This window comes from Anomaloglossus baeobatrachus, chromosome 1 (assembly GCF_048569485.1).
Source record: "Anomaloglossus baeobatrachus isolate aAnoBae1 chromosome 1, aAnoBae1.hap1, whole genome shotgun sequence".
NCBI classification, from domain to species: Eukaryota; Metazoa; Chordata; class Amphibia; order Anura; family Aromobatidae; genus Anomaloglossus; species Anomaloglossus baeobatrachus.
The window spans coordinates 946,526,011-946,653,145 of NC_134353.1; the positions used below are offsets into that span (position 1 = coordinate 946,526,011).

Sequence of the window (127,135 nt, forward strand, 5' to 3'; positions counted from 1 at the left end):
TCTGGTTCATGCTTGGGTTGAATTTCCAGATACCTGAAGGTGCCTCGTTCATCTGTACAAACAATTATACGCAAGTACAAACAAGCTGGGAATGTCCAGCCATCATACTGCTCAGGAAGGAGACTGGTTCTGTGTACCAGAGATGAACGTGCTACAGATGTGTCTGTATAGAGAGCGGAGGAAAAACCTGCAGATGTGTCTGTATAGATAGTACCACAAACAACCCGTGGAACTGGGTTTGGCGCTGTTTTTACAAGAAGGCGGCCGTGTTAGTCTTGCCTCTTATCATGGTTGCGGCTTCTCTTTACATTTATGGCAGGAAGAGCAGCTCTGAAGCACAAGCTGCTGCCCCCGAGGTTCGGCACTGTGCAGACTTACAGGCAGGAAACGTTAATGTGTTTGTTGTCTCTTTCAGGTCTTCGGGTGAGAGGAAGGATTGTGTGGCCGCAGCGGAGAAGCATTCCTGTACCCTCGATCACCCGGACTTTGTGATGAATATCAACACCGCCTTCCTGGTAGAAGCCGTAAATCCGCTCGGCCAAGTCACATCGGAGCCCGTGCAGTTCGACATTATTGAAATCGGTAATTATCCAGCAGGAGGGGGGGAGGGGGTGTCAGCGTCAGACCGGCAGACGGTAAACTACAGCTCCCAGCATGCACAGGCCATGTTATTTAAAGGGATTGTCCACTGCTACCGTCGCCCTTTCTCTAAATTTGTCTGTGGCTTTTATTGCAGCTCTGCTCCATTTGTAGTGAATGGAGCAGAGCTGCGATACCAGTCACAACCTGGAGACAGGAGGGGCGCTAGCAGGACGCTGCCATGTTCTCCTAATCTTACAGTATAATCTGTGTGATTTACCGCTCCTTCCTGTGTCCCCCTGTGTAATGAATGCAGTGAAGCCCGATCCTCCGGACATCGCCAGCGTCTCCGCCGTGCTGGAGAGAGTGCTGCGGATCGAATGGAAGAATCCCATGGTGCTTGTGGACCTGAAATACAACATCCGATACCGGCCCCGAGGCGACGGCGCCTGGAACGAGGTGAGGATGAGTCAGGTCTCTGGACTATAGGGGCGCAGGGACGGTTCTCCGGACTATAGGGGCGCAGGGACGGTTCTCCGGACTATAGGGGCGCAGGGACGGGTCTCCGGACTATAGGGGCGCAGGGACGGGTCTCCGGACTATAGGGGCGCAGGGACGGGTCTCCGGACTATAGGGGCGCAGGGGCGGGTCTCCGGACTATAGGGGCGCAGGGGCGGGTCTCCGGACTATAGGGGCGCAGGGGCGGGTCTCCGGACTATAGGGGCGCAGGGGCGGGTCTCCGGACTATAGGGGCGCAGGGGCGGGTCTCCGGACTATAGGGGCGCAGGGGCGGGTCTCCGGACTATAGGGGCGCAGGGGCGGGTCTCCGGACTATAGGGGCGCAGGGGCGGGTCTCCGGACTATAGGGGCGCAGGGGCGGGTCTCCGGACTATAGGGGCGCAGGGGCGGGTCTCCGGACTATAGGGGCGCAGGGGCGGGTCTCCGGACTATAGGGGCGCAGGGGCGGGTCTCCGGACTATAGGGGCGCAGGGGCGGGTCTCCGGACTATAGGGGCGGGTCTCCGGACTATAGGGGCGGGTCTCCGGACTATAGGGGCGCAGGGACGGGTCTCTGGACTATAGGGGCGCAGGGACGGGTCTCTGGACTATAGGGGCGCAGGGACGGGTCTCTGGACTATAGGGGCGCAGGGACGGGTCTCTGGACTATAGGGGCGCAGGGACGGGTCTCTGGACTATAGGGGCGCAGGGACGGGTCTCTGGACTATAGGGGCGCAGGGACGGGTCTCCGGACTATAGGGGCGCAGGGACGGGTCTCCGGACTATAGGGGCGCAGGGACGGGTCTCCGGACTATAGGGACGCAGCTTTGTGCTATGGGTGATCGCACTGTGTAATGTCGGACACTTCTCCCGTCAGGTCCCTCCTGATGACCTGGCCAGAACCAGAGATTCATTCAGTCTGCAGGAGCTGCAGCCGTATACCACCTACGCCATAAGCATCCGCTGCAGGCTGACCAGAGCCACATACTGGAGCGACTGGAGCAAAGAATATATGGCCACCACCTCCGAATCTGGTAAGTTGTGTCTGTATGTTTCTGCACAGGAAGTGGTGGCCTAATCATGTGTCTGCAGCCACCACTAGGGGGAGCTCCCTGTATACAGAGATACATGATAAGATCCTGTCTGCAGCCACCACTAGGGGGAGCTCCCTGTATACAGAGATACATGATAAGATCCTGTCTGCAGCCACCACTAGGGGGAGCTCCCTGTATACAGAGACACATGATAAGATCCTGTCTGCAGTCACCACTAGGGGGAGCTCTGTGTCTTTGCTTGATATAAGGTTTTCTTTCTATTTTCTTCAGCTCCATCTGAAGGTCCAGAATTTTGGAGGAAAATCAGTAGCGGTGAATCTGGCGATGGGGAGAGGGTTGTGCAGCTGATGTGGAAGGTAGATATCGCCGTCGCAGTTCTTTGTTTCTTTTCTTTGCTCTTTCTATGACCCTCTGGTGACGGCCGGTGCTACGCAGTATGGAGTCTGGCACTCTCCCGACCCTGCATGCTGACTGTCTCCATAGTGAATGTTATAGCTACTGATACAGGACAGACGTTGATGATTTATATATTGTAAAGCCTCTGTGCCTCCCCCCCCCCCCCTTTCCCCCCTGCGCTGTATATTGGAGGCCGCCATCATACAGCTTTACATCCGTGTATAATGTGCTCCTGGGTGAGGGTCTCTGGAGGCCGCACAGGGCAGACATGGTGACTGCAAGCAGGGACTGGACCGAGGGGTGACATTATGAAGAAAAGCTCCTGAGCATGACGGCGTCACTGACAGGACAAGTATCGCTCCTCCATTACCAATCATTAACCCTCCTCCTCTGTTATCAGAATTTACAGTCCAGAGCAAACGGGCTGATCCTGGGATACAATGTGACGGTGCGGAGGGGCGCAGAGGTGCTGACATCGCTCCACGTGCAGGAGACCGCCTGCAAAATCACCGTCCCCAAAGACTCCTACGAGGTCGTCCTCACCGCGTACAACAGCAAGGGCCCCTCACCTCCGTCCACACTAATTATCCCACCGATTACTGATAAAGGTATTATACTCCAGAGCTGCACTCACTATTCTGCTGGTGCAGTGATTGTGTACATACGTTACATTACTTATCCAGTACTGATCCTGAGTTACATCCTGTATTATACTCCAGAGCTGTATTCACTATTCTGCTGGTGCAGTCACTGTGTACATACATTACTGATCCTGTATTATACTCCAGAGCTGTACTCACTATTCTGCTGGTGGAGTCACTGTGTACATACATTACATTACTGATCCTGAGTTACATCCTGTATTATACTCCAGAGCTGCACTCACTATTCTGCTGGTGCAGTCACTGTGTACATACATTACATTACATTACTGATCCTGAGTTACATCCTGTATTATACTCCAGAGCTGCACTCACTGTGTACATGCATTACTGATCCTGTATTATACTCCAGAGCTGCACTCACTATTCTGCTGGTGGAGTCACTGTGTACATACATTACATTACTGATCCTGAGTTACATCCTGTATTATACTCCAGAGCTGCACTCACTATTCTGCTGGTGCAGTCACTGTGTACATACATTACATTACTGATCCTGAGTTACATCCTGTATTATACTCCAGAGCTGCACTCACTGTGTACATGCATTACTGATCCTGTATTATACTCCAGAGCTGCACTCACTATTCTGCTGGTGGAGTCACTGTGTACATACATTACATTACTGATCCTGAGTTACCTCCTGTATTATACTCCAGAGCTGCACTCACTATTCTGCTGGCGCAGTCACTGTGTACATACATTACATTACTGATCCTGAGTTACCTCCTGTATTATACTCCAGAGCTGCACTCCCTATTCTGCTGCTGCAGTCACTGTGTACATTCATTACTGATCCTGTATTATACTCCAGAGCTGTACTCACTATTCTGCTGGTGGAGTCACTGTGTACATACATTACATTACTGATCCTGTACTGATCCTGAGTTACATCCTGTATTATACTCCAGAGCTGCACTCACTATTCTGCTGGTGCAGTCACTGTGCACATACATTACATTACTGATCCTGAGTTACCTCCTGTATTATACTCCAGAGCTGCACTCACTATTCTGCTCTCTTTCAGTTGTCCAGCTGCCTGATATGAACCTCAAAGCCTATCCCAAAGCTGGGCGTCTGTACGTGGAGTGGAGGCCTGTGCGGGGAGCGCTGGGTTATGTGATGGAGTGGTGCAGTAACTCTCTGACTATGGACTGTGATGCGGAGTGGCAGAGGGACCCGGGGGACAGCACCGGCACTTATCTCAGAGGTAAGACAGGATCGAGACCTCCGTATTCCCAGGAAAGGATAAAGTCTGCAACAGGCTGCGAGGAACGTACCGCAGAGAATTATAGAAAGCATAGAACATGTAAATACCTCACTTAAAACACCACTGCACAGATCACACAGCATGCCCACAACACTGCCCCATAGAAGTTGATGGTCACATGTCACCTCCTCCCCCTTGTTCTCCTTACACAGTGACTTCTATAGGAGAGTATTTTGGGTATGCTCTGTGCAGAAGTCAGAAGATGATCAAGCTCGCCTCCTCCCCCTTTGTGTCAAGGGAGGAATTTGGGTTGAAGACTGCTAATGGAGTCTTCGTTTGGGATATCTAGAGATGGTGCCGTATTAGCTGTATACCAGTGCCAATATACCAATGTATCAGACAATGAACACACAGACATGCTCTCTCTTTCAGCCGCCAGCGTCATTAACTGAATCGTGTATTCGATAGATTCAATTATACAGTAAGCATGAATAACCTTGAAGCTAGACAGTTCAGCCGGAAAAAAAGCACTTGTTAGTATATAAAACACATGTAGTCCTGCAAATCTCTGCAGAAGCCATTCCTTTTTTTTTTTTTTTTCTCTCTACTTCGTCAGTTTTTGGTTTTTTTTTTTTCTCCTCTTCCCGCTCTCTACAATTTGTAATAAGCAGCAGCTCACTGTACACCCTCTTACACATCCCTGCGGGTTTATGGCCCCCCACTTTTCCTTCAGGGTGCGCGATGTTAGAACGGCTGATAGGAAAGATAGATACAGAAAAAAAAAAGCCATGGGCAGAACTTTCATTACAGAAATATATATAAAATACATTTCTCTATCGCTTTCATTGGGGGACACAGGACCATCAGAGAAAGATTTTACGGTGAGTACACAAAAATCCTTCTTTTTGTACCGTGTCAGGCAGCAGAAACCAAGTACTACAGAAACCTATATTACAGAAGCCTTAAGATTGATGGAGTGGAATGGAGAGCATCATTAAAATGGGTGGGTTGGGACTGGAAATCACTGCAACAAAAAAAGCAAGCAGTCCGGGGCTCCCCTCCCCATTAGGGAAGGTTGGGGCAGACTCGTGGGTGCAGCCCGGACTGAGGGCGGTATCTTGGAAAATCTCCTGGGACTGATTTAAAGGGATACTTTGGGAAAAGGCACACCTGGCTTCAGGTAGATCATTACTGAATCTACAGGGGTTTGTGTGTTGCAAGTGTTGGTTACGGTTTCGAGGGTACCCGGCCAAACACTGAGATTTGGGGGCGTGACACTTTCTTTGATAGTGACCGGGCTGACCACAACGCCAACAATTCTGTTGCTGGTTTTGTTGATTGGGAGCTACGTATACGGGGTTTGGACCCTGTCGGGGCATGGGCTGTGGCGGGGGCTGCACCGGCGCGGTTGTATACACCAATTATCTTGAGCCCATCTTTTTTTAAAGCGGCACAATGCTGTTGCCCACTTTGGAAAGTGGTGTCATCAGTGTCTGGGGGCATTGGGAGATGGGGTTCCATTAAGGGCCAAAAACTGTCTCCTGCTTTTATCTTGGTGAGATTAACCAGGTCCTTCCGGGCAGCTGAGTATAACTGATGGACCTGTAGCATCTTCCTATAAAATCGCATAGGGTTAATGTCGGGATCTGGCAGGCAGGGGATTAATGCCGCTGACTGGGTGGGGTTGAAAGGGACATATTTAAATGAGGGCTGTTCCTCGTCAGGTTCGGGGTAAGGCTGCTTTCACACATCCGATTTGTGCTGTGCGGCACAATCCAGCACTTTGCTGAAAAACGAAAGTTTTTTTTTTTTTTTTGCTGCCGGTTCCGTTTTTTCCTGCATAGACTTACATTAGTACCGCATGGGCTTGCGTTCCGTCCGTTTTTTGCCGCATGCTGCAGATTTAGCCGATGCGGTGGCCGGATGGAACGTTGCCTGGCACGTTTTTTCGTCCAGCAAAAAAAAAAACGCAACGCGCCGCATCCGGCCAATGCGGCGCTTTTTCCAATGCATCCTTATGGATGCGGCGCAATGCGGCAATAACCGCGTGCGGTTTCGTCCACTGCGCATGCTCAGTAGCCTGCCGCAAGCGGCAAAAACCGGACTGGCCGCATGTAAAAAACTTATACAAATGATGCAGTGTTTTCACCGCATCCGTTGCATAGGTTTCACAGCCGGATTGAGCCGCACAGCTCAAACCGGATGTGTGAAAGCAGCCTTAGGCTCACTATGTGTCCTAGGGGAAAAAAGGGGATCCAAAGGGAGGGGATTGGTAACTGGGGAGCGTGACGCCAGATTGGCTGGTGAGGGGAGAGACTGCATTGCTGGTACAGGAGGGGGTATGGGTGTGGAAAGGGTTAAGGGATGCTGTCTAGTGACTGCAGCATCTGTGAATAACTCCGGAGCTTGTCCAGAATCGGGCTGCGAAGTAGCAACAAAACAACCTTCCTGAGTGCCCCTAAACCATCCTCAGACTTGGGTAACCTATAGGAAAACACAACATCCCCTCGCTCATCCTCTTCTTTGACCTCAATATATCCTTCTAATAGCAATATCTGCGTTATTCTGTTAAACAATTCAGTATCAATCAACAATCTCTTGTTACCTTCAGGCCTCTCCGCTTTCTGTCCAAACATTTTTGCTATCTTGGTGGTGTCTGGATTACACTAATTTCTGTCTATGCGGTGTGCGTTACAGCCCGGCCGGAACTTAAGGCTCAACCTCTATACTAGCTGGCAACTCCTCAGCTATATAGTAATAAGGGTATCCCGTGATATGGAGGAGGGGTACAAAATGTATTCCCTGCGGACTTGATCAGCTGCACCAAAATTAATGTCCTAATCCCTATCTTCAGCCATGGGAACCCCCTAATAAGGGTATCTCATGATATGGAGGAGGGGTACAAAAGGTATTCCCTCCGGACTTGAGCAACTGTATCAAATTTAATGTCCTAACTGGTCTGTCCCAGTGGTCTGTACCAATTCTTCCCAGTTGGCCTGTCCCACCGGTCTGTACCAGTTCTCAAGTATGGTCTGTCCCACTGGTCTGTGCCAGTCCTAATCCCTATCTTCGGTCACGGGAACACCCCCCCCCTCCCCCCCGCGTCTTTAATTACAGATGGGGTCAGTCTAACTAGCTATATCCGGCCACCACAGTCTTTCCTGCCCTAACAACCGTCCTCTGGATCCCGTGTGACACTCTCGATCCACACCTCAGGGCTGGGATCGTGCTCTGAGCTCCAGCGGGCACTACCCCTGAGTCACAATCAGGTACCTTTTTTAACCCCGATTCGGACACACAGCCCGTCACTCCCTCCTCTCCAAACCAACCACAATGGTAGTGAATACACAGTATGTAACACTCACCCGCGTGATGGAGATGATCAGTCTACTTGGAGCGGAGGGAGATCACAGTCCGCGACGTCCAAAGCATCGGTATTTGTAGGTCGTCAATGTATCCGTGAAAGGAGCTCCACGCTGGTGCGCCAAACTGTCAAGGGAGGAATTTAGGTTGAAGACTGCTAATGGAGTCTTCGTTTGGGATATCTAGAGACGGTGCCGTATTAGCTGTATACCAGTGCCGATATATCAATGTATAAGACAACGAACACACAGACATGCTCTCTCTTTCAGCCAGCGTCATTAACTGACTCGTGTATTCGATAGATTCAATTATACAGTAAGCATGAATAACCTTGAAGCTAAACAGGGAGTGCTTCACTCTCCAATTTTTCACAGCACATTGCCTGCCTCCCGTACATTCCTTCTGTGTGAACATTACTGATGACACTTTTGCAGCTTCACATTCTGGCTTCATTATTTTTGGTTAACTCCTTCATGGCTATACAACTTAAAATTATATTCTAGGTCTATGCGATGGCTACATAGACAGACAGATAATTATGCAACTACATCTACATTTTGATTATTTATATACACAGATATTCTTATTACGTTTGAACAAACAAGCTGTAGCGCAGGCGACCTCTACACCTGCACATTGACCTCTGCACAGAATATGCTTACAACTGTCTTCCATATGCGATTATAGCGGTCACCTCACACCCTTCATTGCTTGTTGCTTTCTGCACAGGTCACTTAGAAGTTGGTGTATGATGGTCACAGCTCACCTCCTCCACCTCCTTGCACAACAACCACTGCACAGATCAGAGCATACCCACATCACTGTCCCACTGTTTTTAGGGTACCGCGGCGGCTCCCCTCCGCGGCTGACCGTTCTTCTTTGTTTCCAGGTGACATTGAGCCATTTGTTTATTACTTGATCCGACTGAACGTGCTGCTCGGGGACGGGCAGGAGCGATCCAGCTCCGTGGCGGCCTACCTGCAGCAACGAGGTAAGGAGGATGATGATTGTGGGGAGCTGCGCGACGCACCCCGAGTGTCAGGATAGTCTAACATCACTCCAATATTGTTTGCAGCTCCTACAATTGGACCTGCCGTCGAGACAAAGTCCACCGGGAAGACGTGGGTCATCCTGACCTGGAAGCCCGTACCAGTGTCAAAGCAAAACGGATTCATCACAGGCTACACCATAAACTATGGGGACAACAGCGGAGTCCCCAAAGGTGAGGAGGGGGAGGGGGGGGGCAGGATCATCCTGCCGCAACGTGGTCAAGACCACAGCTTCATAAATCCATTCAGGTTCTATGCGGGCCCCTACAGGGGAGGTGACGTATTACAGAGTCCTTTCATAAATAGCCGTGGCGTTTTTGTTTTTTTTTTCTTTCTCCACCCACGAGATGAGAGTCCCGGTCCCAGTAGTGCTGGTCAGATCCTGCATCAGAGGATACACAGTAACTCTTGCTTTGATTTTGTCTTAACAGTTATTACAGTGAACTCAACAGTAACTGAGTGCACGCTGAAATCCTTATCCGCCAAGACCGCGTACAGTGTGTTCGTGACCGCAAACACAGAGGAAGGAGGGAAGGCCGGGCTGCAGCTGAGCTTCACCACGCTGCCGTTTGGTAAGAGTGGCTTTCATCAAGAGGGTTTTTTATTTATTTTTTTCCATGTACCATCTAAAAATCGCACTCAAGTACCGCACCGCTCTGCCTCATAACACGAGGGGTGTGGCGGTGACCGCAATTATATTCCACAACCCGAGCAATGAGCCCGGCCAAGAGTAGGGGATGTCAGACGCTGACGCCGTCCTTTCCACTCTGGTGGACATTGCCACTGCTGCCTGTCTTCCTCCCACCCCCTCCCTGCAGATGTCATCACTGTGTTTTTTGGGGTTTATTTTACCCCATGCGCCCCTGCCTATGGATGTCGTCGCTTTCCCTGTCTTTTTCCACCCCTAGATTTCGGTGTCCTTTTTTCTCCTCCAGTCCTATGCGGATGTCGTCGCTCTCCCTGTCCTTTTTTCTCCTCCAGTCCTCTGCGGATGTCGTCGCTCTCCCTGTCCTTTTTTCTTTTCCAGTCCTCTGCGGATGTCGTCACTTTCCCTGTCCTTTTTTCTCCTCCAGTCCTATGCGGATGTCGTCGCTCTCCCTGTCCTTTTTTCTCCTCCAGTCCTCTGCGGATGTCGTTGCTTTCCCTGTCCTTTTTTCTCCTCCAGTCCTCTGCGGATGTCGTCGCTCTCCCTGTCCTTTTTTCTCCTCCAGTCCTCTGCGGATGTCGTCACTTTCCCTGTCCTTTTCTTTTTCGCTCTATTGGGAGACCCAGACAATTGGGTGTATAGGCTATGCCTCCGGAGGCCGCACAAAGTACTACACTTAAAAGTGTTAGGCCCCTCCCCTTCTGCCTATACACCCCACGGGCTGCTCAGTTTTTTGCTTTGTGCGAAGGAGGTCAGACACGCACAGCACAGCTCCACAGATTGGTCAGCAGCAGCTGCTGACTATGTCGGATGGAAGAAAAGTGGGCCCATATAGGGCCCCCAGCATGCTCCCTTCTCACCCCACTCTTGTCGGCGGTGTTGTTAAGGTTGAGGTATCCATTGCGGGTACGGAGGCTGGAGCCCACATGCTGCTTTCCTTCCCCATCCCCCTCTGGGCTCTGGGTGAAGTGGGATCTTATCGGTCTCCAGGCACTGAGACCGGGCTCCATCCACAACTCTTGTGGAGCCTGATGGATAGGAGCCGAGTATCGTTCAGGGACATGGCCCTGCATCTTGGAGGTACTCTGTATCCCTGTGGGGACCGCGCACGGCATCACCTCAGCTTTGCTGGGTGTGCTAGTGCACCGGGGACCGCGGCGCTGACCGGGTCTATATGTGCCATTACACACTCAGCGTCGCTGAGTGTGTTTATATGTAAGGGCTACCGCACTAACCGCCGCTGCCATGGGACACTGCGGCGCGGCTGGGACTTGTAGTTCGCCGGGGACTTTCACGCCGGCCGCGCTTTTACGGCGGCCGCGTTTATACTAGAGTCCCCGGCTTCCTTGCGGCCTAGTTTACTTTTCTCCCGCCCTCAGCCCTGACAGGCAGGGGGAAGGGCGGGACGCTGCACGGAGCGAGCAGCTCTGAGGGCTGGAGTATGATTTACATACTCCACCCCCCTCACTGTGCACGGTGTGAGCACCAGTTCCCGCTCTCTCGGCCACGCCCACAGCTCCCTCATCTCGTCAGGACGCCGCAGCCATTCCTGTCAGCTCCACCGACGCTGCAGAAGAGGGACAAGTCCTGGGAGACCCAGACACGGTCTCTGGTGGCCTCACAACCGCTTTAGGCGGCTGGTAAGCAGCACCTGTTGGTGCTAGCCCCATGGTGCTGTAGTGTATTGGTACATTATTTGTGTGTCATATATACTTTACACTGTATGAGCACAGTGCATTCTGGCTATATACCCTTTTGTGTAACTCAAGGAAAACTATAGCATGGCGCCCACAAAAGGCAGGGGTGCCAAAACACAGGCTTATTATGCTGCCTGCGCCGCTTGTAAGACCCCACTACCAGCAGGTTCCACTGACCCTCATTGTGTGCAGTGTTCGACCCCTGTGCCACTTCTTCAGCCGGAGCCTCTGCTAAGGGGGGCCCAGGGGGAGACACCTGTTGACACTGTCCAGGTGACGGGGACTGAGTTTGCTAAACTCTCTGTGACTATGGCTAAGATACTAGAAGCCTTGCAGTCCAGGCCGGTATCTCAGCAACGGGACCCTGTTGAATCGTTGTTCCCGGGCCCCCCTCAGTTGGACCAACAATGTCCTCCCGGGGTATCTCCTACATCCCAGTCTGAGGGTTCTGACTTAGGCCCCAGCCCCAGATTGACTAAGCGGGCTCGCTTAGAATTTCCCTCGACATCATATTGTTTAGGGTCTCAGCGGGGGGAATCTTTGGTTGATGATGCGGAGACAGCTGATCAGGATTCTGATCCTGAGAGCGCTCTCAATCTTAATATTCCAGACGGGGACGCCATAGTAAACGATCTTATTGCGTCCATCCATCAGTTGCTGGATATTTCTCCCTCAGCCCCTCCGGCGGAGGAGTCAGCTTCTCAGCAGGAGAAATTTCGTTTCAGGTTTCCCAAGCGGACACAGAGTATGTTTCTAGACCACTCTGATTTCAGAGAGGTAATCCAGAATCACCATGCTTGTCCAGATAAGCGTTTTTCTAAGCGCCTTAAGGATACACGTTATCCTTTCCCCCCGGACGTGGTTAAAGGTTGGACTCAATGTCCCAAAGTGGATCCTCCAATCTCCAGACTGGCGGCTAGATCCATACTTGCAGTGGAAGATGGGGCCTCGCTCAAAGATGCCACTGACAGGCAGATGGAGCTCTGGTTGAAATCCATCTATGAAGCTATCGGAGCTTCTTTTGCCCCAGCATTCGCAGCCGTATGGGCGCTGCAAGCTATCTCAGCAGTTCAAGCGCAAATTGAAGCAGCCACTTGCACGTCCGCGCCACAAGTGGCATCCATTACCACCCAGACCTCGGCAATTGCGTCTTACGCTATTAATGCTGTCCTGGACTCTGTGAGCCGTACGGCGGTGGCGACCGCCAATTCGGTGGTACTCCGCAGGGCCTTGTGGCTACGGGAATGGAAGGCAGATTCTGCTTCCAAAAAGCGCTTAACCAGTTTGCCAATTTCTGGCGACAGGCTGTTTGGCGAGCGTCTGGATGAAATCATCAAACAATCCAAGGGAAAGGATACATCCTTACCCCAGCCCAAACAGAACATTCCCCAACAGAGGAGAGGGCAGGCGAGGTTTCGGTCCTTTCGGGGCGCGGGCAGGTCCCAATTCTCCTCGTCCAAAAAGGTCTCAGAAGGAACAAAGGAACTCTGATGCATGGCGGTCTAAGTCACGTCCTAAAAAGAACATTGGAGGCACCGCTAACAAGGCGGCTTCCTCATGACTTTCGACCTCCTCTAGTAGCATCCTCGGTCGGTGGCAGGCTCTCCCGCTTTTGCGACGCCTGGCTGCCACAAATAAAAGACCGCTGGGTGAGAGACATTCTGTCTCACGGTTACAAGATAGAGTTCATCTCTCGTCCCCCGACTCGATTCTTCAGGTCTTCTCCGCCTCCCGAGAGAGCCGGGGCTCTTCTGCAGGCGCTGGGCACTCTGAAGGCAGAAGGAGTGGTGGTCCCTGTTTCTCTTCATCAACAGGGCCACGGTTTTTACTCCAACTTGTTTGTGGTCCCAAAGAAGGACGGGTCTTTCCGTCCTGTCCTAGACCTGAAACTTCTCAACAAACACGTAAAGACCAGGCGGTTCCGGATGGAATCCCTTCGCTCCGTCATCGCCTCAATGTCCCAAGGAGATTTCCTTGCATCGATCGATATCAAAGATGCTTATCTCCACGTTCCGATTGCCCCAGAGCACCAGCGCTTCTTGCGCTTCGCCATTAGGAAACGAACACCTGCAGTTCGTGGCACTGCCATTCGGCCTGGCAACAGCCCCACGGGTTTTTCACCAAGGTTATGGCTACTGTAGTAGCGGTCCTCCATTCTCAGGGTCACTCGGTGATCCCGTACTTGGACGATCTGCTGATCAAGGCACCCTCTCAAGAGGCATGCCAACACAGCCTCAACGCTACCCTGGAGACTCTCCAGAGTTTCAGGTGGATCATCAATTTTCCAAAGTCAAATCTGACACCGGCCCAATCGCTCACATACCTTGGCATGGAGTTTCATACCCTCTCAGCGATAGTGAAGCTTCCGCTGATCAAGCAGCGGTCACTACAGACAGGGGTACAATCTCTCCTTCAAGGCCAGTCACACCCCTTGAGGCGCCTCATGCACTTCCTGGGGAAGATGGTGGCAGCAATGGAGGCAGTCCCTTTCGCGCAGTTTCACCTGCGTCCTCTTCAATGGGACATCCTACGCAAATGGGACAGGAAGCCGACGTCCCTCGACAGGACCGTCTCCCTCTCTCAGGCGACCAAAGCTTCCCTTCGGAGGTGGCTTCTTCCCACTTCATTATCGAAGGGGAAATCCTTCCTACCCCCATCCTGGGAAGTAGTCACGACGGACGCAAGTCTGTCAGGGTGGGGAGCGGTTTTTCTCCACCACAGGACTCAGGGTACGTGGTCCCGGCAAGAGTCCTCGCTTCAGATCAATGTTCTGGAAATTCGGGCAGTGTATCTTGCCCTGAAAGCGTTCCAGCAGTGGCTGGAAGGCAAGCAGATCCGAATTCAGTCGGACAATTCCACAGCGGTGGCATACATCAACCACCAAGGCGGCACACGCAGTCGACAAGCCTTCCAGGAAGTCCGGCGGATTTTGATGTGGGTGGAAGCCACGGCCTCCACCATATCCGCAGTTCACATCCCAGGCGTGGAAAACTGGGAAGCAGATTATCTCAGTCGCCAGGGCATGGACGCAGGGGAATGGTCCCTTCACCCGGACGTGTTTCAGAAGATCTGTTGCCGCTGGGGGGTGCCGGACGTCGACCTCATGGCGTCCCGGCACAACAACAAGGTACCAACGTTCATGGCACGGTCTCAAGATCCCAGAGCTCTGGCGGCAGACGCCTTAGTTCAGGATTGGTCGCAGTTTCAGCTCCCTTATGTGTTTCCTCCGCTGGCACTGTTGCCCAGAGTGTTACGCAAGATCAGGGCCGACTGCCGCCGCGCCATCCTCGTCGCTCCAGACTGGCCGAGGAGGTCGTGGTACCCGGATCTGTGGCATCTCACGGTCGGCCAACCGTGGGCACTACCAGACCGACCAGACTTGCTGTCTCAAGGGCCGTTTTTCCATCTGAATTCTGCGGCCCTCAACCTGACTGTGTGGCCATTGAGTCCTGGATCCTAGCGTCTTCAGGGTTATCTCAAGAAGTCATTGCCACTATGAGACAGGCTAGGAAACCAACGTCTCCCAAGATTTATCACAGGACGTGGAAAATTTTCCTGTCGTGGTGCTCTGCTCAGGGTTTTTCTCCCTGGCCATTTGCATTACCTACTTTTCTGTCCTTCCTTCAATCTGGACTGGAAAAGGGTTTGTCGCTCGGTTCCCTTAAGGGACAAGTTTCAGCGCTCTCTGTGTTTTTCCAGAAGCGCCTAGCTAGACTTCCACAGGTACGCACGTTCCTGCAGGGAGTTTGTCACATCGTTCCACCTTACAAGCGGCCGTTAGAACCCTGGGATCTAAACAGGGTGCTGATGGTTCTTCAGAAACCACCATTCGAGCCAATGAGAGATATCTCCCTCTCACGACTTTCGCAGAAAGTGGTTTTTCTAGTAGCAGTCACTTCTCTTCGGAGAGTGTCTGAGCTAGCAGCGTTGTCCTGCAAAGCCCCTTTTCTGGTTTTTCACCAGGACAAGGTGGTTCTACGCCCGGTTCCGGAATTTCTCCCTAAGGTGGTATCCCCCTTTCATCTCAATCAGGATATTTCCTTACCCTCTTTTTATCCTCATCCAGTTCACCAATGTGAAAAGGATTTGCACTTGTTAGATCTGGTGAGAGCACTCAGACTCTACATTTCTCGTACGGCGCCGCTCGGATGCACTCTTTGTCCTTGTCGCTGGCCAGCGTAAAGGGTCACAGGCTTCCAAATCAACCCTGGCTCGGTGGATCAAGGAGCCAATTATCGAAGCTTACCGTTCGGCTGGGCTTCCGGTTCCCTCAGGGCTGAAGGCCCATTCTACCAGAGCCGTGGGAGCGTCCTGGGCTTTGAGGCACCAGGCTACGGCTCAACAGGTGTGTCAGGCGGCTACCTGGTCGAGCCTGCACACTTTCACGAAGCACTATCAGGTGCATACCTATGCTGCGGCGGATGCCAGCCTAGGTAGACGAGTCCTTCAGGCGGCGGTTGCCCACCTGTAGGAAAGGGCCGTTTTACGGCTCTCTTACGAGGTATTATTTTACCCACCCAGGGACTGCTTTTGGACGTCCCAATTGTCTGGGTCTCCCAATAGAGCGAAAAAGAAGGGAATTTTTTTTACTTACCGTAAATTCCTTTTCTTCTAGCTCTAATTGGGAGACCCAGCACCCGCCCCTGTTTTTTTGTGTACACATGTTGTTCATGTTGAATGGTTTCAGTTCTCCGAGTTTCCTTCGGATTGAAGTTACTTTAAACCAGTTTATAATTATTTTTCCTCCTTCTTGCTTTTGCACCAAAACTGAGCAGCCCGTGGGAGCACGGGGGGTGTATAGGCAGAAGGGGAGGGGCCTAACACTTTTAAGTGTAGTACTTTGTGCGGCCTCCGGAGGCATAGCCTATACACCCAATTGTCTGGGTCTCCCAATTAGAGCTAGAAGAAAAGGAATTTACGGTAAGTAAACAAAATTCCCTTCTTTTCTCCTCCAGTCCTCTGCGGATGTCGTCGCTCTCCCTGTCCTTTTTTTCTCCTCCAGTCCTCTGCGGATGTCGTCGCTCTCCCTGTCCTTTTTTTTTTCTCCTCCAGTCCTCTGCGGATGTCGTCGCTCTCCCTGTCCTTTTTTCTCCTCCAGTCCTATGCGGATGTCGTCGCTCTCCCTGTCCTTTTTTCTCCTCCAGTCCTCTGCGGATGTCGTCACTTTCCCTGTCCTTTTTTTCTCCTCTAGTCCTCTGCGGATGTCGTCGCTCTCCCTGTCCTTTTTTCTCCTCCAGTCCTCTGCGGATGTAGTCGCTCTCCCTGTCCTTTTTTCTCCTCCAGTCCTCTGCGGATGTAGTCGCTCTCCCTGTCCTCCCCCCCCATCCCAGTCCCCTGCAGATGTCGTTGCTTCCCATCCCCCCCCCCCCTTCGGCTAGAAATAAGTCTTTATGAACGCTCTGTCTTCTGCGGGGGGTTTACGGTGTTTCTCTTTGCAGATACCGGGGAGGTGGAGGCCATCGTGGTGTCCGCATGTCTCGGATTCCTGGTGCTCATCCTCTTCCTGTGCTTCCTGTTCTGTAATAAGCGAGAGCTGTAAGTATCGGAGACGGACGGTCGCTGCGGCGGGGAGCGAGGGGCCACCGGACGGGGATTGTCACTTACATAATTGCTTTTCGACTCTTTAGGATTAAGAAGCACATTTGGCCCAATGTTCCGGATCCTTCTAAGAGTAACATTGCCCAGTGGTCTCCACAGACCCCCAGCCGGGTAAGAGTGCCCCCCCCCCGACATGGTGGCTGTGGTCACCCCGGGGCCGGCCCCCGCAGAGCAGATCCACCATCGCTGTTTTTCCTACTTCGGGCTGTGCAGTAACTGCTCTATGCAGATGTACACAGCATGCAGCAGGGGGATCAGGATGAGCATTTCCTAACAAATAACGCCTGTTGTTTCCGTCTGCAGCACGGATCCAAACCGCACCCGTTCCAGGAGGGTCCGTTCACAGACGTCAGCGTGGTGAAGATAACCGCGGACGAGAAGTCGTACAGCGACCAGGACCTGAAGTGCGTGGACCAGATGAAGACGGCCACGTCGGAGGGGCTGAGCAGCGGCATCGGGGGCTCCTCCTGCTTATCGTCCCCGCAGCTCAGCGGCTCGGAGAGCGACGGCATTTCCTGCACGCAGAGCACGTCCAGCACCGTGCAGTACTCCACCGTCATAATGGGGGGCTACCAGGGGCAGACCCCCATGTTCTCCAGGTCGGAGTCCACCCAGCCGCTGCTCGTTGCGGAGGAGAGACCCGACGAGCAGCCGCCGGCCTCCGTGGAGGAGGCAGAGACTCCCAGTCAGTATTTTAAGCAGAATTTCAGCCAGGAGGACGGAGGCCGAATCCCGGAGCCTCCCCCGCCACCGGCGCACACGCAGGAGCCGGCCGCTCAGATCCTGGAGCTCGCCGGCTTCAGCGACGGACACAACCCAAATCCCGACGACCAATCACAAGGGGACGTTCTGGATGACAAGCAAAAAACGTATTTACCTCAATCTGCGAGGCAAGGAGGGTACTTACCCCAATAGGGCGAGAGACCAGAACCTCCGCAGCGGGCGTGGTGCCCCCTCACGAAATGCGATGCTGCTTCACCCACCCGGCACCGGGCCGAGCAGCAGACTGATGGCACGGATGCATTCTGCACGATGGCGGTGTAAAGAGAAATATATACTGGATCCCATCGCCGCAGCTTCTGCATCACCGCAGCTTCTGCAGGTGTCAGTATTGATGACAAACCATTGGATTGGAAATACAGTGACTTTCTTCCACACAGCGCCACCATCTGTCCACAGGTTGTGTCGGGTATTGCAGCTCCGCTCCATGGAAGTGAACGCTGCAGTACTGCACCCGGCCTGAGGGCAGGAGGGGCGTCTTTCTACTCCTGGATGGTCGTCTTCAATCGCTCTGCCCCCGTGCTTGTTTCGTTTTCAGACTTTTTTCCCCTATTTGGGGATGTCGACCATTTCCAGCCTCCACATCTCAGGAACGTGCACTGGGCCTCGCTGGTGTCGCCCGCTCCCCATACTGTGAGACGTTATGTACCCGTCGTGCGGCCGAGGCAAATCTGCACCATTATTTATCCTGTGTGTAAATCACCGAGCTCCGCCCCCCCACGTGCGATATAGCAGCATAGCAAGGGTTAATCCAAGTGCATGGAGTCACCGCCGTGATTTGCCGGATTTGTGCCTTGTATCATTGCACTCAATTATCCTGTTTTTTAGTTTTTTAAGATGTTTTTGTGCCTTTTTAATTTATATTATGTAGAACTGATAAATAAGAGATGAGTTTGGTGACACACCGTCCCCTCCTCTGCCTACTACAGTTACTGAGCCCCTCAGTAATGGCAGACCCCCGCACATAGCGGACCCCATCACTACACATAACCCTGTGCTGATTATCTCCATAATACATAGTCATAGCAGCCAAGGAGCTCCCCCTAGTGGTGGCTGCAGACAGGATCTTATCATGTATCTCTGCATACAGGGAGCTCCCTCTAGTGGTGGCTGCAGACAGGATCTTATCATGTATCTCTGTATACAGGGAGCTCCCCCTAGTGGTGGCTGCAGACAGGAGCTTATCATGTATCTCTGTATACAGGGAGCTCCCCCTAGTGGTGGCTGCAGACAGAATCTTATCATGTATCTCTGTATACAGGGAGCTCCCCCTAGTGGTGGCTACAGACAGGATCTTATCATGTATCTCTGTATACAGGGAGCTCCCCCTAGTGGTGACTGCAGACAGGATCTTATCATGTATCTCTGTATACAGGGAGCTCCCCCTAGTGGTGGCTGCAGACAGTGTGTTTAAAGCGGACATTACTGTAGAGGGGGCGACTTCTGCCTCCGCTTTCTCTGCCGTCGTCCATACGATTGTGGAGCCGCCTTTGTTTCCAGACCCCGCCGTCCATGTCGTCCTTTCTGCTCCGTCCGTCCTGCTCTTACTTTCCTCCGTGTATATTGTCACTACCACGCAGCATTACAGGGTCAGACTCATGCAATAAATGTAAAGAGTAAGAATTATAAGGTTGATGCCATTAAAATATTGAAGCCGCTGTTTCTCGTTTCTGGATTTTTCCTTCACTCACATCTTGAGAATCCCTGAGGCTCTGCCACTAGTCGTGTTTTTCTTTGTCGCTCTATTGGGAGACCCAGACAATTGGGTGTATAGCTACTGCCTCCGGAGGCCACACAAAGTATTACACTTAAAAGTGTAAGGCCCCTCCCCTTCTGCCTATACACCCCCCGTGGGATCACGGGCTCCTCAGTTTTCATGCTTTGTGCGAAGGAGGTCAGACATCCACGCATAGCTCCACTGTTTTAGTCAGCAGCAGCTGCTGACTATGTCGGTTGGAAGAAAAGTGGGCCCATATAGGGCCCCCAGCATGCTCCCTTCTCACCCCACTCTTGTCGGCGGTGTTTGTTAAGGTTGAGGTATCCATTGCGGGTACGGAGGCTGGAGCCCACATGCTGCTTTCTTCAGCGCTCTATTGGGAGACCCAGACAATTGGGTGTATAGCTACTGCCTCCGGAGGTCACACAAAGTATTACACTAAAAAGTGTAAGGCCCCTCCCCTTCTGGCTATACACCCCCCGTGGGATCACGGGCTTACCCAGTTTTAGCTTTGTGTGCGAAGGAGGTCATACATCCACGCATAGCTCCACATTGTATAGTCAGCAGTAGCTGCTGACTATCTCGGATGGAAGAAAAGAGGACACATATAGTGTCCCCAGCATGCTCCCTTCTCACGAGATGGTGTTGCAAGGTTGAGGTACCTATTGCTGGTACAGAGGCCGGAGCCCCACATGCTGTTTTCCTTCCACATCCCCTTGGAGGGCCCTGTGGAAGTGGGATCTGTCGGCCTCCAAGCCCTGAGGCCGGGCTCCATCCACAGACCCAGAAGAACCTGATGGATGTGGAGCACGAGTACTATCAGGGACAAGGCCCTGCATCGGTCAGGTACTCGGTGTCTCCGGCAAGCACAGCACGCTCCGGGCTTGCTGGGCGTTATAGTGCGCCGGGGACATTAGTGATGGGCTTATGTTGCTGCAGCCATGGCTGAGCGACGGGTCATGTTTAGGAACTTGCGCCGACCGCTCATACGGCGGCGGCGCTGATGTGACTTGTAGTGCGCCGGGGACTTGGCGCCGACCGCGCTTTTACGGCGGGGGCGCCTGTAACTTTAGTCCCCGGCTTCTGAGGCCTGGCACCGCTTCGTTCCCGCCCCCAGCCCTGCCAGTCAGAGGAGGGGCGGGACGCTGTACAGATCTCAGCGCAGGGAGCTGGAGTCTGCTTTGCATTCTCCAGCCCCCTCTCACTGAACACAGTGAGATGCCGGGTTCCCGCTCTTGGCTGGGGCTCGCCCACGGCCCGCCCCTCTGCACAGGACGGGGAAGAGAAGCCGGCAGCCATTATGGTTTCCACTCTGGGAGAACGGAACCAGGCACAGGTTTTTGAGCGACCTCATACTCGCGCTGGGCGGGCGATAGGCAGTACTGGTCCCACTAATACTGAAGTGGGCTTTTGAACTGTGTGCGGATATGCGATGCAGCACTGTACTGTCGCTATTCTGGGCATACTCTCCTAGATGGCTAGACAAGTGTTCAATGATTAGTCTGCAGTGTTTGTTGGCAGTTTTGGCAACAGCAAAGTGCCAAGGCACAAGCTTTCATTGCCGCTTCGTTTGCAGGTGCTGCAATTGGGTTTATTGTCATGCTATACATGCACTATATGTCGTTTTTCTTGGCTAATGCACCTAGTTAAACAGACAATAGCAGCAGTAAGGCAACGCTGCCAAGGCACAGGCTCTCAATGCTGCTTGATTTGCTTGTACTGCAGTGTTTTTCTGTCATGCTTGTCTGCTATACATTTCCTGTATGTCGCTATCCTTGCCTCATGCTCCTAGTTAACTAGACAACAGCAGCAGTAGAGCAGTGGTGCCAAGGCACCAGCTTGCAAGGCTGCTGCATTTGCATGTGCTGGCAGTGTTTACTGTCATGTTTGTATGCGATACATTCACTGTATGTCGCTATCCTTGTCTCATACTCCTAGATATATAGACAATAGCAGCAGAAGGCCTAATGTGCTAAGCCACAAGTTTCAATGCTGCGTGTACTACATGTGCTGAAGTGTTTACTTGTACTTCAGGCTTGTATGCTATACATTCACTGTATGTCGCTATCCTTGTCTCATACTCCTAGATATATAGACAATAGCAGCAGAAGAGCTAATGTGCCAAGCCACAAGTTTTCAATGCTGCGGGTACTACAGGTGCTGAAGTGTTTACTTGTACTTCGTGCTTGAATGCTATACATTCACTGTATGTCGCTATCCTTGTCTCAAGCTCCTGGATAAATAGACAACAGCAGCAGAAGAGCTAATGTGCCAAGCCACAAGTTTTCAATGCTGCGTGTACTACATGAGCTGAAGTGTTTATTTGTACTTCATGCTTGTATGATTATTTACTGTACGGTCGCTATCCTAGGCTATGCACTTAGATAGCTAGACAACAACAGCAGAAAAAGAAAAGGCCAATGAGGACTTTATATGTTGCTTGTACTGCATGTAATACGAGTCTAGGACCCCAGTGCGGGCAATTGCTTGACCGGGGTTTTCGGCTATATGTGGTTAAAAGAACCACCTGTGCTTCCTGTCCAGAGACAGGGACGAAATTGCAGTTTTTTTCCGCTGTTATATTGGCTGTGACTATGGCTGACATCTTACAGTCTGGCAGCCCACGCAGACCTTGGGCAATATAGTTGCAATGCCCCTGGCCACCATGATTTGAGGAGCAGCTCAAGGCTCCAGGGTGGTTTTCACGCGTCCCAGGGGGCAGGCTCCGACACGGACGTCAGTTCAAGAGGGCCTAAGCAGGCTCGCTGGGAATAGCCCTCGACTCCATCAGTGAAAGAGTCAGCTTCACAGCAGGGGAGATCTCTTTTCTAATATCGCAAGCAATTGCGTACTCGTCTGGCCCTCTGATCCTAGAGATGCAGTCCAGAAACGCAACGCTTTTCACGATAAGCGTTCTCCGACCGTATTAATGAGGCACTCTCCTCCCTGATTGGACAAGCGCTAGCCCAGGTCCAAATGTGGATCTCCCGATCTCCAGGCTTGCAGCTGGATCTATAGTTGTAGTGGTGGATGGGGCTTCACGTCAAAATGCCATTGACAGATAGGTTCTGGCCGCAATCTGTCTATGAAGCTATCGGCAGGTCGGTTGCTCCGGCAGTCGCAGCCGTGAAGGCACTCCAAGCTATTTCAGATAGTGTTGCGCAGAGGGACGCTGTCACCGGTACATCTCGGTCTCAGCAGCGTCTGTAATCTCGCAATCGCCGCATGGCGAACCATGCTGTTAAAGCTGTCCGAGACTCTACGAGCCGGACGGCGGTGGCATCGGCCATCTCCGTATTTTTTACGCAGAGCCTAGTGGTTAACAGATTGGATCAGATGCTTCTTCCAACAAAGTGCTTAACCAGGTTGCCTTTATCTAGTGATAGTCTGTTGGTAAGGGTTGAATGAATTCATTCAACTGTCCAAAACGACTCAAAAGGCCCAGAAGGGCATAGATTCCTAGCAGGCTCAAGTACGCCCGGGGAAGGCAGCCGGAGGAATCGCTACCAAAGCGTTTTTTTCTCATAATTTTCAGCCTTCTCACTCCGCAACCGCGGGGAGCAGACTCCCCCGCTTTAGCGACATTTACCTACCACAGGTCAAAGGCCGGTGAGAGAGAGTCAGTTTGTCTCAAACTACCTCTCCGACCGAGCCGAGGCTCTTCTGCAGGCAGGACGAGTGGTAATCCCTGTTCCTCTTCAGGAACCAGTTACGCCTTTTGCTTCGACCTGGTCGTGGTGCCAAGATAGGACGGCTCCTTCCGTCCCGTTCTGGAATTTAAACTGCTTAACAAGCACGTGACAACCAGGCGGTTCCGGAGGGAATCACTCCGCTCCGTCATTGCCTCACTGTCTCAAAGAGTTTTTCCTAACATCCATAGACATTAGGATGCTTATCTCCACGTGCCGATTGCTCCAAGGCACCGGCGTTGGCTACGGGCATATTTCGTTTTGTAGCCCTACCCTTCGGCTGGCGACAGCCCCACGGGTTTTTCACCAAGTTCATGGCAGCAGTGGGAGCAGTCCCGCGCTCTTACGGTCACTCTGTGATCCCTTTCTTGGACAATCTACTTGTCAAGGCACTCTCTTTTAGAAGCATGCCAACACAACCTGAACATGGCGCTGGACCCTTCCCAGAGTTTCGGGGAGGTCTTTGACTTCTTCTAAGTTGAACCCAATCGCTGGCATATCTTGGCATAGAGTTTTCACACTCTCTCAGTGATAGTGAATTCCGCTGGACAAACAGCGTTCACTACAGACGAGGGTGCAGTCTCTCCTTCAAGGAGGCGCCTCATCCAGAGGCGAGCCTTTTCACGCAGTTTCATCTGCGTCCGCATCATTAGAAGATTCTTCGCTAAGGGGAAGGAAGTCGATGTTCCTACACAGTAACGTCCCCCTTTCACAGACGGTCAAAGACCGTCTTCAGAGGAGTCCACTCTTCAACTCAGTGGTCTAGAGCTCTGGGCAGTGTATCTTGCACTGCAAGCTTTCCTGCAGTGGCTGGAATGCAATCAGAACCGAATTCAGTCGGACTATCCACAGCGGTGGCGTACACATTCCGGACGTACAACACTAGGAAGCAAGTCTTCCTCAGTCGCGAGGACGTGGACGCAGGGGAATGGGACCTGCTCCCGTTTGGCTTCAAGAAATCGGTAGCCGCGGGATGAGGACGGACGTCGACATCATGGCGTCTCGGCAACTACAAGGTCTCGATTTTCATGGCGGGAGCTCTGGCGACAGGCGCCTTGGCTCAAGATTGGTCGCAGTTCCAGCTTCCGATTGCTGCCGCACTATTCTCGTCGCCCCAGACTGGCCGAGGAGGTTGTGGTACCGAGATCTGTGGCATCTCACCGTCAGTCGACTGTGAGCATTACGTCAGGGTCACAATGAGACGGGCTCGCCAGCCGCGGTTTGCCAAGATATTCCACAACTCGTGGAAGATATTCTTATCTTGGTGTTTTGCTCAGGGAGTGTATCCCTGGCCATCGGCTTTGCCTACTTTGCCTGCCCTCCTGCACTCTGGTCGGGAAAACGGTTGGTCGCTCGGCTCCCTTTAAGGGCAAGTCTCGGCACTATCCGTGTTGTTTCAGAAGCGTCTAGCACGTCTTCCTAAGGTGCGCACGTTGCTACAGGGAGTGTCATATTGTGCCCCCGTACGAGCGGCCGTTAGATCCATGGGATCTGAACGAGGTACTCGTTGCTCTCCAGAAGCCGCCTTTCGAGCCTCTGATGGGAGTTTCCCCTTTCTCGCCTGTCACAGAAAGTGGCTTTTCTAGGGCGATCACGTTTCTTCGGCGAGTGTATGAGCTGGCAGCTCTGTCATATCAGGCTCCCTTCCTGGTGTTTCACCAGGACTAGGTAGTGTTGCGCTCCATTCAGGAGTTTCTCCCTAAGGTAGTATCCGCGTTTCAGCTTAATCAGGATATATCATTACCTTCATTTTGTCCTCATCCGACTCACCGGTTTGAAACGGGTTTACATTTGTTAGATCTGGTCAGAGGACTCAGAATCTACTTTTCCCGCACGGCGCCTATGCGCCGATCTGATGCACTGTTTGTCCTTGTCGCTGGTACGCGCAAGGGATTGCAGGCGTCTAAAGCCAACATGGCTCGATGGCTCAAAGAACCAATTCTTGAAGCCTACCGTTCTGCTGAGCTTCCGGTTCCATCAGGGCTGAAGGCCCATTCAACCAGAGCCGTGGGTGTGTCCTGGGCATTACGCCACCAGGCTACGGCTCAACAGGTGTGCCAGGCAGCTACCTGGTCGAGTCTGCACATTTTCACCAAACATTATCAGGTGCATACCTATGCTTCGGCGGATGCCGGCCTAGGTAGAAGAGTACTGCAGGCGGCAGTGGCCTCCCCGTAGGGGAGCGCTGTCTTGCAGCCCTATCAAGAGGTATTTATTTACCCACCCAGGGACAGCTTTTGAACGTCCCAATTGTCTGGGTCTCCCAATAGAGCGCTGAAGAAGAAGGGAATTTTGTACTTACCGTAAATTCCTTTTCTTCTAGCTCTTATTGGGAGACCCAGCACCCGCCCTGTTGTCCTTCGGGATTCTTGGTTTGTTGCGGGTACACATGTTATTCATGTTGAACGGTTTGCAGTTCTCCGATGTTATTCGGAGTGAATTTGTTTAAACCAGTTATTGGCTTTCCTCCTTCTTGCTTTGGCACTAAAACTGAGTAAGCCCGTGATCCCACGGGGGGTGTATAGCCAGAAGGGGAGGGGCCTTACACTTTTTAGTGTAATACTTTGTGTGACCTCCGGAGGCAGTAGCTATACACCCAATTGTCTGGGTCTCCCAATAAGAGCTAGAAGAAAAGGAATTTACGGTAAGTACAAAATTCCCTTCTTCCTTCCCCATCCCCCTCAGGGCTCTGGGTGAAGTGGGATCTTACCGGTCTCCAGGCACTGAGACCGTGCTCCATCCACAGACCCGGAGAACCTGCTGGATATGGAGCTGAGTATCGTCAGGGACAGGGCCCTGCTACATTAAGGTACTCTGTGTCCCCGTACAAATCGCGCACACACACACCAGCATGCTGGGTGTGTTAGTGCGCCGGGGACAACAGCGCGGAGCGCTTGTGCTATTACTCACTGCAGCTTAGCTGAGTGAGTTTATGTATTAGGAACTGCCGCGCCGGCCGCTGCTGGCTGTGTTTTACACTGTGGCGCGGCTGGGACTTGTGGTGCGCCGGGGACTTCCGCGCTGGCCGTGCTTTTACGACGGCCGCGCTTATAAATCGAGTCCCCGGCTTTTGCGGCCTAGTTTCGTTTCGTTCCCGCCCCCAGGCCTGCCAGTCAGGGGAAGGGCGGGACGCTGTTCAGAACGTCAGCGCCGAGGGCTGGAGTCTGCTTAGCATACTCCAGCCCCCTCACTGGGCACAGTGAGACGCCAGTTTCCCGCACTTTGTCTGGGGCATGCCCACGGCCCGCCCCTCTCCACAGGACGCCGGCAGCCATTCCTGTTTGCAGTCTGAGCTGGAGAAGGGAGACAAGCTCTTGGAGACCCAGACACAGGATTCGGGCGACCACACACCCGCTTTTGAGCGGGCGGTAAGCAGCACCTGAGGTGCTGACCCCACTAGTGCCGAAGTGTTCATTTGTACTTTATGCTTGTATGTTATACATTGCACTGTACGGTCGCTATTCTTGGCTATATACCCTCCTAGATGGCTAGACAACAGCATGTCGTCTGCAAAATAGCAAGGGTGCCAAGGCACAGGCTTTCTATGCTGCTTGTACCGCATGTGAGGCTGTTCTACCGGCAGGTTCCACTGACCCCCATTGGGTGCAATGCTCCCCTGTAGCACTTGCTCAGCCGGGGTCTCTGCTAGAGGTGGCCCAAGGAGAACCACCTGTGAACACTGTCCAGGTGACAGGGACGGAGTTTGCAGTTTTGGCTGATGGATTGTCTCTGACTATGACTAAAATCCTAGAGACTTTGCAGTCCAGACCGGTAACTCAGACCATGGGCACTGTTGATTCAATGCTCCCTGGCCCCCCTCATTTGGAACAAATCCGTGCTCCGGGGGGGTCCCATGCATCCCAGGGTGAAGGCTCTGACACGGACGACAGTCCCAGACAGCCTAAGCGAGCTCGCTGGGAGCGGCCCTCGACTTCATCACACTGGTCAGGGTCCCAGCAGGAGGACTCTCTGTATGATGAGGCAGAGGTAGCTGATCAGGATTCTGATCCTGAGACCGCTCTCAATCTGGATACACCTGATGGTGACGCCATAGTGAATGATCTTATAGCGTCCATCAATGGAATGTTGGATATTTCTCCCTCAGCTCCTCCAGTGGAGGAGTCAGCTTCACAGCAGGAGAAATTCCATTTCAGGTATCCCAAGCGTAAATTGAGTACTTTTCTGGACCACTCTGACTTCAGAGAAGCAGTTCACAAACACCACGCTTATCCAGATAAGCGTTTCTCCAAACGTCTTAAGGATACACGTTATCCCTTTCCCCCTGACGTGGTCAAGTGCTGGACCCAGTGTCCAAAGGTGGATCCTCCAATCTCCAGGCTTGCGACTAGATCCATAGTTGCAGTGGACGATGGGGCTTCACTTAAAGATGCCACTGACAGACAGATGGCGCTCTGGTTGAAATCCATCTATGAAGCTATCGGCGCGTCGTTTGCTCCAGCATTCTCAGCTGTATGGGCACTCCAAGCTATTTCAGCTGGTCTTGCGCAGATTGACACTGTCACACGTACATCTGTTCCGCAAGTAGCGTCCTTAACCTCTCAAATGTCTGCATTTGCGTCTTACGCTATTAATGCTGTCCTGGACTCTACGAGCCGTACGGCAGTGGCGTCCGCCAACTCCGTGGTTTTACGCAGAGCCTTGTGGTTAAGGGAATGGAAGGCAGATTCTGCTTCCAAATAAGTGCTTAACCAGTTTGCCATTTTCTGATGACAGACTGTTTGGTGAGAGATTGGATGAAATCATTAAACAGTCCAAGGGTAAGGATTCTTCCTTACCCCAGCCCAAACCTAACAAACCCCAACAGAGGAGGGGACAGTCGAGGTTTCGGTCCTTTCAAGGCTCGGGCAGGTCCCAATTCTCCTCGTCCAAAAGGACTCAAAAGGATCGGAGGAGCTCAGATTCTTGGCGGGCTCAGTCACGCCCAAAGAAGGCAGCCGGAGGAACCGCTACCAAGGCGGCTTCCTCATGACTTTCGGCCTCCTCTCTCCGCATCCTCGGTCGGTGGCAGGCTCTCCCGCTTTGGCGACATTTGGCTGCCACAGGTCAAAGACCGTTGGGTGAGAGACATTCTGTCTCACGGGTACAGGATAGAGTTCAGTTCTCGTCCTCCGACTCGATTCTTCAGAACTTCTCCACCTCCCGACCGAGCCGGTGCCCTTCTGCAGGCGGGTGCTCTCTAAAGGCAGAAGGAGTGGTGATCCCTGTTCCTCTTCAGGAGCAAGGTCACGGTTTTTACTCCAATTTGTTGTGGTGCCAAAAAAGGACGGGTCTTTCTGTCCTGTTCTGGACCTAAAACTGCTCAACAAGCATGTGAAAACCAGGCGGTTCCGGATGGAATCCCTCCGATCCGTCATCGCCTCAATGTCTCAAGGAGATTTCCTAGCATCAATAAACATCATGGATGCTTATCTCCACGTGCCGATTGCTCCAGAGCACCAGCGTTTTTCTACGCTTCGTTATAGGAGACGAATACCTTCAGTTCGTAGCCCTGCCTTTCGGTCTGGCGGCAGCCCCACGGGTCTTCACCAAGGTCATGGTAGCAGTCCTGCACTCTCAGGGTCACTCTGTGATCCCTTACTTGGACGATCTACTTGTCAAGGCACCCTCTCAAGAGGCATGCCAACACAGCCTGAACGTTGCGCTGGAGACTCTCCAGAGTTTCGGGTGGATCATCAACTTTTCAAAGTCAAATCTGACCCCGACCCAATCGCTAACATATCTTGGCATGGAGTTTCATACTCTCTCAGCGATAGTGATGCTTCCGCTGAACAAACAGCGTTCACTACAGACAGGGGTGCAATCTCTCCTTCAGGGCCAGTCGCACCCCTTGAGACGCCTCATGCACTTCCTAGGGAAGATGGTAGCAGCAATGGAGGCAGTCCCTTTCGCGCAGTTTCATCTGCGTCCACTACAATGGGACATTCTCCGCCAATTGGACGGGAAGTCGACGTCCCTACACAAGAACGTCTCCCTTTCTCAGGCGGCCAAGGATTCTCTTCAGTAGTGGCTTTGTCCCACCTCATTGTCAAAAGGAAAGTCTTTCCTACCCCCATCCTGGGCGGTGGTCACAACGGACGCGAGTCTGTCAGGGTGGGGAGCAGTTTTTCGCCACCACAGGGCTCAAGGTACGTGGACTCAGCAGGAGTCCACCCTTCAGATCAATGTTCTGGAAATCAGGGCAGTGTATCTTGCCCTACAAGCCTTCCAGCAGTGGCTGGAAGGCAAGCAGATCCGAATTTCCACCATATCCGCAGTTCACATCCCGGGCGTAGAAAACTGGGAAGCAGATTTTCTCAGTCGCCAGGGCATGGACGCAGGGGAATGGTCTCTTCACCCGGACGTGTTTCAGGAGATCTGTTGCCGCTGGGAGATGCAGGACGTCGACCTAATGGCGTCCCGGCACAACAACAAGGTCCCAACATTCATGGCACGGTCTCAAGATCACAGAGCTCTGGCGGTAGACGCCTTAGTTCAGGATTGGTCGCAGTTTCAACTCCCTTATGTGTTTCCTCCTCTGGCACTGTTGCCCAGAGTGTTACTCAAGATCAGGTCCGACTGCCGCCGCGCCATCCTCGTCGCTCCAGACGGGCCAACGAGGTCGTGGTACCCGGATCTGTGGCATCTCGCGGTAGGCCAACCGTGGGCTCTACCAGACCGACCAGACTTGCTGTCTCAAGGGCCGTTTTTCCATCTGAATTCTGCGGCCCTCAACCTGACGGTGTGGCCATTGAGTCCTGGATCCTAGCATCTGCAGGGTTATCTCAAGAGGTCATTACCACTATGAGACAGGCTAGGAAGCCAACGTCCGCCAAGATCTACCACAGAACGTGGAAGATATTCTTATCTTGGTGCTCTGCTCGGGGAGTTTTTCCCTGGCCATTTGCCTTGCCTACTTTCTTTCCTTCCTGCAATCCGATTTGGAAAAAGGTTTGTCGCTCGGCTCCCTTAAGGGACAAATCTCAGCGCTCTCTGTATTTTTTCAGAAGAGCCTAGCAACACTTCCTCAGGTACGCACGTTCCTGCAGGGGGTTTGCCGATTAGTCCCTCCTTACAAACGACTGTTAGAACCCTGTGATTTGAACAGAGTGCTGATGGTTCTTCAGAAACCACCATTCGAGCCTATGAGAGTTTTTTCCCTCTCACGCCTTTCGCAGAAAGTGTTTTTCCTTGTGGCAGTCACTTCACTTCGGAGAGTGTCTGTCTGGGGCAGCATTGTCGTGCAAGGCCCCCTTCCCGGTGTCTCACCAGGTCAAGGGGTTCTGCATCCGGTTCCGGAATTTATCTCTAAGGTGGTTTCCCCCCTTTCATCTCAATCAGGGTATCCCCGTACCCTCTGTTTGTCCTCATCCAGTTCACCAATGTGAAAAGGATTTGCACTTGATTAGATCTGGTGAGAGCACTCAGACTCTACATTTCTCGTACGGCGCTCCTGCGCCGCTCGGATGCATTCTTGTCCTTGTCGCTAGCCAGCGTAAAGGGTCACAGGCTTCCAAATCAAGCCCGGCTCGGTGGATCAAGGAACCAATTCTCGAGCTTATCGTTCTGCGGGGCTTACGGTTCCCTCAGGGCTGAAGGTCCATTCTACCAGAGCTGTGGGTGCGTCCTGGGCTTGAGGCACCAGGCTACGGCTCAGCAGGTGTGTCAGGCGGCTACCTGGTCCAGCCTCCACACTTTCACGAAACACTATCAGGTGCATGCCTATGCTTCGGCGGATGCCAGCATAGGCAGACGAGTCCTTCAGGCGGCAGTTGCCCACTTGTAGGAAGGGGCCGTTTTACGGCTCTACTACGAGGTATTATTTACCCACCCAGGGATTGCTTTTGGACATCCCAATTGTCTGGGTCTCCCAATAGAGCGACAAAGAAGAAGGGAATTTTGTTTACTTACCGTAAATTCCTTTTCTTCTAGCTCTAATTGGGAGACCCAGCACCCGCCCCTGTTTTTTTGTATATACATGTTGTTCATGTTGAATGGTTTCAGTTCTCCGATATTCCTTCGGATTGAATTTGCTTTAAACCAGTTTATTGGCTTTCCTCCTTCTTGCTTTTGCACTAAAACTGAGGAGCCCGTGGGAGCACGGGGGGTGTATAGGCAGAAGGGGAGGGGCCTTACACTTTTAAGTGTAATACTTTGTGTGGCCTCCGGAGGCAGTAGCTATACACCCAATTGTCTGGGTCTCCCAATTAGAGCTAGAAGAAAAGGAATTTACGGTAAGTAAACAAAATTCCCTTCTTTGGGGTTTTTTTGACTTGATTCCCCAAAAAGTACAATTTTCAGTGTAATATCTGATATTTATTGAGACCCGGTAACACTAGAGAACATGTAAAATGTAAGAACTCAGATTTGCAGTCAGCCTTCTTTGCTGCCGGTGTGATGACATCACTCACTTCTCAGCTTTACTGTATAGATTGGGACAGGATGAGCAGAGTTCTTTCCCCATACAAGTTGGTTAAGCTGAATTTTCCTACAGTGATAAATTTGCACAGGATTAAAAAAAAAAAAAAAAAAAGACAATGAAAGGTACGAGCTAACCGCCTGCTGAGTGAGGTAACTGGGGGTCAGTCAGTGAGCTCACACCCTTTGCCTGAATCCTGTGCTGATTTATGACCACTTAGCGTTTTAAACCTTTTTTGAATACATGAATTTAAGTAATGGCAGCCGTTCTTCTTCCAGCGGGGAGGGGGGGGGGGGGGGGTGGGGGGGGGGGGGGGGGTTTGGGGTCTTATGGTTTCCTCACAGGCACAGGAGAGTTTACGAGATGCTCGTCAGCAGCTCTCGGGTCCGTACAGAATTTTTCAGGTAGGGGTTGACCCCGATGGTGAACGCTTCCAGGTCCGGAGTAGTCTCCTCGGCTGCCGCAGTTTGGCCACCAAGTAATGATGGGAAGGAGCAGCTTGTAGCTGCCGTCGGCCATGAAGCGGCAGATTCCGGGTCGGGCTTTGTCACGGCATAATTGACCACGGTGAAGGACCCGTCTGTGGATGTCGTGTCCTCGGTGCTCCCCCACGGGTCAGAAAGGAGGAGCTCCCTGTCTCTCCCATCATTTACATAGGCTCCATCCAGAATATGGAGGGCTCCGGAGTGCAGGGTTCCGTCTGTCTGCAGGGGATTCAGAAGCTGAACAGTCTGGAGGGGGAAAGACAAAGCCGTGAGACCACCCGAGAGCTACAGGATCAGACGCGGACCAAGGACCCCTTTCATTTTGGAAAATATGTCAAAAGATCTGAAGCGAATACAATCACTAACTTCCAAGCCCCCCCCCCCCCCCCCCCCCCCCCCCCCCCCCCCCAACCATATCTTCACAACTGAAGCATCTGCCAACCACCACTAGGGGGAGCTCACTGCATACAGATTTATACAGTCACCACTAGAGGGAGCTCACTGCATACAGATTTATACAGCCACCACTAGAGGGAGCTCACTGCATACAGATTTATACAGCCACCACTAGAGGGAGCTCACTGCATACAGATTTATACAGTCACCACTAGAGGGAACTCACTACATACAGATTTATACAGTCACCACTAGAGGGAGCTCACTAAATACAGATTTATACAGGCACCACTAGAGGGAGCTCACTACATACAGATTTATACAGCCACCACTAAAGGGAGCTCACTACATACAGATTTATATAGCCACCACTAGAGGGAGCTCACTACATACAGATTTATACAGCCACCACTAGAGGGAGCTCACTACATACTGATTTATACAGCCACCACTAGAGGGAGCTCACTACATACAGATTTATACAGCCACCACTAGAGGGAGCTCACTACATACAGATTTATACAGTCACCACTAGAGGGAGCTCACTACATACAGATTTATACAGTCACCACTAGAGGGAGCTCACTACATACAGATTTATACAGTCATCACTAGAAGGAGAGCACTACATACAGATTTATACAGTCACCACTAGAGGGAGCTCACTACATACAGATTTATACAGCCACCACTAGAGGAAGCTCACTACATACAGATTTATACAGCCACCACTAGAGGGAGCTCACTACATACAGATTTATACAGTCACCACTAGAAGGAGATCACTACATACAGATTTATACAGCCTCCACTAGAGGGAGCTCACTACATACAGATTTATACAGCCACCACTAGGGGGAGCTCACTACATACAGATTTATACAGCCACCACTAGAGGGAGCTCACTACATACAGATTTATACAGCCACCACTAGTGGAAGCTCACTACATAGAGATTATACAGCTTCCTTTCTGTAGCTGTTTATATCCTTACCTGCTTCCTAGTGGGTAAATTCCTTAACGAGGACCTGATCGAGGACTTTTCATGAATAAATTATATATAGAGATTTTATATATATATATATATATATATATATATATAATTTTTTTTTAATTTATTTTTTACCTAGGGTAAATGCCGCTGTTCTCCTCTATCCTGTGTTGCTTTTCTTTTGTTCCTGCGCCTTTCTGTTCCTGAAATATGGCCCCTTCTTCCCTGTATGTAAATCTAGCGTTGTCAGCTAAGTGGGTGTGTCTTCCTGATGACCACGCCCATTAGAGCAACCAGACTAGATTTGCATACAGGGAAGAGGAGGCCATATCTCAGGAACTGAAAGACGCAGGAACAAAAGAAAAACATCGTCTGATTCAAGAGAACAGCGGCATTTACACCAAATAAAAAAATTACATACTTATGGCAAGTGTCACGTCCCCTTTAAATAGGTGTAGGCGACAATTACTACCCAACAAAGGACAAAACGCCCAGAAATACCTGCAGCAGGTGTGACGGCCAGTTGTGGATGCTGCTGAGAGACGGATCGGGGACATTCGGCCATAACAAATTTTTGATCCTGTAATATAAAAGGATGAGATGTCGCATGCTAAACCCCATCACAGACATTTCGAAGAATATAAATATGGAATTCCTTGCAGATCAGAAGTCATGGGGTTTTTTGTTGGGTTTTTTTTTTCCATATGTCCAAGGAGCCTTCCATATACACTAAAATCTACCTTTGGAGGCATTTTTTTTTTACCGTATACATCTATTTTTAGCTAAAAATATATATATTTTTAATTGGATTGCATTGTTTGGTTTCTATAGCCTCTGTGCTGCATCCTCTATTGCTAGCTGTGGAGGTGATGTAACTGAGAATCTGTCAGTGAGCTTATTTTGATGGGAGAGTTTAATCTGTGATTTTCTCAGCTCCTGTCAGATGAGTTATGACCACATCAAAGTTCAATGTTAGGGGGAAACAAGGGGCCCAAAAAAAAAAAAAGAGGACTAAACTGAAATATAACATGATGCTGCATACCGTAAGAAGGGAATTTTGTTTACTTACCGTAAATTCCTTTTCTTCTAGCTCCAATTGGGAGACCCAGACAATTGGGTGTATAGGCTATGCCTCCGGAGGCCGCACAAAGTATTACACTAAAAGTGTAAAGCCCCTCCCCTTCTGCCTATACACCCCCCGTGCTCCCACGGGCTCCTCAGTTTTGGTGCAAAAGCAAGAAGGAGGAAAAGAATTATAAACTGGTTTAAAGTAAAATCAATCCGAAGGAATATCGGAGAACTGAAACCATTCAACATGAACAACATGTGTACACACAAAAAAACAGGGGCGGGTGCTGGGTCTCCCAATTGGAGCTAGAAGAAAAGGAATTTACGGTAAGTAAACAAAATTCCCTTCTTCTTTGTCGCTCCATTGGGAGACCCAGACAATTGGGACGTCCAAAAGCAGTCCCTGGGTGGGTAAAATAATACCTCGTGATAGAGCCGTAAAACGGCCTCTTCCTACAGGTGGGCAACCGCCGCCTGAAGGACTCGTCTACCTAGGCTGGCATCCGCCGAAGCATAGGTATGCACCTGATAGTGTTTCGTGAAAGTGTGCAGGCTCGACCAGGTAGCCGCCTGACACACCTGCTGAGCCGTAGCCTGGTGCCTCAAAGCCCAGGACGCACCCACGGCTCTGGTAGAATGGGCCTTCAGCCCTGAGGGAACCGGAAGCCCAGCAGAACGGTAAGCTTCGAGAATTGGTTCCTTGATCCACCGAGCCAGGGTTGATTTGGAAGCCTGTGACCCTTTACGCTGGCCAGCGACAAGGACAAAGAGTGCATCCGAGCGGCGCAGGGGCGCCGTCCGAGAAATGTAGAGCCTGAGTGCTCTCACCAGATCTAACAAGTGCAAATCCTTTTCACATTGGTGAACCGGATGAGGACAAAAAGAAGGAAAGGAGATATCCTGATTGAGATGAAAGGGGGATACCACTTTAGGGAGAAATTCCGGAACCGGACGCAGAACCACCTTGTCTTGGTGAAACACCAGGAAAGGGGCTTTGCATGACAGCGCTGCTAGCTCAGACACTCTCCGAAGTGAAGTGACTGCTACTAGAAAAACCACTTTCTGCGAAAGGCGTGAGAGAGAAATATCTCTCATTGGCTCGAATGGTGGTTTCTGAAGAACCATCAGCACCCTGTTCAGATCCCAGGGTTCTAACGGCCGCTTGTAAGGAGGAACGATGTGACAAACCCCCTGCAGGAACGTGCGTACCTGTGGAAGTCTGGCTAGGCGCTTCTGGAAAAACACAGAGAGCGCTGAGACTTGTCCCTTAAGGGAGCCGAGCGACAAACCCTTTTCCAGTCCAGATTGAAGGAAGGACAGAAAAGTGGGCAAGGCAAAAGGCCAGGGAGAAAAACCCTGAGCAGAGCACCACGACAGGAAAATTTTCCACGTCCTGTGGTAGATCTTGGCGGACGTTGGTTTCCTAGCCTGTCTCATAGTGGCAATGACGTCTTGAGATAACCCTGAAGACTCAATGGCCACACAGTCAGGTTGAGGGCCGCAGAATTCAGATGGAAAAACGGCCCTTGAGATAGCAAGTCTGGTCGGTCTGGTAGTGCCCACGGTTGGCCGACCGTGAGATGCCACAGATCCGGGTACCACGACCGCCTCGGCCAGTCTGGAGCGACGAGGATGACGCGGCGGCAGTCGGCCCTGATCTTGCGTAACACTCTGGGCAACAGTGCCAACGGAGGAAACACATAAGGGAGCTGAAACTGCGACCAATCCTGAACTAAGGCGTCTGCCGCCAGAGCTCTGGGATCTTGAGACCGTGCCATGAACGTCGGTACCTTGTTGTTGTGCCGGGACGCCATGAGGTCGACATCCGGCACCCCCCAGCGGCAACAGATCTCCTGAAACACGTCCGGGTGAAGGGACCATTCCCCTGCGTCCATGCCCTGGCGACTGAGATAATCTGCTTCCCAGTTTTCCACGCCTGGGATGTGAACTGCAGAGATGGTGGAGGCCGTGGCTTCCACCCACATCAAAATCCGCCGGACTTCCTGGAAGGCTTGCCGACTGTGTGTGCCGCCTTGGTGGTTGATGTATGCCACCGCTGTGGAATTGTCCGACTGAATTCGGATCTGCTTGCCTTCCAGCCACTGCTGGAACGCTTTCAGGGCAAGATACACTGCCCGTATTTCCAGAACATTGATCTGAAGCGAGGACTCTTGCTGGGTCCACGTACCCTGAGCCCTGTGGTGGAGAAAAACCGCTCCCCACCCTGACAGACTCGCGTCCGTCGTGACCACCTCCCAGGATGGGGGTAGGAAGGATTTCCCCTTCGATAATGAAGTGGAAAGAAGCCACCACCGAAGGGAAGCTTTGGTCGCCTGAGCGAGGGAGACGTTCCTGTCGAGGGACGTCGGCTTCCTGTCCCATTTGCGTAGGATGTCCCATTGAAGAGGACGCAGGTGAAACTGCGCGAAAGGGACTGCCTCCATTGCTGCCACCATCTTCCCCAGGAAGTGCATGAGGCGCCTCAAGGGGTGTGACTGGCCTTGAAGGAGAGATTGTACCTCTTTCTGTAGTGACCGCTGCTTGATCAGCGGAAGCTTCACTATCGCTGAGAGGGTATGAAACTCCATGCCAAGGTATGTCAGCGATTGGGCCGGTGTCAGATTTGACTTTGGAAAATTGATGATCCACCCGAAACTCTGGAGAGTCTCCGGGGTAGCGTCGAGGCTGTGTTGGCATGCCTCTTGAGAGGGTGCCTTGATCAACAGATCGTCCAAGTACGGGATCACCGAGTGACCCTGAGAGTGGAGGACCGCTACTACAGTAGCCATAACCTTGGTGAAAACCCGTGGGGCTGTTGCCAAGCCGAACGGCAGTGCCACGAACTGCAGGTGTTCGTTTTCTATGGCGAAGCGCAAGAAGCGCTGGTGCTCTGGAGCAATCGGTACGTGGAGATAAGCATCTTTGATATCGATCGATGCAAGGAAATCTCCTTGGGACATTGAGGCGATGACGGAGCGGAGGGATTCCATCCGGAACCGCCTGGTCTTTACGTGTTTGTTGAGAAGTTTCAGGTCCAGGACAGGACGGAAAGACCCGTCCTTCTTTGGGACCACAAACAAGTTGGAGTAAAAACCGTGGCCCTGTTGCTGAAGAGGAACAGGGACCACCACTCCTTCTGCCTTCAGAGTGCCCAGCGCCTGCAGAAGAGCCTCGGCTCGCTCGGGAGGCGGGGATGACCTGAAGAATCGAGTCGGGGGACGAGAGGTGAACTCTATTTTGTAACCGTGAGACAGAATGTCTCTCACCCAACGGTCTTTTACCCGTGGCAGCCAGGTGTCGCAAAAGCGGGAGAGCCTGCCACCGACCGAGGATGCGGAGTGAGGAGGCCGAAAGTCATGAGGAGGCCGCTTTGGTAGCGGCACCTCCGGTGGTCTTTTTAGGACGTGACTTAGACCGCCATGCATCAGAGTTCCTTTGATCTTTCTGAGGCCTTTTGGACGAGGAGACTTGGGACCTGCCAGCGCCCCGAAAGGACCGAAACCTCGACTGCCCCCTCCTCTGTTGGGGTATGTTCGGTTTGGGCTGGGGTAAGGATGTATCCTTTCCCTTGGATTGTTTGATGATTTCATCCAAACGCTCGCCAAACAATCGGTCGCCAGAAATTGGCAAACTGGTTAAGCGCTTTTTGGAAGCAGCATCTGCCTTCCATTCCCGTAGCCACAAGGCCCTGCGTAGTACCACCGAATTGGCGGCTGCAACCGCCGTACGGCTCGCAGAGTCCAGGACAGCATTAATAGCGTAAGACGCAAATGCCGACGTCTGAGTGGTTATGGACGCCACCTGTGGCGCGGACGTGCGTGTGGCTGCGTCAATTTGCGCTTGACCTGCTGAGATAGCTTGTAGCGCCCATACGGCTGCGAATGCTGGGGCAAAAGAAGCGCCGATAGCTTCATAGATGGATTTCAACCAGAGCTCCATCTGCCTGTCAGTGGCATCTTTGAGTGACGCCCCATCTTCCACTGCCAGTATGGATCTAGCTGCCAGTCTGGAGATTGGAGGATCCACTTTGGGACACTGAGCCCAACTTTTGACCACGTCAGGGGGAAAGGGATAACGTGTATCCTTAAGGCGCTTAGAAAAACGCTTATCAGGACAAGCATGGTGATTCTGGACTGCCTCTCTGAAATCAGAGTGGTCCAGAAACATACTCGGTGTACGCTTGGGAAACCTGAAACGGAATTTCTCCTGCTGAGAAGCCGACTCCTCCGCCGGAGGAGCTGAGGGAGAAATATCCAGCATTAGATTGATGGACGCAATAAGATCTTCACTATGGCGTCCCCGTCAGGAGTATCAAGATTGAGAGCGGCCTCAGGATCAGAATCCTGATCAACTGTCTCCGCTTCATCAACCAGAGATTCCCCCCTCTGAGACCCTGCATAATATGATGATGTCGAGGGAAATTCTAAGCGAGCTCGCTTAGTCGGCCTGGGGCTGGGGTCTGTGTCAGAACCCTCAGCCTGGGATCCATGAGACACCCCGGGAGGACATTGTTGGTCCAACTGAGGTGGGCCAGGGGACAAAGATTCAACAGAGTCCCTGTGCTGAGATACCGGCCTGGACTGCAAGGCTTCTAGTATCTTAGCCATAGTCTCAGAGAGTTTTGCAAACTCCGTCCCCGTCACCTGGACAGTGTCAGCAGGTGGCTCCCCCTGGGCCCCTCTTAGCAGAGGCTCTGGCTGAGTAAGTGCCACAGGGGCCGAACAGTGCACACAATGAGGGTCAGTGGAACCTGCCGGTAGCGGGGTCGTACATGCGGCGCAGGCAGCATAAAAAGCCTGTGTTTTGGCACCCCTGCCTTTCGTGGGCGCCATGCTATTATCTTCCCTGAGCAACACAATAGGGTATATAGCCAGAAATCAACTGTGCACCATACAGTGTAAAATATATATACCATAAACATATAATGTTACACTACTGCACAATGGGGCTAGCACCACAGGTGCTGCTTACCACCCGCTTAAAGCGGTTGTGAGGCCACCAGAGTCCCTGCCTGGGTCTCCCAGACTTTGTCCCCCTCTGCAGCGTCTAAGGAGCTGACAGGAATGGCTGCCGGCGTCCTGAGGAGAGGAGGGAGCCGTGGGCGTGCCCCAGAAAGTGCGGGAACTTTTGCCCGCACTGTGCACAGTGAGAGGGGTGGAGTATGCAAAGCATGCTCCAGCCCTCAGTGCTGCTCGTTCTGTGCAGCGTCCCGCCCTTCCCCTGCCTGTCAGGGCTGTGGGCGGGAGGAAAGGAAACTAGGCCGCAAAAAAGCCGGGGACTCTAGTAATAAACGCGGCCGCCGTAAAAGCGCGGCCGGCGTGAAAGTCCCCGGCGCACTATAAGTCCCAGCCGCGCCGCAGTGTTTCCATGGCCGCGGCGGTCAGTGCGGCAGTCCCTATACATAAACACACTCAGCAACGCTGAGTGTGTAATGGCACATATTAACCCGGTCAGCGCCGTGGTCCCCGGTGCACTAGCACACCCAGCAAAGCTAGAGTGTTGCTGTGCGCTGTCCCCACAGGGATACAGAGTACCTCCAAGTAGCAGGGCCATGTCCCTGAACGATACCCGGCTCCTATCCAGCAGGCTCCACAGGAGTTGTGGATGAAGCACGGTCTCAGTGCCTGGAGACCGATAGGATCCCACTTCACCCAGAGCCCTGAGGGGGATGGGGAAGGAAAACAGCATGTGGGCTCCAGCCTCCGTACCCGCAATGGATACCTCAACCTTAACCACACCGCCGACAAGAGTGGGGTGAGAAGGGAGCATGCTGGGGGCCCTATATGGGCCCACTTTTCTTCCATCCGATATAGTCAGCAGCTGCTGCTGACCAATCTGTGGAGCTGTGCGTGCGTGTCTGACCTCCTTCGCACAAAGCAAAAAACTGAGGAGCCCGTGGGAGCACGGGGGGTGTATAGGCAGAAGGGGAGGGGCTTTACACTTTGTGTGTAATACTTTGTGCGGCCTCCGGAGGCATAGCCTATACACCCAATTGTCTGGGTCTCCCAATGGAGCCACAAAGAAAGGAAACATACAAGATGATTATCTGGGGGGGGGGTCACTTACTTTTCTTTTTTGTGTTTATATCCGATGGCAAGGATCAATAGCAGCAGCAGACAGGTGCCCAATATTCCCACCAGCGTCCCTAGATACTCGCTGCCTGGATAAAAGACAACGTAAAAATGTACAAAAAATTAAATCATTTAATTCCAGTAAAGATCTGACCTATGAGAATATTAGATACATTTTGTAGAAAAAAATAAAAAGACAAAATTGCTATTTTTCAGTCAAAAAGATAAGATCAAAAGCGATTAAACAGTTCCATGTACCACAAACCGGCACCAATAAATACAACCGTTACATCGACAAAGGTTTTTTTTTTTAAAGTTCTAAAAAAAATATATATACATTTTTGGCGCAAATTTTGAAAAGAAAGATAATCACACTTTACTTTTACGTAGTCAAAAAAAATAAATCCTGGAACACCCCTGAAAGGAGGCAACGAATAAAAAATCTTACTACTACTTGTAATCACCACTAGAGGGAGCTCTGAGCTCTATGTATAAACTGTCTGCAGTAAGCGCCTGAGCTCCCTCTAGTGGTGGCCGCCGGTAGGAGGATTGGAGGATTTTATTAATTCTTTTTGTGTCAATGTGGGGGATTTGGAGGTTTCTATCAGAAAAACTGATGACGAGATTAATCCGCGCACAAAAAAAAAATAAATTCTATTATATAAGAAGTAGGTGAATATAATAACCTGATTTACCGTCTGCCAGAGTGCGGAAATGGAGGTGGTTTCCGCTTGCGTTCCCGGCGCTGGTGCTCGCTATAACATAGGCGCTGTAGAAGGTGTTTGGCATCAATGAGTGCAGCGAATATTCATATATATCACCATTGACTGTAATGACTAGAAATGGAAAAAAATCATCAGGGTGATGCAGCCATTTCCATCACGTAGCTTTCTATGCGCTTTCTTACCAGAGTCCTGTCCACTAAGAGGCTTATACACGATGGTAAACGCAGTGATGAAGCCGTTTGTGTCCCGCGGGCTGAGCGGATCCCATCTGATTGTCGCCTCGGTCATTTTCTGTTGCACTAGTTTAGTTGTCGGACCATGAAGTGGAGCTGTGCCCAATACAGACATTAGAATAAACAGTATTAAATGTAACCTACACTCCCCCGCTATATAGATCCAAGATGATACCATTACATGATGGTCCTAAATAATACTCGTATACAGCAGCAGATTAATTCTCCCATAAAGAGCCATAAATAATACGGCCACATAACACCTACATAACGCTGCAGTTCAAGACCCAAATAAAACCGTCATGCATTACTAAATAATTTTAATTTTCAGGGGCTAAATCATAAATTGTGCCTGTGAGGATTATTCTGAGAAGTATTGTGAGGATTATGACAGTCAAAGGTGAAAGGCCTTTGCAGCAAGGAGGAATCACCCAGATCTGGTCACCCAAATGGCAAGGTGACAGAATCCAATTAAGATTAAGATTAACCCCTTAAGGACGAAGCCAGTTTTGTACTTAATGACCAGGCCATTTTTTGCAATTTTGACCAGTGTCCCTTTATAAGGCTATAACTCTGGAACGCTTCAATGGATCCCGGTGATTCTGAGATTGTTTTTTCGTGACATATTGGGCTTCATGTTAGAGGTAAATTTAGGATGATATTTTTTATTTTTTTTTGTGAAAAAATATGAAATTTGACAAAAAAAATTAAAATGTTGCAATTTTCAAACTTTTAATTTTTATGCCCATAAACCAGAGAGTTATGTCACACAAAATAGTTAATAAACAACATTTCCCACATGTCTACTTTACATCATCACAATTTTTGAAACAAAATTTTTGGGGGTTAGGAAGTTATAAGGGGTCAAAGTTCATCAGCAATTTCCCATTTTTTCAAGAAAATTTACAAAACCATTTTTTTAGGGACCACATCACATTTGAAGTGACTTTGAGAGTCCTAGGTGACAGAAAATACCCAAAAGTGACCCCATTCTAAAATCTGCACCCCTCAAGGTACTCAAAACCACATCAAAGAAGTTTATTAACCCTTCAGGTGCCTCACATGAACTAAAGTAATGTGGAATGAAGAAAAAAAAAAAAACATTTTACCCAAAAATGTTGCTTTAGCATCAATTTTCTCACTTTTTCAAGAGGTAGCTCCAAAAATTGGAGCTCACACTTTGTTACCCACTTTCTTATGAGCGCGCCGATACCCCACATGTGGCGAGAAACCTCTGTACGGGCAAATGGTAGAGCTTGGAACGAAAGGAGCAATATTTGAATTTTTGAAAGCAAATTTGGCAGAAACAGATTGTGGGCACCATGGAATATATTCTCAAAATCCTTCCAGGAATTATTACTCACAAAGGGCGGCATGCCCCTAAAAACACATTTACTGGACTTGGTCTTGCTAACAAAACAGTTGTAGAAGGAAGAATAAACTTTATTGGACGGAAGGGCAAAATGTTCAAATGTGGAGGAGTTGGCAGCCACTATGTGGCAAACCTGAGTGTGCCAAAGATGACAGAACACCAGCAGGGCCGGAAGGACAGCTTTATCTTCCAAATAACTGGTCGTACAATGTCTTCTTAGCTCCATCAATCCCTATATGAGGGACAAATGTGCCAAGCGACATGGTACATCATAACAGGCTCCTGCCCGCCAAGGTAGGAACCGCTATGTGCACAAAACGACCAATTCGTTACAGAATTCTGAAAGTATTGTTCGATGCAGGTGGTTCGGCAAGAACCCTGCAGTAAAGCCCATAGTGTTTGAATATGGCACAGCATCATTGTTAGGGGATCCTCCAATAAAATGATCATGCCCATAATACCAAGATAAATGCAAAGAAAAGTTTTGTGTAGTAAGACCTAGTGGTAATATGAGTCAAACTAAAATAATTGGTAAAAAAAATGTTTGAGTAATGAAGTCCTGGAAAGTTGTCAAATGATGAGACTTTGAGAACATTAGTGGAGTCCACACTTTGGAGTCTAAAGACGTGGGCATGTGGACTGGGTTTTGTCTGAATAATTGTTTGGGATGTGATGATAAAGTCCTGGAATTAATTGTGAAATGAGGTAAAATGTGTTTTACTGCTGAAAATTTTCTCTTTATTACTAGTCCAAGAAAAAAAAATTACTGAACAGAAATATAAAAGTAAAGTATTTTCAAAATTAAAAAAAAGCTGCTACCACACAGTTTGGTGTAATTTATTTATGCCAATTAATAATTGAGGGATGTATGGTAGGTTTCAAAACAGGGGGAGATGCAAAGGCCTGGTTGGGAGGGGCACATGGGGCAGTAGTACCGGGAATCGCTCCTTGTGCCGTGCTTTCTACAAACACGGCATCTTTTTTGGGGATACCTTTGGGTGGGAGTGGAAGGGATGGGGCGAATGAAATGACGCTCGGAAAGTCTCCGGACATCCTCTGACTCGAAGGCTTCCTCCTGTGCCTCCGAGTTAAAGAGGAGGCTCTCAATAATTTTCTCCTGGTATTGGAGGAAAGAGAGCGGTCCTTGAGATTTTTTATAGAGGATGAAGCTATTATAGGTAGCAACCTGTAGGAGATAGATTGCTACCTTTTTATACCAGGTTTTGGTTTTCCGCTTCACTAGATAAGGCTGAAGCACCTGGTCAGACAAATCTACACCTCCCATGAACTTATTGTAGTCTGCGACACAGAGCGGCTTCTGTTTGTCACTGGTGGCGCCCCTGTCCCTGACCGTCACAGTGGTGTCCGCATGCAATGTGGTGAGCATGAAAACGTCCTTGCGGTCTCTCCATTTTATGGCAAGAAGATGGTCACTTGCCATTGAGGAGGACGCACCCTTCTCCAGACGTTTAGACACCAACTGTGGGGGTAGACCAACTCTGTTTTCTTCGGCGCTCCATTGGGAGACCCAGACAATTGGGTGTATAGCACTGCCTCCGGAGGCCACACAAAGCAATTACACTAAAAAGTGTAAGGCCCCTCCCCTTCTGGCTATACACCCCCAGTGGGATCACTGGCTCACCAGTTTTCTGCTTTGTGCGAAGGAGGTCAGACATCCACGCATAGCTCCACTGTTTAGTCAGCAGTAGCTGCTGACTATGTCGGATGGAAGAAAAGAGGGCCCATACTAGGGCCCCCAGCATGCTCCCTTCTTACCCCACTTGTGGTTTGTAAGGTTGAGGTACCCATTGCGGGTACAGAGGCTGGAGCCCACATGCTGTTTTCCTTCCCCATCCCCCTGAGGGGCTCTGAGGAAGTGGGATCTTACCGGCCCCCAAGCCCTGAGGCCGGGCTCCATCCACAGACCCAGTGAACCTGCTGGATACGGAGCTGGGTACCGTTCAGGGACAAGGCCCTGCAACTTTCAGGTACTCTGTGTCCCCGTACAGACAGGCACGCACACGCCAGACTTGCTGGGTGTGTTAGTGCGCCGGGGACAGTAACGCTGCACGCTGGGGTTTGAGTCACAGCAGCTTAGCTGTGTGACTTCATGTGCTGGGAACTACCGCGCCGGCCACTCTCGGAGCGGCGGCGCGGCTGGGACTTGTAGTGCGCCGGGGACTTAGCACCGACCGCGCTTTTACGGCGGCGGCGCTTATAAATTTAGTCCCCGGCTTTTGCGGCCTAGCTCCGCTTCGTTCCCGCCCCCTCCCTGTCAATCAGGGAAGGGGACAGACGCTGTGCAATCGTCAGCGCCGAGGGCTGGAGCCTTATTTACATGCTCCAGCCCTCTCACTAGGCACAGTGGGGCGCAGGTTTCCCGCTTTTGGTCTGAGCACGCCCAGGGCCCGCCCCCCCCTCCACAGGACGCCGGCAGCCATTCCTGCATGCAGTCTGGCTGGAGGACGGACACAGGCTCTGGGAGACCCAGACCAGGGATTTCTGGCGACCACACACCCGCGTTTAGCGGGCGGTAAGCAGCACATTAGTGCTGGCCCCACTAGTGCCACAGTGTTGTATTGGTGTACTTTTTCCTGTACCAGATATATATATATATATATATACTGCACTGTACGGTCGCTTCTTGGCTGTATACCCCTATATTGCTCTGAGGAGACAGCAACATGTCATCCACAAAACGCAAGGGTGCCAAGGCACGGGCTGTATTCACTGCTTGTACAGCATGTGGGGCTAATCTACCAGCAGGCTCCAACGACTCTCATTGTGTGCAATGTTCAGTCCCAGTGGCACTTCGTCAGCCAGAGCCTATGGTGGTGGTAGCTCAGGCAGAGACGCCTGTGAACCCTGCCCCGGTGACGGGGACAGAATTTGCAGTCTTTGCTGATAAAATGTCTGTGACTATGACAAAAATCCTGGAAACCTTGCAGGCCAGGCCAGTTGCGCAGACCATGGACACTGCTGTGTCTATGTTCTCCGGTCCCCCTCAGTTGGAACTAATCCGTACTTCAAGGGGGTCCCAGGCATCACAGGCTGAGGGCTCTGACTCTGATGACAGTCCCAGGCCACCTAAGCGAGCTCGCTGGGAGAGACCCTCTACGTCATCACGCGGGTCAGGGTCTCAGCGAGAAGGGTCTCTATATGATGAGACAGAGGTGGGTGATCAGGAGTCTGGTCCTGACACCGCACTCAATTTGGATACGCCAGATGGTGACGCCATGGTAAATGACCTTATAGCGGCCATCAATAGGCTGTTGGATATTTCTCCCCCAGCCCCTTCAGCAGAGGAGGCAGCTGCCCAGCAGGAGAAATTCCATTTCCTGTATCCCAAGCGTAAATTGAGTACTTTTCTGGACCACTCTGACTTCAGAGAATCAATCCAGAAACACCATGCTTATCCGGACAAGCGTTTTTCCAAACGTCTGAAGGATACACGTTATCCCTTTCCCCCTGATGTGGTCAAACGCTGGACCCAGTGTCCAAAAGTGGACCCTCCAATATCCAGGCTTGCAGCTAGATCCATAGTTGCAGTGGAGGATGGGGCTTCTCTTAAAGATGCCAATGACAGACAGATGGACCTTTGGTTGAAATCTGTCTATGAAGCTATTGGCGCGTCGTTTGCTCCAGCATTTGCGGCCGTGTGGGCGCTCCAAGCTATTTCAGCTGGTCTGGCACAGGTGGACTCTTTCTTAAGTCCAGCAGTGCCGCAAGTGACGTCCTTGACTACGCAAATGACTGCGTTTGCGACCTACGCTATCAATGCGGTACTAGACTCTACGAGCCGTACCTCAATGGCATCCGCCAACTCTGTAGTTTTGCGCAGAGCCTTGTGGTTAAAAGAATGGAAAGCAGATTCTGCTTCTAAAAAATGTTTAACCAGCTTGCCATTATCTGGAGACAGACTGTTTGGTGAGCAATTGGCGGAAATCATTAAACAGTCCAAAGGTAAGGACTCTTCCTTACCCCAGCCCAGATCAAGCAAACCTCAACAGAGGAAGTGGCAGTCAAAGTTTCGGTCCTTTCGAGGCTCGGGCAAGCCCCAATTCTCCTCGTCCAAAGGGACTCAGAAGGAGCAAAGGAGCTCTGCTTCCTGGCGGACTCACTCACGCCCCAAGAAAGCAGCCGGAGGTACCGCTTCCAAGGCGGCTGCCTCATGACTTTCGGCCGCCTCCCTCCGCATCCTCGGTCGGTGGCAGGCTCTCCCGCTTTTGCGACATTTGGCTGCCACAGGTCAAAGACCGGTGGGTAACAGACATTTTGTCTCACGGGTACAGGATAGAGTTCAGTTCTCGTCCTCCGCCTCGGTTCTTCAGAACTTCCCCACATCCCGACCGAGCAGATGCCCTTCTGCAGGTGGTGCATTCTCTAAGAGCAGAAGGAGTGGTGGTCCCTGTTCCTCTTCGGGAACAAGGACAAGGTTTTTACTCCAATCTCTTTGTGTTGCCAAAAAAGGACGGCTCATTCCGTCCTGTTCTGGACCTAAAACTGCTCAACAAGCATGTGAACGCCAGGCGGTTCCGGATGGAATCCCTCCGCTCAGTCATTGCCTCAATGTCTCAAGGAGATTTCCTAGCATCAATAGACATCAAAGATGCTTATCTCCACGTGCCGATTGCTACAGAGCACCAACGCTTTCTACGCTTCGTGATAGGAGACGACCATCTTCAGTTCGTAGCTCTGCCATTTGGTCTGGCGACAGCCCCACGGGTGTTCACCAAGGTCATGGCGGCAGTGGTAGCAGTCTTGCACTCTCAGGGACACGCTGTGATCCCTTACTTGGACGATCTACTTGTCAAGGCACCCTCTCAGGAGGCATGCCAACTCAGCCTGAATGTTGCACTGGAGACTCTCCAGACGTTCGGGTGGATCATCAACTTCTCAAAGTCAACTCTGTTACCGACCCAATCACTGACGTATCTTGGCATGGAGTTTCATACTCTCTCAGCGATAGTGAAGCTTCCGCTGGACAAGCAGCGGTCACTACAGACTGGGGTGCAGGCTCTCCTTCAAAGTCAGTCGCACTCCTTAAGACGCCTCATGCACTTCCTCGGGAAGATGGTGGCGGCAATGGAGGCGGTTCCGTTTGCGCAGTTTCATCTGCGCCCACTTCAATGGGACATTCTCCGCCAATGGGACGGGAAGTCAACATCCCTGGACAGGAAAGTCTTCCTTTCCCAGACGGCCAAGGACTCTCTGCAGTGGTGGCTTCTTCCCACCTCATTATCACAGGGAAGATCCTTCCTACCACCGTCCTGGGCGGTGGTCACGACAGACGCGAGTCTGTCAGGGTGGGGAGCAGTTTTTCTCCACCACAGGGCTCAGGGTACGTGGACCCAGCAGGAGTCCACCCTTCAGATCAATGTTCTGGAAATCAGAGCAGTGTATCTTGCCCTACTAGCCTTCCAGCAGTGGCTGGAAGGAAGGCAGATCCGAATTCAGTCGGACAACTCCACAGCGGTGGCATACATCAACCACCAAGGGGGGACACGCAGTCGGCAAGCCTTCCAAGAAGTCCGGCGGATTCTGATGTGGGTGGAAGCCACGGCCTCCACCATATCCGCAGTTCACATCCCCGGCGTAGAAAACTGGGAAGCAGACTTCCTCAGTCGCCAGGGCATGGACGCAGGGGAATGGTCCCTTCACCCGGACGTGTTTCAGGAAATCTGTCGCCGCTGGGGAAGGCCGGACGTCGACCTAATGGCGTCCCGGCACAACAACAAGGTCCCAACCTTCATGGCACGGTCTCGCGATCACAGAGCTCTGGCGGCAGACGCCTTAGTGCAAGACTGGTCGCAGTTCCGGCTCCCTTATGTGTTTCCACCTCTGGCACTCTTGCCCAGAGTACTACGCAAGATCAGATCCGACTGCAGCCGAGTCATACTCGTCGCCCCAGACTGGCCAAGGAGGGCGTGGTATCCGGATCTGTGGCATCTCACGGTCGGCCAACCATGGGCACTACCAGACCGACCAGACTTGCTGTCCCAAGGGCCGTTTTTCCATCGGAATTCTGCGGCCCTGAACCTGACTGTGTGGCCATTGAGTCCTGGATCCTAGCGTCTTCAGGATTATCCCAAGGGGTCGTTGCCACCATGAGACAGGCTAGGAAGCCCACGTCCGCTAAGATCTACCACAGAACGTGGAGGATATTCTTATCCTGGTGCTCTGCTCAGGGAGTGTCTCCCTGGCCATTTGCATTGCCTACCTTTCTTTCTTTCCTACAATCTGGGTTAGAAAAAGGTTTGTCGCTCGGCTCCCTTAAAGGGCAAGTCTCGGCGCTATCCGTCTTTTTTCAGAAGCGTCTAGCACGACTTTCCAAGGTACGCACGTTCCTGCAGGGGGTTTGTCATATCGTACCCCCGTACAAGCGGCCGTTAGATCCATGGGATCTGAACAGGGTACTAGTTGCCCTCCAGAAGCCGCCCTTCGAGCCTCTGAGGGAGGTTTCACTTTCTAGACTATCACAGAAAGTGGCTTTTCTGGTAGCGATCACATCTCTTCGGAGAGTGTCTGAGCTAGCAGCGCTGTCATCCAAGGCTCCCTTCCTGGTCTTCCACCAGGACAAGGTAGTGCTGCGTCCCATTCAGGAGTTTCTCCCGAAGGTGGTATCCTCTTTTCATCTTAATCAGGATATCTCTTTGCCTTCTTTTTGTCCTCATGCAGTTCATCGGTATGAGAAGGATTTACATTTGTTAGATCTGGTGAGAGCACTCAGAATCTACATTTCCCGCACGGCGCCCCTGCGCCGTTCGGATGCACTCTTTGTCCTTGTCGCTGGTAAGCGCAAAGGGTCGCAGGCTTCTAAGGCCACCCTGGCTCGATGGATCAAAGAACCAATTCTTGAAGCCTACCGTTCTGCTGGGCTTCCGGTTCCATCAGGGCTGAAAGCCCATTCTACCAGAGCCGTGGGTGCGTCCTGGGCATTACGACACCAGGCTACGGCTCAACAGGTGTGCCAGGCAGCTACCTGGTCGAGTCTGCACACTTTCACCAAACATTATCAGGTGCATACCTATGCTTCGGCGGACGCCAGCCTAGGTAGAAGAGTCCTGCAGGCGGCAGTTGCCTCCCCGTAGGGGAGGGCTGTCTTCGCAGCTCTAACATGAGGTATTCTTTACCCACCCAGGGACAGCTTTTGGACGTCCCAATCGTCTGGGTCTCCCAATGGAGCGCCGAAGAAGAAGGGAATTTTGTTACTTACCGTAAATTCCTTTTCTTCTAGCTCCTATTGGGAGACCCAGCACCCGCCCTGTTGTCCTTCGGGATTTTTGGTTGTTTTTCGGGTACACATGTTGTTCATGTTGAATGGTTTTCAGTTCTCCGACGTTACTTCGGAGTGAATTTGTTTAAACCAGTTATTGGCTTTCCTCCTTCTTGCTTTTGCACTAAAACTGGTGAGCCAGTGATCCCACTGGGGGTGTATAGCCAGAAGGGGAGGGGCCTTACACTTTTTAGTGTAATTGCTTTGTGTGGCCTCCGGAGGCAGTGCTATACACCCAATCGTCTGGGTCTCCCAATAGGAGCTAGAAGAAAAGGAATTTACGGTAAGTAACAAAATTCCCTTCTTTTCTGATTGTTCCACAGGCCCCTGTGTTTGCAGCGTGGAGGGATTTAGAAAGGGGGACACTGGTATAGTAATTATCGGTATACACGTGATAGCCTTTCTCAAGGAAGGGGGTCATTAGCTCCCAAACAATTTTGCCAGGGATGCCAATTGCCTGGGGGCAGTTTGGGGGGTTGATTTGGCGATCCCTCCCTTCGTAAATGAGAAAGGTACACGTGTAACCGGTTGTGCTTTCGCACATTTTGTATAATTTTATACCATATTTGGCACGCTTGGAGGGGATAAATTGGCGGAAAGACAGACGGCCCTTATAGCTCATAAGGGACTCGTCTATAGAAACATTTTTGTCAGGGGTATACGAATTTAGGAAGGTAGTTTTTAGAAGGGATATTAGGGGTCTCAATTTTTTAAAGTCGGTCATAGTTTGGGTCATTTCTTTGGAGGGCTTGGGAATTATCGTTAAAGTGCAGGAATCGCAAAAGGGTCTCATATCGGGATCGGGTCATGATGGCTGCAAACACAGGGGTGCTGTGCACTGTTTTTGTTGCCCAGTACGAGCGGAGTGTAGATTTTTTCACTAACCCCATGTTAAAAGTTATGCCCAAAAATTTTTTAAGTTCCGGGACATTTGTGGGGATCCAGGAGCGGGAATGGATGGAGGTAGGATTTTGGGATATATATTGACGGGCATATAAATTGGTTTGGTGGACAAATAATTGGAGGACTTCTAGGGTAACATAAATTTGGAAAAAATCTAATGGGGTAAAATTTGTGACATTTACATTTATACCGGGGGTTGCTACAAATGGAGGAATTTGAGGGGAGAAGGACGGGTCAGGATACCATAGTGGCCGGGGAAGGGCACTACTTGGACCTGCCTCTGACGTTTCAGCAGTGACAACTGACTCCGCTACCATCGGGCTGTCGGATCCCGAGGAGGAAGCCGAGTCGTCACCATCCGAAAATCGCTCGATTTCAGAGGCAGACTCTGTATCCGAGCCTGAACTGCCGGAGGCAAGAAGCATGTATGCCTGCTCGGCGGTAAATGTTCTCCGCGCCATTACAGTATTTTTCACTGCCTAGCAAAAAAAAGAAAAAAAATTACTACAAATTTTTTTTTTTTTTGAAAATTTTTTGAAAATTTTTTTTTTAGATTTTTTTAACCCTAACCCTGATCCTAACCCTGATCCTAACCCTGATCCTAACCCTGATGCTAACCCTGATCTAACCCTGATATAAGAAAAAAAAAAATCTAAAATAAAAATTCTAACTAAGGGGGGATTCTGACGGAGGTGATGAGGATATTTGGGGGGGGGGATATTTTGGGTGAGGATATTGGGGATGAGGATGACTGATTTATAATAAAAATTGGTGTTTTTTTTTCTGACAGAAAAGGCAGCAAATGTAGTCTCTCTCTCTCTTCTCTCCCAGATCAACTACAAGGGAGAGAAGAGGGAGGCAGACCCAAATGCTGCCATTTCCAAAATATTTGGGGTATTTGATCACTGTGATAGGGTCTAACACAGTGTTCAAATGTCAGGAACCAATGAAATTAATTCCTGACGTTGCTAGGTGGAAAGCGGCAGACTTTGGCGGTCGAACTGCGCATGCGCCCGCTATTTTACACGGACACGAGAAGGAGGGGGGCCGGGGGAATGCCGTGGGAACTCGGTAACGAGACCCAGGTACCGGGGGGGGACCGAGAGGGATCGGACAAGGATCGTTCTCTCACATTTGACTGTTAGATCACGTCAAATGTGAGAGAAACCATTAAAATGCATTAAAAACCGGCATTTCATTTTGCAGGTACATGCTTGCCGTTATTCGGTTAGTAACGGCGATCACCGTACCTTTAAATGAAAAAAACGGCCTGAACCGTAATCTCCAGGGTCTCAGCTACCCCCGGCAGCTGAGACCCCGGAAATTTTCCGACTCTGGGGGGCGCTAGACCCTTTTTTCCGACCGCCGTTAAAAAGCGGCGGATCGGAAAAAGTACCCTAATATGCCGCCGTTAAAAGGCGTATCGGCGGTCGTAAAGGGGTTAAGGAAGAAGCTCTGGCCCCCAGCAAGACCCCAGTTGACCAGGGCATTCAGCTCAGGATATGGACAGGCAACTTCAGGTTTTACAAGAAGCTTCAAAGACATTATTACAGTCGGGATGGCTCCCATCTAAGAGTTACATTATGGGGAAGCGTTTCACTCCCACATATAGAGCAGGTATATTTCTTGCTTGACGACGACGAGACATGTCACAAATTTCCTATTAATAGTGTAATGTGCCAATCAGCCCAAACTTAATAACTCCCCGAGGGAAGCCCCCAGACCTATCATGTTTCATAACTATGGATAGATCAAATCATAACTAGGAAAATGATGGTCATATCTTCCACGTGGGACACTTGGGGGCAGAGATATGGGGAAAACTGCCAATGTATAACTTTATGGAAACTAGAAGCACAGTCCATGTTCAGCCCAGTCTTAGGTCACAAGGTGGGATGGGACATGGGAGGTTCTTAAGTATGAGAACGGACATTTTGGGAGTGTTCTTCTCTGGGTGGCCATGGGTGATACACATGTGAGGAGTCCCAGGAAAACCTGTGGCTCCAAAGCAAATACCCTGTGCAACCCAGCACCAGGACTATTCATAAGGAACCAGGTAATTGATCCATCTGTGTATCTGTTTGGAGCCATAACTTATCTGTAAGGCTACTTTCACATCATCGTTTTCTTGCCTGTAGGCAAAAAACACAAACCGCATATGACCAGATCCTGTGGATTGAATGTGCAACGCATGCAACCACAATTGTTATTTTACCGGATCCTTCTACTTGCGATGGATGCAGTGGGACACAGAATTGATCGGCCAGCAATGGAGTCAGCTGAACTCCTGATCTCACAGCCCGCACACGCTGCCATGGATGCAGGTTAACAGCAGTCACTGGCTGCTGCCAATCACCTGTGACCGTGTGCGGGCTGTGTGGTCAGGAGTTTAGCTGAGTTCAGATCAGCTGACTCCAGTGTCGGCCAATTACTTGTTCTGTGTCCCCCTGCATCCATCGCAGCTTGTGCGGGCTAAGGAATTCAGCTGAGTTCGGTCGGCACTGGAGTCAGCTGATCTGAACTCAGCTGAACTCCTGACCTCACAGCCAGCAGAACAAGTAATCAGATCAGCTGACTCCAGTGTTGGCCGATTACTTGTTCTGTGTCCCGCTGCATCCATCGCAGAGTGTGCGGACTGGAGTTCAACTGAGTTCATATCAGGTGACTCCAGTGCCGGCGAACTCAGCTGACCTCACAGCCCGCACACGCTGTGATGGATGCAGGGGGACACAGAACAAGTAATCGGCCGACACTGGAGTCAGCTGATCTGATCACTTGTTCTGCTGACTGTGTGGTCAGGAGTAGGAATGAGTGAGCGGTAAAATGCTTAGGTGCTCGATGAGCAAAGCCAATGTCTATATTTTTTTTTTAATTCATTACAAAATAAAAAAAAACAAAAACCCCAAACACATAACCCTAGCCTTAGGGCTAAGAAAAAAAACAATGCGTGGGTTCCCGATGCATTTTCTACTGCTAAGGGTAAACCAATCAGCTACTGGCTGCTAACCCCCACTGGTTGGTGTTACCTTCACTGGCAATGGAAAATCCAGGGAAGCCCCCTTTTTTTTTTTTTTTGTTTTTTTTTTTAAGTTTTTTGCCCTAAAACTAAACAAAAATGACATGGGCGTCGCCATATTTTTTTTCTGCTAGCCAGGTACAGCAGGCAGGTACGGGCTGCCCCCAACCCCCAGCTGCCTATTTGTACCGGGCTGGGAACCAAAAGAAGGGAATTTTGTTACTTACCGTAAATTCCTTTTCTTCTAGCTCCTATTGGGAGACCCAGACGATTGGGTGTATAGCTACTGCCTCCGGAGGCCACACAAAGCATTACACTAAAAAGTGTAAGGCCCCTCCCCTTCTGGCTATACACCCCCAGTGGGATCACTGGCTCACCAGTTTTAGTGCAAAAGCAAGAAGGAGGAAAGCCAATAACTGGTTTAAACAAATTCACTCCGAAGTAACATCGGAGAACTGAAAACCATTCAACATGAACAACATGTGTACCCGAAAAACAACCAAAAATCCCGAAGGACAACAGGGCGGGTGCTGGGTCTCCCAATAGGAGCTAGAAGAAAAGGAATTTACGGTAAGTAACAAAATTCCCTTCTTCTTCGGCGCTCCATTGGGAGACCCAGACGATTGGGACGTCCAAAAGCTGTCCCTGGGTGGGTAAAGAAATACCTCATGTTAGAGCTGTAAAACAGCCCTTCCCTACAAGGAGGCAACCGCCGCCTGCAGGACTCTTCTACCTAAGCTGGCATCCGCCTAAGCGTAGGTATGCACCTGACAATGCTTGGTGAAAGTGTGCAGACTCGACCAGGTAGCTGCCTGGCACACCTGCTGAGCCGTAGCCTGGTGCCGTAATGCCTAGGGCGCACCCACGGCTCTGGTAAAATGGGCTTTCAGCCCTGATGGAACCGGAAGCCCAGCAGAACAGTAGGCTTCAAGAATTGGTTCCTTGATCCATCGAGCCAGGGTGGATTTGGAAGCCTGCGACTCTTTACGCTGATTAGCGACAAGCACAGAGAGTGCATCCGAGCGGCGCAGAGGCGCCGTGCGGGAAATGTAGATTCTGAGTGCTCTCACCAGATCCAACAAATGCAAATCCATTTCATATCGATGAAATGGATGAGGCAAAAGGAAGGTAAGGAGATATCCTGATTGAGATGAAAGGGGGATACCACCTTAGGGAGAACTCCGGAATCGGGCGCAGCACTGCCTTGCCTTGGTGAAACACCAGGAAGGAAGCTTTTGGATGACAGCGCTGCTAGCTCGGACACTCTCCTAAGAGACGTGACCGCTACCAGAAAGGCCTCTTTCTGGGAAAGTCGAGAGAGTGAAACATCTCTCAGAGGCTCGAAGGGCGGCTTCTGGAGAGCAATTAGTACCCTGTTCAGATCCCATGGGTCCAACGGCCGTTTGTACAGAGGGACAATGTGACAAACCTCCTGCAGGAACGTGTGTACCTGAGGAAGTGGTGCTAGGCGCTTCTGAAGAATACAGATAGCGCTGAGACTTGTCCTTTGAGGGAGCCGAGTGACAACCTTTTTCCAAACCAGATTGCAGGAAGGAAGGAAAAGTAGGGAATGCAAATGGGCAGGGAGACACTCCCTGAGCAGAGCATTAAGAGAAGAATATCCTCCACATCCTGTGGTAGATCTTGGCAGACGTCGGTTTTCTAGTCTGTCTCATGGTGGCAATGACGTCCTGAGATAATCCTGAAGACGCTAGGATTCAGGACTCAAAGGCCATACCGTCAGGTTCAGGGCCGTAGAATTCAGATGGAAAAAACGGCCCTTGGGACAGTAAGTCTGGCCGGGCTGGTAGTGCCCACGGTTGGCAGACCGTGAGATGCCACAGATCCGGGGACTACGACCTCCTCGGCCAGTCTGTGGCGATGAGGATGGCGCGGCGGCAAACGGACCTGATGTTGCGTAGCCCTCTGGGCAGCAGTGTCAGAGGGGGAAACACATAGGTAGCTGGAACTGCGACCAAACCTGAACTAAGGCGTCTGCCGCCAGAGCTCTTTGATCGTGATACCGCGCCATGAAAATCGGAACCTTGTTGTTGTGCCGAGACGCTATTAGGTCGACGTTCAGCATCCCCCAGCGTTGACAGATTTCCTGAAAACCGTCCGGGTGAAGATATCCCCTGCGTCCATACCCTGGCAACTGAGGAAGTCTGCTTCCCAGTTTTCTGCGCCTGGGATGTGAACTGCGGATATGGTGGATGCTCTGTCTTCCACCCCCATCAGACTCCGCCGGACTTCCTGGGAGGCTTGCCGACTGCGTGTTCCGCCTTGGTGGTAGATGTATGCCACCGCTGTGGAGTTGTCCGACTGAATTCGGATGTGTGTGCTTTCCAGCCACGGCTGGAAGGCTTGCAGGGCAAGATACACTGCTCAGATTTCCAGCACATTGATTTGAAGGATGGACTCCTCTGAGGAGAGTCCTTGACCGTCTGAGAAGGGGGACGTTCCTTCTAGGGACGTCGACTTCCCATCCCATTGGCAAAGAATGCCACATTGGAGTGGACGCAGATGAAACTGCGCGAAAGTGACTGCCTCTGCATGAGTCGTGTTAAGGGGTGTGACTGGCCATGAAGGAGAGACTGCACCCCCGTCTGTAGTGAACGTGTCCAGCGGAAGCTTCACTATCGCTGAGGGAGCGTGACACTCCATGCCCAGATATGTCAGCGATTGGGTCGGTGTCAGATTTAACCTTGATCCACCCGAAACTCTGGAGAGTCTCCAGCGCTACGCTCAGGCTGTGTTGGCATGCCTCTTGAGAGGGTGCCCTGACCAGTCGACCGTCCAAGGGAGGATCACCGAGTGACCCTGAGAGTGCAGGACTGCTTCCACTGCTGCCCTGAACTTGGTGAAAACCCGTAGGGCTGTCGCCAGACCGAAGGGCAGGGTTACGAACTGAAGATGCTCGTCTTCAATAACGAAACGTAGCAAACGTTGGTGCTCTGGAGCAATCGGCACGTGGAGATAAGCATCCTGTGTCTATTGATGCTAGGAAATCTCCTTGAGACATTGAGGCAATGACGGAGCGGAGGGATGCCATCCGGAACCGCCTGGCCTTCACGTGCTTGTTGAGCAGTTTTAGGTCCCCCACAATCAGATTGGAGGAAAAACCGTGTCTTGTTCCTGAAGAGGAACAGGAATTACCACTGCTTCTGCCTGCAGAAGAGCATCGGCTCGGTGGGTAGGTGGGGAAGTTCTGAAGAATCGAGCCGGAGGCCGAGAACAGAACTCTATCCTGTACACGTGAGACACAATGTCTCTCACCCACTGGTCTGTGACCTGTGGCAGCTAAATGTCGCCAAGGCGAGAGAGTCTGCCACCAACCGCGGATGCGGAGAGAGAGAGCTTAAAGTCATGAGGAGACCGCCTTGGAAGCGGTTCCTCTGGCTGCCTTCCTTGGGCGTGATTGAGCCCGCCTGGAATCTGAGCCCCTCTGAGCCTTTTGAGCCCTTTTGGACTAGGACAATTTGGACCTGCCCGAGCCTGGGAAGGACCGAAACCTCGACTGTCTCTCTCGGACAGCATTAATAGGGTAAGTCGCAATGCAGACATTGCGAGGATAAGGACGCTACCTGCGGCACAGATGTACCTGTGCTCGAGACCAGCTGCGCAAGACCAGCTGACATAGCTTAGAGTGCCCATACGGCTGCGAATGCCGGAGCAACCGACACACCGATAGCTTCATAGACAGATTCCAACCAGAGGTCCATCTGTCTGTCAATGGCATCTTTAAGTGAAGTCCCATCTCCACTGCAACTATGGATCTAGCCGCAAGCCTGGAGATTGGGGATCCACCTTTGGACCCTGGGTCCAGCGCCTGACCACGTCAGGGGGAAAGGGATAACATGTATCCTTAATACATTTGGAGAAACGCTTATCTGGTAAGCGTGGTGATTCTGCACTGCTTCTCTGAAGTCAGCGTGGCCAGAAAAGTACTCAATGTACGCTTGAGATACTGAAATGGGATTTCTCCTGCTGGGAAGCTGACTCCTCCACTGAAGGAGCTGGGGGAGAGATATCCAACATGCCATTGCTGGACGCTATAAGATCAGTCACCATGGCGTCACCATCCGGTGTATCCGGATTGAGAGCGGTGTCAGGATCAAAGTCCTGATCAGCTACGTCTGCCTCATCATACAGAGAGTCCTCTGCTGTGACCCTGACTAGTGATGAGGCCGAGTGCCGCACCCAGCGAGCTCGCTTAGGCTGTCTGGGACTGTCGTCCGTGTCAGAGCCTTCACCCTGGAATGCCTGGGACCCCCCCCGGAGCACTGATTATGTTCCAAATGAGGGTGGCCAGGGAGCATTAATCAAGATTGCCCATGGCCTGTCTGGACTGCAAGTCACTATCCCATGACAATCTATCAGCCGAAACTGCAACACCGTCCCTGTCCATGGACAGGGTTCACAGGTGGTTCCTTTGGCCACCTCTAGTAGAGACCCCGGCTGACCAAGTGCTACAGGGGAGCATTGCACACAACGGGGGTCAGTGGAACCTGCCGGTGGAACAGTATCACATGCAGTAAAAGCAGCATAGAAAGCCTGTGTTGCTTTTTTGCTGCTGTAGTCTAGCCATCTAGGAGCATATAGCCGAGAATAGCGACCGCACAGTGCAATGTATAGCATACAAGCATAAAGTACAAATGAGCACTTCAGCACATGCAATATGAGCAGCTTAGAAAGCCTGTGCCTTAGCACCTTTGCTTTTTTGCTGCTGTAGTCTAGCCATCTAGGAGCATATAGCCAAGAATAGCGACCGTACAGTGCAATGTATAGCATACAAGCATAAGTACAAATGAGCACTTCAGCACATGCAATACAAGCAGCCTAGAAAAACTGTGCCTTAGCACCTTTGCTTTTTTGCTGCTGTAGTCTAGCCATTCTAGGAGAATATAGCCAAGAGTAGCGACCGTACAGTGCAATGTATAGCATACAAGCATAAGTACAAATGAACACTTCAGCACATGCAATACAAGCAGCATAGAAAGCCTGTGCTTTTAGCACCCTTGCTTTTTTGCTGCTGTTGTCTCGCCATCTAAGAGGGCATATAGCCAAAGTGCAGTGTAAGCATAAAATACAAATGGACACAACGGTATTTAGTGGGGTCAGCACTTCAGGTGCTGCTTACCGCCCGCCTATAGGCGGGTGTGTGGTCGCCAGAGTCCTGTGACTGGCTGCCAGCTCGGACTGCAGGAATGGCTGCCGGCGTCCTTCTCCAGCTCGTGTGACGAGGGGCGGCCCGTGGGCGTGCCCCAGGCAAGAGCGGGAAACTGGCGTCCCACTGTGTCCAGTGAAGGGGGCTGGAGAATGCAAAGCAGACTCCAGCCCTCGGCGCTGACTGTCTGTACAGCGTCCCGCCTCTCCCCTGACTGGCAGGGCTGGGGGCGGGAACGAAACGAAAACTAGGCCGCAAAGCCGGGGACTCGAGTAATAAGCGCGGCCGTCCTATGTGCACGGCCAGCGCGGAGTCCACGGCGCACCACAAGTCCCAGCCGCGCCACAATGTAAAAAACACCCAGCAGCGGCCCGGCGCGGCAGTTCCCAATACATAAATTCACACAGCAAGCTGCCGTGAATAATAGCACGAGCGCTCCGCGCTGTTGTCCCCGGCGCACTAGCACTCCCAGCAATGCTGGTGTGTGTGTGCGCGATGTGTACGGGGACACAGAGTACCTTAATGTAGCAGGGCCTGTCCCTGACGATACTCAGCTCCATATCCAGCAGGTTCTCTGGGTCTGTGGATGGAGCCCGGTCTCAGTGCCTGGAGACCTGTAAGATCCCACTTCACCCAGAGCCCTGAGGGGGGATGGGGAAGGAAAACAGCATGTGGGCTCCAGCCTCCGTACCCGCAATGGGTACCTCAACCTTAACAAACACCCGACAAAAGTGGGGTGAGAAGGGAGCATGCTGGGGGCCCCATATGGGCCCACTTTTCTTCCATCCGACATAGTCAGCAGCTGCTGCTGACTAAAAACAGTGGAGCTATGCGTGGATGTCTGACCTCCTTCGCACAAAGCAGAAAACTGGTGAGCCAGTGATCCCACTGGGGGTGTATAGCCAGAAGGGGAGGGGCCTTACACTTTTTAGTGTAATGCTTTGTGTGGCCTCCGGAGGCAGTAGCTATACACCCAATCGTCTGGGTCTCCCAATGGAGCGCCGAAGAAATATAGGGAAGCCCTTTTTTTTTTTTTTTTTTAATTATTTCATGAAATAATTTTTAAAAAAAAAATGACGTGGGCTTCGCCATATTTTTGTATGCTAGCCAGGTACAACTAGGCAGCTGAGGATTGGAATCCGTAGCGCAGGGTGGCCCAAGCTTTCTGCGCCTGCTGCGAACTGCAGTCCGCAGTTGCCCCAGAAAATGGCGCTTTCATAGAAGCGCCATCTTCTGGCACTGTATTCAACTCTTCCAGCGGCCCTGGTAATAAGGGGTTAATACCAGCTTTGTTTTACCAGCTGATATAAAGCCCGAGATTCTTAATGTCAGGCCAAGTTTGACCCGGCCATTAAGAATCTCAATAACAGGGTTAAAAAAAAAAAAAAAGACATCACACAGAGAAAAAATATTTTATTAAAAATAAATACACAGACTCACTAAGGGACTCCATCTTTATTACTCCCTCTCACCCCTACAAGATCCTGGTCTTCTGTCTGCTTTCTTCAACTGATGCAGCTCCACTATATCAGAAAGCACGGGGGAGGAACTGCTTTCTGGGCATGCTCAGTACAGACAACAGGATCCTGCCTATCAGAATGTGGTGACGTCCAGTAGAGCAGGATCCAGCTTATTGAACTGCACTGCAGGTACCACCGCAATATGAAGGATACAGTGAGATGCAGTATTTTGCCGAAGGTGAATAACGCTACAATTAGCGTTTTTGAAAAAAGATAAAATACCACATCTCACTGGATCCAGTGTATGCCGCACGCAACCGCAAGTGACCGCATCTTGCCGCGATTCCATTGCAAATGCATTGAAATGACAACGGATTTGTAAAGGATTCGGCTTTGCAGCAAAAAATCCATTTGTGCCGTAGTTAAATAAACGCTGATGTGAAAGTAGCCTAACTGTGCTACTGACATAATCTGTATTTAGTGTATTATCTAGTGTGCCCTTAAGGCGATTAAATATATAATGTAATCTTGTGTTATTTCTTTTATCTCGCTCCCCGAACCCCATGGGGCTAGTGGAAATGATCTGTCGGTCTATTGGGGTTCTGAAAAAGCTGGGGGCTGTGCCGGAGGCGTGCGCGGCCTGCTCTGTCTCCCTCCCCGTGCCTCCCTGTGCCCACAGGGACAGAAGCTGTCAGTGTTACATTACACCAAGCGGACCTTATGTACCCCATGGGGTGCGGAACGTTGCATGTTGGCGGAAGTGACGAAGTCGGATCGCTTGGCCCTGACGTATTAGAGACATCAGGGTGGGGCTGCGAGGTACTGTCTTGTCCCAGACTGACAGGTCCACGAACGAGTGGAGGGACGGCTGTGTGACCCCCCCAGCACAGTTTGTGACAGTGCCCAGTTAGCCGACTCCAAAATGGTCCCTATTCACAAGTAGAGCAATGCAGGTACCTCCTTCCTTGATATAGAAATATTTGATATATGGAGCTTCTTCTTTATTATCCAATATGGGGTAAACGGAAATCTTGTAACGTTTATATGGTTCCAGGATTCCTGCAATAATAAAAGGAAAATAAGCTTAAATATTGTAAAGAAACAGCCAAGATCAAGTCCTCATACATAGATACATGATAAGATCCTGTCTGCAGTTACCACTAGGGGGAGCTCCCTGTATACAGAGATAAATGATAACATTCTGCCTGCAGTTACCACTAAGGGAAGTTTCCTGTACACAGAGATACATGATAAGATCCTGTCTGCAGTCACCACTAGGGAGAGCTCCCTGTATACAGAGATACATGATAAGATCCTGTCTGCAGCCACCACTAGGGGGAGCTCCCTGTATACAGAGATACATGATAAGATCCTGTCTGCAGCCACCACTAGGGGGAGCTCCCTGTATACAGAGATACATGATAAGATTCTGTCTGCAGCCACCACTAGGGGGAGCTCCCTGTATACAGAGATACATGATAAGATCCTGTCTGCAGTCACCACTAGGGGGAGCTCCCAGTATACAGAGATACATGATAAGATCCTGTCTACAGCCACCACTAGGGGGAGCTCCCTGTATACAGAGATACATGATAAGATCCTGTCTGCAGTCACCACTAGGGGGAGCTCCCTGTATACAGAGATACATGATAAGATCCTGTCTGCAGCCACCACTAGGGGGAGCTCCCAGTATACAGAGATACATGATAAGATCCTGTCTACAGCCACCACTAGGGGGAGCTCCCTGTATACAGAGATACATGATAAGATCCTGTCTGCAGCCACCACTAGGGGGAGCTCCCTGTATACAGAGATACATGATAAGATCCTGTCTGCAGCCACCACTAGGGGGAGCTCCCTGTATACAGAGATACATGATAAGATTCTGTCTGCAGTCACCACTCGGGGGAGCTCCCTGTATACAGAGATACATGATAAGATTCTGTCTGCAGCCACCACTAGGGGGAGCTCCCTGTATAGAGATACATGATAAGATCCTGTCTGCAGTCACCACTAGGGGGAGCTCCCTGTATACAGAGATACATGATAAGATCCTGTCTGCAGCCACCACTAGGGGGAGCTCCCTGTATACAGAGATACATGATAAGATCCTGTCTGCAGTCACCACTAGGGGGAGCTCCCTGTATACAGATGTACATGATAAGATCATGTCTGCAGTCACCACTAGGGGGAGCTCCCTGTATACAGAGATACATGATAAGATCCTGTCTGCAGCCACCACTAGGGGGAGCTCCCTGTATACAGAGATACATGATAAGATCCTGTCTGCAGCCACCACTAGGGGGAGCTCCCTGTATACGGAGATACATGATAAGATCCTGTCTGCAGCCACCACTAGGGGGAGCTCCCTGTATACGGAGACACATGATAAGATCCTGTCTGCAGCCACCACTAGGGGGAGCTCCCTGTATACAGAGATACATGATAAGATCCTGACGGCAGCCACCACTAGGGGGAGCTCCCTGTATACAGAGATACATGATAAGATCCTGTCTGCAGCCACCACTAGGGGGAGCTCCCTGTATACAGAAATACATGATAAGATGCTGTCTGCTGCCACCTTCTGTCTGTGAGCTGCATTGCACAGGAATCCTTTACCTTTCTTAAATGTCCATGTTGATGAATTCTCCACGTACTGAAATGAAATATTACAGATGTCGCCTCCTATATCTATGCACCAATCCAGTACAAATGTCCGGTATCGTGCATCTGTAACCGTCCAGGTCACGGTGTCGTCTTCAGTTTCTGCTGTGGAGATGCGGACACTGGAGATCACTTCCCGAGCTGTAATAGAGTATTTACATTTATTACTTTATTAATGATTTATTATAACATGGTTTACACATTCTATAATTAATATCTGCAATTCTTCGTTTCCCCTGTGGAGGCGCTGTTCCTCCTGTGCACAGTCCTGGGCCGGCAGGTGACCGGGTGACCAGACGTCTCCAGCTGACTGGCTCACATTCACACCTGCAGTCACAGGCGGCCGCCCCTTCTGTACTCACCCTTCTCCGCAGCGCCGGGGATGCGCAGTGTGGCTTTCGGGGACGATCCCGCAGAGTTGAAATACACAACAGATATGATGTGAGCGTCCTCCGAGATATGCAACATCATTTCATTGTTATTTGTCGTCTTATTCCTGGTATCGAAAATTCTGTTTTCGGGAAACCACTGAACATTGTACCCCAGAGTGACTCCAAGAGACCGAAAACTGGATCTTTCCTATAAAAAAAGCATTTACTTTGGCAATGCATATTCCTGTAGTAACCACTAGGGGGAGCTCACTTCTCATAAAGGATTAAGGCTAAAAACAATGATCAAGTTCCCGGCAGTGAATAAATAGCAGGGAATCTACAGTGGGGAATATAAGTATTTGATCCTCTGAGGATTTTGCAGTTTCCCATTATTGTAGGTAACTTCAACTGTGACAGAATAAAGAAATAAAATCCCATTGTATGATTCTTAAATAATTATTTTGCATTTTTTGCATGAAATAAGTATTTTATCACCGACCAACCAGCAAGACTTCTGCCCTCACAGACCAGTTATTTTTCCTCTTACTCTGCACTCATTACCTGTATTAATTGCACTTGTTTGAACTCGTTACCTGTATAAAAGACACCTGTCCACACACTCAATCACACTCCAACCTCTCCACCATGGCCAAGAGCCAAGGACACCAGGAAGAAAATTGTAGACCTGCACAAGCTGGAATGAGCTAGAGGACAATAGGCAAGCAGCTTGGTGAGAAGGCAACAACTGTTGGTGCAATTATTAGAAAATTGAGGAAACACAAGATGACTGTCAATCTTACTCAGTCTGGGGCTCCATGCAAGATCTTGCCTCGTGGGGTAAGAAGGATTCTGAGAAAGGTCAGGAATCAGAACTACACAAGAGGACCTGATCAATGACCTGAAGAAAGCTTGGACCACAGTCTCAAAGATTACTGTTAGTAACACACTACGCCGTCATGGAGTAAAATTCTGCAAGGTACGCAAGGTCCCCCTGCTCACACCAACACATATCCAGGCCTGTTTGAAGCTCTACAATGACATCTGGATGATCCAGGAGGAGGCATGGAGAAGGTCATGTGGTCAGATGAGACCAAAAAAGAACTTTGTGGTATCAACGCCACTTGCTGTCTTTGGAGTAAGAAGGACAAGTCCAACCCCAAGAACACTGTCCCAACTGTGAAGCATGGAGGTGGAAACATCATAATTTGGGGGTGCTTTTCTGTAAAGGGGTCAGGACAACTGCACAATATTGAAGGGAGGATGGATGGGTTCATGTGTCCCAAGAATTAGGCCAACAATCTCATTCCCTCAGTAAGAGCCTTGAAGATGGGTCATGGCTGGGTCTTCAAGCATGACAATGACCTGAAACACACAGCCAGGGCAACTAAGGAGCAGCTCCGTAAGAAGCATTTCAAAGTCCTGGAGTGGCCTAGCCAGTCTCCTGACCTGAGCCAAATAGAAAATCTATGGAGGGAGCTGAAACTGAATATTGACCAGAGACATCCCTGAAACCTGAAAGATCTGGAGTAGATCTGTATGGAGGAGTGATCTCAAGAGGATCTGTATGGAGAAGTGACCTGAAAGATCTGGAGAAGATCTGTATGGAGGAGTGACCTGAAAGATCTGGAGAAGATCTGTATGGAGGAGTCGGCCAAAATCCCTGCTGCTGTGTGTGCAAACCTGGTCAAGAGCTACAGGGACCGTCCGACCACTGTAACTGCAAACAAATGTTTCTATCAAATATTAAGTTCTGTTTTTCAATTGTATAAAATACTTAATTCATGCAATAAAATGCAAATTAATTATTTAAAAATCATACAATGATATTTTCTGGATTTTTTTATTCTGTCTGTCACAGTTGTAGTGTACCTACGATAAAAATTACAGACCTCTCCATTATTTGTAGGTGGCAAAATCAGCAGTGTATCAAATACTTATTTTCTCCACTGTATGTAAAAAACATACAGGACTTAGTTGACAGCTATTTAATAAAAAAAAGCAAAAAAGCCATCGATTGCAACAAGTTATACCCAATTGGGATGTGTTTAATAATACTGTATTAATCCATATATAGTGAGCACGCCCTAGTGCTGGCTGTATAAATCTGTATGTAGAGAGCTCCCTCTAGTGGTGACTGTATAAATCTGTATGTAGTGAGCTCCCTCTAGTGGTGACTGTATAAATCTGTATGTAGTGAGCTCCCTCTAGTGGTGGCTGTATAAATCTGTATGTAGTGAGCTCCCTCTAGTGGTGGCTGTATAAATCTGTATGTAGTGAGCTCCCTCTAGTGGTGTCTGTATAAATCTGTATGTAGTGAGCTTCCCCTAGTGGTGGCTGTATAAATCTGTATGTAGTGAGCTCCCCCTAGTGGTGTCTGTATAAATCTGTATGTAGTGAGCTTCCCCTAGTGGTGGCTGTATAAATCTGTATGTAGTGATCTCCCTCTAGTGGTGGCTGTATAAATCTGTATGTAGTGAGCTCCCTCTAGTGGAGGCTGTATAAATCTGTATGTAGTAATCTCCCTCTAGTGGTGACTGTATAAATCTGTATGTAGTGAGCTCCCCCTAGTGGTGACTGTATAAATCTGTATGTAGTGAGCTCCCTCTAGTGGTGACTGTATAAATCTGTATGTAGTGAGCTCCCTCTAGTGGTGACTGTATAAATCTGTATGTAGTGAGTTCCCCCGAGTGGTGGTTGTAAAAATCAATGTAGTAGTGAGCACCAACTAGTTGCAGCTGCAGGATGCCAGAATTATATCATTCCTATGTGGCTTGAAGGAGGTAATTTCTTACCCTTAGGGGTACTTCACACACAGCGAGATCGCTACTGAGATCGCTGCTGAGTCACGGTTTTTGTGACCTCATTAGCGACCTCGCTGTGTGTGACACTGAGCAGTGATCTGGCCCCTGCTGTGAGATCGCTGCTCGTTACACACAGCTCTGGTTCGTTTTTTTATTGTTGCTCTCCCGCTGATAAGCACACATCGCTGTGTGTGACAGCGAGAGAGCAACAATCCTGAATGTGCAGGGAGCAGGAGCCGGCATCTGACAGCCTGCGGTAAGCTGTAACCAAGGTAAACATCGGGTAACCAAGGTGGTTACCCGATATTTACCTTCGTTACCAGCCTCCGCAGCTCTCACGCTGCCAGTGCCGGCTCCTGCTCCCTGCACACGCTAAGTTAAGCGGTGTGAGCTGGTAACTAAGGTAAACATCGGGTAACCATACCCGATGTTTACCTTAGTTACCAGTGTCCGCAGCTTCCAGACGCCGGCTCCGTGCAAGCGCAGCATCGCTTGCCCGTCGCTGCTGGCTGGGGGCTGGTCGCTGGTGAGATCTGCCTGTTTGACAGCTCACCAGCGACCATGTAGCGATGCAGCAGCGATCCTGACCAGGTCAGATCGCTGGTCGGATCGCTGCTGCATCGCTAAAGTGTGAAGGTACCCTTATTGTCTGTGACTTTTCCATCTTTCTCTTACTTCCTTTTCATTTTTCATAACTATTCTAAAATGCACCTTTACCCGACAGCCAGGATTCACACTAATACCTTTATCACCCTTACCTTCCATTTGAGATATACAATTCTTGTACGCTCTGTGGAGGTGATCACTCGCCAAAGCTCAACACTGAGCGCCGGTGCTAAGAACAAAGGGGAATTATTTCAATTTATAGTTATCAGTAATATCAAGGCCGGAGTCGTCCGTCTCCTTGACCAAGAAGCACAATGCTGATTACACAGTCTTGGGTAGAAGCTCGTGAGGGTCACATTTTATCTACCTGTTCTGCTTTGCTACTGACATATGAAACTTATAAATATAATGCATTGCAGGGCACTGTTATCTCTGAGCTGTGCTTGGTTAAACCATATTTGGAAACAAAAAGACAAAACTAAACTTCCTTGCAGATAATAAACTTGGTTCTGGTAATGTATTTATGTACTAAGCGTGGTTATGGTACTATATATACATAATCTTGGTTCTAGAACTGTATCTGTGAAGTATGTTTGCTTCTGCTCATGCATCTATACATTATACTTTGTTACTGTATACATGTGCTAAGCTGGGATATGCTACAATATGTAGTTAGCTTGTTTCTAGTACGGCATCTGTGTAGTAAGCTATGTTCTTTTTCTGCATATATGTAGGAATCTTGATTATGGTACATCAATGTAGTAATCTTTATTTTAGAACTGCATCAATGCACTAGCTTCTGATACAATCACTATGTAGTAAGCTTGGTTATTTTTCTGTACCTACAGTATGTAGTAATCTTGGTTCTAGTACTGTATCTGTGTAATAAGTTTAGTTCTCATTCTCTACATTCCTAGTAAATTTGCTTCTTGTATTGAATATATGCAGTACTCTTGGTTCTGGTACAGTACACAGTAAGTTTTGTTTTAGTACTGTATCTAACAGGTTTAATTTTTGTACTGTATCTATGTACTAAGCTTAGTTCTGGTACTATATCTTTGCACCTATCTTGATTCAGGTACTGTATATAGTAAACTTGGTTCTGGTACTGTATTCATTAAGTTTGGTTTTGGTGCTATATCTATGCAACAAGTTTTATTTTTGTACGGTGTCTAAGTACTAGGCTTTGTTCTGTTAGTGTATCTTTGCACTAATCTTGGTTCATGTACTGTATGTAGTAAGCTTGGTACTGTATATAATAATCTTAGTTCTGGTACTATTTCTATGTACTAAATTTGATTCTCTAATGGTATATTTGGTTATCTTGGATTTAGCACTGCATTTATTTATTAAGCACAATTTTGGTACTGTATCTATTCACTTTGGTTCTGGTACCATATATATGTAAACTAAATGACACAGTCACTGCATGTTCTAGGCTTAGTTCTGGTACTGTATATGTATGTGCCAAGCCTTTTGCACAGGGACATCCTTTTAATTTGCAATGCTCCCTTGAGCATGCTGTGATGTCTACTCAGTCACCTTAGTTAGTGCATAGATACAGTACCAGATCCAAACGTATTGATAAATGTATGCTCACAACATACAAGCATATTGTCAACATACAGAAAAGCAGAAAAACACATCACAGACATCATCATCACTATGACCAACTTCAAATTGTCTGGTGCTTAAGATTTTAAATCCGTAATACTCACACATATTACTACACATAATATTTCAATATACAGTGTGTCCACCCATATCCTGTCCACCGCCATTAACTTGAGAACGGCGGCAGCTATAGGCATAGAAGTGGTATCTAGGTATAGTAAAGTAACAAGAACAAAACCGTCAAAGATATGTATTAAGGGATCATTGAAGCAGAATTACTGTAGAAAAGAGACCCTTAAAAAACCTTTATTTAAATTAGATTAAATAGATATCCCAAAAGACAAACATCACACAATTATGTTACATATAAAGAAAAAGTGCTGCAGTGCAGAGCAGGGATGGTCAAACACCCTCACACTTTTAATTGATTAATTTAATAAACTTCAAATTGTCTGGTGCTTAAGATTTCAAATCCGTAATACTCACACATATTACTACACATAATATTTCAATATACAGTGTGTCCACCCATATCCTGTCCACCGCCATTAACTTGAGAATGGCGGCAGCTATAGGCATAGAAGTGGTGTCTAGGTATAGTAAAGTAACCATGTGCTAAGCAATGAAACCACCTATAGCGCCACCTGGTGGAAAACAACGGAGTTAGCATTTTTATCTCGAAAACGGAACGAGATAGAGAAAAAAAGTGAATTACAAAGTTGTAGGGCATCATCAATTCAATACGAATCGAGACCTTGCATACAGAAATGCTATGATATGAAACCCATGACCCCCCAAAACATTGAATGCTGGTCACGCATATGGCGCTCATTTAACTTTGATGCTCAAAGTGGCCCCCGTCAGCTGCAATGCACATCTGGACTCTGCACAGCATACTGTATCTTGCTGCACGTTGTGCAATATGGTAGAGGACACGTTTGCACAAGCATCTGTGATACGTCGTCGTAGGTCCTGCAATGTTGGGGGAGGGGTCGCATACACCTGCTGTTTGATGTGACCTCACAGAAAGAAGTCCAATGGGGTCAGGTCAGGTGAGCGTGGAGGCCACTCCACACAGCCACCATACCCAACGACTTGTAGGAAGGTCTCCATGAGGTATCGCTTCACGTCCGCAGCCTTGTGAGTTTTACACGTTCTAATCATAGCATTTCTGTATGCAAGGTGTCGATTCGTATTGAATTGATGAGGCCCTACAACTCTGTAATTCACTTTTTTTCTCTATCTCGTTCAATTTTCGAGATAAAAATACTAACACCGTTGTTTTCCACCAGGTGGTGCTGTAGGTGGTTTCATTGCATAGCGCATGGATACTTTACTATACCTAGACACCACTTCTATGCCTATAGCTGCCGCCGTTCTCAACTTAATGGCAGTGGACAGGATATGGGATATAGGATTACCTTTTTCTGGGGTCATTCCCGTCACTGCAGCGCTCCACTCACTCCACAGCACCTGACCACTGTTCCCAATGCACCGTACAGCGGCCACATACTCTGTGTAGGGAAGGAGTCTGCGGAGACTGTAGATCGTTTCCTTCTCTTTCTCCATGTGCAGGTCAGGGGTGTAATCCTTAGGAAAGAAAGAGTTGTTACATGGAGTGAAAAATGTGGAAATATTCAAACAAATAAAACAAAATATAAACACGTGGTCAAAATTGTTGGTTCCCCTCACCCTGGTTTAATGAAAGAAAAACCCACAATGGTCACAGAAATAACGTGAATCTGACAAAAGTAAAATAAAAAATGTATGAAAAGAAACAAATGAAGGTCAGACATTGCTGCTTCTCTGCTTCCACAGAATTTTAAAAAAAAAATAAAAAATAAAACTCAAGAAATCGGTCTGGACAGAAATGATGGCCGCCTCCTCTTCCTCCTCCTCTTCTTCCCCCTCCTCCTCAACTTAATATTTTGTTGCACAACCTTTTGAGGCAATCACTGCAATCAGACGATTCCTGTAGCTGTCAATGAGACTGATTCTCTTCTTGACAGGTATTTTGCCCGCTCCTCAAGAGCAAACTGCTCCTTGTGTCTGGGGTGTGAAGGTTGCCTTTTCCAGACGTTTTAGCTCTTAGGATGCTCAATAGGATTTAGGTCAGGGCTCAGAGAAGCCACTTCAGAATAGTCCAATGTTTTCCTCTTACCCATTCTTTGTTGTTTTTAGCTCTGTGTTTTGGGTAATTATCCTGTTGCAAGACCCATGACCTGTGACTGAGACCAAGCTTTCTGACACTGGGCAGCACATTTGTCTCTAGAATCCCTTGATAGTCTTGAGATTTCATTGTATTATCCACAGATTCAAGACACCCTGTGTCAGTTGCAGCAAAGCAGCCCCAGAACATAACAGAGCCTCCTCCATGTTGCACAGTAGGGATAGTGTTCTTCTCTTGATATGCTTCATTTTTCCGTCTGAACAAAAAGCTGATGTGCCTTCCCGAAAAGTTCCATTTGTGTTTATCTATCCATAGGATATTTTCCCAGATGCTTTGTGGCTTGTCAACATGTAGTATGGCAAATTCCAGTTTGGCTTTTTTATGTTTTTCTCAACAATGCTGTCCCCATGAAGTCCACTTTGGCTCAAACATCGACATATGGAGTGATCTGATACTGATGTTTCTTGAGCTTGAAGTTCACCTTTAATCTCTTTAGACGTTTTTCTGAGCTCTTGTTACCATTCATATTATCCATCTCTTTGATTTGTCATTAATTTTCCTCCTGCGGCCACATCCATGGAGGTTAGCTACAGTCCCATGGAACTTAAATTTCTGAACAATATGTGCAGCTGTAGTCACAGGATCATCAAGCTGCTTGGAGATGGTCTTATAACCTTTACCTTTAAAATGCTTGTCTATCATTTTCTTTCTAATCTCCTGAGACAACTCTTTCCTTCACTACCTCTGGTCCATGTTGAGTGTGGTACAAACCATGTCACCAAACAGCACAGTGAGTATCTTCAGCAATATTTACAGGCCCACTGACTGATTACAAGATTGTAGACACCTGTGATGCTAATTAGTGGACACACCTTGATTTTAATGTCTGTGGAAGCAGAAAAGCAGAAATGTCTGGCTTTCATTTGTTCATTTTCATAGATTTTTTTATTATTACTTTTGTCAGATTCATGTTATTGGGTTTCTCTTTCATTAAACGAAGGGCACCAACAATTTTGACAACGTGTGTAATAAGGATGGAATTTTCCGGGATCCTCCTCTTCTCAAACCAAGGCAAAGAGGATTCCACAAACCAGCTCCCCCTGAGCAAAATTGTATCCAATACTCGGGGCACAAAACAAATTATTAAAAAAGTGCTCCCTGCACTGACTACTTCAGCAGAATAGTGAGTGCAGCTCTGGAGTATTATACAGGAGGTAACTCAGGATCAGTAATGCAATGTATGTACACAGTGACTGCACCAGCAGAATAGTGAGTGCAGCTCTGGAGTATAATACAGGAGGTAACTCAGGATCAGTAATGCAATGTATGTACACAGTGACTGCACCAGCAGAATAGTGAGTGCAGCTCTGGAGTATAATACAGGAGGTAACTCAGGATCAGTAATGTAATGTATGTACACAGGGACTGCGCCAGCAGAATAGTGAGTGCAGCTCTGGAGTATAATACAGGAGGTAACTCAGGATCAGTAATGCAATGTATGTACACAGTGACTGCACCAGCAGAATAGTGAGTGCAGCTCTGGAGTATAATACAGGAGGTAACTCAGGATCAGTAATGTAATGTATGTACACAGGGACTGCGCCAGCAGAATAGTGAGTGCAGCTCCGGAGTATAATACAGGAGGTAACTCAGGATAAGTAATGTAATGTATGTACACAGGGACTGCGCCAGCAGAATAGTGAGTGCAGCTCTGGAGTATAATACAGGAGGTAACTCAGGATCAGTAATGCAATGTATGTACACAGTGACTGCACCAGCAGAATAGTGAGTGCAGCTCTGGAGTATAATACAGGAGGTAACTCAGGATCAGTAATGTAATGTATGTACACAGGGACTGCGCCAGCAGAATAGTGAGTGCAGCTCCGGAGTATAATACAGGAGGTAACTCAGGATAAGTAATGTAATGTATGTACACAGTGACTGCACCAGCAGAATAGTGAGTGCAGCTCCGGAGTATAATAGAGTACATTGTTTTCAGATGTACATCCTCTGTTCTCCCTTTGGTACAGAATATCTATTAGTCTTTGTGATACTGACCCAATGATCATCCTGTAGCTGTTTGTACCGTAGGCTGCAGTTCACATCTAGCTCTTCAGGCGCCAGGGTTGGTCTTCTCCATAAAATTAATAAGACTGATGGGTCTTTAGATGGATTTGGTTTCAAAGACAGAATCTCAGGAGGATCCATTTTCACTAAAGAAATTCAGTATAAAAAAAAGAGAAATGTAACAAATAACTGGAAATTAATTAATTGAAAAAAATGTTGTGTATAATATTCATCTAAATGATTCTGCTCTGCTGCGGTGATGCTAAACCATGCCCATGCTTCCTGCCCGTCCTCCCTACCCGTCCTCCCTGCCCATCCTTCCTGCCTGTCCTCCCTACCCGTCCTCCCAGCCAGTGCTCTTTGCCCATCCTCCCTGCCCGTCCTCCCTGCCCGTCCCCTGATCATCTCCAGGGCCTGACAATAACCTAATATGTATGTTATGATTGCCAACTTGCACCATTGGGCTTTGTCGACTGTCGGATTTGTTAATGGAGGTGTGAGGTAAATCCGGAGATATGACGATAAATCATGATATTCAAGTATGTCAGGAAGCCCTCTCCTGGTGTCACCCCCCCTTTCCTTCACACAACTGGTTTAGCAACAAATCCCATGGCCATGTCCTGTGATATGGAAATTAGGTGGCTTAGGGACAATGGACACAGGATGACTCCCTGCCGTCACCCTGTAACAAGAGTTGTATCTCATTAGCAAGGCTATGGAACTAGCTAGACAGAACGACTCCAGTAAAAAATGGTTCATATCTCGCAAGCCATATTTCCGATAAATATGGCAACCATAAAAATGGTGTCTCCGCATGCGGACGATGCCGGCACACCCTTTTTATGGGAGCAGGACATTGGGAAATGCCCCAGGCGTGATATCAGCCAATGGGGAACTGGCAGACAGGTCATGAGTCCCCTCGTTCTGTAGCTAAATTCATAACTGTCACAATGAGAGCATTGGCGTCTGCCTACGACGCTCCCAGGCAAAGTTATGGCCAATATCCCCTTTGCTGGATAATTCTGATCCATGCAGGGGGAGTGGCAGTGCTTCCCTGTGAGGTCACTAAGGTAGGAGGGGACCTGGATCTGCCCAGGTTGATAACCCTACTTCGGCCATTTTCCAGGGTTCTTTTCGCTGGGGGCACGTGTAGGAAACATCTGTGGGAAGGATCCTAGAAACCTGGGTACAGCGCCCCCCTGTGGCCAGACGCAACAAGGTAACTGCTGGAACTGTGTATGCCTGTTTGTAACCCATGCTTTGATTGTAACTGTACTCTGACATATGTATATTCTGTAGATTCCCTATTGTATATATTGTAGTTTCTAGTGTGCTTTAGGCTGATTAAATTATATAATTAATCTTGGGCTGTTCTGTTATCTCTATCTTGAATCCCACGTCTGTGTGTTCGGCTAATAGTTACCGTAAATCGGTTGGTGGCAGCGAATTGTGCCAAGGATTATTGTGGGGAGGCCAGTGAGATTCGGGGAGATTTTATATATTCCGCCCGCGGAGGTCGGGGGAATATATACCTTACTCTCACCGGGGACCCTTCAATAATCGGCATAAGTAGTATAGCGGCCTCCTTGCTTATGGTCGGGCAATTCCATAATTGGCCTGACTATAAGAGGGGCGCTAGAGAGCGCGTCACGTGCTCTGTCTGTCGGTCGGGAGGTATAAAGGAGGGGTGACCCCCACTTGTTACCCCCCGATTGTGACGTACTGGTAGCCAGCGCGGGGGATTTCTGAGTGACCCCCCCGGTGGTTTGTGACAGGAGGTAAGAGGCATGTCTGTCCCTGACCAATCGGATGTCTCCTCCCTGCAACCACCTGTCACAAACCACCGGGGGGGTCACTCAGAAATCCCCCGCGCTGGCTACCAGTACGTCACAATCGGGGGGTAACAAGTGGGGGTCACCCCTCCTTTATACCTCCCGACCGACAGACAGAGCACGTGACGCGCTCTCTAGCGCCCCTCTTATAGTCAGGCCAATTATGGAATTGCCCGACCATAAGCAAGGAGGCCGCTATACTACTTATGCCGATTATTGAAGGGTCCCCGGTGAGAGTAAGGTATATATTCCCCCGACCTCCGCGGGCGGAATATATAAAATCTCCCCGAATCTCACTGGCCTCCCCACAATAATCCTTGGCACAATTCGCTGCCACCAACCGATTTACGGTAACTATTAGCCGAACACACAGACGTGGGATTCAAGATCGAGATAACAGAACAGCCCAAGATTAATTATATAATTTAATCAGCCTAAAGCACACTAGAAACTACAATATATACAATAGGGAATCTACAGAATATACATATGTCAGAGTACAGTTACAATCAAAGCATGGGTTACAAACAGGCATACACAGTTCCAGCAGTTACCTTGTTGCGTCTGGCCACAGGGGGGCGCTGTACCCAGGTTTCTAGGATCCTTCCCACAGATGTTTCCTACACGTGCCCCCAGCGAAAAGAACCCTGGAAAATGGCCGAAGTAGGGTTATCAACCTGGGCAGATCCAGGTCCCCTCCTACCTTAGTGACCTCACAGGGAAGCACTGCCACTCCCCCTGCATGGATCAGAATTATCCAGCAAAGGGGATATTGGCCATAACTTTGCCTGGGAGCGTCGTAGGCGGACGCCAATGCTCTCATTGTGACAGTTATGAATTTAGCTACAGAACGAGGGGACTCATGACCTGTCTGCCAGTTCCCCATTGGCTGATATCACGCCTGGGGCATTTCCCAATGTCCTGCTCCCATAAAAAGGGTGTGCCGGCATCGTCCGCATGCGGAGACACCATTTTTATGGTTGCCATATTTATCGGAAATATGGCTTGCGAGATATGAACCATTTTTTACTGGAGTCGTTCTGTCTAGCTAGTTCCATAGCCTTGCTAATGAGATACAACTCTTGTTACAGGGTGACGGCAGGGAGTCATCCTGTGTCCATTGTCCCTAAGCCACCTAATTTCCATATCACAGGACATGGCCATGGGATTTGTTGCTAAACCAGTTGTGTGAAGGAAAGGGGGGGTGACACCAGGAGAGGGCTTCCTGACATACTTGAATATCATGATTTATCGTCATATCTCCGGATTTACCTCACACCTCCCCCCTTTTGAGGGCGCTAGGGGGCAGCACACTCCGGTGTTCCCCCGTGCGCCCGTCCGCGACCTCTCCTTGTCGGGACAGCCCGTCTGCGTTACCGTGGTCACGGCCCCTTTTGTGGCGAATGGTGAAGTTGTATTGCTGGAGCGCAAGGCTCCATCGCAACAATCGCCCATTCGTCCCAGAGACGGTGTGCAACCAGCTGAGGGGATTGTGGTCCGTCTCCACGATGAAGTGGCGCCCGTATAGATAGGGTTGCAGACGCTGCAGGGCCCACACTATGGCCAGGCACTCCTTCTCCATCGTGGAATAGGCAACTTCCCTTGGTAACAGCTTCCTGCTCAGGTACAAGACTGGGTGCTCTTGGCTCGCAGAGTCCACCTGGCTGAGCACCGCACCGAGGCCGAAGTCACTGGCGTCGGTCTGTACTACAAACGGCCGCGTGAAGTCGGCTGCCTGTAGCACGGGCGGGCTGGACAGGGCGTCCTTTAGGGCCTGGAAGGCTGTCTCGCAGTCCATTGTCCAATCGACTGCAGAGGGCAGCTTCTTCTTGGTGAGGTCCGTCAAGGGCTTTGCCAGGCTACTATAGCGTGGAACAAACCTCCTATAGTACCCGGCGGTCCCCAAGAAGGACATCACCTGCTTCTTGGTCCTGGGGGTGGGCCAGGATGCGATGGCTTCCACTTTCTCAGGCTCGGGCTTCAGTGTTCCCCCGCCTACCCGGTGACCGAGGTACTGGACCTCGCTCATGGCCAGCTGACACTTGCCCGGCTTGATGGTCAAACCTGCCCGGTGGACCCGCCTGAGCACCTGTGCTAGATGCTCTAGGTGATCTTCCCAGGTGGGACTGAAGACGGCAATGTCATCCAGGTACGCGGCCGCGTACCCTTCAAGTCCCTTGAGCAGGGTGTTGACCATCCGCTGGAAAGTGGCAGGGGCATTCCTCATCCCGAATGGCATCACCGTGGACTCGTACAGTCCAAATGGGGTAATAAAGGCAGAGCGTTCCCTGGCCTTGCGAGTCAGGGGGATCTGCCAATATCCCCGGCTCAGGTCCATGATGGTCAGGTACTGAGCCCCGGCCAACTGATCGAGCAGGTCATCGATGCGTGGCATTGGGTACGCATCGGCGACCGTGACAGCATTGAGCCCCCTGTAGTCCACGCAGAACCGAGTGGTTCGGTCCTTCTTAGGGACGAGGACTACAGGCGAGGCCCAAGCGCTGTTGGATGCCTGGATCACCCCCAGCTTCAGCATCTCGTCAATCTCCTGGCGCATGTGTTGCTGCACCTCCAGGGAGACCCGATATGCTGAACGCCGGATCGGGGGATGATCCCCAGTGTCCACGTGATGGACAGCCAAGTCAGTCCTTCCGGGCTGGTTGGTAAACAACCCCCGGAAGGGGTGTAGGGTGGCCCACAGCTGGGACCGTTGGTCCTCCAAGAGCTGGTGGCCAACCTCCACATCCTCAATGGATCCGCCTGCCCTAACCTGGGCTAGCATATCCAAGAGGGTTTCCGCTTCTCCCTCCTCGGGCAGGTTGCACACGGGGAGCGCACATGCCTCCCGCTCATGATGTGCCTTCATCATGTTCACATGGAAGGGCTTCCGCCTTCCACGGGCAGGGTCCAGGGTGACCAGGTACGTCACAGGGTTGAGCTGCTGGTACACGAGGTATGGGCCTTCCCAGGCTGCCTGAAGCTTGTCCTGTGGTACGGGGACCAGTACCCACACCTTTTGACCCACTTGGTAGGTCCTCTCACAAGCGTTCTGGTCGTACCAACGCTTCTGATCGGCCTGGGCTTGAGCCATATTGTCGTGTACCAGTTGCGTCAAGGCCTGCATTTTGTCCCGGAAGCGCATGACATACTCGATAACCGACACTCCAGGGGTGGCCAAATCCCCTTCCCAAGCCTCTTTCACCAGAGCCAGGGGGCCCCGCACACGTCGCCCGTACAGGAGCTCAAACGGTGAGAATCCTGTTGAGGCCTGTGGAACCTCCCGGTAAGCAAATAACAGGTGTGGGAGATACCGCTCCCAGTCACGCCCATGGGAGTCGACCAACATCTTAAGCATCTGCTTTAAGGTGCCATTGAACCGCTCGCACAGGCCATTAGTCTGTGGATGGTACGGGCTGGCCACCAGATGTCGCACCTGGACTTGCTTACAGAGGGCCTCCATCAGCTGGGACATGAATTGGGTCCCCCGGTCAGTGAGCATTTCCTGGGGAAAACCCACTCGGGAGAAAATCTCCAGCAATGCGGTGGCCACCTTGTCAGCCCGAATGGACGACAAGGCCACTGCTTCTGGGTACCGGGTGGCATAGTCCACTACCGTCAGTATGAAGCGTTTCCCGGAGCTGCTGGGGATGGCCAGCGGGCCGACCAGATCCACAGCCACCCTCCTGAAAGGCTCATCGATGATTGGCAGAGATACCAGTGGGGCTTTGGGGCGTGGCCCCGCCTTCCCCACTCTCTGACAGGTTTCACACGAACGGCAGTAGGCAGCCACATCGGCCCCCATTTTTGGCCAGTAGAAATGCTGGTTTAACCTGGCCTTGGTCTTAGCGATCCCTAGGTGTCCGGCCATCGGAATCTCATGTGCGATCCGCAACAACTCCGTCCGGAACGGATAGGGTACCACCAACTGTCGGTCCCTGGGCCACGCCTCCGGTGAACCCTGCTGGACCGTGGCCCGGTACAGCCGTCCTTGGTCCCAGACCACTCGCTCCGGGTCCGAGTCCGAGGGAGGCTGGGCCGCCTGCTCCTTAAGAGCTTTCAGGCTGTCGTCAGCTTCTAACGCCGCCTGAAACCCCTGACTAGATGTGGCCAGAATCGACGAGACTGTCACATCTTCAGTCAGTACCCCGGGACCTGTGTCCTGGCCTCCACCTGACTCGGCTGCCACTTGGTCAGAAGGGGAAGAGCTATCGGACCTCCGGGAGGCCCCTTGGCTTCCAGCACTCCCACTGCGGGTGACAGCGGCCACAGCCGCTGCGACCGTGGGTCGTGCCTGCTCCTCCTCCGTTCCTGACCAAGTCGCCGGTTCAGGCAGACCTACCTGGCTTCCTGACACCCCGGTTGTGGGGGAACCATGCACCGAGATCTTACCTGGGAGCACTTCCGCTCCTGGACCGGCCCCAATCTCACCTGCCTGTTCCCCTCCTGCAGCAACAGAACCCCGCTGTGAAATCTCTGGGGACCCCACATTTGCTGTGGTAGCCCCCACCCCACACACTGGTCCTCCCCCTGCAGCACCCTGCTCTCTGCTTATCCCTGCAGAGGGCAACAGATCCCAGCTCACAGGCTGGTTACTTGTAGAGGCATTGTCACACCTTTCTCTGACCCCCTCCCCTGTCACAGCTGCAGCTGAGTGTGTGTCTATGGTGTCTATGCAAGCAGAAGTATCAGAGTTCACTCCCTCCTCCCTTACATCATTCATAGATAACACATTAACATTGTTAGGAGTCATGTCAGTACGGGCTGAAGGTTCAGCCCTTGGGGGGGGCCCAAACTGGGAGGTTATCTGCCCCAAATCTGTCCCAAGTAGCACGCTTGCAGGGATCCGATCAGTTACCCCCACCTCCCTCACCCCTCGCCCTGCGCCCCAGTCCACATAAATGTCAGCAACAGGCAGCGCCGGGTCAATGCCTCCAATCCCGGAGACAGCGAGGGTTTTTCCAGGGATCAAGTCTTGGGGGGACACCATCTCAGGCCGCACCAGAGTCACCTCCGAGGCGCTGTCTCGCAGTCCTATGGTCACAGACCGGCCGACGGTGACAGGTTGGAAGCTGTCCAGGGACCTACCACCACCCCCACCCACACAATACACCTTGGGCGGCCCTTGAGACGGGGACGGAGCCGGGGCCTTGGGACGCTGAGGGCACATGGCCTTGAAGTGTCCAGGTAGGTTGCACTGGTGGCACCGTCTTGGTTCTGCCACGGGCCTGGAGAGGGGAGTTGAGGGGGACACCCCCTGCAGTCTAGGGGCAGGTGGGGCAGTCGCAGAATTCATCTTACCCCCTCTCCAGGTGCTGCTGGTGGCCGCTCTCCTGGCCTCAGGGGCCCGGTTGTTGGTGTAGTCATCGGCAAGGGCAGCTGTAGCCGTGGACCCCTTTGGCTTCTGGTCTCGGATGAACTGGCGGAGATCCTCAGGGCAGTTCCACAAGAGTTGCTCCGTGATGAACAAGTCCAGGATCTCCGGTCCGGTGGAAAGCTGCAGGCCTTGGGTCCAGTGGTCGGCAGCTCGGGCAAGTGCCCGCCGGTGGTCAGCCCAGGAGTCCTTTGGTCCCTTCTGTAGGCTCCGGAACTTCTTGCGGTAGGACTCTGGAGTGAGGTTGTACTGTTGGATCAGGGCCCGCTTGATGGTGTCGTAGCCCTGATCTGCCTCAGCAGGCAAGTCCCCAAGGACATCCAGGGCCTCACCCCTTAAACGGGGGGTCAGGTATTTGGCCCACTGGTCCTTGTCCAGATGGTGCTGCAAGCAAGTCCGTTCAAAAGCAGTCAAGAAAGAGTCCAAGTCTCCATCCTTCTCCAGCACTGGGAAGTCCTCAACACGGACCTTTGGAAGTTTGGTGTCTCGAAGGTCACATGTGGCTGATGAGGGCCGGAGCTGAGCTAGCTGCAGCTGGTAGTCACGGTCTGCCTGTCGCTCTCGCTCTTCACGCGCTGCCTGCCGCTCTCGCTCCGCAGCCTCACGCTCTGCGTGCCGCTCTGCCCTGCGCTCTGCCAGGAGTTCCTTGTAGCCCTTCTGGTCTCCAGCCTGGAGAAGGGCCATAGCCATTTGAAGAAGGCTATCCGAGCCTCCCAGGCTCGGTGGAATGGCACGTGGTGATCTGCGGCACGCTGCAGAGCTAGGCGATTCACTGTCCCTTTCAGAGCGGAGGGCTGGCATCTGGCTCGTTGAGGAACCTTGGGTGAGCTCCTCCTCATCTTGTCCAGCAGTGCCAGGTTGCGCAATGTCCTCGGCAGAACGGTTTTCTGGCGTCGAGCTCCTGGAGGACTCGTGGGCAACCTCCTCATTGCTGTCCACAGCACCGTCCTCCCTCTCTTCGGCTCCTGCCTTAGCATTGGCCAGTTGCGTAGCTCTGCTCCTGGTGCCATCAGCCATTCTTGCAGACTTTTGGTCACTGACACAGAACTGACACCTGATGCCTCCACACACCTTACAGTATCTGCACTCTGACACTCTAGTGTTGAGCTAGTCTGAAGACCCCAGCAGCCACAGCTGCTGCAGGCAGTCTTTAGTGTCTGGGAGTATGGGTCTCACACTCACACACACTATTATCTCGATCCCACCGCTATGCCACCAATATGTCACAAACCACCGGGGGGGTCACTCAGAAATCCCCCGCGCTGGCTACCAGTACGTCACAATCGGGGGGTAACAAGTGGGGGTCACCCCTCCTTTATACCTCCCGACCGACAGACAGAGCACGTGACGCGCTCTCTAGCGCCCCTCTTATAGTCAGGCCAATTATGGAATTGCCCGACAATAAGCAAGGAGGCCGCTATACTACTTATGCCGATTATTGAAGGGTCCCCGGTGAGAGTAAGGTATATATTCCCCCGACCTCCGCGGGCGGAATATATAAAATCTCCCCGAATCTCACTGGCCTCCCCACAATAATCCTTGGCACAATTCGCTGCCACCAACCGATTTACGGTAACTATTAGCCGAACACACAGACGTGGGATTCAAGATCGAGATAACAGAACAGCCCAAGATTAATTATATAATTTAATCAGCCTAAAGCACACTAGAAACTACAATATATACAATAGGGAATCTACAGAATATACATATGTCAGAGTACAGTTACAGATAGAGCATGGTTTTCAAACAGGTATGCAATTCAATCAGTTACCTTGTGCGTCTGGCCACAGGGGGGCGCTGTAGACCAGGTTTCCAGGAACTCCCACAGATGTTTCCTACACGTGCCCCCAGCGAAAGAACGCTGGAAAATGGCCGAAGTAGGGTTATCAACCTGGGCAGATCCAGGTCCCCTCCTACCTTAGTGACCTCACAGGGAAGCACTGCCACTCCCCCTGCATGGATCAGAATTATCCAGCAAAAGGGGATATTGGCCATAACTTTGCCTGGGAGCGTCGTAGGCGGACGCCAATGCTCTCATTGTGACAGTTATGAATTTAGCTACAGAACGAGGGGACTCATGACCTGTCTGCCAGTTCCCCATTGGCTGATATCACGCCTGGGGCATTTCCCAATGTCCTGCTCCCATAAAAAGGGTGTGCCGGCATCGTCCACATGCGGAGACACCATTTTTATGGTTGCCATATTTATCGGAAATATGGCTTGCGAGATATGAACCATTTTTTACTGGAGTCGTTCTGTCTGCTAGTTCCATAGCCTTGCTAATGAGATACAACTCTTGTTACAGGGTGACGGCAGGGAGTCATCCTGTGTCCATTGTTCCCACACCACCTCATTTCCATATCACAGGACATGGCCATGGAGGTGTAACACCTTCACAGATGCTGGACATTGAGAACAAGAAGGGAGGGGGCACTGCCAGGGAGTGATGAGAGATTATGACTGGAGTCATAATTCATCTTCATATCCCGGGATTTGCCTCACACCACCCATCCATTAAATCACAGAATGAGAAACTGCAGCTGCATCCCCCTCCTCTCCCTTTTTTCATGTCCAGTATTTACTAATAAATTGATATTTTTTTGTATTCAGCAGTCAAGGAAAGGAGAATAATATGCAGCTGTAGGGAAAGGAATATGCCAGGGATAACTTATTACAGCAATAAAAATTCAGCAGGATTTACCTATCTCTGCCGTATTCACTGTGAATTGTCTTGTATCTTTGCCGAGTCCATTTTCCACCCGCAGATCTACATGATATTCTCTTCCGAGCTGATCATCGGTGATGAGGAAGGAGCAGGAATTTGTGGTTGTTGTACACTGCTTATCGGTATCGTTTAGCCTGAAAATCAGAAAGTGATTGAGGTCAGAGTGGCGTCCTATAGAGAGATAAGCACAGAGAGGTAACACTTACACAGTCAGGCGGAAGGTCGTGGGGATTTTGGGGTAATTTCCGGGGGTCCAGCTACACGTGATATTTTTTTTATAAAAGTAAATACAGGAAACATTTTTGGGAGTTTCTGGTGGATCTGTAAGAAGAGAAAAAAACGAGCACTGATAAAGAGCAAGTTAATGATGGAGCAAATTTTATTGTTTTCTCAGCACCGATTAGTCAGCAGTTATAATATTGGCTGGATGTGAGGTCTGAGTGTCTCGCCCAGTAATATAGGCTGGATGTGAGGTCTGAGTGTCTCGCCCAGTAATATAGGCTGGATGTGAGGTCTGTGAGTGTCTCTCCCAGTAATAAAGGCTGGATGTGAGCTCTGTGTGTCTCTCCCAGTAATAAAGGCTGGATGTGAGGTCTGAGTGTCTCTCCCAGTAATATAGGCTGGATGTGAGGTCTGTGTGTCTCTCCCAGTAATATAGGCTGGATGTGAGGTCTGTGTGTACCTCCCAGTAATAAAGGCTGGATGTGAGCTCTGTGTGTCTCTCCCAGTAATATAGGCTGGGTGTGAGTTCTGTGTCTCTCCCAGTAATATAGGCTGGATGTGAGCTCTGTGTGTGTCTCCCAGTAATATAGGCTGGATGTGGGATCTGTGTGTCTCTCCCAGTAATATAGGCTGGATGTGAGGTCTGTGTGTCTCTCCCAGTAATATAGGCTGGATGTGAGCTCTGTGTGTCTCTCCCAGTAATATAGGCTGGATGTGAGCTCTGTGTGTCTCCCAGTAATATAGGCTGGATGTGAGCTCTGTGCGTCTCTCTCAGTAATATAGGCTGGATGTCAGGTCTGTGTGTCTCTCCCAATAATATAGGCTGGATGTTAGGTATGTGTGTCTCTCCCAGTAATATAGACTGGATGTGAGGTCTGTGTGTCTCTCCCAGTAATATAGGCTGGATGTGAGATCTGTGTGTCTCTCCCAGTAATATAGGCTGGATGTGAGATCTGTGTGTCTCTCTCAGTAATATAGGCTGGATGTCAGGTCTGTGTGTCTCTCCCAATAATATAGGCTGGATGTCAGGTCTGTGTGTCTCTCCCAGTAATATAGGCTGGATGTGAGGTCTGTGTGTCTCTCCCAGTAATATAGGCTGGGTGTGAGGTCTATGTGTCTCTCCCAGTAATATAGGCTGGGTGTGAGGTCTATGTGTCTCTCCCAGTAATATAGGCTGGGTGTGAGGTCTATGTGTCTCTCCCAGTAATATAGGCTGGATGTGAGCTCTGTGTGTGTCTCCCAGTAATATAGGCTGGATGTGAGATCTGTGTGTGTCTCCCAGTAATATAGGCTGGATGTGAGCTCTGTGTGTCTCTCCCAGTAATATAGGCTGGATGTGAGGTCTGTGTGTCTCTCCCAGTAATATAGGCTGGGTGTGAGGTCTATGTGTCTCTCCCAGTAATATAGGCTGGATGTGAGGTCTGTGTGTCTCTCCCAGTAATATAGGCTGGATGTGAGGTATGTGTGTCTCTCCCAGTAATATAGGCTGGATGTGAGGTCTGTGTGTCTCTCCCAGTAATATAGGCTGGATGTGAGATCTGTGTGTCTCTCCCAGTGATATAGGCTGGATGTGAGATCTGTGTGTGTCTCCCAGTAATATAGGCTGGATGTGAGCTCTGTGTGTCTCTCCCAGTAATATAGGCTGGACGTGAGCTTTGTGTGTGTCTCCCAGTAATATAGGCTGGATGTGAGGTCTGTGTGTCTCCCCCAGTAATATAGGCTGGGTGTGAGGTCTATGTGTCTCTCCCAGTAATATAGGCTGGATGTGAGGTCTGTGTGTCTCTTCCAGTAATATAGGCTGGATGTGAGCTCTGTGTGTCTCTCCCAGTAATATAGGCAGGATGTGAGGTCTGTGTGTCTCCCCCAGTAATATAGGCTGGATGTGAGTTCTGTGTCTCCCAGTAATATAGGCTGGGTGTGAGGTCTATGTGTCTCTCCCAGTAATATAGGCTGGATGTGAGGTCTGTGTGTCTCTTCCAGTAATATAGGCTGGATGTGAGCTCTGTCAAGTCTCTCCCAGTAATATAAGCATTTGTGCATCATCTTTGGGGGGGAGGGGGAGTTAGGCAGCCCCCATACACATTAGACTGGTGGCAGATTCGATCGTCAGTAAATATAAGGCTGCTTTCACACCTCCGGTTTCTGCAATGCGGCACAATCTGGCACTTTGCAGGAAAATGGCAACCGTTTTTTTTTTGCTGCCGGTTGCGTTTTTCCTGCATAGACTTTAATTAGTGCCGCATTGTGCCGCATGGCCTTGCGTTCCATCCGGTTTTTGCCGCATGCGGCAGATTTAGCCGATGCGGCGGCCGGATGGAACGTTGCCTGGCACGTTTTTTCGTGCGGCAAAAAAAACCCGCATCGCGCCGCATCCGGCCGACGCGGCAGATTTTTCAATGCATGCCTATGGCGGCCGGATGCGGCAAAAAACGCATCCGGCCGCCACATGCGGTTTTTGCCACTGCGCATGCTCAGTAGCATGCCGCAAGCGGCAAAAACCGGACGGGCCGCATGGGAAAAACGTATGCAAAGGATGCGGTGTTTTCACCGCATCCGTTGCATAGCTTGCACAGCCGGATTGAGCCGCACAGCTCAAGCCGGATGTGTGAAAGCAGCCTTAGTAGCATGTGTATAATGATCTTTAGCAACTGTTGGTGCCACAATGGATCACAAGACTGGGACACTTGCCCCCGGCCACCAGTTTTTCAATCATTAGTATCATTGCAAGGACTTTACCGATAGAAACAGAGCACCACTGATGCTACATGGATTTTGATCCTGGACTGATCTTTTGCAGTAAATAATTAGATGTCCGGTCCCAATCTGGCCAAAGATCGTATGCTTTTAACACTAGAACTACTGAAGTAGTCATTTTGACTACTTCGCACTATGTATTTCTCCTCTGTGACTACGAGTCCAGTAGTTCTAGTGTTAATATTTTCCGATCTTTGACGATCAGGATCGCTCATCTCTATTGCGGGGAACCCCAGTGACGTCAAAAAGCACAAATAAAAATCAACGTGGGCATTACACATGCGTTTTTCCTGTGTTTTTCACTGACTCCATTGAAGTCAATAGGGGGAAAAAGGTGAAACAATTGACATGTTGCTTCTTTTTTCTGCAACAAAAAAAGTAAGGAAAAAAAGCAGCGTGTGCACAGTCACGATTCTCATAGGCTTTGCTGGGATGTTTTTTCTTTGCTTTTATTGATTAAAAAAAAAAAAGCAAGGAAAAACGCTAGAAAAAAAAACCGCCCTGTGGGCACAAGGCCTACCAACTCATTTTAACTGTAAAATCAAAGCCCAAATAATAATGGTGGAATTGCATTTATTTTTTGTAACCATTTCACAGCAGTTGGAATTTTCCCCATTTTTCGTTCTATTATATGATGAATGAATACGCAAAACTACAGCTCATCCAATAGACAACCTTGATACGTATATGGGGACAGAAAAATAAACAAATTATGGCTCTAGGATAAAAAAGAAACATGAAAAAGCTGAAAATTAACAGATTATGAAGGGGTTAAAAATATCAAATAAAAATCTATGTTTTTGTCATGTAAAAAGAACACTATGAAGAAGATGTCAGGACTTTGTCGCCTATAATCTGTATAAATTCAGTGAGAAACTAATTAAAAAAGTTATGGGGAGAAAATAAAAGTAACAAAACTACAAAAATGTGGTTGCATAAGTGTGAGCACCCTTACAATTGGGGATTGGTTGTGCTCAGGATCAGCCAGTCATATTTGCTCTAATGTTACATAGTAGTCAGCACTTGGCCGTCGTCATTTCAGCGATTCTGATTAACCCCAGACAAAGTTTTGCTGTTCTAGGAACATTTTCTGGCCTGTAAACAGCTGACAACACAGCAAAGGGTCTCAGTTTGGAAAGTTATCAATCAGGAGACGGTATAAAAACACTTCCAAGGCATTGGATCTGTGCCGCCCCCGTGCCAGCAACCGGGCTGCTTGGATCCGGATCCGCAGTTTGGCTCGAGGGATTCTACCGGACCCGGGGGTCGCGCGGACACTTCAAATAAAAGGGGACGTATTTGTACGGGATTTGCCGTAAACAGTCTGTGACGCCACCCACGGTGTGTGGTGAGATGTAGTACCACCGCTGCTGTTGGGGAACACCCTGGGGCGATGGGATGACAGCTGGATGTTAACCCCTCCGTGGGTAGGGATGGATGCCCCGAGGCCCAGTATCTCTGTGCTGAGGGTGATGATTGCAGGGGCCGGCGCGCCCGGTCAGACCAGGGAATGTTAGTTTACTCACGATTGAATGAATCACACAAGTCCAATGGTAAACCAAGGTGCTGGTGGCCGGCCGCCGCGGCCGGGTGTATTCTGGTCCCACACCCGGGCTGATGGTCTGTGTCACTTTCCTCTGTGTTTTTGGTGCGGTGGACTTCCCGGTGTGAAACACGGGAGTCCGCTCCCGGTACTTTGGTTGGGAGCCGTGCCCGCTGACGCTGGCCCTTGGGATCTACCGGGCCCTGGCGGATGCCTTATCCCCCGCGGTGGGGTGTTGTCTGCTTTTGGGACTTTGGTTGGGACAGGACCTAAAATCCTGCCCTCAATTGGTTAATTAGCTAGGCCGTTGGTTGCGGTCCTGGCTTCAGGGTCCAAGTACCCCCTCTGTGCACGGTTTCTGGGTCGGTTCTCCAGTGTCGGTACCGGCGGGCTCCAACCCTGCCCCGGTCCACCTCGGATCTTCGGCAGCCGTCTTCCCGTCTCTTGACAGACACAGACCACCATCTGCCACCTAGCCAGTACGCTGGGGCTCCAACCACGACACCTTTCCTTTCTGACTCCGCACTTCACTTTCTCCTCTCAACTCCTCCACTCCATTTGTCTGACTCCTTTCCAGTTGAACTCTAACTTCCAACTATCTACGTACAACTCTGCTTTTCCCCGCCCCGGGTTCTCCAGACCCCTAGGTGGGCGTTCTCCATCCACCTGGTCCCGCCCACTAGTGTGCCTTTCCTACCCTGGGGGGGGGTGACTAGGGTTTTGTTGGCTGGTGTGACCCTGTGTGGGAAGGTGTTATGCGGGGGCCTATTCTGTGTGACCACCTGGCGGTGACAGGGCGTCACGGATCTATCATGGATGCTCAGTGACATTACAGAGAACTGGAGGAATCTCAAAAATTGATAAAAACACAAGAAGAAAATTAGTCCGGGAGGCTAAAAACCTCCATCATATCTGCCAAAAGCACGCGGGATACATGTAATGCCTGATGAGACCAAGAGTGAAACCTTTTGACCTTAATTACAAAAGGTGCACAGTCACCACTGCGCATTTCCAGAAGATCCTCCTCCCCACAGTGAGGCATGGTGGAGGCAGCATTGTGCTGTAGGGCTGTTTTTGGCAGCTGGAAAGTTAAGGACGGAGGAATTTTGAACATGCCCAAATATCAATCAACTTTACTACAAAACATTCAGGCCTTTGCTAACAAGCTGAACAGTCCTGATCTGGTCACTAATACTCACATCCACTTGTTATGGTGTGTCGGTCCAGTATCTGCTCACTGGGTGTCCGGATGCCACATGTCACCGCCACATTGTCAGCTGACAGGCTGGGTATGGTGATCCTGCTGACTGCGTCACTGACAATCTCATGGACCGCTTCTGGAGCCACATCCGGGCTCAGCTCCCAATATACATCTTCTATAAAACCCGAGGTGCCCAATTTACAGTGAAGGGTGACGCTAGACCCTCTCAAAGCATAAGTAATTTTTGGAAATATTTCTGCACCTTGTATCGCTGCGTGAATATCTGCAAGATAATGAAAAAGGAGCTAATGATAAGTCTTAAAGCGAACCTGACATCAAGATCTACTCCTGGAAGAGATTAGGAGCACGGTGTAAGCCTACATATACCCTCTTTAATAACCCTAAACACTAAATCATTAATTTCCCTGCAGAACTAGCACAGAGGAAACAAAGCAATACATTGTGTAGTGCTGGACAGGACAGGTCCTCCATACCAAGGGAGATTCTTTGTAATAATTTTTTGCACTGGCCAATTGATAAAAATCTTAAACACACTACCTTACCAAATATTAACTAAAAAATACATAAGATTAATTAAAATGCGGTCCAGCACCATATATCTTCAATATTATAAGATCTCTATGAAGCTTTTAGTTGTCTATGTACTGCGCTTGGTTATGGTACTGTATCTATGTAGTAAGATTCTCTGTTACTGTATCTATGTAGCAAGCTTAGTTCTAGTAATGTTTTACATCATAGACATGATTCTAGTACTGTATCTACTGTGCCTTGCGAAAGTATTCGACCCCTTGAATTTTTCAACCTTTACCCACATTTCGGGCTTCAAACAAAGATAAAAATGTTAATGTTCTGGTGAAGAATCAACAACAAGTGGACACAATTTTGAAGATGAACGAAATTTATTGCTTATTTTAAACATTTTTAAAAAATAAAAAACTGAAAAGTGGGGCGTGCAATATTATTCATCCCCTTTAAGTTAATACTTTGTAGCGCCACCTTTTGCTGTGATTACAGCTGCAGTCGCTCGGGGGTTTGCCTCTATCAGTTTTGCACATGGAGAGGCTGAAATTCTTGCCCATTCTTCCTTTGTAAACAGCTGGAGCTGAGTGAGGTTGGATGGAGGCGTTTGTGAACAGCAGTTTTCAGCTCTTTCCACAGATTCTCGATTGGGTTCAGGTCTGGACTGTGACTTGGCCATTCTAACACCTGGATGCGTTTATTTGTGAACCGTTCCATTGTAGATTTTGCTTTATGTTTGGGATCATTGTCTTATTGGAAGACAAATCTCCGTCCCAGTCTCAGGTCTTTTGCAGACTCCAACAGGTTTTCTTCAAGAATGGTCCTGTATTTGGCTCCATCCATCTTCCCATCAATTTTAACCATCTTCCCTGTCCCTGCTGAAGTAAAGCAGATCAAACCATGATGCTGCCACCACCATGTTTGACAGTGGGGATGGTGTGTTCAGGGTGATGAGCTGTGTTGCTTTTTGGCCAAACATTTTGTTTGGCATTGTTCCCAAAAAGTTTGATTTTGGTTTCATCTGACCAGAGCACCTTCTTCCACATGTTTGGTGTCTCCCAGGTGGCTTGTGGCAAACTTTAAACACTTTTCATGGATATCTTTGAGAAATGGCTTTCTTCTTGCCACTCTTCCATAAAGGCCAGATTTGTGCAGTGTACGACTGATTGTTATCCTATGGACAGACTCTCCCACCTCAGCTGTAGATCTCTGCAGTCATCCAGAGGGATCATGGGCCTCTTGGCTGCATCTCTGATCAGTCTTCTTGTTTGAGATGAAATTTTGGAGGGACAGCCAGGTAGATTTGCAGTGGTATGATGCTCCTTCCATTTCAATATGATCGCTTGCACAGTGCTCCTTGGGATGTTTAATGTTTTGGAAATCTTTTTGTAATCAAATCCGGCTTTAAACGTCTCCACAACAGTATCATGGACCTGCCTGTTGTGTTCCTTGGTCTTCATGATGCTCTCTGCGCTTTAAACAGAACACTGAGCCTATCACAGAGCAGGGGCATTTATACGGAGACTTGATTACACACAGGGGCTTATATTTATCATCATCAGTCATTTAGGACAACATTGGACCATTCAGAGATCCTCAAGAACTTCTGGAGTGAGTTTCTTGCACTGAAAGTAAAGGGGATGAATAATATTGCACGCACCAATTTTCAGTTTTTTATTTTATAAAAATGTTTAAAATAAACAATAAATTTCGTTCAACTTCACAATTGTGTCCACTTGTTGATTCTTCACCATTAATTTACATTTTTTATCTTTATGTTTGAAGCCTGAAATGTGGGTAAAGGTTGACAAATTCAAGGGGGCCAAATACTTTTGCAAGGCACTGTATGTAATATGTTTGGTTCTAATTTGGTTCTGGTACTGTTTTTATTTACTGACCTTGGTCCTAGTACTAGATCTATGTAGTAGGCTTGGTTTTGCTACAGAACCTATGCAGTAGGCTTGGTTTTAGTACTGTATTAATGTTGCAAACTGGGTTCTTATACTGTGTTAATATAGTACACTTGCTTCAGTTACTGTATCTCTGTAGAAGGCTTAGTTTTGATGCTGTCTCTATTTACTCCCCTTGGTCTTACTACTATGTTCATGTAGTACACTTGGTTCTGGCACTATTTTTATTTAATAAGCTTGGGTCTAGTACTGTATCATGTAGCAAGCTAGGTTCTGGTACTGTATTTATGTAATAGACTTGGATTGGTTACTCTTTCTATGTAGAAAGCATGGTTCTAGTATTGTATCAATTTTGTAAGTTTGGTTCTAGTTCTGGATCTACATAAGTAGTTTTATTCGGTTACTGAATCTATGTAGCGTGTTTGGGTGTGGTACTGTGTATGTAGTAGAATTGGTTAAAGTACTGTATATGTAGTAGGCTTGGTTTGGTTACTGTATCTATGTAGTATACTTGGTTCTAGCATGGTATATATATACTGTATTATGGTTAGTATCGGTACTGTTTCTTGGTCCCAGAAGTTTATCTATGTAGAAAGCTTGAATATGGTGCTTTTTATATGTACTAAGCTTGTTTTTTTGTAATTTATCTAGCTCAGCTCAAACAAAGGACCACACTAGTCAGAAACTAGTTGCCCAGATGCCTGATTAGACGTGCGTTCATTCTCTACCATTGTTATATATTTTTTATTACTTTTGTTGCTGCTCTTTGCCACTCATGTTTTTATTTTGATAATGTTTCTATTTACTACACTTAGTCCCACAACCGTATCTCTGAAAAAGCTTGGTTCTGGTACTGTATCCATGTAGTAAGCATAGTTCTAGTATTGTATATATGTATTGGCCTTGGTAATTTCACTATATCTACTTACTACGCTGAGTTACAGTACTGTATTTCTGTACAATGCTTGCTTCTGAAACTTTATATAGTAAGCTTGGAACTGGTATTGTTTCTATTTATTAAGCTTGGTTCCAGTACTGTATCTACGTAGTAAGATTGGTTACAGTAATCTTTCTATAAACTAAAGTTGTTTGCATCACTATTAACTATGCTTGTTTTTCACACTATAGTTTTGTAATAAGATTGATTCTTCTAATGTATGTAGTAAGTTTGGTTGTGGTAATGTATCTATGTAGTAACTTTGTTCTTGGTACTGTATCTATGTTGTAGGATTCGTTCTGGTAATATATCCATATATTAATCTTGTTTCTACCACAGTAATTATGTGGCACACTTGTTTTCTGGTACTAAATTCACTTAGTAAGCTTGGATTTGTTACTGTGTCCATGTAGAAAGGTTGGTTCCGGAAACGTATTTATGTAGTAAGATTGACTTTGGTAAAGTATCTATGTTGCTGGTACTTTATGTGTGCACTCGTTTTGGCTCAAGTACTGTATCTATGCACAAGGCTTGGTTCATCTACTGTAACTATGCTGGTTCTGGTACTGCATTTATGTAGTAGGCTTGGCTCTAATTCTTTATTTATGTACTAAACTTGGTTCTGGTACCATATTTATTTAATAAGCTTGGTTCTCTGTATTTGGAGATTTAAAGTGTAGCAATTTTCTAAGGATCCTATGTGTCTATCCGGTCTTGAATGTACATACTGCATACACCTACAATTACCTTTTTCTGGGGTTATTCCTGTGACTGCAGCGCTCCACTCACTCCACAGTAGCTGACCACTGTTCCCAATGCACCGTACAGCGGCCACATACTCTGTGGAGGGAAGGAGTCTGCGGAGACTGTATCTCATTTCCTTCTCTTTCCCCATGTGCAGGTCAGGGGTGTAATACTGAGGAAAGAAACACAGATGTTACATGGAGTGCAAAATGTGGAAAAATTCAAACAAGTGAAACACAATATAACAAGTATGGAATCTGACCGGGATCCTCAAGATCTCCCAAGGGAAGACATGATCCTCCCTGCACTCAATTGTATCTACCTCAATAGGTGCAAATACAGATGGGTAATCAATAGCTGCCTATGTGCAACATACTCCTCACCTCCCTGCAATGGCTACACCAGGAGAATAATGAGCGCAGCTCTGGAGTATAATGCAGGAGGTAACTGAGGATCAGTACAGGATAAGTAATATAATGTATGTACACAGTGACTGCACCAGCAGAATAGTGAGTGCAGCTGTGGAGTATAATACAGGAGGTAACTCAGGGTCACTAATGTAATGTATGTACACAGTGACTGCACCAGCAGAATAGTGAGTGCAGCTCTGGAGTATAATACAGGAGGTAACTCAGGATCAGTAATGTAATGTATGTACACAGTGACTGCACCAGCAGAATAGTGAGTGCAGCTCTGGAGTATAATACAGGATGTAACTCAGGATCAGTACAGGATCAGTAATGTAATGTATGTACACAGTGACTGCACCAGCAGAATAGTGAGTGCAGCTCTGGAGTATAATACAGGAGGTAACTTAGGGTCAGTAATGTAATGTACAGTTAGGTCCAGAAATATTTGGACAGTGACACAATTTTGGCGAGTTGGGCTCTGCATGCCACCACATTGGATTTGAAATGAAACCTCTACAACAGAATTCAAGTGCAGATTGTAACGTTTAATTTGAAGGTTTGAACAAAAATATCTGATAGAAATTGTAGGAATTGTCACATTTCTTTACAAACACTCCACATTTTAGGAGGTCAAAAGTAATTGCACAAATAAACCAAACCCAAACAAAATATTTTTATTTTCAATATTTTGTTGCGAATCCTTTGGAGGCAATCACTGCCTTAAGTCTGGAACCCATGGACATCACCAAACGCTGGGTTTCCTCCTTCTTAATGCTTTGCCAGGCCTTTACAGCCGCAGCCTTCAGGTCTTGCTTGTTTGTGGGTCTTTCCGTCTTAAGTCTGGATTTGAGCAAGTGAAATGCATGCTCAATTGGGTTAAGATCTGGTGATTGACTTGGCCATTGCAGAATGTTCCACTTTTTTGCACTCATGAACTCTGTCACAAACCACCGGGGGGGTCACTCAGAAATCCCCCGCGCTGGCTACCAGTACGTCACAATCGGGGGGTAACAAGTGGGGGTCACCCCTCCTTTATACCTCCCGACCGACAGACAGAGCACGTGACGCGCTCTCTAGCGCCCCTCTTATAGTCAGGCCAATTATGGAATTGCCCGACCATAAGCAAGGAGGCCGCTATACTACTTATGCCGATTATTGAAGGGTCCCCGGTGAGAGTAAGGTATATATTCCCCCGACCTCCGCGGGCGGAATATATAAAATCTCCCCGAATCTCACTGGCCTCCCCACAATAATCCTTGGCACAATTCGCTGCCACCAACCGATTTACGGTAACTATTAGCCGAACACACAGACGTGGGATTCAAGATCGAGATAACAGAACAGCCCAAGATTAATTATATAATTTAATCAGCCTAAAGCACACTAGAACTACAATATATACAATAGGGAATCTACAGAATATACATATGTCAGAGTACAGTTACAATCAAAGCATGGGTTACAAACAGGCATACACAGTTCCAGCAGTTACCTTGTTGCGTCTGGCCACAGGGGGGCGCTGTAGACCAGGTTTCCAGGAACTCCCTCACAGGTCTTTCCCAACCAGGCCCCCGAGCAGAAGAACACTGGAAAATGGCCGAAGTAGGGTTATCAACCTGGGCAGATCCAGGTCCCCTCCTACCTTAGTGACCTCACAGGGAGCACTGCTCCACCCCTGGCTGGAGTTATGGACAAAATCCACAACATGGAATATGGGCCATAACTTTGCCTGGGAGCGTCGTAGGCGGACGCCAATGCTCTCATTGTGACAGTTATGAATTTAGCTACAGAACGAGGGGACTCATGACCTGTCTGCCAGTTCCCCATTGGCTGATATCACGCCTGGGGCATTTCCCAATGTCCTGCTCCCATAAAAAGGGGGTGCCGGCATCGTCCACATGCGGAGACACCATTTTTATGGTTGCCATATTTATCGGAAATATGGCTTGCGAGATATGAACCATTTTTTACTGGAGTCGTTCTGTCTGGCTACTTCCAGAGCCTTGCTAATTAGATAGCAGCTCCTACTACAGGGTGACGGCAGGGAGTCATCCTGTGTCCATTGTCCTAAAGCCACCTAATTTCCATATCACAGGACATGGCCATGGAATTTGTTGCTAAACCAGTTGTGTGAAGGAAAGGGGGGGTGACACCAGGAGAGGGCTTCCTGACATACTTGAATATCATGATTTATCGTCATATCTCCGGATTTACCTCACACCTCCCCCCTTTTGAGGGCGCTAGGGGGCAGCACACTCCGGTGTTCCCCCGTGCGCCCGTCCGCGACCTCTCCTTGTCGGGACAGCCCGTCTGCGTTACCGTGGTCACGGCCCCTTTTGTGGCGAATGGTGAAGTTGTATTGCTGGAGCGCAAGGCTCCATCGCAACAATCGCCCATTCGTCCCAGAGACGGTGTGCAACCAGCTGAGGGGATTGTAGTCCGTCTCCACGATGAAGTGGCGCCCGTATAGATAGGGTTGCAGACGCTGCAGGGCCCACACTATGGCCAGGCACTCCTTCTCCATCGTGGAATAGGCAACTTCCCTTGGTAACAGTTTCCTGCTCAGGTACAAGACTGGGTGCTCTTGGCTCGCAGAGTCCACCTGGCTGAGCACCGCACCGAGGCCGAAGTCACTGGCGTCGGTCTGTACTACAAACGGCCGCGTGAAGTCGGCTGCCTGTAGCACGGGCGGGCTGGACAGGGCGTCCTTTAGGGCCCGGAAGGCTGTCTCGCAGTCCATTGTCCAATCGACTGCAGAGGGCAGCTTCTTCTTGGTGAGGTCCGTCAAGGGCTTTGCCAGGCTACTATAGCATGGAACAAACCTCCTATAGTACCCAGCGGTCCCCAAGAAGGACATCACCTGCTTCTTGGTCCTGGGGGTGGGCCAGGATGCGATGGCTTCCACTTTCTCAGGCTCGGGCTTCAGTGTTCTCCCACCTACCCGGTGACCGAGGTACTGGACCTCGCTCATGGCCAGCTGACACTTTCCCGGCTTGATGGTCAAACCTGCCCGGTGGATCCGCCTGAGCACCTGTGCTAGATGCTCTAGGTGGTCCTCCCAGGTGGGACTGAAGACGGCAATGTCATCCAGGTACGCGGCCGCGTACCCTTCAAGTCCCTTGAGCAGGGTGTTGACCATCCGCTGGAAAGTGGCAGGGGCATTCCTCATCCCGAATGGCATCACCGTGGACTCGTACAGTCCAAATGGGGTAATAAAGGCAGAGCGTTCCCTGGCCTTGCGAGTCAGGGGGATCTGCCAATATCCCCGGCTCAGATCCATGATGGTCAGGTACTGAGCCCCGGCCAACTGATCGAGCAGGTCATCGATGCGTGGCATTGGGTACGCATCGGCGACCGTGACCGCATTGAGCCCCCTGTAGTCCACGCAGAACCGAGTGGTTCGGTCCTTCTTAGGGACGAGGACTACAGGCGAGGCCCAAGCGCTGTTGGATGCCTGGATCACCCCCAGCTTCAGCATCTCGTCAATCTCCTGGCGCATGTGTTGCTGCACCTCCAGGGAGACCCGATATGCTGAACGCCGGATCGGGGGATGATCCCCAGTGTCCACGTGATGGACAGCCAAGTCAGTCCTTCCGGGCTGGTTGGTAAACAACCCCCGGAAGGGGTGTAGGGTGGCCCACAGCTGGGACCGTTGGTCCTCCAAGAGCTGGTGGCCAACCTCCACATCCTCAATGGATCCGCCTGCCCTAACCTGGGCTAGCATATCCAGGAGGGTTTCCGCTTCTCCCTCCTCGGGCAGGTTGCACACGGGGAGCGCACATGCCTCCCGCTCATGATGTGCCTTCATCATGTTCACATGGAAGGGCTTCCGCCTTCCACGGGCAGGGTCCAGGGTGACCAGGTACGTTACAGGGTTGAGCTGCTGGTACACGAGGTATGGGCCTTCCCAGGCTGCCTGAAGCTTGTCCTGTGGTACGGGGACCAGTACCCACACCTTTTGACCCACTTGGTAGGTCCTCTCACAAGCGTTCTGGTCGTACCAACGCTTCTGATCGGCCTGGGCTTGAGCCATATTGTCGTGTACCAGTTGCGTCAAGGCCTGCATTTTGTCCCGGAAGCGCATGACATACTCGATAACCGACACTCCAGGGGTGGCCAAATCCCCTTCCCAAGCCTCTTTCACCAGAGCCAGGGGGCCCCGCACACGTCGCCCGTACAGGAGCTCAAACGGTGAGAATCCTGTTGAGGCCTGTGGAACCTCCCGGTAAGCAAATAACAGGTGTGGGAGATACCGCTCCCAGTCCCGCCCATGGGAGTCGACCAACATCTTAAGCATCTGCTTTAAGGTGCCATTGAACCGCTCGCACAGGCCATTAGTCTGTGGATGGTACGGGCTGGCCACCAGATGTCGCACCTGGACTTGCTTACAGAGGGCCTCCATCAGCTGGGACATGAATTGGGTCCCCCGGTCAGTGAGCATTTCCTGGGGAAAACCCACTCGGGAGAAAATCTCCAGCAATGCGGTGGCCACCTTGTCAGCCCGAATGGACGACAAGGCCACTGCTTCTGGGTACCGGGTGGCATAGTCCACTACCGTCAGTATGAAGCGTTTCCCGGAGCTGCTGGGGATGGCCAGCGGGCCGACCAGATCCACAGCCACCCTCCTGAAAGGCTCATCGATGATTGGCAGAGATACCAGTGGGGCTTTGGGGCGTGGCCCCGCCTTCCCCACTCTCTGACAGGTTTCACACGAACGGCAGTAGGCAGCCACATCGGCCCCCATTTTTGGCCAGTAGAAATGCTGGTTCAACCTGGCCTTGGTCTTAGCGATCCCTAGGTGTCCGGCCATCGGAATCTCATGTGCGATCCGCAACAACTCCGTCCGGAACGGATAGGGTACCACTAACTGTCGGTCCCTGGGCCACGCCTCCGGTGAACCCTGCTGGACCGTGGCCCGGTACAGCCGTCCTTGGTCCCAGACCACTCGCTCCGGGTCCGAGTCCGAGGGAGGCTGTGCCGCCTGCTCCTTAAGAGCTTTCAGGCTGTCGTCAGCTTCTAACGCTGCCTGAAACCCCTGACTAGATGTGGCCAGAATCGACGAGACTGTCACATCTTCGGTCAGTACCCCGGGACCTGTGTCCTGGCCTCCACCTGACTCGGCTGCCACTTGGTCAGAAGGGGAAGAGCTATCGGACCTCCGGGAGGCCCCTTGGCTTCCAGCACTCCCACTGCGGGTGACAGCGGCCACAGCCGCTGCGACCGTGGGTCGTGCCTGCTCCTCCTCCGTTCCTGACCAAGTCGCCGGTTCAGGCAGACCTACCTGGCTTCCTGACACCCCGGTTGTGGGGGAACCATGCACCGAGATCTTACCTGGGAGCACTTCCGCTCCTGGACCGGCCCCAATCTCACCTGCCTGTTCCCCTCCTGCAGCAACAGAACCCCGCTGTGAAATCTCTGGGGACCCCACATTTGCTGTGGTAGCCCCCACCCCACACACTGGTCCTCCCCCTGCAGCACCCTGCTCTCTGCTTATCCCTGCAGAGGGCAGCAGATCCCAGCTCACAGGCTGGTTACTTGTAGAGGCATTGTCACACCTTTCTCTGACCCCCTCCCCTGTCACAGCTGCAGCTGAGTGTGTGTCTATGGTGTCTATGCAAGCAGAAATATCAGAGTTCACTCCCTCCTCCCTTACATCATTCATAGATGACACATTAACATTGTCCGGAGGCATGTCAGCACTGGCTGAAGGTTCAGCCCTTGGTTGGGGCCCAAACTGGGAGGTTATCTGCCCCAAATCTGTCCCAAGTAGCACGTTTGCGGGGATCCGATCAGTTACCCCCACCTCCCTCACCCCCCGCCCTGCGCCCCAGTCAACATAAATGTCAGCAACAGGCAGCGCCGGGTCAGTGCCTCCAATCCCGGAGACAGCGAGGGTTTTTCCAGGGATCAAGTCTTGGGGGGACACCATCTCAGGCCGCACCAGAGTCACCTCCGAGGCGCTGTCTCGCAGTCCTATGGTCACAGACCGGCCGACGGTGACAGGTTGGAAGCTGTCCAGGGACCTACCACCACCCCCACCCACACAATACACCTTGGGCGGCCCTTGGGACGGGGACGGAGCCGGGGCCTTGGGACGCTGAGGGCACATGGCCTTGAAGTGTCCAGGTAGGTTGCACTGGTGGCACCGTCTTGGCTCTGCCACGGGCCTGGAGAGGGGAGTTGAGGGGGACACCCCCTGCAGTCTAGGGGCAGGTGGGGCAGTCGCAGAATTCATCTTACCCCCTCTCCAGGTGCTGCTGGTGGCCGCTCTCCTGGCCTCAGGGGCCCGGTTGTTGGTGTAGTCATCGGCAAGGGCAGCTGTAGCCGTGGACCCCTTTGGCTTCTGGTCTCGGATGAACTGGCGGAGATCCTCAGGGCAGTTCCACAAGAGTTGCTCCGTGATGAACAAGTCCAGGATCTCCGGTCCGGTGGAAAGCTGCAGGCCTTGGGTCCAGTGGTCGGCAGCTCGGGCAAGTGCCCGCCGGTGGTCAGCCCAGGAGTCCTTTGGTCCCTTCTGTAGGCTCCGGAACTTCTTGCGGTAGGACTCTGGAGTGAGGTTGTACTGTTGGATCAGGGCCCGCTTGATGGTGTCGTAGCCCTGATCTGCCTCAGCAGGCAAGTCCCCAAGGACATCCAGGGCCTTACCCCTTAAACGGGGGGTCAGGTATTTGGCCCACTGGTCCTTGTCCAGATGGTGCTGCAAGCAAGTCCGTTCAAAAGCAGTCAAGAAAGAGTCCAAGTCTCCATCCTTCTCCAGCACTGGGAAGTCCTCAACACGGACCTTTGGAAGTTTGGTGTCTCGAAGGTCACGTGTGGCTGATGAGGGCCGGAGCTGAGCTAGCTGCAGCTGGTAGTCACGGTCTGCCTGTCGCTCTCGCTCTCGCTCTTCACGCGCTGCCTGCCGCTCTCGCTCCGCAGCCTCACGCTCTGCGTGCCGCTCTGCCCTGCGCTCTGCCAGGAGTTCCTTGTAGCCCTTCTGGTCTCCAGCCTGGAGAAGGGCCATAGCCATTTGAAGAAGGCTATCCGAGCCTCCCAGGCTCGGTGGAATGGCACGTGGTGATCTGCGGCACGCTGCAGAGCTAGGCGATTCACTGTCCCTTTCAGAGCGGAGGGCTGGCATCTGGCTCGTTGAGGAACCTTGGGTGAGCTCCTCCTCATCTTGTCCAGCAGTGCCAGGTTGCGCAATGTCCTCGGCAGAACGGTTTTCTGGCGTCGAGCTCCTGGAGGACTCGTGGGCAACCTCCTCATTGCTGTCCACAGCACCGTCCTCCCTCTCTTCGGCTCCTGCCTTAGCATTGGCCAGTTGCATAGCTCTGCTCCTGGTGCCATCAGCCATTCTTGCAGACTTTTGGTCACTGACACAGAACTGACACCTGATGCCTCCACACACCTTACAGTATCTGCACTCTGACACTCTAGTGTTGAGCTAGTCTGAAGACCCCAGCAGCCACAGCTGCTGCAGGCAGTCTTTAGTGTCTGGGAGTATGGGTCTCACACTCACACACACTATTATCTCGATCCCACCGCTGCCACCAATATGTCACAAACCACCGGGGGGGTCACTCAGAAATCCCCCGCGCTGGCTACCAGTACGTCACAATCGGGGGGTAACAAGTGGGGGTCACCCCTCCTTTATACCTCCCGACCGACAGACAGAGCACGTGACGCGCTCTCTAGCGCCCCTCTTATAGTCAGGCCAATTATGGAATTGCCCGACCATAAGCAAGGAGGCCGCTATACTACTTATGCCGATTATTGAAGGGTCCCCGGTGAGAGTAAGGTATATATTCCCCCGACCTCCGCGGGCGGAATATATAAAATCTCCCCGAATCTCACTGGCCTCCCCACAATAATCCTTGGCACAATTCGCTGCCACCAACCGATTTACGGTAACTATTAGCCGAACACACAGACGTGGGATTCAAGATCGAGATAACAGAACAGCCCAAGATTAATTATATAATTTAATCAGCCTAAAGCACACTAGAACTACAATATATACAATAGGGAATCTACAGAATATACATATGTCAGAGTACAGTTACAATCAAAGCATGGGTTACAAACAGGCATACACAGTTCCAGCAGTTACCTTGTTGCGTCTGGCCACAGGGGGGCGCTGTAGACCAGGTTTCCAGGAACTCCCTCACAGGTCTTTCCCAACCAGGCCCCCGAGCAGAAGAACACTGGAAAATGGCCGAAGTAGGGTTATCAACCTGGGCAGATCCAGGTCCCCTCCTACCTTAGTGACCTCACAGGGAGCACTGCTCCACCCCTGGCTGGAGTTATGGACAAAATCCACAACATGGAATATGGGCCATAACTTTGCCTGGGAGCGTCGTAGGCGGACGCCAATGCTCTCATTGTGACAGTTATGAATTTAGCTACAGAACGAGGGGACTCATGACCTGTCTGCCAGTTCCCCATTGGCTGATATCACGCCTGGGGCATTTCCCAATGTCCTGCTCCCATAAAAAGGGGGTGCCGGCATCGTCCACATGCGGAGACACCATTTTTATGGTTGCCATATTTATCGGAAATATGGCTTGCGAGATATGAACCATTTTTTACTGGAGTCGTTCTGTCTGGCTACTTCCAGAGCCTTGCTAATTAGATAGCAGCTCCTACTACAGGGTGACGGCAGGGAGTCATCCTGTGTCCATTGTCCTAAAGCCACCTAATTTCCATATCACAGGACATGGCCATGGAATTTGTTGCTAAACCAGTTGTGTGAAGGAAAGGGGGGGTGACACCAGGAGAGGGCTTCCTGACATACTTGAATATCATGATTTATCGTCATATCTCCGGATTTACCTCACAAACTCCTGGGTAGCTTTGGCTGTATGCTTGGGGTCATTGTCCATCTGTACTATGAAGCGCCGTCCGATCAACTTTGCAGCATTTGGCTGAATCTGGGCTGAAAGTATATCCCGGTACACTTCAGAATTCATCCGGCTACTCTTGTCTGCTGTTATGTCTTCAATAAACACAAGTGACCCAGTCCCATTGAAAGCCATGCATGCCCATGCCATCACGTTGCCTCCACCATGTTTTACAGAGGATGTGGTGTGCCTTGGATCATGTGCCGTTCCCTTTCTTCTCCAAACTTTTTTCTTCCCATCATTCTGGTACAGGTTGATCTTGGTCTCATCTGTCCATAGAATACTTTTCCAGAACTGAGCTGGCTTCATGAGGTGTTTTTCAGCAAATGTTACTCTGGCCTGTCTATTTTTGGAATTGATGAATGGTTTGCATCTAGATGTGAACCCTTTGTATTTACTTTCATGGAGTCTTCTCTTTACTGTTGACTTAGAGACAGATACACCTACTTCACTGAGAGTGTTCTGGACTTCAGTTGATGTTGTGAACGGGTTCTTCTTCACCAAAAAGTATGTGGCGATCATCCACCACTGTTGTCATCCGTGGACGCCCAGGCCTGTCACAAACCACCGGGGGGGTCACTCAGAAATCCCCCGCGCTGGCTACCAGTACGTCACAATCGGGGGGTAACAAGTGGGGGTCACCCCTCCGTTATACCTCCCGACCGACAGACAGAGCACGTGACGCGCTCTCTAGCGCCCCTCTTATAGTCAGGCCAATTATGGAATTGCCCGACAATAAGCAAGGAGGCCGCTATACTACTTATGCCGATTATTGAAGGGTCCCCGGTGAGAGTAGGGTATATATTCCCCCGACCTCCGCGGGCGGAATATATAAAACCTCCCCGAATCTCACTGGCCTCCCCACAATAATCCTTGGCACAAACTCGCTGCCACCAACCGCTTCACGGTAACTATTAGCCGAACACACAGACGTGGGATTCAAGATCGAGATAACAGAACAGCCCAAGATTAATTATATAATTTAATCAGCCTAAAGCACACTAGAAACTACAATATATATAATAGGGAATCTACAGAATATACATATGTTAGAGTACAGTTACAGATAAAGCATGGTTTACAAACAGGTATGCAATTCAATCAGTTACCTTGTGCGTCTGGCCACAGGGGGGCGCTGTAGACCAGGTTTCTAGGAACTCCCACAGATGTTTCCTGCACGTGACCCCCAGCGAAAGAACACTGGAAAATGGCCGAAGTAGGGTTATCAACCTGGGCAAATCCAGGTCCCCTCCTACCTTAGTGACCTCAGAGGGAGCACTGCTCCACCCCTGGCTGGAGTTATGGACAAAATCCACAACATGGAATATGGCCATAACTTGGCCTGGGAGCGTCGTAGGCGGACGCCGACGCTCTCATTGTGACAGCTATGAATTTAGCTACAGAACGAGAGGACTCATGACTTGTCTACTAGTTCCCCATTGGCTGATATCACGCCTGGGGTATTTCCCAAGCTCCCGCTCCCATAAAAAAAGGGTGTGCCAGCATCGTCCGCATGCAGAGACACCATTTTTATGGTTGCCATATTTATCGGAAATATGGCTTGCGAGATATGAACCATTTTTTACTGGAGTCGTTCTGTCTGGATACTTCCAAGCTTGCTAATGAGATAGCAGCTCCTACCACAGGGTCACGGCAGGGAGTCATCCTGTGTCCATTGTTCCCACATCACCTAATCTCCATATCACAGGAGATGGCCATGGGATTTGTCACCTTCACAGATGCTGGACATCTGAGACAAGAAGGGAGGGGGCACTGCCATGGAGTGATGAGAGCGATTATGACTGGAAGTCATAATTCATCTTCATACCCCAGGGTTTGCCTCACACCTCCCCCCTTTTGAGGGCGCTAGGGGGCAGCACACTCCGGTGTTCCCCCGTGCGCCCGTCCGCGACCTCTCCTTGTCGGGACAGCCCGTCTGCGTTACCGTGGTCACGGCCCCTTTTGTGGCGAATGGTGAAGTTGTATTGCTGGAGCGCAAGGCTCCATCGCAACAATCGCCCATTCGTCCCAGAGACGGTGTGCAACCAGCTGAGGGGATTGTGGTCCGTCTCCACGATGAAGTGGCGCCCGTATAGATAGGGTTGCAGACGCTGCAGGGCCCACACTATGGCCAGGCACTCCTTCTCCATCGTGGAATAGGCCACTTCCCTTGGTAACAGCTTCCTGCTCAGGTACAAGACTGGGTGCTCTTGGCTCGCAGAGTCCACCTGGCTGAGCACCGCACCGAGGCCGAAGTCACTGGCGTCGGTCTGTACTACAAACGGCCGCGTGAAGTCGGCTGCCTGTAGCACGGGCGGGCTGGACAGGGCGTCCTTTAGGGCCCGGAAGGCTGTCTCGCAGTCCATTGTCCAATCGACTGCAGAGGGCAGCTTCTTCTTGGTGAGGTCCGTCAAGGGCTTTGCCAGGCTACTATAGCATGGAACAAACCTCCTATAGTACCCAGCGGTCCCCAAGAAGGACATCACCTGCTTCTTGGTCCTGGGGGTGGGCCAGGATGCGATGGCCTCCACTTTCTCAGGCTCGGGCTTCAGTGTTCTCCCACCTACCCGGTGACCGAGGTACTGGACCTCGCTCATGGCCAGCTGACACTTTCCCGGCTTGATGGTCAAACCTGCCCGGTGGATCCGCCTGAGCACCTGTGCTAGATGCTCTAGGTGGTCCTCCCAGGTGGGACTGAAGACGGCAATGTCATCCAGGTACGCGGCCGCGTACCCTTCAAGTCCCTTGAGCAGGGTGTTGACCATCCGCTGGAAGGTGGCAGGGGCATTCCTCATCCCGAATGGCATCACCGTGGACTCGTACAGTCCAAATGGGGTAATAAAGGCAGAGCGTTCCCTGGCCTTGCGAGTCAGGGGGATCTGCCAATATCCCCGGCTCAGATCCATGATGGTCAGGTACTGAGCCCCGGCCAACTGATCGAGCAGGTCATCGATGCGTGGCATTGGGTACGCATCGGCGACTGTGACAGCATTGAGCCCCCTGTAGTCCACGCAGAACCGAGTGGTTCGGTCCTTCTTAGGGACGAGGACTACAGGCGAGGCCCAAGCGCTGTTGGATGCCTGGATCACCCCCAGCTTCAGCATCTCGTCAATCTCCTGGCGCATGTGTTGCTGCACCTCCAGGGAGACCCGATATGCTGAACGCCGGATCGGGGGATGATCCCCAGTGTCCACGTGATGGACAGCCAAGTTAGTCCTTCCGGGCTGGTTGGTAAACAACCCCCGGAAGGGGTGTAGGGTGGCCCACAGCTGGGACCGTTGGTCCTCCAAGAGCTGGTGGCCAACCTCCACATCCTCAATGGATCCGCCTGCCCTAACCTGGGCTAGCATATCCAAGAGGGTTTCCGCTTCTCCCTCCTCGGGCAGGTTGCACACGGGGAGCGCACATGCCTCCCGCTCATGATGTGCCTTCATCATGTTCACATGGAAGGGCTTCCGCCTTCCACGGGCAGGGTCCAGGGTGACCAGGTACGTTACAGGGTTGAGCTGCTGGTACACGAGGTATGGGCCTTCCCAGGCTGCCTGAAGCTTGTCCTGTGGTACGGGGACCAGTACCCACACCTTTTGACCCACTTGGTAGGTCCTCTCACAAGCGTTCTGGTCGTACCAACGCTTCTGATCGGCCTGGGCTTGAGCCATATTGTCGTGTACCAGTTGCGTCAAGGCCTGCATTTTGTCCCGGAAGCGCACGACATACTCGATAACCGACACTCCAGGGGTGGCCAAATCCCCTTCCCAAGCCTCTTTCACCAGAGCCAGGGGGCCCCGCACACGTCGCCCGTACAGGAGCTCAAACGGTGAGAATCCTGTTGAGGCCTGTGGAACCTCCCGGTAAGCAAATAACAGGTGTGGGAGATACCGCTCCCAGTCACGCCCATGGGAGTCGACCAACATCTTAAGCATCTGCTTTAAGGTGCCATTGAACCGCTCGCACAGGCCATTAGTCTGTGGATGGTACGGGCTGGCCACCAGATGTCGCACCTGGACTTGCTTAGAGAGGGCCTCCATCAGCTGGGACATGAATTGGGTCCCCCGGTCAGTGAGCATTTCCTGGGGAAAACCCACTCGGGAGAAAATCTCCAGCAATGCGGTGGCCACCTTGTCAGCCCGAATGGACGACAAGGCCACTGCTTCTGGGTACCGGGTGGCATAGTCCACTACCGTCAGTATGAAGCGTTTCCCGGAGCTGCTGGGGATGGCCAGCGGGCCGACCAGATCCACAGCCACCCTCCTGAAAGGCTCATCGATGATTGGCAGAGATACTAGTGGGGCTTTGGGGTGTGGCCCCGCCTTCCCCACTCTCTGACAGGTTTCACACGAACGGCAGTAGGCAGCCACATCGGCCCCCATTTTTGGCCAGTAGAAATGCTGGTTTAACCTGGCCTTGGTCTTAGCGATCCCTAGGTGTCCGGCCATCGGAATCTCATGTGCGATCCGCAACAACTCCGTCCGGAACGGATAGGGTACCACCAACTGTCGGTCCCTGGGCCACGCCTCCGGTGAACCCTGCTGGACCGTGGCCCGGTACAGCCGTCCTTGGTCCCAGACCACTCGCTCCGGGTCCGAGTCCGAGGGAGGCTGTGCCGCCTGCTCCTTAAGAGCTTTCAGGCTGTCGTCAGCTTCTAACGCTGCCTGAAACCCCTGACTAGATGTGGCCAGAATCGACGAGACTGTCACATCTTCAGTCAGTACCCCGGGACCTGTGTCCCTGGCCTCCACCCTGACTCGGCTGCCACTTGGTCAGAAGGGGAAGAGCTATCGGACCTCCGGGAGGCCCCTTGGCTTCCAGCACTCCCACGGCGGGTGACAGCGGCCACAGTCCGCTGCGGACCGTGGGTCGTGCCTGCTCCTCCTCCGTTCCTGACCAAGTCGCCGGTTCAGGGCAGACCTACCTGGCTTCCTGACACCCCGGTTGTGGGGGGAACCATGCACCGAGATCTTACCTGGGAGCACTTCCGCTCCTGGACCGGCCCCAATCTCACCTGCCTGTTCCCCCTCCTGCAGCAACAGAACCCACTGTGAAATCTCTGGGGGACCCCACATTTGCTGTGGTAGCCCCCACCCCCACACACTGGTCCTCCCCCTGCAGCAACCCTGCTCTCTGCTTATCCCTGCAGAGGGCAACAGATCCCAGCTCACAGGCTGATTACTTGTAGAGGCATTGGTCACACCTTTCTCTGACCCCCTCCCCTGTCACAGCTGCAGGCTGTGTGTGTGTCTATGGTGTCTATGCAAGCAGAAATATCAGAGTTCACTCCCTCCTCCCTTACATCATTCATAGATAACACATTAACATTGTCCGGAGGCATGTCAGTACTGGCTGAAGGTTCAGCCCTTGGTTGGGGCCCAAACTGGGAGGTTATCTGCCCCAAATCTGTCCCAAGTAGCACGTTTGCGGGGATCCGATCAGTTACCCCCACCTCCCTCACCCCTCGCCCTGCGCCCCAGTCCACATAAATGTCAGCAACAGGCAGCGCCGGGTCAATGCCTCCAATCCCGGAGACAGCGAGGGTTTTTCCAGGGATCAAGTCTTGGGGGGACACCATCTCAGGCCGCACCAAGAGTCACCTCCGAGGCGCTGTCTCGCAGTCCCATGGTCACAGACCGGCCGACGGTGACAGGTTGGAAGCTGTCCAGGGACCTACCACCACCCCCACCCACACAATACACCTTGGGCGGGCCCTTGGGACGGGGACGGAGCCGGGGCCTTGGGACGCTGAGGGCACATGGCCTTGAAGTGTCCAGGTAGGTTGCACTGGTGGCACCGTCTTGGTTCTGCCACGGGCCTGGGAGAGGGGAGTTGAGGGGGACACCCCCTGCAGTCTAGGGGCAGGTGGGGCAAGTCGCAGAGTTCATCTTACCCCCTCTCCAGGTGCTGCTGGTGGCTGCTCTCCTGGCCTCAGGAGCCCGGCTGTTGTGTAGTCATCGGCCAGGGCAGCTGTAGCCGTGGACCCCCTTTGGCTTCTGGTCTCGGATGAACTGGCGGAGATCCTCAGGGCAGTTCCACAAGAGTTGCTCCGTGATGAACAAGTCCAGGATCTCCGGTCCGGTGGAAAGCTGCAGGCCTTGGGTCCAGTGGTCGGCAGCTCGGGCAAGTGCCCGCCTGTGGTCAGCCCAGGAGTCCTTTGGTCCCTTCTGTAGGCTCCGGAACTTCTTGCGGTAGGACTCTGGAGTGAGGTTGTACTGTTGCGATCAGGGCCCGCTTGATGGTGTCGTAGCCCTGATCTGCCTCAGCAGGCAAGTCCCCAAGGATATCCAGGGCCTTACCCCTTAAACGGGGGGGTCAGGTATTTGGCCCACTGGTCCTTGTCCAGATGGTGCTGCAGGCAAGTCCGTTCAAAAGCAGTCAAGAAAGAGTCCAAGTCTCCATCCTTCTCCAGCACTGGGAAGTCCTCAACACGGACCTTTGGAAGTTTGGTGTCTTGAAGGTCACGTGTGGCTGATGAGGGCCGGAGCTGAGCTAGCTGCAGCTGGTAGTCACGCTCTGCCTGGCGCTCTTCACGTGCTGCTTGCCGCTCCGCAGCCTCACGCACTGCTTGCCGCTCACGCTCGGCCATGAGTATCTCGTAGGTATCCCGGTCTCCAGCCTGGAGAAGGGCCATAGCCATTTGAAGAAGGCTATCCGAGCCCTCCCAGGCTCGGTGGAATGGCACGTGGTGATCTGCGGCCCGCTGCGGAGCCTGGTGCTTCACTGTCCATTGCAGAGCGGAGGGCTGGCATCTGGCTCGTTGAGGACCCTTGGGTGAGCTGCTCCTCATCTTGTCCAGCAGTGCCAGGTTGTGCAATGTCCTCTGCAGAGCGGTTCTCTGGCGTCGGGCCTCTTGGAGGGCTCGTGGACAACCTCCTCATCGTCTCTGGCCTGAGCATCGGCCATTCCTTTGGGCTTTGCTCCTGGTGCTCTCAGCCATTGTTGCAGACTTTGGTCACTGACACAGAACTGACACCTGATGCCTCCACACACCTTACAGTATCTGCACTCTGACACTCTAGTGTTGGTCTGGTCTGAAGACCCCAGCAGCCACAGCTGCTGCAGGCAGTCTTTAGTGTCTGGGAGTATGGGTCTCACACTCACACACACTATTATCTCGATCCCACCGCTTGCCACCAAATATGTCACAAACCACCGGGGGGGTCACTCAGAAATCCCCCCGCGCTGGCTACCAGTACGTCACAATCGGGGGGTAAAAGTGGGGGTCACCCCTCCGTTTATACCTCCCGACCGACAGACAGAGCACGTGACGCGCTCTCTAGCGCCCCTCTTATAGTCAGGCCAATTATGGAATTGCCCGACAATAAAGCCAAGGAGGCCGCTATACTACTTATGCCGATATTGAAGGGTCCCCGGTGAGAGTAGGGTATATATTCCCCCCGACCTCCGCGGGCGGAATATATAAAACCTCCCCAAATCTCACTGGCCTCCCCACAATAATCCTTGGCACAAACTCGCTGCCACCAACCGCTTCACGGTAACTATTAGCCGAACACACAGACGTGGGATTCAAGATCGAGATAACAGAACAGCCCAAGATTAATTATATAATTTAATCAGCCTAAAGCACACTAGAAACTACAATATATATAATAGGGAATCTACAGAATATACATATGTCAGAGTACAGTTACAGATAAAGCATGGTTTACAAACAGGTATGCAATTCAATCAGTTACCTTGTGCGTCTGGCCACAGGGGGGCGCTGTAGACCAGGTTTCTAGGAACTCCCACAGATGTTTCCTGCACGTGACCCCCAGCGAAAGAACACTGGAAAATGGCCGAAGTAGGGTTATCAACCTGGGCAAATCCAGGTCCCCTCCTACCTTAGTGACCTCAGAGGGAGCACTGCTCCACCCCTGGCTGGAGTTATGGACAAAATCCACAACATGGAATATGGCCATAACTTGGCCTGAGAGCGTCGTAGGCGGACGCCGACGCTCTCATTGTGACAGCTATGAATTTAGCTACAGAACGAGAGGACTCATGACTTGTCTACTAGTTCCCCATTGGCTGATATCACGCCTGGGGTATTTCCCAAGCTCCCGCTCCCATAAAAAAGGGTGTGCCAGCATCGTCCGCATGCGGAGACACCATTTTTATGGTTGCCATATTTATCGGAAATATGGCTTGCGAGATATGAACCATTTTTTACTGGAGTCGTTCTGTCTGGATACTTCCAAGCTTGCTAATGAGATAGCAGCTCCTACCACAGGGTCACGGCAGGGAGTCATCCTGTGTCCATTGTTCCCACATTACCTAATCTCCATATCACAGGAGATGGCCATATTGGTGGCAAGCGGTGGGATCGAGATAATAGTGTGTGTGAGTGTGAGACCCATACTCCCAGACACTAAAGACTGCCTGCAGCAGCTGTGGCTGCTGGGGTCTTCAGACCAGACCAACACTAGAGTGTCAGAGTGCAGATACTGTAAGGTGTGTGGAGGCATCAGGTGTCAGTTCTGTGTCAGTGACCAAAGTCTGCAACAATGGCTGAGAGCACCAGGAGCAAAGCCAAAGGAATGGCCGATGCTCAGGCCAGAGACGATGAGGAGGTTGTCCACGAGCCCTCCAAGAGCCCGACGCCAGAGAACCGCTCTGCAGAGGACATTGCACAACCTGGCACTGCTGGACAAGATGAGGAGCAGCTCACCCAAGGGTCCTCAACGAGCCAGATGCCAGCCCTCCGCTCTGCAATGGACAGTGAAGCACCAGGCTCCGCAGCGGGCCGCAGATCACCACGTGCCATTCCACCGAGCCTGGGAGGCTCGGGTAGCCTTCTCCAAATGGCTATGGCCCTTCTCCAGGCTGGAGACCGGGATACCTACGAGATACTCATGGCCGAGCGTGAGCGGCAAGCAGTGCGTGAGGCTGCGGAGCGGCAAGCAGCACGTGAAGAGCGCCAGGCAGAGCGTGACTACCAGCTGCAGCTAGCTCAGCTCCGGCCCTCATCAGCCACACGTGACCTTCAAGACACCAAACTTCCAAAGGTCCGTGTTGAGGACTTCCCAGTGCTGGAGAAGGATGGAGACTTGGACTCTTTCTTGACTGCTTTTGAACGGACTTGCCTGCAGCACCATCTGGACAAGGACCAGTGGGCCAAATACCTGACCCCCCGTTTAAGGGGTAAGGCCCTGGATATCCTTGGGGACTTGCCTGCTGAGGCAGATCAGGGCTACGACACCATCAAGCGGGCCCTGATCCAACAGTACAACCTCACTCCAGAGTCCTACCGCAAGAAGTTCCGGAGCCTACAGAAGGGACCAAAGGACTCCTGGGCTGACCACCGGCGGGCACTTGCCCGAGCTGCCGACCACTGGACCCAAGGCCTGCAGCTTTCCACCGGACCGGAGATCCTGGACTTGTTCATCACGGAGCAACTCTTGTGGAACTGCCCTGAGGATCTCCGCCAGTTCATCCGAGACCAGAAGCCAAAGGGGTCCACGGCTACAGCTGCCCTGGCCGATGACTACACCAACAATCGGGCTCCTGAGGCCAGGAGAGCAGCCACCAGCAGCACCTGGAGAGGGGGTAAGATGAACTCTGCGACTGCCCCACCTGCCCCTAGACTGCAGGGGGTGTCCCCCTCAACTCCCCTCTCCAGGCCCGTGGCAGAACCAAGACGGTGCCACCAGTGCAACCTACCTGGACACTTCAAGGCCATGTGCCCTCAGCGTCCCAAGGCCCCGGCTCCGTCCCCGTCCCAAGGGCCGCCCAAGGTGTATTGTGTGGGTGGGGGTGGTGGTAGGTCCCTGGACAGCTTCCAACCTGTCACCGTCGGCCGGTCTGTGACCATGGGACTGCGAGACAGCGCCTCGGAGGTGACTCTGGTGCGGCCTGAGATGGTGTCCCCCCAAGACTTGATCCCTGGAAAAACCCTCGCTGTCTCCGGAATTGGAGGCATTGACCCGGCGCTGCCTGTTGCTGACATTTATGTGGACTGGGGCGCAGGGCGAGGGGTGAGGGAGGTGGGGGTAACTGATCGGATCCCTGCAAACGTGCTACTTGGGACAGATTTGGGGCAGATAACCTCCCAGTTTGGGCCCCCCCCAAGGGCTGAACCTTCAGCCCGTACTGACATGACTCCTAACAATGTTAATGTGTTATCTATGAATGATGTAAGGGAGGAGGGAGTGAACTCTGATTTTTCTGCTTGCATAGACACACACTCAGCTGCAGCTGTGACAGGGGAGGGGGTCAGAGAAAGGTGTGACAATGCCTCTACAAGTAATCAGCCTGTGAGCTGGGATCTGTTGCCCTCTGCAGGGATAAGCAGAGAGCAGGGTGCTGCAGGGGGAGGACCAGTGTGTGGGGTGGGGGCTACCACAGCAAATGTGGGGTCCCCAGAGATTTCACAGCGGGGTTCTGTTGCTGCAGGAGGGGAACAGGCAGGTGAGATTGGGGCCGGTCCAGGAGCGGAAGTGCTCCCAGGTAAGATCTCGGTGCATGGTTCCCCCACAACCGGGGTGTCAGGAAGCCAGGTCGGTCTGCCTGAACCGGCGACTTGGTCAGGAACGGAGGAGGAGCAGGCACGACCCACGGTCGCAGCGGCTGTGGCCGCTGTCACCCGCAGTGGGAGTGCTGGAAGCCAAGGGGCCTCCCGGAGGTCCGATAGCTCTTCCCCTTCTGACCAAGTGGCAGCCGAGTCAGGTGGAGGCCAGGACACAGGTCCCGGGGTACTGACTGGAGATGTGACAGTCTCGTCGATTCTGGCCACATCTAGTCAGGGGTTTCAGGCAGCGTTAGGAGCTGACGACAGCCTGAAAGCTCTTAAGGAGCAGGCGGCACAGCCTCCCTCGGACTCGGACCCGGAGCGAGTGGTCTGGGACCAAGGACGGCTGTACCGGGCCACGGTCCAGCAGGGTTCACCGGAGGCGTGGCCCAGGGACCGACAGTTGGTGGTACCCTATCCGTTCCGGACGGAGTTGTTGCGGATCGCACATGAGATTCCGATGGCCGGACACCTAGGGATCGCTAAGACCAAGGCCAGGTTAAACCAGCATTTCTACTGGCCAAAAATGGGGGCCGATGTGGTTGCCTACTGCCGTTCGTGTGAAACCTGTCAGAGAGTGGGGAAGGCGGGGCCACACCCCAAAGCCCCACTGGTATCTCTGCCAATCATCGATGAGCCTTTCAGGAGGGTGGCTGTGGATCTGGTCGGCCCGCTGGCCATCCCCAGCAGCTCCGGGAAACGCTTCATACTAACGGTAGTGGACTATGCCACCCGGTACCCAGAAGCAGTGGCCTTGTCGTCCATTCGGGCTGACAAGGTGGCCACCGCATTGCTGGAGATTTTCTCCCGAGTGGGTTTTCCCCAGGAAATGCTCACTGACCGGGGGACCCAATTCATGTCCCAGCTGATGGAGGCCCTCTGTAAGCAAGTCCAGGTGCGACATCTGGTGGCCAGCCCGTACCATCCACAGACTAATGGCCTGTGCGAGCGGTTTAATGGCACCTTAAAGCAGATGCTTAAGATGTTGGTCGACTCCCATGGGCGTGACTGGGAGCGGTATCTCCCCCACCTGTTATTTGCTTACCGGGAGGTTCCACAGGCCTCAACAGGATTCTCACCGTTTGAGCTCCTGTACGGGCGACGTGTGCGGGGCCCCCTGGCTCTGGTGAAAGAGGCTTGGGAAGGGGATTTGGCCACCCCTGGAGTGTCGGTTATCGAGTATGTCATGCGCTTCCGGGACAAAATGCAGGCCTTGACGCAACTGGTACGCGACAATATGGCTCAAGCCCAGGCCGATCAGAAGCGTTGGTACGACCAGAACGCTTGTGAGAGGACCTACCAAGTGGGTCAAAAGGTGTGGGTACTGGTCCCCGTACCACAGGACAAGCTTCAGGCAGCCTGGGAAGGCCCATACCTCGTGTACCAGCAGCTCAACCCTGTGACGTACCTGGTCACCCTGGACCCTGCCCGTGGAAGGCGGAAGCCCTTCCATGTGAACATGATGAAGGCACATCATGAGCGGGAGGCATGTGCGCTCCCCGTGTGCAACCTGCCCGAGGAGGGAGAAGCGGAAACCCTCTTGGATATGCTAGCCCAGGTTAGGGCAGGCGGATCCATTGAGGATGTGGAGGTTGGCCACCAGCTCTTGGAGGACCAACGGTCCCAGCTGTGGGCCACCCTACACCCCTTCCGGGGGTTGTTTACCAACCAGCCCGGAAGGACTGACTTGGCTGTCCATCACGTGGACACTGGGGATCATCCCCCGATCCGGCGTTCAGCATATCGGGTCTCCCTGGAGGTGCAGCAACACATGCGCCAGGAGATTGACGAGATGCTGAAGCTGGGGGTGATCCAGGCATCCAACAGCGCTTGGGCCTCGCCTGTAGTCCTCGTCCCTAAGAAGGACCGAACCACTCGGTTCTGCGTGGACTACAGGGGGCTCAATGCTGTCACGGTCGCCGATGCGTACCCAATGCCACGCATCGATGACCTGCTCGATCAGTTGGCCGGGGCTCAGTACCTGACCATCATGGACCTGAGCCGGGGATATTGGCAGATCCCCCTGACTCGCAAGGCCAGGGAACGCTCTGCCTTTATTACCCCATTTGGACTGTACGAGTCCACGGTGATGCCATTCGGGATGAGGAATGCCCCTGCCACCTTCCAGCGGATGGTCAACACCCTGCTCAAGGGACTTGAAGGGTACGCGGCCGCGTACCTGGATGACATTGCCGTCTTCAGTCCCACCTGGGAGGACCACCTAGAGCATCTAGCACAGGTGCTCAGGCGGATCCACCGGGCAGGTTTGACCATCAAGCCGGGAAAGTGTCAGCTGGCCATGAGCGAGGTCCAGTACCTCGGTCACCGGGTAGGTGGGAGAACACTGAAGCCCGAGCCTGAGAAAGTGGAGGCCATCGCATCCTGGCCCACCCCCAGGACCAAGAAGCAGGTGATGTCCTTCTTGGGGACCGCTGGGTACTATAGGAGGTTTGTTCCACGCTATAGTAGCCTGGCAAAGCCCTTGACGGACCTCACCAAGAAGAAGCTGCCCTCTGCAGTCGATTGGACAATGGACTGCGAGACAGCCTTCCAGGCCCTAAAGGACGCCCTGTCCAGCCCGCCCGTGCTACAGGCAGCCGACTTCACGCGGCCGTTTGTAGTACAGACCGACGCCAGTGACTTCGGCCTCGGTGCGGTGCTCAGCCAGGTGGACTCTGCGAGCCAAGAGCACCCAGTCTTGTACCTGAGCAGGAAGCTGTTACCAAGGGAAGTGGCCTATTCCACGATGGAGAAGGAGTGCCTGGCCATAGTGTGGGCCCTGCAGCGTCTGCAACCCTATCTATACGGGCGCCACTTCATCGTGGAGACGGACCACAATCCCCTCAGCTGGTTGCACACCGTCTCTGGGACGAATGGGCGATTGTTGCGATGGAGCCTTGCGCTCCAGCAATACAACTTCACCATTCGCCACAAAAGGGGCCGTGACCACGGTAACGCAGACGGGCTGTCCCGACAAGGAGAGGTCGCGGACGGGCGCACGGGGGAACACCGGAGTGTGCTGCCCCCTAGCGCCCTCAAAAGGGGGGAGGTGTGAGGCAAATCCCGGGATATGAAGATGAATTATGACTTCCAGTCATAATCGCTCATCACTCCCTGGCAGTGCCCCCTCCCTTCTTGTCCTCAATGTCCAGCATCTGTGAAGGTGTCACATCCCATGGCCATCTCCTATGATATGGAAATTAGGTGATGTGGGAACAATGGACACAGGATGACTCCCTGCCGTGACCCTGTGGTAGGAGCTGCTATCTAATTAGCAAGCTTGGAAGTATCCAGACAGAACGACTCCAGTAAAAAATGGTTCATATCTCGCAAGCCATATTTCCGATAAATATGGCAACCATAAAAATGGTGTCTCCGCATGCGGACGATGCTGGCACACCCTTTTTATGGGAGCGGGAGCTTGGGAAATACCCCAGGCGTGATATCAGCCAATGGGGAACTAGTAGACAAGTCATGAAACCTCTCGTTCTGTAGCTAAATTCATAGCTGTCACAATGAGAGCGTCGGCGTCCGCCTACGACGCTCCCAGGCAAAGTTATGGCCCATATTCCATGTTGTGGATTGTCCATAACTCCAGCCAGGGGTGGAGCAGTGCTCCCTCTGAGGTCACTAAGGTAGGAGGGGACCTGGATTTGCCCAGGTTGATAACCCTACTTCGGCCATTTTCCAGCGTTCTTTCGCTGGGGGTCACGTGCAGGAAACATCTGTGGGAGTTCCTAGAAACCTGGTCTACAGCGCCCCCCTGTGGCCAGACGCACAAGGTAACTGCTGGAACTGGGTATGCCTGTTTGTAACCCATGCTTTGATTGTAACTGTACTCTGACATATGTATATTCTGTAGATTCCCTATTGTATATATTGTAGTTTCTAGTGTGGCGTTAGGCCGATTAAATTATATAATTAATCTTGGGCTGTTCTGTTATCTCGATCTTGAATCCCACGTCTGTGTGTTCGGCTAATAGTTACCGTGAAGCGGTTGGTGGCAGCGAGTTGTGCCAAGGATTATTGTGGGGAGGCCAGTGAGATCCGGGGAGGTTTTATATATTCCGCCCGCGGAGGTCGGGGGAATATATACCCTACTCTCACTGGGGACCCTTCAATAATCGGCATAAGTAGTATAGCGGCCTCCTTGCTTATTGTCGGGCAATTCCATAATTGGCCTGACTATAAGAGGGGCGCTAGAGAGCGCGTCACGTGCTCTGTCTGTCGGTCGGGAGGTATAAAGGAGGGGTGACCCCCACTTGTTACCCCCCGATTGTGACGTACTGGTAGCCAGCGCGGGGGATTTCTGAGTGACCCCCCCGGTGGTTCGTATCACGTTGCCTCCACCATGTTTTACAGAGGATGTGGTGTGCCTTGGATCATGTGCCGTTCCCTTTCTTCTCCAAACTTTTTTCTTCCCATCATTCTGGTACAGGTTGATCTTGGTCTCATCTGTCCATAGAATACTTTTCCAGAACTGAGCTGGCTTCATGAGGTGTTTTTCAGCAAATGTTACTCTGGCCTGTCTATTTTTGGAATTGATGAATGGTTTGCATCTAGATGTGAACCCTTTGTATTTACTTTCATGGAGTCTTCTCTTTACTGTTGACTTAGAGACAGATACACCTACTTCACTGAGAGTGTTCTGGACTTCAGTTGATGTTGTGAACGGGTTCTTCTTCACCAAAAAGTATGTGGCGATCATCCACCACTGTTGTCATCCGTGGACGCCCAGGCCTTTTTGAGTTCCCAAGCTCACCAGTCAATTCCTTTTTTCTCAGAATGTACCCGACTGTTGATTTTGCTACTCCAAGCATGTCTGCTATCTCTCTGATGGATTTTTTCTTTTTTTTCAGCCTTAGGATGTTCTGCTTCACCTCAATTGAGAGTTCCTTAGACCGCATGTTGTCTGGTCACAGCAACAACTTCCAAATGCAAAACCACACACCTGTAATCAACCCCAGACCTTTTAACTACTTCATTGATTACAGGTTAATGAGGGAGATGCCTTCAGAGTTAATTGCAGCCCTTAGAGTCCCTTGTCCAATTACTTTTGGTCCCTTGAAAAAGAGGAGGCTATGCATTACAGAGCTATGATTCCTAAACCCTTTCTCCGATTTGGATGTGAAAACTCTCATATTGCAGCTGGGAGTGTGCACTTTCAGCCCATATTATATATAGAATTGTATTTCTGAACATGTTTTTGTAAACAGCTAAAATAACAAAACTTGTGTCACTGTCCAAATATTTCTGGACCTAACTGTATGTACACAGTGACTGCACCAGCATAATAGCGAGTGCAGCTCTGGAGTATAATACAAGAGGTAACTCAGGATCAGTAATGTAATGTATGTACACAGTGACTGCACCAGCAGAATAGTGAGTGCAGCTCTGGAGTATAATACAGGAGGTAACTCAGAATCAGTAATGTAATGTATGTACACAGTGACTGCACCAGCAGAATAGTGAGTGCAGCTGTGGAGTATAATACAGGAGGTAACTCAGGATCAGTAATGTAATGTATGTACACAGTGACTGCACCAGCAGAATAGTGAGTGCAGCTCTGGACTATAATACAGGGAGTAACTCAGGATCAGTAATGTATGTACACAGTGACTGCACCAGCAGAATAGTGAGTGCAGCTGTGGAGTATAATACAGGAGGTAACTCAGGGTCAGTAATGTAATGTATGTACACAGTGACTGCACCAGCATAATAGCGAGTGCAGCTCTGGAGTATAATACAAGAGGTAACTCAGGATCAGTAATGTAATGTATGTACACAGTGACTGCACCAGCAGAATAGTGAGTGCAGCTCTGGAGTATAATACAGGAGATAACTCAGGGTCAGTAATGTAATGTATGTACACAGTGACTGCACCAGCAGAATAGTGAGTGCAGCTCTGGACTATAATACAGGGAGTAACTCAGGATCAGTAATGTATGTACACAGTGACTGCACCAGCAGAATAGTGAGTGCAGCTGTGGAGTATAATACAGGAGGTAACTCAGGGTCAGTAATGTAATGTATGTACACAGTGACTGCACCAGCATAATAGCGAGTGCAGCTCTGGAGTATAATACAAGAGGTAACTCAGGATCAGTAATGTAATGTATGTACACAGTGACTGCACCAGCAGAATAGTGAGTGCAGCTCTGGAGTATAATACAGGAGATAACTCAGGGTCAGTAATGTAATGTATGTACACAGTGACTGCACCGGCAGAATAGGGAGTGCAGCTCTGGAGTATAATACAGGAGGTAACTCAGGATCAGTAATGTAATGTATGTATACAGTGACTGCACCAGCAGAATAGTGAGTGCAGCTCTGGAGTATAAGACAGGATGTAACTCAGGATCAGTAATGTAATGTATGTATACAGTGACTGCACCAGCAGAATAGTGAGTGCAGCTCTGGAGTATAAGACAGGATGTAACTCAGGATCAGTAATGTAATGTATGTACACAGTGACTGCACCAGCAGAATAGTGAGTGCAGCTCTGGACTATAATACAGGGAGTAACTCAGGATCAGTAATGTATGTACACAGTGACTGCACCAGCAGAATAGTGAGTGCAGCTGTGGAGTATAATACAGGAGGTAACTCAGGGTCAGTAATGTAATGTATGTACACAGTGACTGCACCAGCAGAATAGTGAGTGCAGCTCTGGGGTATAATACAGGAGGTAACTCAGGATCAGTAATGTAATGTATGTACACAGTGACTGCACCAGCAGAATAGTGAGTGCAGCTCTGCAGTATAATACAGGATGTAACTTAGGATCAGTAATGTAATGTATGTACACAGTGACTGCACCAGCAGAATAGTGAGTGCAGCTCTGGACTATAATACAGGGAGTAACTCAGGATCAGTAATGTATGTACACAGTGACTGCACCAGCAGAATAGTGAGTGCAGCTGTGGAGTATAATACAGGAGGTAACTCAGGGTCAGTAATGTAATGTATGTACACAGTGACTGCACCAGCAGAATAGTGAGTGCAGCTCTGGGGTATAATACAGGAGGTAACTCAGGATCAGTAATGTAATGTATGTACACAGTGACTGCACCAGCAGAATAGTGAGTGCAGCTCTGCAGTATAATACAGGATGTAACTTAGGATCAGTAATGTAATGTATGTACACAGTGACTGCACCAGCAGAATAGTGAGTGCAGCTCTGCAGTATAATACAGGATGTAACTTAGGATCAGTACAGGATTCAGTATATGGGTTTTAAAGGTGACTTTACATTCTTTATTCTCCCTTTGGTACAGAATATCTATTAGTCTTTGTGATACTGACCCACTCATCATCCTGTAGCGGTTTGTACCGTAGGCTGCAGTTCACATCTAGCTCGTCAGGTACCAGGGTTGGTCTTCTCCAAGATATTATTAACAATGATGGGTCTTTTGCTGGATTTGGTTTTATTGACAGAATCTCAGAAGGATCCATTTTCACTAAAGAAATGAGATAACTGTGATAATTGGGGCTTTCCAAGATTAATAAATATTAAAACAGTAAAATCCAGTTTTGTAACCTAAGTCTGGTGGACTTAAGTCATTTTTTCAACCTATGTAACTACAGTGTGTAACATATTCACCTTATTGATTCTGCCTTCTTCTTGTAACATTACACCTTGCCCATTTACTGCTGCCCCTCTGGCTGTTATGTCCTGCTGCTCTTTTGGCTGTTATGACCTGCTGCTCTTCTGTCTGTTATGATCTGCTGCCCCTCTTCCGGCTGTTATGATGTGCTGCCTCTCTGGCTGTTATGATCTGCTGCCCCTCTTCTGGCTGTTATGACCTGCTGCCCCTCTTCTGGCTGTTATGATCTGCTGCCCCTCTTCCGGCAGTTATGATGTGCTGCCTCTCTGGCTGTTATGATCTGCAGTCCCTCCAGCTGTTATGATCTGCAGCCCCTCCGGCTGTTATGATCTGCATCCCCTCCGGCTGTTATGATCTGCTGCCCCTCTTCCGGCTGTTATGATCTGCTGCCCCTCTTCTGGGTGTTATGATCTGCAGTCCCTCCAGCTGTTATGATCTGCTGCCCCTCTTCCAGCTGTTATGATCTGCTGCCCCTCTTTCGGCTGTTATGATCTGCTGCCCCTCTTCCGGCTGTTATGATCTGCTGCCCCTCTTCCGGCTGTTATGATCTGCTGCCCCTCTTCCGGCTGTTATGATCTGCTGCCTCTCTTCCGGCTGTTATGATCTGCTGCCTCTCCGCCTGTTATGATCTACAACCCCTCCGGCTGTTATGACCTGCTGCCCCTCCAGCTGTTATGACCTGCTCCTCATCTGGCTGTTATAACCTGCTGCAGATGTGATGCAAAGCCAGACAAGAGCTTCTGGGAATTTTCCTGAGTAATCTTAGCCTGGCCACTGTACTGAAAGTGTAGCACCTGGGAGAAAATTACCTATTTCTCTAGGGAGCCACCAGCTTTCAGTCATAGCATTGTGCCGATGTAGTTTCAGGCATTGCATACAGCACTGATGTACTGCAGTTATGGGTATCAATCAGTACCGGATTGTACTTACATCTGTGGCTCATAGTGAGAAATGTGTGAGTATTGACTGCAGCTGCACCGGCAAGACTGACTGAAAGCCGGCGGCCCGTGAGAAATGAAATAAATTTTCTCCAAGGTGCTGCACCTTTAGTACTGCAGCCAGGCTCCTTCATAACGGTGGTAACCTGTAGTTTAACCCTATAATTGAAGGTAAATATTATCCTACCAGACATGTTCCCATTAAAGGATTTGCAACAAATGACTCATGTGCCAGGTACAACTTCTACAACAAACCACAAATCTTTCCCACGCCGGTCTAAGGTGGAGTCTCCTGATCAGAAGATGCCAATTAACTGAGACTTTCTTCCTCCATTTCGCCTTCCCTCCATCCCGAGGTCATACAATGGGAGCTGTAGACATTGCTAATCGTATGTTATAATATACAGTACCTGTTATTTGGGCTGCCGCTAATAGTAAGAGCCGCGGCAAGCAGTAGAGCAAAATCATCATCATCATCCAACTGGACACTAGCAGAGAAATGAAAAAGGCATTATTACTATATGGTAAAGGGGTCAGACTGGTGGGCTATCGAAAGACATCTGACCAGGACGGCACAACTGATTCTTAATGGTGAAAGCTCCTATTCAGGGACAGCAAGCAGAGATCTTGGAAACTAGGAGAAACTAAAATATAAATTGTATTGGGTCTTAAAAGGAACTGACCACCAAGCACACAGTGACCTGCAGGACCTCACGCCATGAGCTGGTGCTGGCAGGGGCCATAGAAGTAATGGGTGGTGACCTTCTAGACTTGTGAAATGGACGATCCAACCACCCACGCAGACGGTGCGGGAACCCAAAATGACTACGCCTTTCCGTTGGCCTTGTAGATTTTCAGAATCGCAGGCGTAATCCAACTGGAAATGATCATCTTGGAGGACAGATGGTTATTTCTCAATGATAGCAAAGAAAGAAACAGATTGCAGCAAATCCAACGCCTACAGAGAGCTCCTGGTGATGAGAGGAGCAAGGGCAAAAATTAAAGGACAATGTCCTCATTTAGGTAGAAAACCAAGACCACCTTTGAGAAAGAGCATGGTATGAAGCAAACGACCACCGTGTCCTGATAAAGAGCGAGGAAAAGAGGTGATCTGTCATGCTAGGTGCGGGGAAGTACCAAGCGAACGAAAAGAGAAACCCTGAGTCTAGGGAAGGGGGAGATGGTGACCGTTGACCAAGTCTACTGCTGGTCACTGGGTTCCCTCACCATCCTAGATACAGTGGGGAAAAAAAAGTATTTATTCAGCCCACAATTGTGCGCGTTCTCCCCCTTATAAAGCTGAGGTCGGCCTGTGAGTGACATCAGAGGTGACCACAACTATGAGAGACAAAATGAGAAAGCAAATCCAGAAAATCACCGCTTCTGATTTGGAAGATTTTTTTTTTTGCAAATTATGGTGGAAAATAAGTATTTGGTCAATAACAAAAGTTCATCTCAATATTTTGTTATATATCCTTTGTTGGCAATGACAGGGGTCAGACGATTTCTGTAAGTCTTCACAGGGTTGGCACACACTGTTGGTGATATTTTGGCCCATTCCTACATGCAGATCTCCTCTAGAGCAGTGATTTTTTTGGGCCTGTTGCTGGGTACAACGGACTTTCAACTCCCTCCAAAGGTTTTCTATGGGGTTCAGATCTGGAGACTGGCTAGGCCACTCCAGGACCTTCATATGCTTCTTACGAAGCCACTCCCTCATTGCCCTAGCGGTGTGCTTGGGATCGTTATCATGCTGAAAAACACAGCCACAATTCATTTTCAATGCCCTTGCTGATGGAAGGAGGATTGCGCTCTAAATCTCACGATACACGGCCCCATTCATTCTTTCATGTACACAGATCAATGAGTAAAAAGCTGTGGAGAAGAAGCGCAATAGGGTTTTACCCCAATAACACACGGGGTAAAGACAGGGAGCAGTAATACTCACCAAGTGAAGTTGTGAAAGTCACAACTACTATGCAGGCATGGAAAGTTTTGATCAAGGCAGCAGCAACCCAGACTGCAGATAACAGAGTACAATAGAGGAAAATAGGGTTTTTTTGAGCCGCGCCAGTGATCACTTCTCAGGTATTCAGATTAATGGATCTTTATTTTGCACAGGTCTACGCGTTTCTGGAGTCTTAGCTCCCTTCCTCAGGACAATCAGGCATGATGTGTTCTTATGCCTGATGGTCCTGAGGAAGGGAGCTGAGACTCCAGAAACGCGTAGACCTGTGCAAAATAAAGATCCATTAATCTGAATACCTGAGAAGTGATCACTGGCGCGGCTCAAAAAAACCCTATTTTCCTCTATTGTTCTCTGTTATGTACACAGATCAGTCGTCCTGATCCCTTTGCAGAGAAACAGCTCCAAAGCATAATGTTTCCACCCCCATGCTTCACAGTAGGTATGGTGTTCTTCAGATGCAACTCTGCATTCTGGCTTCTCCAAACACGACAAGATGTGTTTCTACCGAAAATGAAAATTAAATCTTTATTTTTATATAGCGCTAACATATTCTGCAGCGCTTTACATACATCAAGAACACTGTCCCCATTGGGGCTCACAATTTAAAGTCCATATCCGTATGTCTTTGGAGTGTGGGAGGAAACCGGAGTACCCGGAGGAAACCCACGCAAACACGGGGAGAACATACAAACTCCTTGCAGATGGTGTCCTTGGTGGAATTTGAACCCAGGACTCCAGCGCTACAAGACTGCAGTGCTAACCACTGATCCACCGTGCCGCCCATCAACCAAATGATGAAACCAAACAGTTCTACTTTGGTTTCATCAGACCATATGACATTCTCACAATACTCTTCTGGATGATCCAAGTGCTCTCTAGCAAACTTCAGACGGGCCCGGACATGTACTGGCTTAAGCAAGGGAACAAGTCTGGCACTGCAGGGATCTGAGTCCCTGGTGGTGTAATGTGTTACTGATGGTAGCCTTTGTTATGGTGGTCCCAGCTCTATGCAGGCCATTCACTAGGTCCCCCGTGTGGTTCTGGTATTTTTGCTCACCGTTCTTGAGATCATTTTGACCCTGCGGGGTGAGATCTTGCGTGGAGCCCCAGATTGAGGGAGATTATCAGTGGTCTTGTATGTCTTCCATTTTCTTATTATTGCTCGCACAGTTGATTTCATCACACCAAGCTGCTTGCCTACTGCAGATTCAGTCTTCCCGACCTGTTACAGAGCTACAGTTTTGTTTCTGGTGTCCTTCAACAGCTCTTTGGTCTTCACCATAATAGAGTTTGAAGTGTGACTGTTCGAGGTTGTGGACAGGTGTCTTTTATACTGATATGTTCTAACAGGTGCCATTACTACAGGTAAAGAGTGGAGGACAGAGGAGCCTCTTAAAGAAGAAGTTACATGTCTTGCATGTTTTTTGGTGACTAAATGCTTATATTCCACCATAATTTGCAAAACAAATTCTTGTCAAATCAGACATGGTGATTTTCTGGAGTTGTTTTCTCATTTTCTCATATCATAAATATTTCCAGAATCCACCCTTTCCTCAATTCTCAATCTACAAAAATGCTAGTGCATGCCCTCCATCTCCCGCCTCGATTACTGTAACATCCTCCTCTGAGGCCTCCCTGCCAACACACATGCCCCTCTCCAGTCCATCCTTAATTCTGCTGCCTGACTGATCCACCGCTCTCCTTAATACCACCCCGCTTCTCCTCTCTGCAAGTCCCTCCACTGGCTCCCAATCTTCCATCGGATCCAATTCAAACTACTAACACTGACCTACAAAGCTATCCATAATCTGTCTCCTCCCTACATCTCTGAACTAATCTCCCACTACACTCCAACACGTCACCTCCAGTCCTCCCAAGACCTCCTTCTCCTCCTTTCTCATTCGCTCCTCACACAACCGACTCCAAGACTTCTCCCGAGCATCCCCAGTCTCCAGGAACTCGCTGCCTCAACACGTCAGACTATCCCCTACCCTTGCAAACTTCAAACGGAACCTGAAAACCCATCTGCTCAGAACTGTCTATAATCTACAATGAACTCGCTGCCGCCCGACCACCGTGCGGAGCTGCCGCCCGACCACCGTGCGGAGCTGCCGCCCAACCTACACCCCACCTGTCTCCTCCCCATAATCCTATAGAATGTAAGCCCGCAAGGGCAGGGCCCTCTTCCCTCTGTACTAGTCTGTCTACTGTAACTTGTATATGTATTTTGTATGGAACCCCCTTCTCATGTACAGCACCATGGAATCAATGATGCTCTATAAATAAATAATAATAATTTTGTCTCATGGTTGTGGTCACCTATGATTTCAATTACAGGCCTGTCATATCTTAAGTGGGAGAACGTGCACAATTGGTGGCTGACTCGGGGAGAGAAGCTGCAACAACCACCAAGATTCTCCTGATGTATGCAAGCTGCCTGCTTGCACTGAAGACTTGATAAAGTTATATGAAATATCACCAGCACCGAGTATTAGGAAATGAAGTTATATATAGACAAAGAAAGTACTGATGAACAGCAGCTGACAGGCTGAACAACGACAAAGGGTTCAAAAGGGAAAAGGATGAAAACTAACCAGGAATGATAGAAGGTCACGGGGAAGTTTCTGCAGTCAAACTTTGTGACCTTCTATAGCCGGACACCACAGGACTGTGTCACCTGTTACATGATCTCAGAGAGTTCTGAAAATCGGTGAAATGGATGTAATTGCCATCAGAAAAGCCAAATTCTGGGAAAGAAGGTCAGGAGAGGCTCAGAGAAGAGACTCAAAGCTTGAAGCACATATAGGACCAAACTGGGCGTGGTGGTGGGGGTTTTCTAGTAGATGCATGTAAGGAGAGGCCCAATATGCCATCCCTGGAGGAAGGCTGCCCAGAAGGAAAGGCCAGAATCTTATCCCTTCAAAGAAGTCAGAATTAGATCCAAGTCCAACAAAACTTGAGAGAAAAAATGTAATTTTAGGTATGGAAAAAAACCAAAAGGAGATAAGTTTTCCTCACACCATCGAAAGACTTGAAAGTGTAGTGAGAAATCTTGGCCAAATAAAGCTGAAGCATGGTTTAGATGACAGTTTAAATAAAACCTTTGAATTTCAAGATGCAATGCAACCAAGAAGATAAGGTGGGAGAACCAGAGAACCAACTTCAGAGAGCGAAGCACAAAGCTGGGAGTAGAAGAGGAAGAGTCCGACTTCCTCTGTCAGTTGTTGGGAGAGGAAACCTGGTCAAGATGGTTTTAATGCCCCAATTACTTTACATATTGCATAACTCCCCAGAGTGGATCCCGGCATGGCACTTTCAGAGGGCTCAGACTATTCAGACATAAAACAGGCTAAAATCCATAAGGAGTACCTTCAAAGAGAGAAAAAAAAAAATGGAGGCTTGGCCATCCCCAATGGTTGGATCTATGATCTGGCAGACCAGAATCAGCAACTGAAAGGATGGAATGAACCTAGTGAATTAGAGAAAAAGGGCAGCTGGCTATTCAGGGAGGCGCCTGGGGGGTTCCAATGGGTATGGTAGAAGCCCGGGAGGGGCAAACTGATTATCTCAAGCTCCAACTCTAGCCATGAGCGATACAGTTTAGAGGCAAACACTTGCTTAAAGGGTCGAATTGCTCTTTGTTTACACCATAATGTACCTGTTACCCACCTTATGCATATGTCTTCAGAATGTACTCAGCTTGGACAATTACTGGAACAATGTTTTCGATATTTTTTTTTTTTAAATTAGAATTTTTTATTTATTTTCAAAAGCAAACAAATCATTACATAGAACAAATAATATTAATATCAACAAAATTATCAGCAAAATGACAAAAAAATTGTATATCGCTTCATTTACAATTCAGTACTACAACATCTAATCAATGTTCAGAGTATTCACAGTAAGACTCAGAATCTTTAATACCTCACGGAAACCCTTATAACTAACTATATGAATGAATTTGCAACCATCCTGTTAAATTCTTCTACTCCCCCTGAACCCCCCACTACTCAAACCCACTCCCACCTAGTCACCTTCAATCCCTACCTCCAGTCCTCCGAGTGTACCACCTAACTTCTCAGTGTGATACCACGCCGTCTCCTTAAATGGTGACATTAAGCGTTCTATTTCCTCCAAATTAAAGTAGGTTATAATGAACTCCCTCCACTTTTTGAAGTGACTACCCAATCGTCCCGACTTCCAGCATCAAGGCTCTCTAACTCCATCAGTCGT

At 50.5% G+C, this 127,135-nt stretch overlaps 2 protein-coding genes across 3 annotated transcripts in view; one reads left to right on the forward strand and one right to left on the reverse strand.

Moving 5' to 3' along the window:
- The window catches only part of IL6ST (interleukin 6 cytokine family signal transducer), a 23,231-nt gene extending 4,042 nt beyond the window's left edge, over positions 1 to 19,189 (forward strand). For both annotated transcript variants that reach the window (XM_075328867.1, XM_075328878.1), the window contains 12 exons: positions 416 to 582; positions 896 to 1,038; positions 1,954 to 2,110; positions 2,402 to 2,487; positions 2,928 to 3,135; positions 4,217 to 4,399; positions 8,652 to 8,753; positions 8,838 to 8,984; positions 9,243 to 9,383; positions 16,593 to 16,689; positions 16,782 to 16,863; positions 17,056 to 19,189. In XM_075328867.1, the coding sequence (XP_075184982.1) occupies positions 416 to 582; positions 896 to 1,038; positions 1,954 to 2,110; positions 2,402 to 2,487; positions 2,928 to 3,135; positions 4,217 to 4,399; positions 8,652 to 8,753; positions 8,838 to 8,984; positions 9,243 to 9,383; positions 16,593 to 16,689; positions 16,782 to 16,863; positions 17,056 to 17,667 (2,125 nt within the window). In that variant the 3' untranslated portion in view covers positions 17,668 to 19,189. The remainder of the gene's footprint in view (positions 1 to 415; positions 583 to 895; positions 1,039 to 1,953; positions 2,111 to 2,401; positions 2,488 to 2,927; positions 3,136 to 4,216; positions 4,400 to 8,651; positions 8,754 to 8,837; positions 8,985 to 9,242; positions 9,384 to 16,592; positions 16,690 to 16,781; positions 16,864 to 17,055) is intronic.
- Positions 19,190 to 31,681: 12,492 nt separating this feature from the next.
- Positions 31,682 to 119,759, reverse strand: IL31RA (interleukin 31 receptor A). Its single transcript, XM_075343757.1, has 16 exons — positions 119,691 to 119,759; positions 92,596 to 92,764; positions 88,460 to 88,744; positions 82,948 to 83,062; positions 82,718 to 82,875; positions 72,802 to 72,956; positions 69,995 to 70,163; positions 67,112 to 67,188; positions 63,544 to 63,760; positions 63,137 to 63,322; positions 61,475 to 61,576; positions 41,273 to 41,419; positions 41,052 to 41,201; positions 40,361 to 40,454; positions 33,728 to 33,806; positions 31,682 to 32,085 (listed from the first exon to the last, which is right to left on the reverse strand). The coding sequence occupies exons 2-16, from the start codon at positions 92,741 to 92,743 to the stop codon at positions 31,711 to 31,713; spliced, it is 2,457 nt and encodes an 818-aa protein (XP_075199872.1). The 5' UTR covers positions 92,744 to 92,764; positions 119,691 to 119,759; the 3' UTR covers positions 31,682 to 31,710.
- Between the last annotated feature and the right edge of the window lie 7,376 nt (positions 119,760 to 127,135).

Excerpts from the sequence above, each read along its gene's own strand:
- IL31RA (XM_075343757.1), bottom strand. The coding sequence starts at position 92,743 with ATGGGGAAAGAGAAGGAAATGAGATACAGTCTCCGCAGACTCCTTCCC. Across the intron at positions 61,577-63,136 it reads AACATGGACATTTAAGAAAG|GAATCCTGGAACCATATAAA; the intron begins GTAAAGGATTCC and ends TTATTATTGCAG. Across the intron at positions 40,455-41,051 it reads TCTGGCAGACGGTAAATCAG|GCAGCGAGTATCTAGGGACG; the intron begins GTTATTATATTC and ends TCTTTTATCCAG.